At 45.0% G+C, this 144,179-nt stretch overlaps 1 protein-coding gene across 1 annotated transcript; it reads right to left on the reverse strand.

Moving 5' to 3' along the window:
* Positions 1–4,553: 4,553 nt before the first annotated feature.
* Positions 4,554–107,893, reverse strand: LOC147673378 (C-type lectin domain family 4 member E-like). Its single transcript, XM_086947233.1, has 7 exons — positions 107,784–107,893; positions 63,231–63,352; positions 46,438–46,554; positions 45,748–45,870; positions 28,064–28,215; positions 9,677–9,786; positions 4,554–7,128 (listed from the first exon to the last, which is right to left on the reverse strand). Exons 2-7 carry the CDS (start codon positions 63,301–63,303, stop codon positions 6,954–6,956), a joined length of 750 nt encoding a protein of 249 aa, XP_086803359.1. The 5' UTR covers positions 63,304–63,352; positions 107,784–107,893; the 3' UTR covers positions 4,554–6,953.
* Between the last annotated feature and the right edge of the window lie 36,286 nt (positions 107,894–144,179).

Consider the following 144,179-nt stretch of genomic DNA (forward strand, 5'->3'; position numbering starts at 1 on the left):
TTATAATCTGATTTCTAACGTGCATTTTTCTTTTCTGCTGTGTACGTTTCTTTCGCTTGCAATTACATTTTTGAGGCACAGTGTTTTCTATGGGAATGCAAACTGGCACTGACTGTCCATGATTTACGACCTGATTCTTTAAACATGGCTAGTTTTTCTTTTTCAACCCAGTTCATGTACGTAATGGAACGACAGAGGTATTTGTGAATACATTTATTGCAGCTCGCTCCTCCCGTCTACAAAAGGCCCTGAAATGATTATGTCTGCAGTACTGATAAATGTGTCACGTATGGTGTTAACCGTCTGCGTGACTCGTTTTTTATCTTTATCACATTTATCATTTTCGAAGAGTTGCAGAACTAATTGCTTTCTGTTCATGACTAAATGTACCCGTTTTGATAATAATTTGACCTTTTGAGGCAATCCAAATCTATGAAATCCGAGAACTAAACACTATTGTCCAGCTCGCTCCTCCCGTCTACAAAAGGCCCTGAAATGATTATGCCTGCAATTCCATCCATCCACCCTGTACAGACTTACATGAAGCAATTATTAAGTATTTGTTTGCGAACTATCTACCCATTCATCCATCCACCCACCCTTTGATCCATCCACATACCCATCCAGCCATCCTTCACCCATCCACCCTTTGAAACATCCATTCATCCATGCACCATTTCATCTAGCCATCCACCAATCCTTCACGCACCCACCCTTTCATCCGTCCATGCATCCAGCCACCCTTTCATTCAGCCAGCAAGCCATCCGTCATCCACCCACCCTTTCATCCATCCAGCCATCCTTTCACCAGTCCTACCATACACCCTTCATCCATCCACCCACCCTCTCCCCATCAATCCACCCATCGCATTAACAAAGGAATGATGATATTGACATTGCGCACGATTTACGTTATTTGTAGCTTTGTTGAGCGTTTGCAGTATTAATGAATGCATTACAAACAATTCAGTCAACTGGCATTAAGTATATGACTGTTATTAAGTATATGAGCGTTGTTAATACGCGCGTCAATAAGCTAAGGTGACATAGCTGCTGTTTAAAATAACCATGTCTTCAGATTTTTCTGAAATTAAAGAAATGAGGTACACTTTCTCAGAGACTCAGGAACAGCGGTCCACAATTTGACTTTGACAAGGATGTTTTTAGGTCTTGTGGTAGCCAAGACATTTTGATTTTCCTAAAATTGTATATAATATACTTACCTATTGGGGCTTTCAGCCAACCGAATTGGTCTGTTGTTGACCCATGTGCACCCTTGACTTGTGCCTGATTTCAAAGCCATGTTCTTCAACATGGCTAATGTCCATCTCGGTGGCCATGTTTAGGTCACCAAATACTTCATATGTACCTGAGTATGAGAGACAGTGAAGGATGTGGGGCTATTTAATACATGTCCTGGGGCCCAGTTCCACTTTTCAGGTATTGGGTGACCTGGGAACTGAGAGGTTAAATCACAGGAGGGGATGGGAAAGATTGGAAATCATGGGAAGGAAGGCGCATTTATCATGTGGAGGACAAAAGAAAAGTAGCTGAGACCTCGAAACAATAAGGGAGCGGAAGGATGAAAAATAATGAAAAAGGAAAAAAAAAAGGAAAAAAAAAAGAAAAACAAGCAGTGGCTCTGTGTTGAGTAATGTAGTCTTTTTAAACCATACTGCTCACGGTTCACAGGATATAAGCAATACACCGTGATACTGGTCCCCCCCAGGGATCTGTAGTGGTGCTTAAAGTTTCAGTAAAAAACACTCTTGATTTCTGAATAATAAGTATAAAAGTGTTAAGGTAGCCATGTTGTTCTACTTACATTTCATATGCTTTACTTAATCTTGCATCCATATGAGGGTTTGCTTTTTCCAGGAAGGTACTTTTTTTCCAGGCAGCATATCACTCTTGTGGATAATTTGAATTGAGCCGCATCCAGGTATATGTAGCAGGGCACAACTGGGTTGTAGCTGAAGGCAGTGTGGGTGTCTCAGTGGGATAGTATGGTGTTCACTGGGGGATGTGGCACTACGCCAGAGCTGCCGAATTTCGTTCTGGGGTACCAGGTTCAGCCTTCATGAACAGTCCACCAGACCACTCTCCTGGATTCCTGGAGTGCCTCTGACTTCGTTCTGTTTCTTTACTTTTTGTGACTGTTGGTCCTGCTGGGAAACATTTTCAATTTATGTTGTCTTGTTTACTGGGAGCATTGCTTTTATTTTCCTTTAGTGTAATAGGCTGGCTGGTGAAGTGCACTTCCCATTGTGTGCAGTCACTTCAATTTGCCTTTAGGTGACTACCTGGCTTGATGGTGGTTTTCTATTTGATTTCATGTAACTCCTTGTCTTGATGAGTGCATTGGTTTTAGTTTGTTTGAGGTAACTGCTTCACATGCTTGTTTCATCACACATCTGACACCCACCCTGAGAAAGCCAGAGCTGCCCTGTTATTGGTATCAACACCAGTGCGCTTAGGTTCCTTACAGCTCCTTCACTTGAATTGGGTTACCACCTACTCGTTTACTTTTTGTATCCTGCTCGTACCAAGTCAGATCCAGACCCAGACCAGTCATTTTTCTTTCATTAAACTGTTTGACTTGCTTGGTGCTTTTATGTTGGTGCCTGCATGCTGAGCTGTACTCTTCTTCAGTTTAAATGTATGTGACTGGCCTGTTGTCTAGCACCCTGCTTTCAAAGTGAAGGTTCACAGGATCACACATGCTTTAGTTTACTTTTGTATGGTTGACTGCATGCACTGTTTTGCTGGATGCATTGCTTTAAGTTACTACTTGATGCATTGCTTTCAGTTTGCTTTCAAGTAATTGCCTCTCATTTTCCTAATGCTTTGTGAAGGCTGTTTCCCAACTGCTGTGCAACTTCTTCTACTCTTAGAGCTGAGATTTTCATGAAAGTCTTATAGTCTGAATTCAGCACCTGAGCGTAATAGGACGGAATGAATGAAGCTCTGTGGTTATACTGAATAAGCAGCTACCTATGTTATGCCATCTATTAATGTAATAACTGCACTTTCACAATTGCTTTATTAACCTTCCTGCTTTCTCAAATTTGCTTGAAAATGCACGATTTTTCTTCTTTTTTTTCAAAATTTTCTTGGGTGGGGGTTATACCCCCAAACCCCCCTTTTGGGGTTCGGGCTCGCTCGCTGCGCTCGCTTACTAAGGTGCTGTCTGCAAATCACTTGGCGCCCTACCATTTTGAAATGTCACCCACCGCCCCTGTGGCCTGCTTGTAATTATGGCAAATACACCAGACACATAATAAACTTCCCGCATGCATGGTAGACCCCTGGCTGCCCAAAGAAGGAAAATATTAATTCACTCCCTACTACACTGCTAAAATATCCTTTTAAATCAGCAAACTATAGAAACTTTGCTTTTCGCCATGACACTGCGCCTCGACATTGGCACCCGAGCTGAAGCCCAAGCATTATTGATTGATAGATGAATTCTCCACAATCAGTTTGTTCTTGTTCATAGCCAGAACATAAATTACCGCTCACACCAGTATGATGGGTTTTCCCTTAGTTGCCAGGTCCAGGACTTAATCCCTGCCTAGCTGGTGAATTCCCGCCGCAACTGTCTGTTCCTGTTGAAAACATGGGGATCTCCTTCGCTCATTCACCTGAACCCATGGTGCTTCTTTTGTCGACGTCCAGTTGTAGATGACACTGGAATTCCCAGAGGTCATGCAGCAGCCCATACCTCGTGCTTCAACTTCACAGCTGTGCTCTGGTCACTATAAATATACCACCTGCTTCACATATGTGCTCGGGTCACTATAAACATCAGCTGACTGACATCTACCAGCTGAAACCTTTGCTGCTGCAGACACCTCACAGTTACACATCTGCCAGGCTGCTCTGGGAGCGCGCTCACAGGCTGTCAGCAGCTTGCTCTACCAGAGTTCCCCAGCTTCGCCTTAAGATACAGTGCAGCAATTAATGCGAGAGTCAGTCTGCTCGCTATTGGTCAGAACACGGTACTATCACCTATGAGGGGATGAGGTGTGAGTGGGAGGCCGACCGAGGCGCAGACGCATCCATAACTAAGGTAAGGACGACCCAAACATCTCCCGGTGGCCCTGCAGTGACGGATTTACCAGCACAGAAGGTGCTTAGATTAACCTAGTGTTAGGCAAATACATTGGGCCCGCTTTACATTTTAATTTGACGTATAATGCGTGTCACCATATTTTATAGAGATTTATATTTGCTTGCTTTTGTTCACTTTCGCTCTATAGTTCAGATTGAACGAGCCCTAGGTGAAACAAACAGTACATGTTAAATGCCTTTTGTATTCAGTCCCACCATTCCCATGGTTAATGTTATACCGTGTTGGAACCAAATTCATCCAGAGACTTTCCCATTGTCATTCCTTTCCACCTGTATTGGCACCACACCATTTCAGCAGTTATGCTCTGGAATGAATTATATTGAATATCTCTGCCGACAAAACAATGTATATGATTGATTGTTGGATAAGTTTGAGGATCTATTCTGGGTTGTTTTTTGACTTTGCTGTCATTGCTATGAGAGAAGCATTCACACTTGTTCAATTTTTTTCTTATTATTGATTGATTTATTAGTAGATTTTATATAACATGAACCAGACCCAAAGGGCATCAGAGCACTTTACATAGTAGCAATGATTAACACAAGGTACATATTTACAAGATTAATATAAAATAGGATCCAGCAGGAAACCATAATACGTACACTAGCGGCAGAAAGGCAATCACCCTACAGAGGAAGTAGGTACACCAGAGAAGTGGAGAATGGAAATTAAATTGTTATGATCTTAGGATGGAGTCACTTACAGGGAAAAATGCTGGAATGGCTTTCTGTCTTTTCGTGAAAATAACATGAAGGAGCGCTCTTTATAGCTGGAGGGCTGGAGTTTCAGGTTATGGGAGCACTTCTCAACATAGAGGAATTCTGAGTTCTTCATCTTTTGAGGCGACCTTTCTTTCTTTTCTATTCCAAAAGATCTGCCTCAGATTGAGGATATTAAAAAACTTTATGTACATCTTTTTATTTTGGACAATTGTTGCTGACAAATCCTCACAATACATTAAGAAAGCTAGGAAATGGCTTGATATCTCAATTTGTGATCTATACAGGTAAGTGTAGCACAGCCCAACCTCAAGACAATCTCAGATGGTTGCGATAGGACTTGATTGTACCAACGCCAGTACATTTTTGAGATTTTCCAAATCTCATTGTACTATGCAGTGATAATGTGCACAGAGTCCTAAGGCCAACAAAAATAATTTCAGCAAAAGTTAGAGGTCAGTAGGCAAAAATTTTGATGGAAGACCACCCTAAGGCTGACACGTCAAACATGGATGATATAGTCTTGCTTAGCAAAACTCCAAAATATTTGCAATTCCTGATAATAACCTTTGCTTCATGTACTAGAAGGAATGGGCTGCAAATGAACACCAAGAAAACAGAAGGTATGCATTTGGCACCACCAGCATACAAAAACAAATCTTGACTTGGAATTTAGACAATAATTTGTGCATAACCGACACAACTAGGAATCATCTTTTATTGCCAACTATCCAAACAAAATTCAAACTCATTGTGCAAAACAGAGTGGTCCAACACAGACTCCTATACTTAAGACAACTGAAGCTAAATTTATTCCATCAATTAGTTAGACAAGTCTTGTCATGTCAGGGTGCACTTATTTATTTTTCCAAAACACTGAAACAAGCACCCACATCCTCCCTGCCCTCCCTTATCTGGGCAGAAATGGGTTTTGGTGAAATAAAGTACCTCTTGGGAGAGAGTATCTATCCTCTGCACTGAGCACTGTAAGGCTTACTCTGTTATGGGACTCTGTGGTCTCAGGCCCATCCTTCAACCAATTTGTAAGCAGGTCAATTAGACTTGTTTTGTTCCTTCAGGAATCAACTTGCTAAGAAATGCATGGATGCTTTTAGACTACTATGGCTGTGTACAACCACAGTAAAACTTGAGTATTCTTACCACATCAAGACAAAGTTCATGAGCTTTAGGATGAGCGATCTATCCTCAAAAGACATAATTCCATAATGGAAGTGCACTCAGCCAACACAATCTTGTCATCTATGGGGATACAAAGAAGAAGCATTTATTAACATTTTGTGCATTTGTCCAATTTTGGTGGACGTTTGTAGGTATTTTTTACGCAAGCACTTCAACACTTTACAAATCAGATCAGGTAGGGCAGCTTTAATTCAGTGCCTAAGTGGGAATAATCTGCAACTTTCATATGTTTGTAATCTAAAATAATTGAGCAGGGTTGTCTTGTTCTAATGTTTAAGTAAAATTTGGTAAAGTCCAGGCCTGGGTGATGAACTCTGCTCCGTTCGCAGAGTTTTCCGCACAATTTGCACTGCGAACGTTAAGTTGGTGAGTGCGAGTGAGGAAAATCCAATGCTAGACCACCTCCCAGCGAGATTTCCTAATGCAGGTGGTGGTGGCTGAGCATGACCTCTCGTATTGAGAAGCCATCTGTTCTCATTGAGAACATCTAAACGAGTAGCAGAAAGAAGTGGAACTCTCTGAGATGTGGTGTAGTTTGTGTTTGGCTCGGTAGGTCAACAACAAGTCTTGCGACAGCATTTTGGGTGGTTTGAAGTCAGTGAAGAAGATCGTTTGGGATGCTGTCATACAGTGCGCAGTTATTTTATTTCTTTCTGTATTTTCTGGAAAGGATGTTTTATTGATTGGTTTTTATGGCCAAAACTGAACCAGCTGACCTACAAATGCTTTTGTTATTAATAACAATAAGCAATAAACTTGAACTATTTTCATTCAGGTTTTCACAAACTAACTCCTGTTCCCCAAAGTGAATTGTGCATTCTGTTGCATCCAAATATATATTGTCTTTTTTAAATATAAATGGGCTAAATTAGAAGTGATCCATTTTCTTGCTCAGTGTTTCATGGGTTGAAATCCATCTTTCTATCTTCAGCTTCTTTTTCACAGATGAAATTGTGTGCCTTTTCACAGTTGTCATCATTCCAGTCCATCAGATATTCACACACACCATTAGAACCCACTGTGGCACAATTTTCTTTTCCTTCAGAGTTATCAGGTTGGTTACAGTTCCAAAATCTAAAACATAAGAATCAAGAAATGAGCCACAATAAACTAAAATTGTTTGTATACCTCTACCTGGTAGCTTCTGAACATAACATATATTTGTACCATTTGGAGTCGAATAACAGGTGTTTATGATTACCCAACTCAAGTAACTCATTTCATTGACCTAGGAAGAATGAAGGGCAAAGCGGAACCATGGAGATTCAAACCTCATATCCATGAGCTCAAAAACAGGTTTCTGTAGAAAATACATTTGTCCACCGAGCACCAAGACCGGACCCTATTTGATGCGCCTTTGAGATGCAATAAATATTACCTTCACTGTGTCCACAAGATAGTGCTTATGAGGAGTACACACTCCTGATTTCAGTAAGCCAATCTAACGTTTTCTGTTGTATAATGTATAAGAATTCATTCCCATGATGAGTCCCCCAAAGCATTGCTTCAGGTCAATCTAACTGCGGTAACACATGCAAATTTGTAAGCCAACCAGGTTTTTTGTTTACTACTTTGTGTTTTGTTATGTGTTGTGTTGCAAGTCAAACTGCTGTGTTTTGTTGTGTCATTACATTACATTGTGTTTTTGGGTCACTATCAGGATATTGTACGATCTGTTAGGCTTTTGTTCATTCCTTGATATGCTCCCTAATATTTGCATCTTTCACTCCCAATTTCAAGAGGGATGTATGACGTTACAACGCATACTTTTACAACGCATACCTTTACAACATATTTTTTCACAACACAGCATCCTTTACAACACATTCCATTACAGCGCATGCTATTACAACACATTGTCTAAAAACTACCTTTCCAACGCATTCCATTCCAACGCATACTATTACATTGCATGTATGGTAAGTATTGGATAGTGTAGGGGGAAAAATGACTATTCTAACTCCAGGGGTTGCAACAGTAGGGTAAGTGTTGGATAGTGTAGAGGTAAAAATTACTATTCTAACTCCAGGAGGTGCAACATTAGGGTAAGTGTTGGATAGTGTAGGGATAAAAATTACTATTCTAACTCCAGGGGGTGCAGCAGTAGGGTAAGTGTTGGATAGTGTAGAGGTAAAAATTACTATTCTAACTCCAGGGGGTGCAACAATAGGGTAAGTGTTGGGCAGTGTAAGGGTACTATGCATTGGAATGGTATACGTTGTAATGGTATGCGTTGTAAAGACTGCGTTGAAATGACATGAGTTGTAATTGTCTGCGTTGTGGTGTCATGCGTGGTAATGGTTGCATTGTAATGGCATGCGATGTAAGGAATGTTGCGTTGTAATGACTGATTTGTAATGGTAGTGCATTGTAAAGGTTGTTTCCCTTTCAAGAGAATCCTTCAGTGTGTTTTGTTTTCAACATTTTCTTCTTCGCTCGTAACTCCAGTCTTCGCCTCAAACATTACTCATCCCATTTTCTCGGTGTATTATTGCATTGTACCTAAATCAGTTGACTCTGCTACTCCACCAATGCCCCTCATATCCTCCCTACACTTTATGTCCTTCCCTTTGTTCTTCGTCCCATTTAGTTACTAGCCCCCTTATGCTGTTTGTTCTTTACTTAGGTCCTCAATAAAAGTGGCACAATTTCACCTGGAGCAATACCTACTCCCAGTGTAAGTCGGACACTCATATTTGCCGAAAAGCCCTGCAACACCTCATCAGGGGAAGCAAGCACTATATAAATGCAAACCCTTCCCTCATCTTTTCCTCCACTATCCTTTTCAATCCAAATAAGAGACTAACATATCCAGCAGTCAAATAAATTTCATATTTCACTATACTAATTCACCACTAATCCTTTTTGGATTCCGGAGTAGCATGCTACTCGCTGAAAAACGCACTTCGATGCCTCATCAGGGGTAGTAAGCGCTATATAAGTGCAATTACAATTGCAATGTCTCCAGGCCCAAAGAGAATGGCATGGGCTGAAGGTAGCCGCATCGCCTAGTCCCTTTCTCAGAGATGGGGAACTGCAATGCTCACCCCACACAGACCCAAGCACTCCCCGACACCCCACCCCACACTCCCCACCAGGTCCTCCGATGAATTTTTCTGCCTGCTCAAAACCTGCAGTTTTATCACTGAAGTCACGGAAAAACCTGCAGTAAAGGACCTGGTAGCTCTGATCTATGAGGTTATTCCCCGTTTCAGGGAGAAAACGTGTAATCGTGCGTGACTACTGGGATAACTTGGGAATTCTGGTCCTCCTATATCCCCTCACCAAAATCCAATGATTTCGTAAAAAGGGCCTATCAGACATTCACTCATTCCTACATTTTTTTATAGGACAGTTTTTCTCCATGATACCCATCTTTTTTCACTCTATTATTCCATTGATGTCAAATTCTCGAATCCAAATCATTGTTTCAGCCTCAATATTTCTGTCCTATAGCACAACATTAAATCATTTACATAGTGGTTTGATTAGCGTTGCCGATGTATTTATAATTTGTTGCTTTGGAAAAAATACTGACAAATTAAATAAATAAATTAAATCTCAGAAATATAAATTATGAATATATAAACTTTGAACGTACGGTGCTTTGCGGTTGACTTACGTCTCTGGCTGTACTTTGGAGCCATTCACCCACTTCCAGGCACCTTCCTTATCCTTATCCGTCAAGCCGATCCAGAAGAAGCCCTCCTTATTTGTGTTTCTGATAAAAAGCTGCAGGAGAATAAAGGGACCAGGTGAGGTAAAAGAGCACTAAGACCAGAATACTCTGGATTTTTGTGCTTTATCTCATAAATATTCATTTACTGGGTGCACACAGATGCATCAATTCATTGACCAACACAACTCCATTGACGTTTATCCCATCATCATCAATCATGGATTTGCTCCCACGGTCAATGCTCCCCCTACACCATCTCCTTTATCCATGTGTACATAGACAGTTTGTAAATGTTGCACACGTTATCCCTTAAACTCCTGGGTGTGCATGTTGACTTTTTTGTAATTAATGTACATTGCAGGTATGCGCATTTTACACTTGTAGGGTCACATTCAAGATTTCCATCTTAAAGTCTTCAAGTCCGACCCTGGGAAATACAGAATCAATAACATGGTGAAGGTTAGGAAGCAAGTGAAAGCTTCACATATGTTTAAGTTGCCAAAGAAATGCTTACACTCCTGTGCATTCATGACAAGTGTGTTCATTGAGCGTAAGTGTGGCGTAGTGATCCTCTCTATACAGAGTGAAACTTTACCGAAACGTTACCAGCGTGCATCTGCAGGCACTCCATTTTGGAACACAGAGGTGAAACAGTTGTTCTTGTAGTCTTTCTTCTATGTCAGGACATTCTCGAGAGCGCATGTCAAGCCTCCTATGCTAGCGGGACAGTACAGGATTGGATGAATGTAACTGCTATGATTGGATCTGTGATATGGCACATACTAAACCCAGCTCTGCTCCTAACCGCCCCATCAAGGCCATCTAGGTGACCAGTTTGTTGTGTCCTTGACCCTCCACCCCCTCTACATCTGCTTGTGACAATCTGTCTGAGAAAGACTTGGCTTCAAGGCTGGATGACCCATGATGGTGCTCATTTTCTCTAATATTGCGCGGTCCAGCCTAGGGGGTGGCTCTGTTGCGATGACTGCCAGACCAAAGAAAACCAGTGGATGGTACACCTGCACTTTAGGTTCTTCTAGGGCCAGCAGAGAATCTACCAGTGAGTTGGTACATGAGCCCTGGTGAAAGGCTGTTCCTGACCCATAAGTGTGAGACCCCCATTGCGTCCTTTAACTCCAATAGTCCTACGCACAGTTGTTTCTGAAGCAGGGTGTAAAGAACAGAAGTAAACATGTAGCCGAGATTGTATGTTGAAAGCTGGTATTTATTTAAAGTTAAGTAATTAAATGGAGAACCCCACCAGGAGCAGTATGATCTCTGCTCAGCCCGTACTCCAACTCATACTGTAACTGACCTTCATCTAACATTCTAACATTCTACATTCTATACTCACGTGCACAGGCTGAGCAGTACTCTACAACTTCTCCCTTCTTAACAATGAAAAGAAGACTTCACAAAATCATAATGATAAGTTACAATACAAAGTATTATGCTAAAAATATAAATATAATTAAGAACATTTATATAATAAATGTATTGCAAAACATATGAAGAGGTGGAGTGAAATTGATAAAACTATTTTCTGAAAACACAAAGAAGAGTGTAGAAGCGTGAAAGCAAAGCATGAGCTAAGAAAGAGAAACACTGGAGTAACACAATAAAACGAAAAGGCAACACAAACCCCTTTTCTCCCTTTTACAGAAACAATAGCTGAGCTAAGTTAGTAAGATGTAGAAGATAAGTAAAGAAATAGAGGAGACAAGGAGTAGAAACAGCAAAAGCCACCAGGGCACACTGATTGGCCAGACCAGAGTGAAGGTAGGCTGAATATTGAAAAAGAATAACAAGTGCAGAATATAGAAGACAAATACCACATAAAAGAAATAAAACATGCATGCCACATAAAGGAAGCCAAAGATGCATGCACGCAAAATGTACATACCACATAATGGAAGCAAGGGATGCATGCACGCAAAAAGTGGACATGACACATTAAAGAAGCAAGAGATGCGTGCAAGTCTCCCCCCCCAAGGGATGGGTATGCCCGCTCTTGACCCCCTATCCCTTCGGAACCTGCCTACCGCAGCTCTGGCCTAAACTGGCAACGCAACAAAGCCAACCCAAGAACCACCTCTAACTGCCGGGTGGGTGGGCGGTCTTTTCGAGCTCCCTCCCGATGGTGCCAGGCGCGGAAAAGAGGAAGATCCCTTCCTCCCCCGCGCTTAAGTACCCACCCCCTAGCTCCTCCCCTTCCCCTGCCTGGACTATCCCCTGCGCGAAAGACCCCGGGGAAAGACTAGTCTGCGACTCTGCTTTCCCCGGGGCCCGGCATCGCGCAATAAACAGACCACGCAGTTATAGGCGTAAAAGGCCATTTATTAGACCAGAACTGCGCATAACAATAGAACAGTAAACAATAACAGAAAACACCCCACTCATACATCCCCCCCATTCGTTTCAATCATTCATGTCAATACTGAGCCCTAGCGGCTCCAAACACCCTCCACTTGCCGTCAATCACCCTTCCAGCCCCCAGCCATTGCCAACTTCAAACCAACTTCGATCCGTCCTGACCAAGTCTCCCCCCCCAAGGGATGGGTATGCCCGCTCTTGACCCCCTATCCCTTCGGAACCTGCCACCCAGTGGACCCCCTGTAGGGCGGTACACTGCCCCACCCCCCCCACCAAGGGGCCGTCCGTCCGTCCGCGCAAAGTCACTCCCTCCGACACCAGATCGACTCGTTCCACAACTTGCTCACCACATCCCTCAGTTCCATCATATACCATGCATTCCCCAGACGAGACAGATGCACACCGTCCTCCCTAAAGGCTAAAGGCTCCTCCAGGCGAAGTCCAGGATGTGAGATGACTTTCACCCCCCTATCAACACAGTAGAGTCTCATTGCCCGATTCAACTTTCTCCGGGCCTTCTCAATGGCCCCGTGTTTCATGGCCCCTCTCCAAACTTTACGGGGGACCAGCTCCGTCCAGGCAATGCAGGCCCCCGACATCCTTGATTTAAGCACATCCAAGTCCCTCTGCATCAATTGCAACAGAGCCAGTCCAGACAATTGCACCAGGTCGTTCTCGCCCAGATGGATGATCAACAGATCCGGGCACCCCCTTTGTGGGACCATCTTCGCGAGCCAGGGCAGTAGTGCCCCCCATCGCATTCCGCTCTTTCCCCACCATTTCACCTTGTGCAATTGTCCTCTCAGTCCCAGGTTACGTCCGTAAACCTGCTGGTCAGCGTACTTGGATGCCCAGTGCACAAAGGAGTGCCCAACGATCCACGTCACCGTCTTACCAGCCGGGCCACCCACGCAACCTACGAAGAAAAAAGATGTTAGAAACGGGCAAAACAGAAATCACAAACCAACAACCTGCCTGGGACCCCAACTACTTTCTCACATACCGCTCGCAGCAGCGAGACTTCCAACGACCAATACTCCGGATCCGGTCCCAGGACCAACCCAAACGAGCCGCTGCCGTGGCAGCCCCAATACGGAAAGAATGAGTACCAAACCCCGCACCATTCATCCCCAGTCGACCCAAAGCCATCCTCAACACCGCCAACAGCTGGCCCGCCGACAACCTCGCACCCGAAGCATGCTGGAAAATTTCACCTCCCCGCGGGCCCCCAGCCCCGCAGAAGGAGCGCCATTCTCGCACCGGGCAAACCGCCCCACCAGACTCGTTCAGCCACACCCACGTACCACGGCCCATCTGATCAGTCTTCGAGCGGCCCAGCCAAATCCCCAAACGCCCCGCATCCATCCGCACATCTTCGTACAACCGCCCGGGCCCCCGCCTCGTGCCCAGCAACTCAGACACGCGAAACGCCCCAAAAAACATCCACACCATGCACAGGCAAAACAAGCCCACCTCGGCCCCGTCATAGCAACACTCAGGCAACACCCCCACCAGTCGCACCAACAGGTCAAACGTCACCGCCTCCCGCAGGCGCCTCCCCCCGACACCCCTCTCCCGGCCCCACCCCCGCAACATGCGAGCCAGTACCACATCCTTGGTGGGGTCGAAACCCAGAAACAGAATACAGTAAAAGGAAATGCCAGCCAACTTTCCAGAAATCGTAGCAGCAGTCAGGCCCCGGTCCATGCAGGAGAGCACATAGCCCCTCACACCACCCAGCACTTCCGACTCCCCACTCACCACACCATCCACCGTCCAACCCATAAAAGAACTAAATTCAGACCATGCCAACCGATATGTCCTCCTTGTGGACGGTGCCAACGAACCCTCCACCAGACCAATCATCCTCACTCCCCCAATGCCCAGATGCCGGCCGGCAGCTCGGTCTTGCAGGCGTCCGCTCCCGGCGCCAGATGTCGGAACCGCTGCCACTGCGAACGAGACAAAGCATCCGCAATGTCATTATTCGCCCCAGGGACATGCTTGGCCCGAAACACCACATTCAATTGCAGACACGCCAGCATGAACCTTCGCAACAGCTTCAACACTCGCAGGTCCCTCGCCCTTTGGTTATTCACAAGGTCCACAACCGTCATGTTGTCTACGTGGAAAAGCACCGTCCTGTCCCGAAAGTCATCCCCCCACACCACCAGGGCCACCAGCAAAGGGAAGAACTCGAGAAAAGCAATACTCCTGCCCTGCTTCATCCAGGAGGCCGGCCAGCTCTCCGCGCACCACCGCCCATCCCAAAAGACTCCAAACCCCGCTGACCCAGCCGCGTCAGAAAAGATCTGGCATTGCCACACCGCCCTCTCCTCATCAAACTCCAAGGGCACTCCATGAAACTCCTGCAAAAAAGCGATCCAAGTCCGTAGATCCGACCGCACCCCCAGCGAGATCCTCACCCGGTGATGCGGAAGCACTGCCCCCGACATGGCCATGCCGAGCCGCCGACAGAACGTGCGCCCCGCCCGCACAACCCAGCAAGCAAAGTTAAGGAAACCCAGCAGCCTCTGAACTGCCCGCAAAGGGATCCGCCTCTCCCCCACAGCCCACTCCAGACACTCCAAAATCTCCTTCACCTTAGCCGCAGGCAGACGCGCCAACCATGCAACCGAGTCCAACTCGATCCCCAGGAACGTGAGGCAACAGCTGGGACCAGCCGTCTTCTCAGGCGCAAGAGGCACCCCGAACTGCACCGCCAAGGCCTGGAAACGCGACAGAGCCCTGCCACAATCCCCCGACCCCGCCCTGCCCAGGAAGAGGAAATCGTCCAGGTAGTGAGTGACCTCGCGGCACCCGCTCACCCTCACCATGACCCACTGCAGAAAAGAGCTAAACAATTCAAACAAGGCACAGGAGATGGCACAACCCATGGGAAGGACCTTGTCGACATAGATGGCACCCCCGAACTGCATGCCCAAGAGCCCGAAATCCGCCGGGTGAATCGGCAGGAGCCGGAAAGCTGACTTGATGTCGCACTTCGCCAGCTCCGCCCCGGGACCACAAGAACGCACCATCCGGACCGCATCGTCCACCGACGCATACAGCACCCTCGAGTCCTCTTCTGCAATGAAGTCATTCACAGACCTCCCCTCCGGCCATGACAAGTGGTGAATCATCCTGAACTCCCCTACCTCCTTCTTCGGCACAACCCCCAGTGGCGAGACAATCAGGTCCGGCAGCGGCCAATCCAGGAACGGCCCCGCAACCCGCCCCTCCGACACCTCCTTCCTCAACTTTGCAGCCACCACACCCGGCAACTCCTTCGCCGACCTCAAATTCTCTGCCCACCGCCGCTCCCTGGGGCCCTGATAACCCACCCGAAAGCCTTCGGTGAAACCCCAAAAGAGCCGCGCCGCGGCCTCGCGGTCAGGATAGCACGCGAGCCACGGGGCCATAGCCTCCACCTTAACCGGAGTAGGCGCCCTTCGGGCCAGGCTGTCCTCGCCCCCTGGCGTTCCGCCACTGTTCAGAAGGGGTGGCGAGCGAGAGGCACTGAGTGATGGGGTGCTTCCCTCCGCACTTAGAACACTCATGTTTAAACTTGCACGGGTATCTGGAGCAGAAACCCCGACTGTAGCTCCAACACACCCCTGTGGTGGCCCCCCCTGGTTTGGGCGGCTGTCCGGACACAATGGTGCTGGGCACAGTTCCGCCCCCCGCCCCGCCCTGGGCGGGACGCGTCGGAAAAGACCGATACAACACCGGTAAACCGCTGGCCGTATGCGTAGAGGCCGACGAGTGCGACAACGCCATCCACTGCATCCAAAGTTCCTGATCCACCTCCCCCCAGCTCTTTTCCGGATCGGCGCTGACCCTGGCCCGAAACTCCTCGTCATAGCTCAGCCAAGCAAACCCCCCAAACTGCATCTGAGCCTTGCGGATAATGTCCATGTATTTGAACAACGCAATCGCCCGGTCAAGGTACTTCACACAATAGACGCTAGCAAAGATCAGAAAAGCCGAAGTCCAATTCTCCATGGTGATAGGCACTCTAGGCCGCCTCGTCAACTCCCACTCCTCCTCCTTGGAACCCTCCTTCGCCTGAACCTCCCGGTGCAACAACTTAAAAACATCCACAAACTCATGTTTCCAAATCTTCTCCCTCATTTTCTCGGACAAATGTGACCCCAACGGCATTGCCAGCCCCATGTACGGCATTTTCTTCGGGACCTTCACCCCTTTTTCATCTTTCCCATCACTCTTGTCAGTCTGCACCCCCAAAGTTACCGACTTACCATCCACCTTCTTACCATCCTCAGGTGGACCGCCCGAAGGCGCCCCCCCCCTCCCTCACAGACCCATCCCCCACTCCCACCGACCGGCAGGCCCGTTTCCTCCCCTCCCCGCCCCGGGGTGCGTCATCCCAAACCGCCCACCAGGCACTCTCACCTGTTAGTGCCTCCGTACGCTCCAGTCTTCCTCCGAGATCCGGGGTCGACCTGCAAGACACCAAGGTCGTCACCCCCCGCTGCGCGGCCTACGCCTTCCAGGTCATCCCGCACCTCCCCTTCTTCCAACTCCTCGCTCTCAGCACTGTAATCCAGTTCAAGCACCGGTTCCTGATCCACACCTTCAGTCGAGACACACTTCACTGCACGCTTCACTCCCTTGGCTCCACACTCGCGGCCACGCTGTACGGTGGCGCCACCAGAACTCGTTGCCCGGTCCCGCGGGGGAGGGACAGCCGCCGCGGACTGCCCTACTGCTTCTGACCTGCGTCTCGGAGCCGTGTTGCGCCCCGCTAGGCCCCCCTTGGCTCTGCCGACAACTGCCGACTTGGATCCCCTCCCGCCCCCCAGGTCGCTCGAACCTGGCAGGGCCCCGGCACCATCGGGCCTCAAAGCCGTGCTGGCCGTCCCTACCCCGGCCGCGCCCCCAGTAGGGTGGGCGGCCAGGCCTGACCTCCTCAATCTCGCCTGCCGAATCTCCTCCTCCTGCCTCTCCGCCTCCCTCTCCTCCTCCGAGGTGGGGGTGGGGGGCCCCTCAATGTCGGGGCCCCACACAGAACCAACCCGGGCCCTCGTCTCCTCAGCCCACCTGACCTCCTGAATCTGTTCCAAGATACGCTCTCCCCTGGCCCTCTCCTCCCAGGAGACAGAACCCCAAATCGGGGGGGGGAGCGGCTGGCCGTGGCCAAAAAATTCACCCCCCCGGGGGAAGAAACCCACCTGGTGGAAACCTTGGACCCAACCCGGGCCGCCAATGGGAACCAGAGAGGGGGAAGCACTCCTGCCCACCGCAAACCCAGGCACCAGCGGCCGAACCACGGCCGGGGTGCCCGACCTAGAGCCCCGGGACAAGTCAATCGGGCCGCCCCCAGACACCCGCAGGTCCAGCCCAGGCCCATCCCCACTAAAAGAAGCCCCATCCAAACGAACCAAGGCCCCGGGGGCCCCGCCGTCACCCTCCGACCCTACCAGGCCCTGCGCGGGCCCAGCCCGGGCGTCACCTAGCTCCACCCCCTGCGCAGCACCGTCCGGCGCCAACAGAGGACCCTGGAGCGGAAGCTCCTCGGGCACGGCCCGCACGGCCGCCCCCGAGGCCCCAGGCAAAAACTCCAATTGGGGGAAGGGGCGTGTGGAAGTCGTCCTGCGCTTCCCGCCCCGCGCAGTCTCCTTAGGGACACCCCCCCCCCCTCCTGGCCCCCGAGCCACCCTCCTGAACCTGGTCGTCCTCCAAGCAGGCGAAAACCGCCGCCTGCACCCCCGCCGAGGCAGCCCTTGTGCCTCTGGTGGCCCCCACCCAGGCCTGGTCCATGACCCCGGGCCTAATCAAGTCATCGCGGCCGGCCCTAGCGAGCAGCAACAAGGCCTCACGGACCTGCTCCGCAGACACCCCAGACATACCGGCCAAATCAGCAACAAAAGCAAGAGAAAGAAGTACAAAACCCAGCTGTCGCAGAAACAGCTCCGAGCACAATTACCAGAAGTAGCACTAGGCCTCAACTACGCACTAACTAACAACTCTTTTCGAGCTCCCTCCCGATGGTGCCAGGCGCGGAAAAGAGGAAGATCCCTTCCTCCCCCGCGCTTAAGTACCCACCCCCTAGCTCCTCCCCTTCCCCTGCCTGGACTATCCCCTGCGTGAAAGACCCCGGGGAAAGACTAGTCTGCGACTCTGCTTTCCCCGGGGCCCGGCACAATAACGGTAAGAGCGCGAGCAAGAGCTATGTGGTCTTAACTTTAAAAGCTGAATAAAATGTAAAACTCCCTTCCGCCTTCTGCTGAAGTAAATGTAACACTCCTTTCTTCACGAAAAAGAGCAGGTCAGGAAAAAGCATGAAACAAACACTTGTATTCCGGTTGAGAGTCACTCGTTCAGCTTTCTTGTCATCATGCCGGTCAGTGAAAGGCTTGTTGCACCAGAGCACTCACAAGGTGGCAGGACGGTGTTCACAGACAGCTGGCGCTTTATAGTTGCAGGTGATCAGTCTCGAAGGAATTGGCATGCAGAGAAACCAGTAGTGCGCCCCTTAAAGTTTAATTTTTGCCGCTTTCAAAAATACACCTCACTGCCCTCGAGAAACTCTTTTTCGGCAATGAGAGTCCTGTTTCAAACTATTACAGCATTAAAGTTCACATAAACGCTGCTATGTAAATAACTGGCACTTACTTCTAGGGCGACCGGTGGAAGGTCACTAGTGGGGTTCTTCTCGGTGCCAGTATGCATGAGGTGCTATGTAGAAGGTTTTCTTTTCCGTTTAATTCCTTATCTTCTATTTTTTTTAAACATAGCTTCTTTCCATTCCGTTTCGTTTTTTTTTTAAAAGTCTCTTGTAATAGACACGGAGGTCCGTTTCCGAAGCGTCGCCAGATGTAAAGAACAGATATAAATCAGGAAGCCGAGGTTGTATGTTGAAAGCTGGTATTTATTTAAAGTTAAGTAATTAAATAGAGAACCCCACCAGGAGCAGTATGATCTCTGCTCAGCCCGTACTCCACCTCATACTGTAACTGACCTTCATCTAACATTCTAACATTCTACATTCTATACTCACGTGCACAGGCTGAGCAGTACTCTACACAGGGTTCACAACACATCTTCCTCATAATTTAGGATGCCTGGCAGAAGGGTAGAGGGTGTCAGCAGATGAAAAATACCCTGGCTGCTGTCTCGTTGTAAGCCATTGCCACTGCACCACACTTACACCCAATGAACACCTTTCCATGAATGCACAATAATACAAAAAAGGTATAACTGATCTGTGTCAGGGAGGCTTGCAGAACTGAATTCACTTCTGTACATATGACGTTTGTGGATGGTGCATGCGCTGGTGTCTGAACTATACCTAGTAATAATCGAATAATAGAAAATCATGTTAATTACACATCTCAGAAATTACATATATGTACAGAGACGTGATATATAAAAACGTTTTTTTATACTTGTGAGAGAGAAGCTTGATCTTGTTTTGCTGGCTACACTTCTTCTGCACTGGACTGAAACCTGCACTACGGCCTCTTGACAATATTTAGCAAAGGGACCAGTTATATCCTGCTGCTGCCTATACTCTGGGCCACCAGAATTATGTGATTCTGCACCCATGGCAGTTTTTGAATAATACTTGATTTACCTGGATTTGCCACATAATCCATCTACTGATGCAAAATCTGCAGACTTGAACAAAAAAATGTAAGCTAGCTCAAATAGCAGCAACACAGCTTCCCATGCAGTGGAAGGACCATTGCAAAGACTGACTAGTCATTGTTACGTTCCCTATTGCTTGATGTTAAAATGGTGTTAATGAGGTGAACTAATTTCCCAAACAGTGCTATTGTGAGCAAAATGACAAATTAAGTAACACTATTACAAACTGTGCTGCATTATGCCACATAAATTGCCTTGCCACATAATTGTGTCCTTCCCTGTGACATTATTCAAGTGGCCCTGCCTATATTGTATCTGTATAACGTCAAAACAATTGGCTCGAGCAATGGTTCTTTTTCATATTTTCTCTCCCATAACCTTGCCTCAATCATCTCTGACCACTAATAGACCTGAGGACTTCTGTCGCGATTGCAAGCGGCGCCAATACCTTCGCGCACCACTAACCTGAGCAATCCGGTCAGCAGGGACGATGGGACGAATGTCCTTTCAACTTGCTTAAACACCGCACCCAGAGGCGTCTTAGAGATCGCCTTCTGAATGGGTATCGCAGGAAGCCGGAAGGATAATGTGCAGAAAAGAACGGAGTGCAGGATGAGGCCCTCTGAGTCTAGGTCCGGGGAAACCTCCTTGGAAGGATGTGCTGCAGCGGGGGAAGACAATTGACAGGTATAAGTATCTTGTTCCCCTGTATTCCCTGCTCTTCCCTGACCTCGCGCAATCACACTTACCAAAGTTAATGTCACTCGCACTTTAAATGGAACCGATCTGTTCCTCTTAGTCCGAAGGGCTGAAGTGATAAGTTGCAAGTCACTTTCACGCTCAGCGCCGTACTCCTTAGGAGGAGTTTCGGTATCTGGTACCTTTAGTATATTTCTCCGTTCAATTGTATCCTCAATAACGCTTGAGGATACAGCAAATGTAATAGAACCCTGGGATTGAGTTAGTACTAGCTTTGTGAGAACTAACGCAAGAATAACGGGAAACTTCCGTAAAACAATAGCAATCTCTCAGTTCTGAAAGGAAAGAACGATCCCGTTCTTCCGAGGTGATACTTGCGGTTCTCTGGAAGTTGCTCCACTCCTCTGACCGCACTGATTCCTACTAGGAACTTGGCTTGATGCTTTTCTGACCGCGCAGGCACTTGATCGGCGCTGGCAATCTCCTCTGACCGCGCAGGCACTTGATCGGCGCTGGCAATCTCCTCTGACCGCGCAGGCACTTGTTCGGCGCTGGCAATCTCCTCTGACTTGAATCCAGCGGGGAACACCATCCGCCCTTCACGAATCTACGATAACAATTGTCAAGCACCGAGCCTCATCTAAGGCGGAGCTATATAGAGACGACCTTCCTTCCTGTTTTCCCGGTCCGCTTGGCATTCTGGGACTTGTAGTGCAGAAGGAGTGAACGCGCATTTTGTCCTTTCTTAAGTCCTCTCGTTGTGGCTGCGAGAGCGATCATAACAGAACCCCCTCTCGAGGACTGCCGACTCGGCGGTCGACCCGGCATACCAGGGAATCGTTCATGGAACTCCGCAACCAGATCCGGGCAATGCAAATGGTCCCCAGGTTCCCAGGTTCTGTCTTCGGGCCCATATCCCTGCCAGTCGACCAAGTACTGAACCTTGCCACGAACCAAACGGGAGTCCAGTATCCGCTGCACTTCGTATTCTTCCTGGCCCTCCACCTCCAAAGCAGGGGGTCGCTCCGGCAAGCGCATACTCAATGGACAAGGCCGGAGGAGAGACACATGGAACACTGGATGAATGGACCACGCCACAGGCAGGGACAATTTCATGGCTACAGGGTTCACAACCTCACTGATACTGTAGGGTCCAATAAATTTAGGCTTAAACTTATTTACCCCCTTCAAGTGGATATTACGTGTGGAAAGCCACACCTTGTCCCCCACCTTATACTCGGGCTCCTCCGACCTCCTCCGGTCTGCAAACAGTTTGTGTGCCGCCTGTGCCGACTGTAAACAATGTCGCGCATCGATAAGAATGGCTCTCAAATGCGCATGATGTTCATGTATTGATGGAACCAAAGATTCCGCTGGCCAGTCGAAGGGAAGCATATTCGGATGGAAACCGTAAAGGCAGAAAAAGGGGGAACACCCCAAGGTGGAGTGAACAGCATTGTTATAAGCAAATTCCGCCAGCCACAGGAGGGTGGTCCACTCCATGGCATTCTGCATGGTGAAGCAGCGAAGGTATTGCTCCAGTGTTTGGTTAAGCCTTTCGGTTTTACCGTCGGTCTGGGGATGGTAGCTAGTTGATAACTTGGCATCAATTTGCAAGATTGCACAGAGTGCTTTCCAAAAATGAGAGGTAAATTGCGTGCCTCGATCAGTTATAAGTACACTGGGCACTCCATGCGCCCGTACAATGTGTTGAAGGAACACTTTAGCCAACTCTATCGACGTAGGCAGCCCCGGTAAAGCAATGAAGTGGCCCATTTTTGTCAGATGGTCTACTACCACCAGAACCACGGTTTGATCGCCGCAGGGAGGCATCTCTACTATGAAATCCATGGATAAGGTGTGCCAAGGTTTAGGAGGAATGGGTAATGGGCGTAGGAGACCCGATGGTTTTGTATGTACAGATTTGCCCTGGGCACAAACAGCACATGTCTTTACGTATTCTTTAACGTCCTTGCGAACCTCCTTCCACCAAAAGGAACGCTCCACATTAGCGGTGGTCTTATATATGCCCATGTGTCCACTCAATACCGAGTCATGCGCCCATTTTAGTACCTGTTGCTGTAACTGTATCCGTGGGACATACAACGCATGGCAATGGTAGGCCAGTTCATTTTCCATACGTCGATTTCCTGGCTCTTCCTGTATCCAAGAATCTATGTCCTGATCAGCTATTGCCACTTTCAAATCATCCAGAAAGTCTTCGGAGGATACCAGGGCAAGCGATACCTCAGAACAGTCTGTGCCTTGAAGGATATATGGAGGCTCTGCTGGTTCCACCGTCTCTTCTGTACCTAGTCGGGATAAGGCGTCTGCCTTCCCATTACGGGATCCAGGTCGATACTTGATTACAAAATCAAAATCGGAAAAAAACAAAGTCCATCGAAGCTGCCTTGGGGTCAGAGCCTTAGCTGTTTTGAGGAACAAAAGGTTGCGGTGATCCGTGAGGATCTCCACGGTGTGCAACGCTCCAAGAAGATAATGTCGCCATTCTTCACAGGCCCGTTTAATAGCGAGGAGTTCCTTATCGGTGATAGAGTAATTTATCTCACACGGTGTAAGTTTCTTGGAGTAGTATGCCACTGGGTGCAACTGACCCGTTTTCGGATGTCTTTGGGACAGGATTCCTCCGAGAGCGTATTGGGATGCATCAGTCTCGAGAACATAAGACAATTGAGGATCTGGATGTCTCAGAATAGGAGCCTGGGTGAACCTGTCCTTGAGAACTTGAAAGGCCTGTGCTGCTTCAGGTCCCCATACAAAAGGGGCATTCTTTCTCAGGAGGGATGTGATGGGATGTATGGCCTTCGAAAAGTCCTGAATAAAGCGTCTGTAATAGTTGGCAAAGCCAAGAAAACTCTGCACCGCCTTAACATTCTGTGGGGTTTTCCAGTTCAGGATCACCTCGACTTTTCGTGTGTCCATTCGGAATCCTTGAGCGTCGATGATGTACCCCAAGAAGGCGACTTCCTGTACATGGAAGAGACATTTCTCCAATTTGGCATATAATGAGTTTTGCAGAAGCTTCTGCAACACAGTTTTCACATGGACTACATGTTCTGTCATTGTTGTTGAGTATATCAGAATATCGTCTATGTAGACCACGCAGTATGTTTCCAAGCACCCCCTGAGCACCTCATCCATAAAGAATTGGAAGGCAGCAGGGGCGTTGCAGAGTCCAAAGGGCATCACCCTATATTCAAATAATCCGAATTTGGTTCTGAACGCTGTCTTCCACTCGTCTCCCTTTTGCACTCGAACAAGGTGGTAGGCCCCACGAAGATCAAGTTTCGTGAAATATTTCGCCCCCTTCAATTGGTCCATCAAGACCGGAATGAGGGGAAGAGGATAGCGGTTTTTTATCGTCACCTTGTTGATTGCACGGTAGTCTATGCAGGGTCTTAACTCGTCACAGTCCTTTTTTGAGATGAAAAACATCGGTGAAGACGCAGGGGAGGTGGAGTGTCTAATGAATCCGGAAGCGAGGTTGTCGTCAATATAAGTTTTCAAATATTGGGTCTCCTTCTCCGTCAAGGCATAAACCCTGCTACAAGGGATATCTGCCCCCGGTATGAGGTCCACTCGACAGTCATAAACCCTATGGGGGGGTAACTGCGCAGCCTTTTGTTTGTCAAACAAAGCCTTATACTCCAGATATTCAACGGGAAGCACCGTGGCACAACAGAACAGTTCCAGGCCACATGCGCTCGCCAAACAGGCCGCCGGCGAGGGCACCGGAACAGAAGGACGACTCTCATGATTCCTGCAATGTTCCTTACAATAAGGAGAGGTCATACTGACCGTTCGGGATGACCAACTGACGAAGGGATCATGCAACGTAAGCCACGGCATACCCAAGATGAGCCGGAACTGTGGGGCATCTATCAGATCAAATTGGATGTGTTCTTGGTGGTCCTCATAGAATTCCATCAAAAGTGACAGGGTGTTATAAACCACCGGACCAGACGACAGGATAGTTCCGTCCACTGCCTTCACTGTCTCGGGACGCAGCTTCTTCTCGCAAGGGATGCCCATCCTTAACGCATAGTCCTGGTCAATATAGTTTCCGGTGGCCCCAGAGTCAAGAAGGGCATCTATCTGTAGTTTGTTGTGCGAGGCAATCCAGAGAGATACACGTACGTTCATGTGGGCCACCGCTGGATGAAGGGTGTTGGCCAATACGGGGGAGATCATAGGATGCTGGTATCTTAAGTCAGAGACCTCCGTCTGACTTAAGATCTGAAGTTTTCCGCCGGTTCGCTGTCCTTCTGAGTAGCTTGGACCCGGGGAAGGGTAGAGCGTCCGGGAACGTAATTACGGGCCCTACATTCCTTAATAAAATGTCCTCCTTTACCACAATAAAGGCAAAGTTTCAGACGTCGCCTTTTGTCTTTTTCTTCGGAAGTAAGAGGGCCTCTGACCCCTCCAATCTGCATGGGTTCAGGTTCATCAACCCCTTTCATCTTTTCCTCTCCTCCAAATTTGGGACGAGAAGGGGGATAGTAGAAACGATTGTCCCCTCTGGGCCTTTCTCCTTTACGTTCAAGTAATCGATGGTCTAACTGTACGGTGAGATCTATAAATTCTGATACCGTGGTTGGAAGTTGCACCACCTGGGCCAACACATCTTTTAATTCTCCCCTCAACCCCTGATAAAAGAGGGAAATCCGTTTCTCCACCGGCCAATCCGTTTCCACGAGCAGGCGATTAAATGTAGTGATATATGACAATAAATCTTGAGACCCCTGTCTCAGTGTCATGATTTCCCTGTCAAGGGTTAGCATATGGGATTTCCTGTCGAATAGCTTGCGCAATTCGAGACAAAAATCTGAAAAATTATGTAATACCGGGTCGTTACGTTCTAATAAGGGAATGGTCCAACTTGACGCATTCCCTCCCATGTAGGACATCATGAATGCCGTTTTAACAGCTTCCTCCTGGAAGACCACAGGTTTACACAAGAAATGAAGACGGCACTGATTCAGGAACGTCTCGAACTTGCGGGGATCCCCATAAAACCTCTCCGGAGGGGCCAAAGGAATCCCTTGGTTCTGGATTACCTGAACCGTCGGTAACGCATCCGGGACTGCTGCGGGAGTCGATAATGGCAAGAAGTAACCCCCGGTTCGGGAAGACGAAGGTGGAGGCAAAGTGGCTGGTTTAAGTATTGGTCGAGCCGCTGGTTCCTTCAGTGATAAGTCTGACATCTCTTTACGCATTAGCGTAACTTCCTGGTATAATGCCTGATTCTCGGCACGAGAGGTAAGGACCTCCTGGCGAAGCTCCGAAAAGCTTTCCATCAGGGAAGCAAAAGTAGCATCGGCGTCCATCGTCCGGGCTGAAGAGTATTCGTGGGCTTGACAATCTGTCGCGATTGCAAGCGGCGCCAATACCTTCGCGCACCACTAACCTGAGCAATCCGGTCAGCAGGGACGATGGGACGAATGTCCTTTCAACTTGCTTAAACACCGCACCCAGAGGCGTCTTAGAGATCGCCTTCTGAATGGGTATCGCAGGAAGCCGGAAGGATAATGTGCAGAAAAGAACGGAGTGCAGGATGAGGCCCTCTGAGTCTAGGTCCGGGGAAACCTCCTTGGAAGGATGTGCTGCAGCGGGGGAAGACAATTGACAGGTATAAGTATCTTGTTCCCCTGTATTCCCTGCTCTTCCCTGACCTCGCGCAATCACACTTACCAAAGTTAATGTCACTCGCACTTTAAATGGAACCGCTCTGTTCCTCTTAGTCCGAAGGGCTGAAGTGATAAGTTGCAAGTCACTTTCACGCTCAGCGCCATACTCCTTAGGAGGAGTTTCGGTATCTGGTACCTTTAGTATATTTCTCCGTTCAATTGTATCCTCAATAACGCTTGAGGATACATTAAATGTAATAGAACCCTGGGATTGAGTTAGTACTAGCTTTGTGAGAACTAACGCAAGAATAACGGGAAACTTCCGTAAAACAATAGCAATCTCTCAGTTCTGAAAGGAAAGAACGATCCCGTTCTTCCGAGGTGATACTTGCGGTTCTCTGGAAGTTGCTCCACTCCTCTGACCGCACTTATTCCTACTAGGAACTTGGCTTGATGCTTTTCTGACCGCGCAGGCACTTGATCGGCGCTGGCAATCTCCTCTGACCGCGCAGGCACTTGATCGGCGCTGGCAATCTCCTCTGACCGCGCAGGCACTTGTTCGGCGCTGGCAATCTCCTCTGACTTGAATCCGGCGGGGAACACCATCCGCCCTTCACGAATCTACGATAACAATTGTCAAGCACCGAGCCTCATCTAAGGCGGAGCTATATAGAGACGACCTTCCTTCCTGTTTTCCCGGTCCGCTTGGCATTCTGGGACTTGTAGTGCAGAAGGAGTGAACGCGCATTTTGTCCTTTCTTAAGTCCTCTCGTTGTGGCTGCGAGAGCGATCATGACAACTTCTATTCCAACAGTGTGCATGTGTATAGCTACATATATAGACACTGTAAGGAGGAGGAAAGCGGGGCAGACCGGAAGTAGACTATGACTGTGCCGCTTCAGCTCAACCCGGAAGCAGGCAGCGGTCTAGCTGTGGACCCGACAAGAGGGGAGGAGTCGAGAACAGAAGCAGACGCGTGACGCATAAAGCATCCAGAGGAGACGTCGAGGGTGTGCAGTGTCGGAGGACGGAGAACGGGGCACCCCGAGGAAGGCGAAAGCCGACCAGGAGAAGGCGAGAACGGAGCAGGAGAAGGCGAAGCAGGAGAAGGCGAGAACGGAGCAGGAGAAGGCGAGAACGGAGAGGAGGAGGATGAGAACGGAGCGGAGGAGGACGAGAGCGGAGCGGAGGACGGTGGAACCAGAGAGGAGCCGATGAGACGGAGCCAGAAGAGTGTTATTCTCAAGGCGACCAATCCAAGTGGGCTGAAGGGAGGAGAAGACGCCCCAGGTCTCGACGCCGTGGTCCGAGGGACCGACCGTGGCTTAAGGCAAGTGCCTCTCAGGGGACCATTTGGGTGGGTGTGATGGGGTAGGGACACGGGGAGGTAGGGCCCTCAAGTGGTGGCGATATGCTGCAAAACTCCCCACAAACCCCTCCTGCACTTTCCTTCTGGTGGTGGTAGCACAGACTGAACATAACCAGTATCGATACTGACCCAGACCTGTTTTTGTTTAATTTCCTCCCTTCCCTCACCTGACGAGCATACTTACGGAAGACCAAGAGCACGGAGGTCCAAGATCCCTCGAATCCAAGAGAGACCCGAAACAGGAACCACAGGAAGAATCTGTCTCCTGACTGATTTTTTGTTTTTTGTTTTGTTGTTTTGGCCTGAGCCACATTTGAGAACAATCCCGGGACATAACCCCTACCCTATCTTTAAGAAGCACAACAAAAAGAGTAGTTACGCATTCCCGAACCTTGCGTCTTGTGGTCCATCTTCCCTTTGGGCACCCTCATATCTTACAGACACATAGGCAGATAGAGAAACATATAGATTGACAATTGATATATAGAGGCATATTGATTGAAAAATCTATTTTGAATATAAATAAGGTTACAATGGTGCAGAATACAACACTTTCAAAGCAGAAATACACCATGGAAGATACTTCATAGCAATCACGTCAAAGCATTATACAAATCCTTAACTTACCTGCTCCTCCCGGTCAGCGATGATGACCAGGTCTGCCTGACTTGACTGGCAGATGGATCTGCTTTCTTCCCATGGCAGTGGGGTTTGAGAAAAGAAATAACATGTTTCCTTGTGCAGCCGCCAATTTATGGGACAATATTTGTAGAAGAACTCTGAAAAAGAATGGACAATCCATGGAGTAAGAACACACAATGAGAACCAGCAAGAACCCTTCTGTTGGGTCAGAAGTGGAGCCTCAAGGTGCTCTAAATAGGGATTCAAACCACATTCACTTTTGAATGGGACGTCCCTTGTGCCCTGAGTGTAAGCAACTTGTAAAAGAGGAATGGGCCTGTGCCTTGTGTTTTTATCGAAACCTGAATGTCTTTGCTAAATAGCCAAACCCATTGATTTCAGTTTGGAACCGGTGTATTTATTTTCACCTTTTTATTTTCACTATTTTTTATTCTTAGTTATTTCTTTCAATCTGAAAAAGACTTATGTTGTGTCATATCAATAAATCCTTGTTCTCCAAACAATTTAACAAACATACTTAAATAAGACATAAATGTGCAGTACAACATATATCACAAACACATTTTACATACATATACAGAGGACTACTGAATAGTTTAAATTTGTGATTAGAGAGAAAAATCTCCAGTTTTTCACCAAAAAACAACTTGCCCTGTATAAGATTGGATACTGAATATAGACATTAAAGAGTCTTAAGGATCATAATCAAAAGCACATTACCAATAGCGATATATGTATTGGAAGTCTTTTTGTTCAAATGTTTTTCATGTAAAATGTGTTTGTGATATATGTTGTACTGCACATTTGTCTTATTTAAGTATGTTTCTTAAATTGTTTTGAGAACAAGGATGTATTGATATGACACAACATAAGTCTTTTTCACATTGAAAGAAATAACTAAGAATAAAAAATAGTGAAAATAAAAAGGTGAAAATAAATACACTGGTTCAACCTGAAATCAATGGGTTTGGCTATTTAGCAAAGACATTCAGCTTTGAAAAAAAACACGAGGCACAGGCCCAATCCTCTTTTACAAGTTATAATACGGCACTGCTTGTGCCTGGCCCCTTGGGTCTAACTCCTCTTTTTTCTGAGTGTAAGCAAAGGAGCCTCTAAAATCATCACCCACTGGCCTGAATGTATATTTTATGCAGTTCTCTTTAAAACGGCCCCACAAGTTCAGCTGCCTGTCCCTGCCTAACTGGTTTTGCTTTTTAAGATTGATTCACTGCAGAATGCCATCTAACATGGCTGAAGCTCCCTCCTACTTGCTCCCGGTACTCAGCAAAAACATCAACTACCATGAACTGTGCCTAACCCACGCCCCCTTAAAAAAGGACATCACAAGTCCCATCCCAACCCAAACTAAAGTTAATCAAGGCAGCAGTGAAAACAATCTTCCTTTCTGAGGCCCACCTTTTGCCAAAATTATAGGACGTGCAGGAAAATAATCAACCCAATACGTTATAGGAATGGAACACAGAACAAATTTCAGTCGGGTTTCAAATCAAGGCCCTCTGTTGCAAGGCCTGTGTAAAACATAATTGATGTGTATCAAAAGCAGGGAAAAGGTAAAGCAAATCTTCTAATCCTATTGGACTTCTCAGCCGCAGTTGATGAAGCAAATTTCTTCTTAGCTCAATAGCCTTCTATTTCAGTACTGCAGAAACAGTGCAAAAATGGTTTGGATGGTAACTGGAATGATTAGAGAACATTACGACTTTCCTTGGAGTTTCATATTGAAAATACGCTGAAGATACACCAATATACGTAATATTCAATGAGTTATCTATCGACTACGTTAATAAGTGCATATCTAAAATAAAAACTGGATGTCCACTCAGCAGCTCAGGCTAAACCAAAATAAGACAGTGCTAGTATTTATCACTCGTTGCCCAAGCAGTAAATCCGCAGAGGAGTTACAATTCAAAGTACTTGAATCTGGACCATGGTCAAACAGTGCACAAGGCAAAATCACTTCCCTAGGAAGCAAACTCAACTTACATTTACAGATAACATTTAAGGCAACATATCCAAACTACCAACTAAAATTCTTGTCTACCGTCTGGAATTTTTATACTTGCTAAATATCTGAAACAGGGTGCACAAGCACTCATTATATCATGACTGGAATATAGAAGAGCCGTCCTTCAAGGGTAGGCTTCAATTACGACAGCCCTTCTAAAATGTATTCCACCCACTGCTGTGAGATTGATTTGCAACACACTACAACGAATGAACATACTATACTACCACTAATACCTCTTAAATGGCTCCCTCTCCAATATTGATGCACACTTAGAGCAGTCAATCTTAAAGGACTGAAATGTAACACAGCACACTACTGGGGAAAGAAACTTAAACTCCTGAAGACCTGGCTGTTTATTCAATAACTATATCACCTTGCCAGCTTGCTTCTTCATCCGGCCCAAAGCATCATGCTCCGAATGTAAACAAATGATTTATCAGCGCCAAGACGCCCAAGGGTATTTGCTGCGCTTTATAAATATTAAAAATAAATAAAATAAATAAATAAATAAAACAACAGGGCAGCACAAACATAGCTGTAGTACAAATAATCTCCTCAATACTAAATGGTTCAATAATACGTCAACTTTTTTCCTCTTTCTTTTCTATCTGCTCCCAAAATATAGCAGAGGTTATATCCACTAATGAGCATCTCCATCACTTGTCAAGTCCTGGAAACCAAACTAATGCCCTTGGCCTTGTTTTAGTCTAGAAAATATATTGGTGCCCTTCACAGCCAGATGCTGTTACTTCTTAGTACAAACCATCTTTCAGTGGCACACACTTGGTTATGCCAAGGGCCTGAAGAGATATTTGTATTTCACAATATTTATGTCAATGTGCATCTAGGACATTTTTCCAACAAGACAATGTTCAGGAAATTTTTTCAACAGTTTGATTTCTCTGAAGTAGTAGCTTTCTGAAGACAATCATCATTAGGGAGGGCATTTTTAACTTACTCCATGCTCAAACCTTGCATGATTCCTGGACTATCCTAAAGATAGGTCATTCTTTTGTATATACTGCTCTCTGTGTTCATTGGCATACCACAGTGCAGAAGCAGGTAAGAAGTGGATTTCCGGCTCTCAAAAAATATTGGCTAAGCTGAAGAGCCTACTTTTTAACGTTTGCTACTGGGTTAAGCGCAGTACCCCGGGAGCTATCCGTTCAGTGATTTGTGAATACTCTGAAGGTATTCACATATAAATACACAGGTAAATCTTAGGATCCCCTTTTGATTTCGAGGGCATCTCTTTCAATTTGTAAATGTCTGGATTCTGTGTACAAATGTGGTCTGACATATGCAATAAAAGGTTACAACACATTTACTGTTCCTCTAATAGCACCAACTACCAGTTCTGTGGCTTTAGTGGGATCAAAATAATGCAGTACTGTGTCCTGTAGAAGGCTTTGTTAGTACCTTCGAATGTCTGAGTTGATTTACCTTTGTTAGGCCACATAGTGCCATTGTGATATTGGCTAAGTTAGAAATAAATCTACAACTATTTAGAGCTGTATGAAATTTACATAATACATTTTTGTGTAATTATGCAAAATCTTGGAACAATTATGTGAAATTATGCGTAATTACATAACATGCAAATTTGTTATTTAGTGATTTTCTGTTATCACAAAACTTGTTCTGGTGTATATTTTTGCTGCGAGGACACATTTTAAGCCTAAAAAAAAGCACAAAAACAATATTGTTGCGACCAGCAGTCGCTCGTGTTCTAATTCTAGTTGTTTCAGTTCTAGTTGTTCATGGTGTTCCTATATCCTACCCTATAATTCTCCCCAAATAGAGGACTGAATAAATAACGTGGCATAATTATATAATTGCAGGAATTTTGCATAACAATCTTAATGTGAAATGCATGAAATTAATTGAATTAAACCAGTGTAAATTACATTTCATCTGGGCCTAATCTCTGTGTCTAGAAATATTTTGTTTTGAAGCATTCTGAGGTGACTATGCCATCTTGATATTTGAATAATCTGTGGAATCAATTCTATACAAAGATTAAGAGCTATCTTATATGAACAACCATTTCTTCTTGTGAAGGACAAATCCACACTCAAATACACCCTGAGGGACCCTTAGAGTTCTTGCATTTCTGTGGTTTACACAATGATATCATCACTTCCTCCTAGAGTTTCCCAAAGGAGGTTCTTTAGGTTCAGCTCTCAAAAGCAGATCAGCCAAAATGTTGTCTATTGTGCAAGTCAAGTCCTCTAAGTTAGGGTTGAGAGGGAAGTCTCACATCCTTGCATATTCTAATAGCTGCCCCCTGTTTTGATTTTGTGGAAACAATCATTGCGGACACTGTGAGTGTCGGACCTGTCACTTTCTTTAAGACTGCGTCCTTCTGAAGTATACAGAATATTGTTTCTACATATGAGCGGATATGAAAAAATTGCTGTCCATGTGCTGGTGGCACCAGCTTGATCCCATCAAAGTAACACAAGAAGGGAGTGAAGAGGTAATGCTCAAAAGAGCAGAAGAGGTGGATACGTCCTCCTCAAGTTATATTGTCAAAAAACAAAGGGATCCATGCTTATGGGAAAGTATAGAAGTGTTCCTCCAGACTACATGTGTCACCTACAATGGTGGAAAACAAACAACTTTGTTTAAATACCACTCACCCACCAAAAGGACCCTTGGTGGCATGCTTCATCATCGGGGTCTTCACGCCCCGCTGCGGGATGGGGTGTGCTGCCACCTACAACTATGTGGGAGAACTGGTTATGAAAAACAATACTATGTGTTGTGTAGGAGTGTGAGTGGAAGGCCAGAAGTGTGTAAATGGTGAAAAATAAAAGAATACATGGCTCCGTGGAAAAAATAAATTTTAATGTTCCTTTGAGCTGGTATCGTTAAAAGTGGTCAATGAGATGGAGATACGATGCTTTAATGAGCAGTGTTTCCTGTATCAACATGTTTCGAATCCCTCCCCTCGCTTCTCATCAGGACCTAGAAGAGATTCCTTCTACACTCAAATCAAAACTACTGTGCATTTACATATAATCCTAACTAAGTGGTGCACATACATTTTACATGCACAGTATACTATACCCTAGTAGGTATATTGCTGAATGGGTATCTTATATCCCCCAGATAATTCCCCATGAGCCTTCAAAACAGGAGGGAAGGGGTCCTATAGTTACACAAATATCAATGTTACCTCCTCACCAGGATACTGCCTTGCCGCGGCTTGATAGTTGGGTCACTGTGCTGTTTCCGTGGTCTGGTGTTCTAAGACACCAGCCCATAAATATATGTTTAAACTCCTTTAGCATATTTTCGGCTCCAAGTGTGTTTACGCTACTTGCAAAGTAAATCATCTCAAAGTCTTCCATCGATTAACAGCCTGGCAATGTTCCAATACCTTTCTATGTGCAATCAGATTTAGTTTGCACTTTCTTTTCTTCATGTTAAAGAATGGTTTGAAGAGTGGTAGCAGTTGGAGACCACGATAACTGTTAGGTGCTCATGCAGGTATTTGTTCCCATTAACGTGTGCATTGGACCTGGAGCATATTCATAGCAACCAGACAAGCTTCAGTGTTAATCCAAGTTGTTATTTGCAAGATTAGGACCATAACACCACTCTTGGGATGAATACTTCTCAGCTTGACTGTGTGGTGAATGAAGTATCTTATGAACCCTTCCTCATTTTCCATAGTTGGAGATACTATTGAATCTTGGCCCACTTGTACTCTTCAGTGGTCATGGCTCTTATTTTCTTCGTTTTCAGCCTCAGTTGACTGGAACAGGAGCAAAGCATACAATGGGCAAAACAGTTTGCATGACCTCAATGGAGCATGTTTTTTCCCTGGGCAAAAAATACTTGTAATGGGCCTGGGTTTCCTCTGAAGTATCCACATTTTGTGTTTCCAAAGACACTTCAAGGCTTTCCATTAAATTGAGGTCTTAGAGGGTCTCTCCTATAATGGTTGTCAACAGTTTCATGTTTGCTAACTTGTGGTACATCAGTACTGTTTTTGAGGATATCTTGGAAAGGGGCGACCACTCGGTCCCCCCGAACGTATGGCAGAGTGCCTCGATCCCCCCGGGAAGCCATTTTGGGCGGGAGGCGCGTCTCGGCTGGTATGCCCGAAGCGGCGTAGCCGGGGCGCGCTTTTTCCCGCCCTAGAGTGGGCTGGCCTAGACACTGACGCGGCTGGCCACGCCCTCGGGGCAGGCAGGGGCGGGTTTACGCCCGCCCTGAAGATGGATAAAAAGGAACGCAAGACCAGAAGACATCCTCTTGTTCCTGTGCTCTGAAGCTGCACCTCCTCGCTGCACGTGAGCTCGAGACGGAACGAAGAGCCAATTTTGAGCGTTTTAATCGTTCTTGTTTGTTTTACAGTTACTTTGTTGGAGAATGCCGAAGAAGGTGGGAAAGCGCATGACTACTGACCAGATGCTGCGTGTTCTCATGAAGGAGATGTCCGAGCTAAAGAAGCGGGTGGACAAGAATGAGGAAGGGGGTCCAAAACGTCCTTTGGCGGGAGCAGCCCCGGGAGGGAAAAACAAGAGGCCCAGGAGGGGGGCAGCGGGTGAAGACATCCCGGGTCCCAGTGCCCCGCTCGAGGCTCCAACTCCCGTGCCGGAGGAGGGGAATCCAATTCCCGTTGTGGTCACCCCCGTGTCCGAGGATGATATGCCGCCCGAGCTGGCAGCACAATTGGCAGCGTGGTTGGGTAAAGGTAACGAGGGCGCCACGGCTGTCGATGCGCAGGCGCTGATAAAGCAATTGCGTGAGAAACGGGAAGCAGCCAAGGTGCCCGTGCCGGCTGCAGTAGGGGACAAGACACCAGGGACGATTGCGACCACAGAGGCAGCGTCAGGTGCAGGTAAGCGGCCATTGCCGATCGCGAGGGATGAGTCAACACCCTCTCGGAGAGAAAAGTTGGGGCAACATGTTCCTTTGGCAATTAAGGAAAAGATTTGGGCGGGGGAGTATGTGAACATTTTCTCACTGCTTGTTGATCATTATGAGGTAGAGCATGTAAAGAGTCAGAAGGATCTCATGCATCCGAGTGTTTGGCGCGCAAAAATGGCCGCCTTTAAAGTGAATGAGAATATCGGCAATTGGGGCAATGCTTGGGGAATCTTTACATCAATCTTGGGGGAACGTAGACCTGAGTTGCTTTCCGAGTTCCCAATCTATCAATCACGAATCATGGGGTACTCGACATCGCACCAGGGTAATCATTGGTTCTGTTACGATAATCTGTTCAGAAAGGAAAAAGAGCATAATAAAAGTTTAACCTGGGATTGTTATGATTCCTTGACTTGGGATAAAATGAAGGAGTCAGGAATGTTGAAAATGCCGTTGGTGGGAAGTAATGTTGGCGAATCCTCCCGGCAATATGCGGGGACGCCCTTTCGATCAGGTACGGGTGCCGACGATTACTCGAAACCTGCCGGCAATACCGGGAAAAGGGGTTTCTGCTTTAATTACAACAGAGGTAAATGTACTAGACCCCAGGGATCGTGTAAATTCAAACATGAATGTAGTAGTTGTGGGTCGTCCCATCCTGAGTCCTCGTGCAGAGCCAGAACGGGTGATAATGGGGGGAGAGGAGGTGCCAAACAGGTCTAATATAGTCCGAGGGGCGCCTTTACCTACCCCAATTGATACCCTGGCGATGATTCCCTGGCTCAGTCAATACCCGGATCGTACTTCTGCTGGGGTGCTGCGGAACGGTTTTTCGTATGGTTTCCGCATCCCGGTAGGGGACTTTCAGGGTGTGGAAAAGTGTAAAAATCAACTTTCCGTCCTGCAGCATACGACCGTAGTACAGGATAAGATCCGGAAAGAGGTGACTCGAGGTCGGGTCGCCGGCCCGTTTAGTGTACCCCCGGTCCAGAATTTTGTTTGTTCTCCCTTAGGGGTAGTCCCCAAGAAAGACCCCGGTGAGTTCCGACTGATTCATAATTTATCAGCTCCACGAGGTCTTTCCGTAAATGATGCAATCGACCCAGGAGTGTGTTCGGTGCGGTACGCATCCTTCGATGAGGCCGTAGCCATTTTAAATCGCCTGGGGCCCGGGGCGCTGATGGCGAAGTCAGATATCGAGTCAGCGTTCCGATTGCTCCCGGTACACCCAGACGACCAGCGTCTCCTAGGATTCATGTTTCAGGGTGGTTATTACATGGATAGGTGTATGCCAATGGGGTGCTCTATATCCTGTGCTTATTTCGAGAAATTCAGTAGTTTTCTACAATGGGTCTTCACAAAGAAAACAGGTTTCCAAGATGTAATGCACTACCTTGATGATTTTCTGTTTCTTGGGGCAGCCGGGGATCTTGAATGTGGCCGGGCCTTGGCCGAATTTTGTGTGTTAATGAAACAGTTTGGTGTGCCATTGGCGCCGGGTAAAACAGTGGGTCCTACGACTTGCCTCGAGTTTCTGGGGATCGAGTTGGACTCCATTGAAGGGTGTTTCCGTTTGCCAGCTGAGAAAGTGTTGAAGTTCAGGGCTGCTCTGCAAGTGTGTATAAATGCATCAAAAGTTACGCTGCAACAATTACAGCAGTTGGTGGGACAGTTGAATTTTGCCCTGAGGGTAATACCAATGGCCCGCCCCTTTTCCCGTTCAATTGCCCAAGCGATGGTCGGCCTTAAAGAGTGCCATCATCGCACGAGACTATCGGCCGAGATCCGCCAGGACATGCGTATTTGGTTAGCATTTCTGGCGGACTTCAATGGTAGAATCGTCTGGAATGAACCAGCCGTGTCTTCTGAAGAGCTGGGGCTGTGGACAGATTCAGCAGGAAGCATAGGTTTTGGCGCCATCTTCGGCACGAAATGGTCGGCACAAAGATGGCCGACATGGTGGCATGAGAATGGTCTGACGAGTAATATTGCTTTCCTGGAACTGTTTCCCATCTTGGTGGCCTTGAGAACATGGCCCGATGGGTTCAAAGATCACTCTGTCATATTTTGGTCTGACAATATGACCGTGGTCGAGTGCATCAATAGTCAGGCAGCAAGTTGTAAACTGATTTTAAGACTGCTTAAGGAAATTGTTTTACTGTGTATGCAATTGAACGTGCTATTCAGAGCAAAACATGTTCCAGGGGTGATGAATCAGGCGGCTGGCGCACTGTCTCGTTTTCAAATGCAGGCTTTTTCGGGTTTCCTCCCCTCAGCGGACCCAGAGCCGGCACCCTTTCCCGAAGCTCTCTGGTCTCTCGGTGCCCCGAACTTCGTCACCTCGTGGGAGAGAGTCTAGCACCAAGGACGAGGAAGGCATACGAAGGGGCGTTTCGGGCCTATTTAGCCTTTTTGGGGAGTGATAGAGAGCGACTTTGGGGTCACGAGGAAGGGGTAGTGAATTTCCTGATGTCCTTACGTAGGGCTGGGAAATCGGTGGCTACGGCCCAGAGGCATCGTGCTGCCATTTCCTTTGTTGCCAGAGCACACGCTATCCAGGACCCGACAGCGTCTTTCGTTGTACAGAAAGCGCTGCGTGGGTGGCAACGCCTTGAGGGTCGCAGAGTAGATGAAAGGCGCCCGATAGGTTTGGATAGATTGTCCCAGTTGTTGGCCACACTCCCGGCCACATGTTCATCTCAGTTTGAGGCGGTGCTGTTCCGAGCCGCTTTTACGCTAGCATTTCACGGAGCAATGCGGGTAAGCGAACTAGTCGCAAGGAACAAACTGGATGTGGCAGGGGGTTTGTGCCAGGAACACGTTCAGATCAGGGGAGAAACAATGACTGTCTCCTTTGTAAAATCCAAGACTGATCAAGATGGGATGGGTGACTGCGACATCATACGCAGGATTCCTGGGTCCTCCATATGTCCGGTAAAGTGTTTAGAGGATTACCTAGCACGAAGGGTGGCATCATGGGGGGGGACTTTGTTAAGACACGCTGACGCCACCCCACTGACGAAATTTCAGTTTCAGCGGGTGCTTGCGATGTCAATTACCGCTGCGGGCTTGAACCCGGGCGAATTTGGGACCCATTCCTTTCGGATAGGGGCTGCTACGGAAGCTACAGCCAGGGGTCTTAATGTTGAGCAAGTGAAACGAGTGGGGCGTTGGTCCTCCAATTGTTACAAAAGATACGTGCGGTTGCACATGTTGTGAAGCTGTAATAAGGTACTCACGCTTCTTGTTTTTGTTTGGTTTTCAGTTACGCAAGCCTACGAGGCGGGGCGGACTATGCAGTCGACCATACACCGGGCCAGCGGTCAGACATCACCGGCTGTGAAAAAGGAGGTGTGGGTCGTGGGCCACTCATACGTGAGGCGTGCCGCAGACGTATTCAAAGCAGGTGACATGATTCACGTAGCTGGGGAATACGGGTACAGGATGTCCTTCTACGGAAGGGGCGGTCTCTGTATTGACCAGTTTCAAACATTTTTCGAGGGTTTGTTAGGGCGGACAAGGTCACCGCCGTCTATAGTTATAGTGCATGTTGGGGGCAATGATTTGGTCACCATCGGTAGACGACTACTCGTGGAGGCAATGCTTTCCACTGTAAGTTGGTTGGCGAGGAGAGTTCCGGGGTGCACGATTGCATGGTCCCATTTGATTCCACGAAAGGTGTGGCGGGGGGCTATCTCTATTCCTGCTTTGAACCATTCTGTTAGAAAGCTTAACAATAAAGTGAGTAGGTTGTTCCGTTCCAGGACATTGCATTCTATTTCTCATAGCTGTATTAATGATGACAGTATGTATTTGGGGGATGGTGTGCATTTGTCTTGGGTGGGGAATGAGTTACTCTTAGGAGACTTCTTAGCATGGTTAAAATCGTTGAAACATGACCTTTAGGTAGGAGTTGTGTGGGGGGTCCGGATAGCCGGTCAACTATCCGGCCTGTGGCTGTAAGGTCATGATCGGTGAGCACTAATTGGAAGATCCCTATGAGTGGGCGTCACCCAACACGGATGGGAGCGCTCGGGGGAGGTGGCCTTTGGCCCCTCAACGGGGAGGCGGTCCCTTCTAAGGATGGGTCGCCGAAAGAAGAGGAAAGGCGGTCAAGGCCCCTTCCTGTGTAGGAGGGGTTACAGCCCCCTCCTGGGGAATTTCCCGGGGCCAGTGACATCTGCGACGGCAGATGCGGTAAGTTGTGTGGGGTTGGGGGGAGGTCTACGATACCTTCTAGATACCTCACACGAGTCTTCGAACGACCTTTAACTGGCGTCGAGTTGATAAGTGCCCCCGTCAAGTCAAGGGAAATTGGTAGTAGTTGCACTTGAGTACGCCTCAGTGCTGTCGCCCCTCCAAGTGGGGGGGTATGTCTGGTTAGGGATCTTGACACCGGTTACGACCTTGCCGTTGGCCCTTAAACGTTAGGATGTACAATTTCAATATTTCAAGTAAATGTTTTGTAGGATGTTAGTTCGGCTAGGAGAACCTCTGTATTAGAGAATCTGTTAAGGTTAGCCAAACATCGCAATGTGGTATGAAATTGTACATTAATGTTTAAATGTTTTTAATTTTTTGTTTTTAATAAATACGGCCGGGAGGGTCACTCCCTCCCACTTCCAAAAACTTCAAGAACTGTTTCCGGTTTCCCTCCTTTGGGGATTGTGTTGAGAGGGGGTGGCGGGTATCTCAGCCATATGGAAAGGGGCGACCACTCGGTCCCCCCGAACGTATGGCAGAGTGCCTCGATCCCCCCGGGAAGCCATTTTGGGCGGGAGGCGCGTCTCGGCTGGTATGCCCGAAGCGGCGTAGCCGGGGCGCGCTTTTTCCCGCCCTAGAGTGGGCTGGCCTAGACACTGACGCGGCTGGCCACGCCCTCGGGGCAGGCAGGGGCGGGTTTACGCCCGCCCTGAAGATGGATAAAAAGGAACGCAAGACCAGAAGACATCCTCTTGTTCCTGTGCTCTGAAGCTGCACCTCCTCGCTGCACGTGAGCTCGAGACGGAACGAAGAGCCAATTTTGAGCGTTTTAATCGTTCTTGTTTGTTTTACAGTTACTTTGTTGGAGAATGCCGAAGAAGGTGGGAAAGCGCATGACTACTGACCAGATGCTGCGTGTTCTCATGAAGGAGATGTCCGAGCTAAAGAAGCGGGTGGACAAGAATGAGGAAGGGGGTCCAAAACGTCCTTTGGCGGGAGCAGCCCCGGGAGGGAAAAACAAGAGGCCCAGGAGGGGGGCAGCGGGTGAAGACATCCCGGGTCCCAGTGCCCCGCTCGAGGCTCCAACTCCCGTGCCGGAGGAGGGGAATCCAATTCCCGTTGTGGTCACCCCCGTGTCCGAGGATGATATGCCGCCCGAGCTGGCAGCACAATTGGCAGCGTGGTTGGGTAAAGGTAACGAGGGCGCCACGGCTGTCGATGCGCAGGCGCTGATAAAGCAATTGCGTGAGAAACGGGAAGCAGCCAAGGTGCCCGTGCCGGCTGCAGTAGGGGACAAGACACCAGGGACGATTGCGACCACAGAGGCAGCGTCAGGTGCAGGTAAGCGGCCATTGCCGATCGCGAGGGATGAGTCAACACCCTCTCGGAGAGAAAAGTTGGGGCAACATGTTCCTTTGGCAATTAAGGAAAAGATTTGGGCGGGGGAGTATGTGAACATTTTCTCACTGCTTGTTGATCATTATGAGGTAGAGCATGTAAAGAGTCAGAAGGATCTCATGCATCCGAGTGTTTGGCGCACAAAAATGGCCGCCTTTAAAGTGAATGAGAATATCGGCAATTGGGGCAATGCTTGGGGAATCTTTACATCAATCTTGGGGGAACGTAGACCTGAGTTGCTTTCCGAGTTCCCAATCTATCAATCACGAATCATGGGGTACTCGACATCGCACCAGGGTAATCATTGGTTCTGTTACGATAATCTGTTCAGAAAGGAAAAAGAGCATAATAAAAGTTTAACCTGGGATTGTTATGATTCCTTGACTTGGGATAAAATGAAGGAGTCAGGAATGTTGAAAATGCCGTTGGTGGGAAGTAATGTTGGCGAATCCTCCCGGCAATATGCGGGGACGCCCTTTCGATCAGGTACGGGTGCCGACGATTACTCGAAACCTGCCGGCAATACCGGGAAAAGGGGTTTCTGCTTTAATTACAACAGAGGTAAATGTACTAGACCCCAGGGATCGTGTAAATTCAAACATGAATGTAGTAGTTGTGGGTCGTCCCATCCTGAGTCCTCGTGCAGAGCCAGAACGGGTGATAATGGGGGGAGAGGAGGTGCCAAACAGGTCTAATATAGTCCGAGGGGCGCCTTTACCTACCCCAATTGATACCCTGGCGATGATTCCCTGGCTCAGTGAATACCCGGATCGTACTTCTGCTGGGGTGCTGCGGAACGGTTTTTCGTATGGTTTCCGCATCCCGGTAGGGGACTTTCAGGGTGTGGAAAAGTGTAAAAATCAACTTTCCGTCCTGCAGCATACGACCGTAGTACAGGATAAGATCCGGAAAGAGGTGACTCGAGGTCGGGTCGCCGGCCCGTTTAGTGTACCCCCGGTCCAGAATTTTGTTTGTTCTCCCTTAGGGGTAGTCCCCAAGAAAGACCCCGGTGAGTTCCGACTGATTCATAATTTATCAGCTCCACGAGGTCTTTCCGTAAATGATGCAATCGATCCAGGAGTGTGTTCGGTGCGGTACGCATCCTTCGATGAGGCCGTAGCCATTTTAAATCGCCTGGGGCCCGGGGCGCTGATGGCGAAGTCAGATATCGAGTCAGCGTTCCGATTGCTCCCGGTACACCCAGACGACCAGCGTCTCCTAGGATTCATGTTTCAGGGTGGTTATTACATGGATAGGTGTATGCCAATGGGGTGCTCTATATCCTGTGCTTATTTCGAGAAATTCAGTAGTTTTCTACAATGGGTCTTCACAAAGAAAACAGGTTTCCAAGATGTAATGCACTACCTTGATGATTTTCTGTTTCTTGGGGCAGCCGGGGATCTTGAATGTGGCCGGGCCTTGGCCGAATTTTGTGTGTTAATGAAACAGTTTGGTGTGCCATTGGCGCCGGGTAAAACAGTGGGTCCTACGACTTGCCTCGAGTTTCTGGGGATCGAGTTGGACTCCATTGAAGGGTGTTTCCGTTTGCCAGCTGAGAAAGTGTTGAAGTTCAGGGCTGCGCTGCAAGTGTGTATAAATGCATCAAAAGTTACGCTGCAACAATTACAGCAGTTGGTGGGACAGTTGAATTTTGCCCTGAGGGTAATACCAATGGCCCGCCCCTTTTCCCGTTCAATTGCCCAAGCGATGGTCGGCCTTAAAGAGTGCCATCATCGCACGAGACTATCGGCCGAGATCCGCCAGGACATGCGTATTTGGTTAGCATTTCTGGCGGACTTCAATGGTAGAATCGTCTGGAATGAACCAGCCGTGTCTTCTGAAGAGCTGGGGCTGTGGACAGATTCAGCAGGAAGCATAGGTTTTGGCGCCATCTTCGGCACGAAATGGTCGGCACAAAGATGGCCGGCATGTGTTTAGGAATATCTTACGTTCTTCTGTTTTGTCTTTCTTTCCGTCCGTTTCAAATCAATCAGCAACAAGTAGGCACTTTCCTGATTTAGTTCATGGTATATGTGTGCTTATATGTAAGTTCAGAATTGGTTCCTTTGCTTTCTAGTATCGATGGATTTCAGTTCTTCACAGGGATGTCTCTTTTCCACATGAAAATTAATGGCAGAGTTATATTTTTTCCATTTAGGATTAATAGCCTCTTTTTGCTTCGTATGGTTGGTGTGTGGAGGCATCACTTTGTGCAGCCATTAATGCAATTTATATTAACGGGTGGCAGTGCATGGGTTCTGCAGCCCTTCATTGCTGAAGGGTGAGCTGCTAAAAATAGAGACTGTGGATTTAACCCTGGGCGTAGTTCGCGAATTAGCGCTACGCAAAGTGCACTTCGCACTACGCGTAGCACTAAGCGAACTGCGTAGTACCCTATTTGCACTGTGCAAGATGCCATGTTCAATGATTTCACAGTGCTGACAAGCATCCAGCACTGTGCAATCATTGAAAATGGCGTCTTGCACAGTGCGAGCTCTCGTTTTCTGCCACTTGAGTAGATTTTTACTCGAGCGGCAGCTTTCTCAATGCGGACTGGTAGTTTCTCATCGCGAGCGGTCGCGAGCATATGCGACCACGTGCAACGAGAAACCTGAACTCCCCACGTTGAGAATCTCGCCGGGAGGTTTATTTTCCACACTCACGATCGGCAACTTGATATTGCTGATAACGAATGAGGAAAAAGTCTCACCGGGATGTCATTTTGCTTGCTTGCGGCCGCCAACTTGACGTTGAGGACCGCGAGCAAGCAAAAAATGACCGGTGCACTACGCTATGCTACGCGTGTTTGCACTGTGCTACGTGAAATTTGCGTAGTGCCAAGTAGCGGAAAGTTCACAAACTACGCGAGCGTAGCGTAGTGCTTTGCCCAGGTTTAATTTAGATCGTTACTTGTCACAGAGTTTTAGCTCAAGCGCCAGACCACTCCTTTTGTTTTTCTTGAACACTACACCCATCTATCATGTGTGTTAGTGCTGTAGTGGAGTCTGCAATCAGATGCTAAGGCCCTGATTAAGTACCAATTTTCGTCATGGTTGTACCACTTTTTTGAAGCAGCCACATCACAAATGTTAGCTGGTATTTGCGAAGCCGCATAAGGGGCATCTTGCATAACCTTGCGTGGCTTGGCAATGAAAGTGTAATGCACCATAGCTTCTTGCCTGGGAGGCATTCCATGGATGGAGCATGGGCGTTCCCATGCATCCACTCATTGATTTTGGGACATTACCAGATTTACCAAAGCTAGTTAACCTGGAAATGTGTCAAATGATACCCCTTCCCCAGTGAGGCATAACGAGGAGAAAAATCTTTAGTGCAAGAGTGCTTTCATTGGTGCACGTCAGCACGCAGGGGGCGAGCGTGAGTGGGGAGCTGAACAGTGCCATATGTTAGTAAATATGGCACTGTGCAGCTCTCTCCATTTGACGCAACACAGAGCAGCAAGTTGTCTTGCTGCGTTGTGTTGCGCCAAATGTTAGCAAGTCTGAGCCTAAATGTTTAACTTTACCCTTCTAGAAGTAACATTATGAATGCAGGATTTTGAACTTTCATGACCTTGTATTGTCATGATGAATGCCAGAGCATATCACCTTGGGGCTGACATAATCCAGTCCATCTTACAGCAATCGTTTTGAGAACACTTACTTAGTAGTAGGGTCATCACCCTAATTGCAAAAGAAATTGTAGATCACATATGGTTTGTTCATAAGTTTGAATCTTTTTTGTGGGTGGACAATTTATAAATCAAAGTGCCTTAACCCTCTTATGCATATGTTCACCAATGGAGGCAGAAGTAAGATCGCTGCTCGACTAGCCTGTCCGTGTTAATATAAATTAGTGTAGTAACATTTGTTGGGATGTGTAATGTCAACGTCAATTGTTAGTCTCAACTTTCCATTCAGAATACCTACAAAAAAAGATGAATAAAGAACATGCATTGTTAAGGTGGTGAAGCCGGTGAGGTTTGTCAAGGAATGTGTGTGTCATAAGAGTGGTGTGAAGAGGTTTGGGACAGGATAGGGTCTTCAGTCAAGCTTCTAAAATCACTGTGGATGTGTGGCCAAAGAAAAATTCTTGCAGCCTGAAATACAGCTGTTTGTACAGGTGGCGGTTGCACTGTCCCTGTAGTTTGGGGTTTGGGATACTCTAAAGTCATGCTTCCAACAGATGTGATAGACTCTCTGCTATAAAGAGCACACAGAGAATGGCTTGATATAAGAATACATCTGGTTGGCCCTGGATTTTCTCTGAGTCATTCTTCTGCATCAACAGATAGCTCTGCATTAAGGCTTCACTGTAGATGTCATTAATAAACAACTTCAAACAAGGAGGACAGAATTCAGACATTTCCCAAACTTGACATTAATGGAAAACATTGGCCAGTCCAGCATGTACCAAAACTAAACAAGATCGAGTCACCCGTATTTACTGTAGATTTGAGTTTCGCTGTACGGCCTCTATTTTTACAGGTCAGAAGAGGTGCAGTGCAGCGCGGGTCTGATTGAGAGTCCCTAAAGCGTGGAGTATTTTCCAATATGCTGTCACTATGAACATTTCCTATAACAAATCAAGGCTAACTACAATTGACATTGCTTCCCTGGAGTAACATGTAACATCACCCTTTAGGGAACTCAACACCATTTTGTGGCCGTATAGATACGGTTAAAATATTGACTTACACTTTTTTTCACAATCATAATGCCGACTTCCAACATACCATCTCAGAAGAGTTAATAAAAGAAGATGCACACTTAAATTTAACATATTTTGAGAGTCAATGTTATGTCCCAACACTTGATATTTTAATGTTTGTTAATGTGACATACAACCACCGTAGGGAAGTTCCAGTTGATTCGGCATCATGGGAACACATTTGTACTATTATTAGCAGTATTGTTTTTATTGGTCTAGTCATTAGTGTAATATTGTTTGTTTCGTTTGGTAATTTTATGTATTCAATTCCAAATGCTCACTTGCCTCAACTGAATCCACTATAACTAATAGTAGCTGGTATCCGGATGGAACCATTAGGGTAGGCCTTGGTTGCGATGTACAATGTTGGAATGATATAGGATATTTTGCAGCAAAATTTGATTAATTCAAGTGAAAGCCTGGGATGAGTAGGAGGAATACTCACGACTACAATTGTGAGCAGAAGATCTGTTTTTGCACCCAATGTACTCCAGCACCTTGGTGTGATTGAGTTGTAATTGTGCCATCTGATGCTCCAACTCTGGAAGCCTTGAGGATGCCTTGAAATCTACAAAGAATGAAAGTCATACTGTTATCTATGGATGATTCTTGGACCATGCCTGTTTAAACAAAATCACAATATCAGTACACTCATGAAAAACTTAATTTACACAGAAAATTTGAATCATTGAATAACCGTGCCATTTTTCTCATTTATTTCCACTAACAACATCTTACATCACAGATCCTCTTTCTGCAACAGGTAACTTGGAAACACATTGATCCAACGCCTCATTAAATAAAAGTACTTTATTTTAAATTTGAACAATGGACATTTATAGCTCCACTCTATCATTGATACAAACCTGGAGGGATTTGGGGATATAAAGAGAATTCATAATGGGAATATTCTAAATTTACTTGATGTAAAATGTTTAGGTGAGGTGGAATTGTTCACTTGAATATAAGTAGGCACATTTGTAGTTGGGGAAAGGAGACAGTTCAACCTCTCTATGGTATGACCATGATTTAGAAAAATAACTTACTCCATGCATCAAAAATACATTTCCGGTGATGTTGCCAGAAACAAGTCAGACCTATTGACTGGGATGATTAGAAAACACAAGGTACTTACAGAGCGCGATCAGAGCAATCAATCCTGCCAGCAGAAGGACAATCACCAACAATAAGGCTACCAAGATCTTTGGTGATATCTTATTTTCTCCCCGTGCCCGGGAGTCTGTCATGGCACCTGAAAACAAAAGTTCAATCATTAGTTTGAATGCTTGAATGTTAAGAGGTTGACAATCATGTGTTTGAAAAGGTGCTCTGATTAAAACCCTGAAACCTAACACTTTCTCATGCAGTTCATCACATTTTTCTCTTTTTTTTCTAAGTCCTCCACATTTCACCTCTCAAACCTTCCTTTTCAATGGCTTTTCCTTTATCCCACTTTCATACACCTCTACCTATTTTGTTTGAGAATTCTTACACTTCTGGTACTTCTTAACAGACATATGACACTGTTTCAAGCACTCTAATATCATTCTACAGGATCGGTTATATTGCCTACCACTAAATCATCAACGTGTGTGTATATTTACTAATCGTAACTCAACACCTGCTTGTTGGCATTAGCATGTGATGCAGTGTTTAAGTCATTGTGGTGGATGCCATATTTTTGTCACGCTATATAGAGCACACAATATAGTGCTGGCAGTATGCCTCTTTACCCCCTTACCCCTTATCTTGAGATTCGTTCCCTATGGCAAACACTATACTCTATCTCTTCTAATGAAACTCAGTATTTTTTGTTAAAGGCACATAACCTTTGACCCAATTTGGATTCCAATTACTAATGCATGAGGGTTTGAGTATCCAGAGCCAAGAAAACCCATTCAATTGCAAATGGGTTGCAGATTCAACTCCATTTACAATAGAAAATTGAGAACCATCCGCCCGCCCAAAAGATTTAATGATTCATATATTGTTACTGTGAGAAACTGTTGTATTGGGAATGCCCACTAGGCCAATCCAGGCATATAAACAGGTTATACAAAATCCAACCTTACCTTGCATTTATTACTGTGGGCTGTGTAATAAGGTAGTTCTCAGAGAAGCTGCATTAGTTACAGTGCTTAACAAGCAAACAATACAACAATACAGTAAGGTGTAAAGAATGTAAATATCCAATGCAACTTTTAGTAAAAGGCAAGTGGGGAGGGATGTCACACTCAAAATCCATGAGAAATACAAATAATGAAAGATGTCATCAGCAAGAATCCATGGAAAAAGATACGCCTTGACACCCAACGGAAAATCAAATGTTTCAATAATGAAAATTCATAGTAAGAATTAGTAAATTAAAAATCTATGGAAAACCTCTAAAAAGAATATAAAATCACCAATGAAAACTAATTACAAATGATGCTACCTTTAAAAGCAATAGCAAAATAAAAAAATTGAAATGTTTTTTCAATGTCTTCTTCAAGCTTTGCTATAACCCTACTCAGTCCTATTCGTCACAGAGTAGATCCAGGTAATGCAGGATGGCATTCCCTCACCAGATTATATCTAATCAGTGCAGCAGGTGTTCACTGATCAACATATATCTAGCTAAGCAGGGGGTTTCTGGTGAATTCATCACTGAAATGCATACAGTTAATACATGGAGGAACTTCCTCACCAGAAAGTATCCAGTTGGTGGTATTCTTCTATGACTATTTTTATGTCTTACTGCTGGCTTGCATTTAATGTACTCTGGAATGACGTGCTAATCATTTTCATGTAGGGTGGCTTTCCCTCACCAGAACATACAACGTTTTGTGGTAGTCACACTGGACTGGTGGTTTGGCGGTCAGCAGTTGAAACTTTTAAGACACAAGGACACATCGCAGTACCCACAGCCTCTAAACGTATGAAGGTTTTGGGTTGTAGCTGGGGCAAGTGGTACCATGTACATTTGTGGAGTACTCTGTAGCTGAAAACACACCAGGGAGTGTGTAGGTAGAGCATTCATCCCACTGATTCTCTTCTGACCCTCATATTCTATTTCCTATGTTAGACTCACAATGGTAGCCACCGTTTCAGCTGAAAATGGGTAAGATCAACATCAGAATTTGGGGTGCCTTGAAGGAGAAGGATAAGCCTGAGTCATTAGAAAAGGGAGCAAGGGAAGCAGTAGCCTCGCTTATGGAATGAATTTAAATGAACTTGTAAAGCTCAACTTCTACTCAGAGGCATCTTGGTGCTGCAAGCTGGAGCAAAAGCTAGTCAGCATGAACAAGAAGATCACAGAGATGAGTTTCCTGAATGTTTTATGGTTTTCTGTAGGATCAATAGCCATGGGCAGCAAGTTTCACTCTTTAGTCATGAAGGAGGTGAAAAGGGATTTACCACCCCAACTCTTGAATTTAAAGTTTGAAACCACCAGCTCACTCTTGTTACTAGATCTCTGTAGACGCGGAGGGACATACACTTGAAATGTTGTTGCAATGAAACTAGGATCAGAATTATTCACTACCTTGTGAGCCAAACATTAAGATTTAAACATGGCTCTTTTGCAGATAGGAAGCCAGTGAAGTCTGTGGAGTTCTTTGGCGACCAACTGGTTCCTAGGCAAATTAGAAAGAGGCGAGTTGATGCTTTCTGAGCCCATTGAAGCCTATACTGCAGTGTCTTCTTCAACCTCCAATACAAGGGATTTAAGCAATCCAACATCCCTGAGAATAAGGCCTGCAAGACTACATTTCGTGATGAGATTGGATTAAAACGAAAGGAATCTCTGACAGAATATCGACAGACAGGATATCGACAGACAAAATATCGACGCTGGAATATCGAAGGCAAGTATATCGACACCCTATCTACAACATGGTAAGTACAAAAATATCGAAACTAAAATATCGATGTTAAAAATATCGTAATTAAAAATATCGTTTTTGTTTTGTTATTAAAAAAAGAAATATAAAGTAAATAATACTTTTATATAATTTAAAGTTATGTAAAAATATTTTAGAATGTTTAAAATGAATAAATAATACATATTTAATGTTAAACATTTAATTAAAATTAAACATACAATATGTAATATATATTTAATTAATTATAATATTTATTATTTTTTAATAAATTTAAAATTAATAACAAATACTATAAATTACAAATACATCAACACTCATAAAATAATAACATAAATAATCATAAATATTTATAATTAATACATAAAAACAATGAAATATACTTTCAATATTTAAAAAAAAATTAAACACAACATTATGTAACATAATAAAAATATTATAAAATATATAAATAAATATAGATTATACTGGATAGCGTAAGGCTAAAAATTACTATTCAAACTCCATAGGGTGCAACAGTAGGGAAAGTGTTGGATAGCGGATAGGTAAAAATTACTATTCCCACTCCAGTGAGTGCAACAGTAGGTAAAGCGTTGGATAGCGTACGGGTAAAAATTACTATTCCCACTCCAGTGGGTGCAACAGTAGGAAAAGTGTTGGATAGTGTAGGGGGTAAAATTACTATTCCCACTCCAGAGAGTGCAACAGTAGGGAAAGCGTTGGATAGCGGGTGGGTAAAAATTACTATTCCCACTCCAGTGAGTGCAACAGTAGGGAAAGCGTTGGATAGTGTAAGAGTATAAATTACTATTCCAACTCCAGTGAGTGCAACATTAGGGAAAGCGTTGGATAGCGTAAGGGTAAAAATTACTATTCCAACTCCAAAGGGTGCAACAGTAGGGAAAGCGTTGGATAGTGTAAGGGGTAAAATTACTATTCCCACTCCAGAGAGTGCAACAGTAGGGAAAGCGTTGGATAGCGGGTGGGTAAAAATTACTATTCCCACTCCAGTGAGTGCAACAGTAGGGAAAGCGTTGGATAGCGTACGGGTAAAAATTACTATTCCCACTCCAGTGGGTGCAACAGTAGGAAAAGTGTTGGATAGTGTAGGGGGTAAAATTACTATTCCCACTCCAGAGAGTGCAACAGTAGGGAAAGCGTTGGATAGCGGGTGGGTAAAAATTACTATTCCCACTCCAGTGAGTGCAACAGTAGGGAAAGCGTTGGATAGCCTAAGAGTATAAATTACTATTCCAACTCCAGTGAGTGCAACAGTAGGGAAAGCATTGGATAGCATGAGGGTAAAAATTACTATTCCAACTCCAAAGGGTGCAACAGTAGGGAAAGCGTTGGATAGTGTAGGGAGTAAAATTACTATTCCCACTTCAGAGAGTGCAACAGTAGGGAAAGCGTTGGATAGCATACGGGTAAAAATTACTATTCCCACTCCAGTGGGTGCAACAGTAGGAAAAGTGTTGGATAGTGTAGGGGATAAAATTACTATTCCCACTCCAGAGAGTGCAACAGTAGGGAAAGCGTTGGATAGCGGGTGGGTAAAATTTACTATTCCCACTCCAGTGAGTGCAACAGTATGGAAAGCGTTGGATAGCGTACGGGTAAAAATTACTATTCCCACTCCAGTGGGTGCAACAGTTGGGAAAGCGTTGGATTGCGGGTAGGTAAAAATTACTATTCCCACTCCATTGGGTGCAACAGTTGGGAAAGCGTTGGATTGCGGGTAGGTAAACATGACTATTCCCACTCCAATGAGTGCAGTAGTAGGGAATGCGTTGGATAGTGTAGGGGGTAAAATTACTATTACCACTCCAGAGATTGCAACAGTAGGGAAAGCGTTGGATAGCGGGTGGGTAAAAAATACTATTCCCACTCCAGTGAGTGCAACAGTAGGGAAAGCGTTGGATAGCGTACGGGTACAAATTACTATTCCCACTCCAGTGGGTGCAACAGTAGGGAAAGCGTTGGATAGCGGGTAGGTAAAAATGAGTATTCCCACTTCAATGAGTGCAACAGTAGGGAATGCGTTGGATAGCGTAGGGGGAAAAATTGCTATTCCAACTCCAAAGGGTGCAACAGTAGGGAAAGCTATGGATAGCGTAGGGGGAAAAATTACTATTCCAACTCCAAAGGGTGCAACAGTAGGGAAAGCATTTAATAACATAGATTTTTATTTTAACATACTTCTAAATAATGTTTATATCAGAAATAATGTATAATTAATTTTTCAAATACATCAACATCAATAAAAAACAATTAATAATTAATAAAACCAATTACATTTGAATAATTAATTGACAATAAATTAACAACAAACACCAATAAATAATAATTATTAAATATTACTCACCAAATAATAAATATTGAAGAATACATTATTTAGCATAACAATAAAATATTATTTAAATGTAAATCAATATTAAAAATTAAAATACATTATACAAATTAATATTTTTAAAAACAATGTTTAACAATTAATCATTATTTTTTCTAAATATTAAAAAATATTTACAAATTACAATTATTAATTGACAATTTGAAAAATAATTATCTATTAAAATAATTAATTACCATTCAATAATTATTTAATACATTAATTATCCATAACTAAAAATGTATAAAAAACTAATATTTACTATAAAATTACTTTTCACCCAATACCCCTATAAACCCACAACACGCTCAGGTACTAAAACATAACATTTAATGAAAATTAACATTAATTACCAATTAAATAATTAATTTATCAATTAAAATAATTATTTGCCAATTCATAATTAATTACAAAATAAATTATACATAAAAAAATATTTTATCAATTACAATTAAATTACTTCCCACCCTATTCCCCTATAAACCCACAACCCGCTCCTAGACTAAAACATAACATTTAAATAAAATTAACATTAATTACTAATTATATAATTAATTTATCAATTAAAATAATTAATTGCATATTAATAATTAATTAAAAAATAAATTATACATAAATAAATATGTTATTAATTACAATTAAATTACTTCCCACCCTATTCCCCTATAAACTCACAACCCGCTCCGGTAAATAAACATAACATTTAATTAAAATTAACATTAATTACCAATTATATAATTAATTTATCAATTAAATTAATAATTGTCAATTAACAATTAATTACAAAATAAATTATACATAAAAAAATATTTTATTAATTACAATGAAATGACTTCCCACCCTATTCCCCTATAAACCCACAACCCGCTCCGATACTAAAACATATAATTTACTTATAAATAAATTTAATAATACATAAAATTAATACACATATAATATAAATTATTTTAAATACTTAAGTAAAACATATAACACAAACATAATAAAAAACAAAAAAATAATACAAATATCGATATTAGTGTCATCGAAATTAGTTACATCGATATATATGCTATCGATATTACTAACTTCGATATTACTTACATCGATATAAAGAATTTCGATATTACTTACCTTAGGGTTGATATTCTGTCCAACGATATTCTTGACATCGATATTCTGCACCTTCGAAATTTCAAACACGATATTTTGGTAGGTCGAAATTTCAAACTCGATATTTTGACTGTGTATCAAACGAAAGATCTTCCTTAGTGCCCTTAAAATGACAAAACAGGTTGCTATGACCTTATTCACATGGGAGGGAGAAGGATAGAGTGTTGTTGAAAATCAGTTCCAAACTCCAGGTGGAATTGACAGGGACTTGAACAGCACTTACTACTTTAGGTCCAGCAAGTATTGAACCTAAAGTCAAATCTCTGCAAAACAGCAGAACCTCAGTCTTTTTGCCATTCACCTTAAGCTAGTTTGATTTCATCGAGCTGCTAACTGCACACGTGCAGTTTATAAAACTGGCTACAACAGGTTGAATGTCATCAGAGATGGTAACAATAATCAGCATGTCATCCACATGGACAAGGGTCAGCGAACTCGATAATTTTCGCTTCGGTGCCTACTCTAATCAGGGATCAAACTCGGCAACTCTGGGCATTAGCTTGCCTCATCTCTACAACGGCCCCCCACAGACGCCGGGGATGCCTGGTTTCACCTTGGAGATACCCAGTAGGGACCATCTCACAGGGAACGCCAGGACGGGTTCCCCAGCGGTCTACAGCGCGGAGATACCCCATGTGGGGTGTTTCATGCGCTTTACAAGACATCATTACATTACATTACATAAGAAAGGACCGAAAGTACAAAAGACTGAATAAGACTGTCCAGGGGAGAAACATACAAATTAAAAAGGGTGGGACACAGGAAAGATCCCTGAAGTCCACCAGATGAAAGCAACATGCATTTAGAAAAAAAAATATTACATGCTATAGTCTGCATTCAGGTGGACAGAAAAGAATGAATAGGTTGGAAAGCCTTTCCCTTAAATACATGTTGCTCTGGGCAGGCCACTAATGCAGAGTAGGACACAGTTTAAAATGCTGCCGAGAGATACAGCAGGATCAGGCAGGCAGAGACCCGTCGATCCAGCATTCCTCTGATCTCATCGGTGACAGCCACTTTTGCAGACTCCCTACTTTTGCCACCTCTACAGCCCAACTGCAATGTACTCAACAGGTTGTTTTGCTACTTTATTCTACATAACTCCTGATTCAGGGCTCTCTCCAACATTTTAGCAGGATCCATGGGAATGACTGAACGTTTTTTATAAGAGTTACTGCCCTCACCTCCTTCCAGCCCTGAGGAAAGATGCCAGTTTCTAAAATCAGGTTAAACATGGCAGTCTGGGGAATGGCAATAATTTCAATGAAGCGCTAGACATAAATAAGGATACCAGAAGGTATCTACAGGTGGGAGAACAATATACCGCCTGCACCGAAACGAATGAACATTATTTAACAAGCACTGCTACACTAGTGGAGATGCAAAGTTGCACAATAGGTCTTCCAATAGCGACCGACTGCACTGATTTTTCAAGATGTCACCTAAAAAGAACGTGCCATCACCTTGCCCAGGGATGGGTGGCACCTGAACTGCCTCAACCCACTTACCCAATAAAGGAAGAAGCAGAATGAACAAGAAAGGCCTTAACCTCAATCAAATGGAGTGAAATGCCACCAGAGTAATTACTAGTGGTTAAGACTAAATAAAGTATTCCACCCATTACTTTTTTGCTTCTCCAAGTGTGACAGCCTCAGTGCATCAGACATGCAAGGCATGGAGCCTCTCACTGACTGTGCCAGGGGACCCAGCAAGGGAAAGTCTTTTAGGGTTTGTGTGTGTTCTCATTCAGATTCAACCTGGCCAGCTGGTCATTATTGGACTGTTCCCATTAGAGCAAGGCCAAGACTGATTTGAATTTGGTTGCTCCCTGTTTGGAGTGGTATAGTGCCTAACAAATACCACCCGAGTATTTAACAGAGGCTAAGAGTACTTCAAACATTCCACTGAATACTTTTTTGGTTTTCTAAGTACAGCAGTGAGTGTGAGGGGTATGACCAGTTGTCAGTCATAAAGGGCTCAAGATTTAACTCACTGATGACTCCCCAATAAGGCCAAAACCTGTATGGGATTGATTGTGTTTCCATTTTGTGGCATCTTGAGCATCTTGGTTATGCAGCCTGTTGCCAGGTTGCCACATGCATGAGAATGCTCTGTACAGATTATGTGGTTGTGATGTTTAGAGTATCCAGGCAGTTGAGCTTGGACCTTGCTACTGGTGACTCTTTATCCTGTGGATGGGATCCTATTCTACAATAAATACTTATTTCACGTATAATCCACATTTGAACTTCTTTACATTGGCGACGGGACAGGATTTGTGAAGAAAAGAAGAAAGGATCTCAACAAGGATACAAAGATATCTTCTTTTACCTCATTTTGAAGTTTATCAAAGGTACTGTTAATTTTAATTTCCAACTCTCTATTGAAACTTTCAACTTTTCATGGATTGAGGAACTTTTATTTCCTTTGAACCAACTTCCTTGACAGACCTTTATATGGAAAGCACTTTTGCGCTGATTGTCTGTTTTGTGAAAAGCGCTTCTTATGACAATTTTAACAATGCTATATTGTCATTTAGCAGTGTGCACAGCGCTATTTGATGATTTTTATCTAGAGACTGCTTCTTTACTCGCACTCTCCATTGTGCACAGCGCTGTTTGGTGGTTTTCTCTAGCACACGCAGCGCTCATTTGTTTTGTTTCTAGCCTTTCAGTTGCCATCACGAAGGAGCGTCATGACGCGTTTACCATGACGCGGCAGCCATTTTCTTGTTCAAAACTACTGATTCATCACAAGTAACATTAATTTAATTTGCAGAGCAGCAGATTCGCCACGATTTTAATATTTTTCATTTTGAAACGTTTCAAGTGGTTTTCTTCACAGAAAAATCGCGCAGCAACAGGTATTAAACTGGATGATTCATTTTTTTTAAGAGAAAGGAAATGAGACACTGAGACTGTGTTTATTTTTTTTTTTTTTAAAAGGGGAAAAGAGACACTCAGATTGCTTTTCAATTTTCTTTATAACTCAAAGTATTATGATACTCTTGTAACTGTATTCATAACCTAAATTTTATTTCCAGGTTTTAAAATTGCTGTAGCAATTCATTGTTATTAGTCCTGAAAAACGTTTCACTTTCTTTTATTTTGTGTGGCATTGGTCAAGTACACATAATGCAGAACGTCACTGCTCCTCCGTTTTTTTTACAAACTCCTGTGGATCCTCCCATTAAATGGAAAAAGTGGTGTAAAGTATTTGATAGATATGCAAAAGTTTGTGGGGCCAACTTAAGTGCGGAAAGGAAAACAGCTTTGTTATTACACTGTTTAGGCACAGAGGGCCAGGAGGTATTTGATCACCTGCCAGAGATACCAGATAGGAATCTTAATGAATATGAAATTTGTATTGCTATGTTAGATAAACATTACCTTCCGAAAGTATCTACTATCTTAGAAAGGTATCATTTTGGCCGCAGATTACAACATGAAGAAGAAAGCCTAGAGAATTATATAACTGCGCTAAGAAAATTGGCATCATCTTGCAAGTTTGCTGCCTCTTCTGATGAAAGAATAAGGGATCAGTTCATGCTAGGTTGTAGCATTGAGCGTGTTAGAGAGGAAGTATGGCAAAAAGATGAACCTGATTTAGATGATGTGATTACCATAGCCAAAAGGATCGAACATTCTACTAAGTGTGTAGAAGTCATAAAAAAGAATGGTAAAAGTAAAACCAATAGTACTGTTAATCTTGTAAAGACCCCAAATGCTACTAAAGAAAATGCTAACCAGAGAGGTAGTATGAGAGATGTAACTAATAACAAACCTCTCAATGCTAAATCAGATAAGAAATTTGATTTTACACAAGTGAAATGTTTTAGATGTGGCAAAATGGGACATTTTGCAAATGATAGACAATGCCCGGGATGGAAAGCTACCTGTGGCAAGTGCAAAAGAAAGGAACATTTTACTAGTGTTTGCAAGGGAAGGGAATACAAAGGCAAGGTTAATGAGATGTATTATGATTTTGATGACACAAGTGATTATGATGAGAATGTTGAGAGTGGTCAAGTTTTGGTTCAAGTAGTTTTCGGTCCTCAGCCAAAGAATTGTCCTATTGATGAAATTTTAGTCAATGGTCATCCTGTTAAAGTATTATTCGATTCAGGTGTAAAAATCACCATTGTGGCAAAGGAATTTTATCTCAAATATTTACAAGGTAAAATTAAGATGTTTCGTCCGGATATAAAACCACTTGCATATGGTAGGAAACCCATAGAAATTTTAGGATACTTCAGAGGAAACATTAATTACAAAGAGAGACTCACTCACTCAAAAATCTATATCTCACAAAAAGGGGACAATATTTTGAGTTGGTTTGTTCAAAAAGATTTGGGTGTGATGTTAGATCCAAATTCCTCTCCCCCCATCATCTTAAAGGATTTACCCTTTGTTAACACTAATTCTGTCAATACAAACCAGGATTGTGATGAGCCCTTCTCAGATAACTTAAAAAAGAGTTTCCCTACTGTCTTTACTGAAAAATTGGGTTGTTTGAGGAACTATGATCATCACATTAAGTTGAAGAAAGATGCTGTACCGGTTTGTTGTAAAGTACGTAGTGTCCCCATTACTGTTAGAGATCAAGTTAAATCGGAATTGGAGAAATTGGTCAAGGAGGGTATCATAGAAGAAGTTGAAGCAACCCAATGGGTCGCTCCGATTGTAGCCGCCAAGAAATCGGAAGGCTCTCTTTGTCTATGCATAGACCTTAGAGAATTGAATAAGAGCGTGGTGGTAGATCACTACCCTTTACCTAAAATTACAGACATGTTAATGTTGTTAAAAGGGGCGAAAGTTTTTAGCACAGTGGATTTAAGATCCGCTTATCATCAAATAAGACTTGATGAAGACTCAAAAGATCTGACCGCTTTTGTAACACCATTTGGCACTTTTCGCTTTGTGAGGCTTCCATTTGGGCTGGTGTCAGCTGCCTCCGTTTTTCAAAGAGCTTTGGAAGGTGTCTTAAAAGGTTTGGAAGGTGTGAGAGTGTACCAAGATGATAACCTGATTTTTGGGAGCTGTGATGAGGAGCATGATCTAAGACTGGTTGGTGTGTTGCAACGTTTGTGTGAATCTGGTCTAACAGTAACATTGGAAAAATGTAAATTTAGGAAAAACTCTATAGATTATCTTGGCCACACAATCTCGGGAGATGATATTTCACCGAAAGCTGGTCTGATTAACACCATGATGAAGATGTCCTCTCCTAAGAACAAAGAGGAATTCATTAGCTTTCTAGGTATGGCGGAGTACTATAACAAGTTTATTTGTGGTTTTGCTTCTTTGTGTGTTTGCATGAGATCGTTGTTAAAAAAAGGAACTGAGTTTGTATGGAGTGATGAATGTGAAAAAGAATTCATTGTCCTGAAGGGAAAATTGAACAAAGCCCCCAAATTGAATAGTTTTGACCCAGAGAAGAAATCTATTCTAATAACAGATGCAAGTTTAAAAGGATTAGGGGCAGTTTTAACACAGAAGATTGAAGGGAGCGAGGTAGTCATTTTGTTTTTGTCAAGAAGTTTGAGGGGTCCAGAGCTAAGATATTCTGTGGTAGAACGTGAAGCATTAGCGGTATATTGGGCCGTAAAGAAATTGAAAAACTTCTTGTGGGGAAGTACTTTTGAAGTGAGAACTGATCACAAACCGTTATGTGAAATCTTAAAAACCAAAGGGATTGATGCTGTTTCCAGTAGAATTACAAGATGGGTTGTAGGATTACAGGATTATAATTTTGAGGTTAAGTATCTACCAAGTGTTGACAATAAGGTAGCTGATGCCTTATCTCGTCTTGTCTCTCAGGAAGATTTAGATCTGGAGGAGGATTTGGAAGGTGAGGATGAAATGGTTTGTTCAGTTGGTGAGGGTGTCATTGATACGTGTAAATGGTTGGAGGCCTCACAGGAAGATTTGGCTCTTATGGAGATTTTAAAATTGATCAAGGTTGGATGGAAGGTCAAGCCAAAAGATGGAGACATATTGGAGAAATGTTGGCATGTTAAAGACCAGTTATCTGAACATGACGGTTTACTTTTCAGAGGTACTAGGTTGGTTCCTCCAATATCTATTAGGAGTGAGCTCATTTCACTAGCCCATAGTGGGCATATGGGCATTTCAAAGACAAAGGAGAATTTGAGGATGTCGTACTGGTGGCCCATCATGGATTTGGAAATTGAGAGGAAAGTTAGGGACTGCATGGAGTGTGCTTTGAGTGAGAAGGTAGCGAAGCACAAAATTCAGCCCATGATTATCAGAACACTTCCAAATAGCCCTTGGGAAGAAGTTGGCCTGGATATCCTTGGGCCTATGTACTCAGCGGGGTCTGAATGGTACGTCCTAGTTTTAATAGACTTCTTTTCGAGATGGCCAGAGATTGCTATCACTCGTGGCATAGAGTCCAAGCATGTAATACTCTTTTTGGAAAAACTTTTTGCTAGGGAGGGCATTCCCAGCATCATTTTGACGGACAATGGAAGTCAACTTGTCTCTAGGGAGATGGAATTATTCTTGTCTAAACATGGTGCTAAACATAAAAAATCTTCTCTGTATCACCCAGAGACGAATGGCACCGTGGAGAGATTTAACCGTGTGCTCAAGAAGACAATTAGAATGTCTAAATCTGCAGGTTCAGATTGGAGATCAGATGTTTTTGAAAAGGTTAAGCTTTACAGGTTATCACCACATGCCACTACGGGCAAAACACCCTTTGAGCTCTTCAGAGGTAGGTGTCCCAATACTTTGGTTTCCCCGCCTTGGGTAAATGATTTGCATCTGAAGGTTTCAACTGGAATTGAGGAGTGGAAGGTAGGTCAGGAGAAAAAGTTACAAGCTAGGAAAAGGATTCATGATTTGGGAAATTCTGTAAAACACACGGTGGTGCATGTGGGTGATTGGGTTCTCATAAGAAATCCATGTAAGAAGAACAAGATGTTATCTGATTCATTTTTGAAGCCTATTCAGGTCATCAAGGTTTTAGGCAATGCTATCAAAACAACTGATCATCGCATTTGGAACTTGAACAGGGTTGTGGTGATCAAGAAAGACTTTGTTGACAATTCCAAATCTCCTGTGTCAAGTTCTTCACCTACAGGTATCTCATCTCATCGGGCTGTGGTTGGTCCTGTCATCGCGAGGAAATCTTCACTTCAAGGATTACACGTATACCTACTCGTTTTAATGACTTTGTAAAATAATGTTTTCTGTTTATTGTTATTTGTTATAAGGAGGAAGATGTGTGGCATCTTGAGCATCTTGGTTATGCAGCCTGTTGCCAGGTTGCCACATGCATTAGAATGCTCTGTACAGATTCTGTGGTTGTGATGTTTAGAGTATCCAGGCAGTTGAGCTTGGACCTTGCTACTGTTGACTCTTTATCCTGTGGATGGGATCCTATTCTACAATAAATACTTATTTCACTTATAATCCACATTTGAACTTCTTTACACATTTAGAGGGGATGTGGAAGGTATTTTAGGCTGGAATATTACTAATGGAGCAGGGTCAAGTACGATATACATATGAGAGAGGATGTGGCCTTATGGCTAGAGCTGTCTACCTTGAAGCTGGGGAAACGGGTTTGAGTCTCGGCAAGGGCACTCAACGTCCTGTGATTCTGGGCAAATCACTTACTCTTCCAGTGCCTAACAAAAATGAATATGTCTATCTGTAACTAAACTGGTGCTCATGTTAAGCGCAGTTTGCGCTATATAAAACTCTAAAAAAACAACAAACATGATTCCTCCCTGTCTGGAGAAAAACAATGAGAAAATAAGGCAGACCATAAACCAATCCCGACTATTTATCATGATTAAGTAAGACATTCGTCCCAGCATTGTTCGCTTCTTTCTCCTAATCCATCATCAGGGATAGATAATAGCTGCATGAAAAGTATGTTCAACTCCACAAAGATGTGGCATGAAGGTTAGAAACCCTTAACCACATTCCCTTAGATGCTTCCAAATATATAACTGATTCAGCGGATGAAATAATTACAGGTAACCAACTAAAACACGCATTCCACGTTGAAAACCTCCTTTTGTACCTGGATACAAGAGGGCTAGTAACGTTACTCGGATGGAGGGATGGTTCCAGTTTGAATGGGTGGCATATCAAGCAAGTCCAACTACTTACTAGAAGACAAAAACGAGAACTAGAGAAGGATTTACTCAATCTCAGTGGCATAGTAAGGGGGGTGCGGGCCGCCCCGGGTGTCATCACTAAAGGGGGTGACAAAACGGCAAAAATATGTGTAACTATCTTTTTTTCCCTTATTTTGATCATTTCAATGTGGGCAGATGACAAGAAATTCTCCGCACCGGGAACCACCTGACCTTGCTACGCCACTGCTCAATCTGCACAACCTTGTGTAGGGAGAGCATGTCCTTTGTGGAATAGTAGGTCCACTTTTGATGGAACTTACATTCTATAAAATAATTCTCCCTCTCTCACTCTGTCTCTCCCTACCCCTCTCTCCTTCCCTCCCTCTATCTGGTTTTGATATTTACAATATGTGTAAATCTACAGATGTATGTTTACTCCCTGTTTGTGTGCTGATTTTTAGAATTCATAGAGGTTTTAAGGAGTACTTATGGAAACCGACTTGACACAGTTGCAGCTTTCCAGAAGCATACTCGAAAATGTGGATGATTTTCCATTTATGTCTGTTCAAAATCAGTTCTGTATGCAAAATTACAAACGTGTGACGTTGCCTTCACGTTATTGCACCTGTACTTTAAAAAAATGATTTTCTCACATGGTGTCTTAAGATGACTCCATAATGCCAACCCATTACAGGATGTAATAATACTTAATCATGTGTAATATTATAGTATACTGGGGAAATATTAACCATGAGTAAATCCCTTTATGAATGCAAGTTTACCTTTCTGAATTTCAAATCAATTTGAAATTATAAGTCACGCCAACTGTGTGTGTTTATAAATTCAATATCTGTGTCCAAATAGCTTCCTGAACGTAATATAGTGCAGACAACGATCACAGAGATATTTGCATGTCGGTTTGCACTCCATCCTCTTTACTGGAATACAGACTTTACATTTCGAAAGAGCTGCTGGGGAGAGCTGGAGCATGAGTCATTTACAGGTTTGGCTAGCAGTGGAAAGGGCAGACCTCATGTTAGTCATGAGGTTCAGTTTCCTTTTTTACATTGTTGCTACAGACAGCTTTAGCTGGGTCCTACAAACAACACTGTAAACAATATTACAACATATTCTTAAAGTGATCTTCGGGTTCGCCCTTGCTCATGATTTGATGGTCTTCTTCTCCATTTCAATTCCTTGCTTGTACGTCAATGGCTCCTTCCTGTAATCTAGTATTGGTCCCACCCTTAGCATTTAGTTTTCACCCTACTTTATAATTGGTTAAGGGTATCCCTCCACTGGGAAGTATTGTTCTTATGTTTTGTTTTGGTGAAATATGAGATTTGGGGCCAGATGTAGGTGCCCTAATACTGGTCGGTAACGGCCGAATTCGGTCGTTACCGACCGGTATTTGGTTTTCCAGATGTAGGGGGTCTATATTTTACCGATTCTGTAAAGTTACCGAATCGGTAAATTTACAGAATCGGTAAAATACCGAATCGGTATATTTACCGATTCGGAAAAACCATATGTAGGTGGCACTCCTAAGAGTGCCACAGGCCCTTAAAAATCGGTATTTTACCACCCAATCCTATTGGGTGGTAAAATACCGAATTCAGGTGTGCATGCACATCTGTGCATGCACACCTGTGCACTGTGACACACAGACATGCCCTTAGGGCATGTCTGTGTGCCACATTGCACACAAGTCCAGAATTGGGGTGCTAGAGGGTGTCAAAGTGACACCCCCTGCACCCTTGCAGGATTCGGTATTTACCGATTCTGTAAATACCGAATCTGTATTTCACATTGATTCCTATGGGCTTCAAGGCCCATAGGAATCAATGGGAAATACAGAATCGGTATTTACAGAATCTGTAAATACCGACTCTGACAGATTCGGTAATTTTTTACCTACATCTGCCTCCTTCCAATTTACCGACTTTTAAATACCGAATCGGTATGACTCGGTATTTAAAAGTCGGTGAATCGGATTTACCTACATCTGGCCCTTGAGGTCTTATTTCAAGTCTGGCAGAAGGTCTACTCCATCACAAATGTAGTGGATGTTCAGCAATTGTAATGTGTCAGAAGGGATAGTTGCCAACTTTTGACAGTGTTACCTGTCTGCTAAACTCTAAATAAGGCCATCTTCTATATCAGCACACACAATCACATTCTTAACACAACCACCTACACATCATCTATCCTTCTCTCTCTCTATCTCTCTCTTTCTCCTTCACACACACACACACTGACATACACACACAGCATCACACACTCACAAACACCAGCACTGCTCACAATGAAGTAATATTTCTATACTTGTTCTCTGTTTCACATACAAAAACCTACTCTGAAGCTTACCCACAGGCCGGTAAGCTTCTGCATTCCGTCATCGTACCCTTTACCTGATTTTGGCTTAGCTGTTCGCTCCACATCAGAGTTGAATTTCAAATCAACATAAGTCACATCCGACTCCATTGCCGCGGATTCCAGTCCAGTATCCTTGGAAACGGTATCTTCTCATCACCTGAAGGTGACAGAGTGAATACAAAGCCTAGTTGGTGAAAACATTATTGAGGAGCAACGGATAAATTACTTTATGCATTATCAGGTAAACATACAGTAACAATTCCGGTACAAACCCTCAGATTCGAGCCCTGTCTGAAGTTTTTAGTAGTGACAAAACATTGATTTTTGTTTTCAAGATGAGTCTCTTGCAAATAATATGTGAAATGCAATATTTATTCACTTCAATAAGAAGATGCAGAATGTAAAACTCTTGTGTGGGTTTTCCCCATTAGAAATGTTTTGATAAAAATAAGCTATCAGAATGGATAATTTCTGTTTTGGAAAATTCTGTGTTTTTAGGCTTTGTCTCATAAAATGCCTTTAAAATATGTTTTTGGGGACGTTTAGTGTTTTTTATCCTCTGTAAAAAAAAGATATGTTTCTTGATTTAGAACAGAAATAATGTTTTGTATGAGGCAAAATTAAAATCCCCTAAAAAACTCAGATTGGTCAAGCCTCTGCTATGTGTGTTTATCTACATACACACCCTCACACCCAACATTTAGATCTGAAATACTAATGCAATTGTTCTTTATCTTATTACTGGTCATTGAGAATGGTCATGCTACTACCTGCCGATGAGAACCACAAATGGCAATATTACTGCTATTCAATGCATTTTAATGTTATCGCCCTTTTTTAAATCCTACCCTTAAGCATGCACAATAATTTGGCTAGGTTTAGGGTCAGAGATAGGTATCTAGAGAGAGATTACCCCACTATCTCCAGGGAACAGGGTACAGTGACAATCAGTCAAAGAGAGATTCCTGGGTACACACTCACGTATGGACTTGCTATACTTTCATACCCGTCTGTCTAAGCATTCAACCATCAAAGGAAAGACTAGTTCAATACACTATATTAGCAAGAGGTTAATTTCCACACTAAAATTTGAACGTTCACAATCTTTAATAAAAGCATATACAAAATAAGATTTGCACAAAATGACAGGTTTAAATTTCAAAGAGCAATCTTTGAAAAAGTAAAATAAAAACAAGTGTTCATAACAATTCATTACATATATAAGCAAGTTTAAATTAAATTTAAAACAAAGAAGTCATGAAAAAACAAATATCACAGGCAGATATATCATTGAATCACAAATAGTAAAACAAAACAAACAACCCCCTACACACACTGTGGCTTGCTGATATCTTTGCCACTACTAATTTCTGGATCCAAAGGCCCTTAGTTAATGTAAAAGTGACGTCAACAGTACCATTTATGTATGTGTATCAATTGCTCACTGGACCCTACTTGGAATCTATATAGGAAAAATGTGTTGACGCGTTTCGGTGCAGAAAACATTAGATACTGTAGCACCTTCTTCAGGACTGCCGTCTTTGGGGTCACCGGCTTCAATGAATATTGCCTAACACCCTTTCATGTAGATGTAAGACAGAGCACCCTTATGGGCGTTTTTTTGATCTCCGAACCTGGCTTCTAATCTGAGGTGCAGTTCATCCTCTTCACGATTGTTGAGCTGAAAGATGGGAGACCTCTTCTATCCCTTATAGATCTGTGTGGGTGCTTACAGTCCTTTTAGCCACCTATGTGGATATCTTAAAAGTTTATAAAACCTTTCTTGAACGGGCATATATCTGCGTGATTCCGTCGATGAACTGGATATGTTCTCTTACGTTCGGGATTGGCGTTTCTGCCTCGTTCTTTCGCATTCCAAAGAAAGAACGAGGCAGAAACGCTAATCCCGAACGTAAGAGAGCATATCCAGTTCATCGACGGAATCACGCAGATATATGCCCGTTCATGAAAGGTTTTATAAACTTTTAAGATATCCACATAGGTGGCTAAAAGGAGTGGAAGCACCCACACAGACCTATAAGGGATAGAAGAGGTCTCCCATCTTTCAGCTCAACAATCGTGAAGAGGATGAACTACACCTCAGATTAGAAGCCAGGTTCGGAGATCAAAAAAACACCCATAGGGGTGCTCTGTCTTACATCTACATGAAAGGGTGTTAAGCAATATTAATTGAAGCCAGTGACCCCAAAGACGGCAGTCCTGAAGAAGGTGCTATAGTATCTAATGTTTTCTGCACCAAAACGCGTCGACGCATTTTTTCCTATATAGAATCCAAATATGGTCCAGTGAGCAATTGATACACATACATAAATAGTACTGTTGACGTCACTTTTACATTAACTAAGGACCTTTGGATCCAGAAATTAGTAGTGGCAAAGATATCAGCAAGCCACAGTGTGTGTAGGGGGTTGTTTGTTTTCTTTTACTATTTGTGATTCAATGATATATCTGCCTGTGATATTTGTTTTTTCATGACTTCTTTGTTTTAAATTTAATTTAAACTTGCTTATATATGTAATGAATTGTTATGAACACTTGTTTTATTTTACTTTTTTTAAAGATTGCTCTTTGAAATTTTAACCTGTCATTTTGTGCAAATCTTCTTTTGTATATGCTTTTATTAAAGATTGTGAACGTTCAAATTTTAGTGTGGAAAATAACCTCTTGCTAATATAGTGTATTGAACTAGTCTTTCCTGTTGATGGTTGAATGCTTAGACAGACGGGTATGAAAGTATAGCAAGTCCATACGTGAGTGTGTAAACAGGGATCTCTCTATGACTGATTAGCGTCAGACATACTCAGTAACTATGGCCCGATTACAAATGCAGAGCTAAATTCAGAATTATGAGTTGTGTGACAATTATCCCACCCCTAACAGTTTTCCCCTGAAAAAGGTTCAGCAGGTCAAAACTGGTGAGATCTATCAGGGGAAAAGGCTGGTAAGAAAGGTAAAACATGTGGAATTTGGTGTGTTAAATACTGTTACCGCATGTTACGCTTGATTTTCAAGTTAAAAAGTCAAAATAGGAGGTATTTACCACATGTGGTAGATACCTTACTCCAGGGTAATATTCTTTGCCGTATGTGGGAATTACATCAATAATGCCACCTAACTTGTAATGAGGGGCTGAAGTTGATACTGATGTTAATAAATGGTCATGAATGCTCAGGGTGAAATCATTAGGGCAAGTTAGTATAGCTTCCCATTAAATACCTGTTAAACGAGGCCCTATCATAAACCTCAGTGACTCCCAATATATTTATTCCAGCAGCCCTGCCAATTTCACCTGATTATTCATGGCCATTTATTAACGACAATATACTTACGTTAGCACTTCGATCACTCCACATTTTTTAGTATTAACCACAGGGCTTTACTACATTACCACAAGGAAGAGAGAGACGCTGGATACATCACAACTATCCCAAAAACCACTGGTGATGTACTAGTTAACACTGCAGCTATGACTAAGGTTCTTCATTACAACATTTTCTGCCATGATAAAGTCTTTGGAAGGGTCGAAACATGTTGGCGGTTGTGCTGCAACCAAGTAATTGTTGAAAAAATGAGGAGCATCGACCAAAATTTAAATCATTATGAGGCCTACTCTCAAATGTTAATATATATCTTCATACTTACGCACTTAGCTACATCTAAACATAGATGCAACTCTGCGCTTTCTTACTATTTACAATTTACAAGTGTGGATTTATACTCAATTGTAAACTTCCGTGTCTCCGCCCCCTGTAATCTTGCAGTGGAGCTTCCTACATCAAGATTTATAAGTGTAAAGTTACGAGAGTACTGTTAGGTCAGAGTTTCCATAGGAACAGCTTTTAATGTTTTGCTAATAACGTTGTTGCTGTGTTATGAATCTTCCACAAACTTTCCCAGAAAAAGTTCATCCACCTCATCTCTTTCTGGGAAAACTTCAGGGTCATCTGTCGAGCTGGGGTAGGGATAATTGAACATTCTGAAAACATAAATTTCCCATATTAATTTTCATAGAAAATTTTAGGAAGTGAAACAGAAAAAAATGGCTGAATAGAATCACTGGCACAGAGATTGAGCTTTACACAGAGAGGATGGTTTTCATTCTTGTGTGTAAATCCATTCAACTGTTTTTGATAAATGTACATGTAAAGAGGCATTCTGGGTTGTTATGAAGGGATTAAACTACAGTGATATCTGGACTATTCATCCAGTGGGAATCTTGTGGAACCCTAATTTAGAAAACAGAGTGATCTGATCGGGCAAGAGAGCTTAATTTCTGTTGGTTAGTTCAGTCCAGAGGGACCGATCCCACAAGACCAAGTGATCTGACTGACTGGCAACAACATGAAGACTAATGTTGTGGCTCCATAGCATTTTTATGACTCTGTTCCATGTCCAGAAGCAGAAGTTTGGAAAACATATAAGTCAGCCCGGTAGCGGTACCTTAATCACTTGGCACTTCTGCAGGAGCGCAAAAGGAAACACTACTGTGGCCCCAAAAAAAAATGTGTTTGGCATATCCTGTGGAACTCCCATGAGGCCCAGCGCAGACCCCTTATTGTGCCCTGTGACTCCCAAGGGAGATATGGTACTGTGAGCAGGGCCGGACTGGCCGCAGTGGGCACCGGGCATTTCCCCGGTGGGCAGCCAGGGTGGGGGCCGGTTTTGTACCCCTGGTGGCCGTTTTTGTTACAGGGATGTTTTTGCAGCATAGCTGCAATATCGGCCCTGTAACAAAATCATCCAAAACCGGCCCTGGCAAAGAGCTCAGCCACACCCCCAACCTCCCAGAAGGAGGACTTTGCCAAGGCCAGTTTTGGTTCCTAGTCCGGCTGGGCTGTGAGAACACACTAGCTTCAATAAGTGAAGCTTTTACCATGTTGTGGTACTATAGGTGGGCCTTTGGGTGTGGAACCTTGGTAACGCAAAAAAAACCCTAAAATTCAAAGAAAGTAAACATACAAGAAAGATGTGGGGTGGGGTCTGTTGGTGGTTGGCCTCCTGCTGGGGGTTGGGTGTAGGGCTTAGCCATGAGCCAAGCCCTCCCTCATACCAACCGCTGTGCATAGTGGGGAATTGGACTCCTATATGGGGCGCCCAACCACACTCAGTGAGGGGCCGAACATTTTATGTGGCATAGGGTTGGCCGTCCTTGTGGGGCTGTCCAAATAGCCTGGTCACAGGCATGACATTGGCATTCCGCAGGAGCTTGGGCTTAGGGCCTGGCCACAGGTCTGGCCCACTGGCCAACCTCAAGGCATGAACAACAAACATCTATACTCAGTGGGGGATTTGGGTGAATATGATTGAAAAAAACTGAAATTCACAGAAAGAACAAAGGTTAATGTGGCATCATAGTTAGGGGTTGCAATAATATGAAAATAAGCATATAAAAACCAGAAAAAACACAGAAAGTCTCCAGTCATAATTTACTGAGCAAAACATATCTTGTGCCCATGACATGCACTGCTTTGAACCCCATATTACATCACTCATGACATGTTAAATGACATCATTGATAACATCATGCAACCATTGTGACACCTTCCAGTAGTCCTGTAGGGTGTGTGTGTTTGTGTATATCTATCTATCTATCTATCTATCTATCTATCTATCTATCTATCTATCTATCTATCTATGTATATATATCTATGAACCCAATCCTGTGTTCAAACACTTCCGAAAAACAGGCACCGACTCCTTGGGATTCTTAATCAAGGGTCTTTATTCACAAGAAAGACGACCAGACGCGGCGGACAATATATCTATCTATATATATATATATATATATTCACAACTACTCTCCTTCTGGAAAGAAACTGAGCCGCACACTAAACTTGTTTTTTGCCGATTTTTAATGATGGATTTAAACAGCATGTGGCATTGTCCTGACGCGTTTCGTTCTCCATGGAACTTTATCAAAGGTAAGCCATTGCACCAAAACACGCCGTTTGTCTCCTACAGTCCGATGTTTCATTTTGATTTCATTTCCTCTGATGGTATTCTCGTTTCAAAGTCACTTCCTGTCATGAATTGCATTGGGGAGCCTGTAGTTCCAAAGGGATGTGTTACATTTTACTTCCCTCCAGTGGGTGGTGTCATTTAATGCTGTTTGAAAGAAAAGTCACTCTTGTTGAGATTTTTAACATTTATATAGATATTGGGGTGCAGACTTGTTTGCAGGGCAAAGTTTGGGTAACATTTCACACGGCAGGTCCAGCCGTGAAGTCGACGCACCGCCCATCAATGAAGGGACCGGGTTTTGAACTGTTCTGGATCGACGAAGGCAATGCAGGTATTTGAATTTGATGAAAGCGGGACTTTCAGTCCTAAAGCCCACTGGAGGGCTGCTCTTGTTTTTAAAATAATGAAGTCCACTCTGCACACAAACCCACTGGAGGAGAATAAATATTTTAAAGACCACAAATACCGGAATGCCTTGCACGAACACACCAGGGCTTAATTAACGAAGGAAGTGAAAGCTGTGCATGAGCGCACAGGAGGCTTGAAAATCAATTAGAGTGAAGACGGATTTGTGGAAGAAAGAAGTTGTGACTTCACATCGCCTTTGAAAAAGGGGACTGTTATCTCTGAAACGCGTCAGGCAGATTAAAAGGGAGAATCCTGGACTAAAATGCTCACTTTATCCAAATAAAATTTGCAGTGCAACCTACCTGTGTTGGAGTGTGGACTTGTTTGCAGGGCAAAGTTTGGGTAATATATATATGTATATATATAGAATTACTTCCTGCACCTCCTTTCGGCGAACATGGAATCAATGGACCACCAGGCAGCTTGAAATAGCAGGTACGTTTTTATTTCTCCTTTCCTCTCACTCCTCGCATGACGCGTTTCGGGCAACAAGTGCCCTTGATCACATATATATACCAGTGGCACGATAGGAGGACCCGCCCTGCAAGTTGTCAGAGGAATCATTTGGCCTGAAATAGTGGAGAGCCTCTTGACCGCCGTGACCAAGTCATGCAAGGGACTGCTGCGATGCGCAGGATGTGACTTCACGGAGAAACGCGGTCATTGTATCAGCGATTCACAGCTCTGCGTCCGTCTTGGAATGTGGCCGGGCATCTGGTGACCCAGGCTAAGTCCATGACAAATATTTTATTGGGATCTATAAACAGTGGTCACTGTGATTCCTTTCATGACCCATAGGAGATACTTACCCAGTGTTGTTGCCTGCTGGGAACTGCAGTTCATCATCTAGAGCTACAGGACAAGACTTTCACCAATGGGAGTACTGCAACATATTCAAAAAGAGGGAGGAGACACATTTCCGGTATCTATGGCATTTGAGAAAGACAAACTTTGCCGAAACGCGTCATGCCATATCTGTTGTCAATAAATAGACTTTGCTGATATCCCCGCTGTGTCCTCTGGTTACTTTCTAGTGAAGTGATCTGTTTTTGTGTATATATATATATATATATATATATATATATATATATATATATATATATATATATATATATATATATATTTATATATACTAGCTGCCCGTCCCGACGTTGTTCGGGTATATAAAAGAATGCGTGGCCGAAAAGATGTTGTTGATTCATTGCCTCCCCCTCTGCGGCCAATCACAATCCCTGGAAAGTGGCTCCCTGTGGCATACCTTAATCAGAACCTGCGTGGTACTGACTATGTACATATATGGCAGAAAAGTCCGTGTCCCCAGAAGTAAAGTTAGTTTTGGAGCAAGCAGTAGTTAAAGCTGTAGGCTCAGTAGGTCCTAAATGATGTTGTTGTTCTCAATACTAACACGCTTTCTTTCGTAAATGTAGAAAATGTTTTTTACCTGTGTTGTTGATCCTTGCAGACAGGCTAATGCTGGGGGTACGTTGCAGCAGAACATGTGTCTCCGTTTGTCCAGCCAGTTCCCGAAAGCGCCCCAGCGATATGTTCCTCTGCATCCGCGGATGACGGCGCCAAGGTTCAGCGTGTGTGGCTGCTGTCAAGTCCCTGTTGCCTCACAGTGTCCAAAAGCGGCACCTTGATGCTGTGCGTGCCCCAAAATTGTGTGTTATATGTGCAATAGCGCCCCAGCGATGCTCATGTGCCTGTGCATCCGCTGATCAAGGAGCCGACGTTCAGCGTGTGTGCCCGCGGTGAAGTTCTCAGTCCTTTGCGCAGGAGGTGAGCATGTGCTCTGAGGTTCTCTGTCCTTGTCGCGCCACAGCCGCCCTGGCCTGCACAATGTGCCCGTGTGCCCTCGTACATTAACGCAGTTCTGAAACACGGCGTGGTGCACTGAGACGCCACACACCTGGTGCACTAAGACGCTAGAATGCTATTCTCACGGTTTTCCAATGCTGCAATAGAACGCTATTCTCAGGCGGCATCTCACGCTTTACAGAACGCACACGCCCACCACAATGCACACGCCCACCTCAAAGCTGGTGCTACCATGCTGTGATAGAACGATATTACGCTATTGGCACACTTTTACAATGCTGCGATAGAATGCTAATCACAGGATGCTATTTTCAGGGGGCGTAAGTGCTGCAATAGAACGCTATTCTCAGAACGCTATTCTCAGGCGGCGTCTCACACTTTACAGAACACACACGCTCACCACAATGCACACGCCCACCTCAGAGCTGGTGCTACTTCCAACGGACTACTTTGTCCCACAACGGGCTTTGTCCCTTCCTAAGTATATGTTGCGCTGGTGTATAGCCTATGTCCATCTGCTTTTCCTCACCTTTCCAATGCTGCATGCGGTGTTCCGGTTGGTGCTGTGGTTCTGGAGCTTGCCCGCCTCAACGGTTTGGTCTCTCTCTTTATATTATTAGTATGGATATATACATATCCAACCAAAACGTGCAACATGTTCTTTCTAACAAAAACACACCACAGCCCAAAAAGCATTTCAAGCGTGTTTATTGTGGCAAGGACCAGGGGCGGCTCTAGGCTCATGGCGGCCCTGGGCAGGGAGCGTAGGTAGGGGCCCCGGAAGAGGGGGTCCGGGCGGGGCAGAGCGCGGAGGCCAGTGAAGAGGGGAAGGGGGGTGGGGGGGTCAGGTTGTTTGGAAGTGGAACAAGGCTGCCAAATCCCTGCCAGGGGCCGCCACGCAAATATGTATCCATCCTCAGAGGATTATTATATTAAGGATATATATTGGCGTGGTGGCCCCTGGGGTTTGGTGGCCCTGTGCAGGTGCACAACTTGCACATGCCTTAGGCTGCCCCTGCAAGGAAAACTCTACGCGTTTCGGAGCACTGTGCTCCTTGTTGACTCGTGAACATGTAGACCTAGTCAATGCTATCTATTAGGTAATCCTGAATATGATCTTAAGCAAATGGAATGGATACAGAAGCCCACTGCTTGAATTACTAACTATCGGGGTATTAAAAACCAAGGGTGGTTAGTCTTAATTCCTCCTTGTGCTGCTTCCATGCACCACCAGACATCCCTGCCCATTTGGCTCATTCTGGAAGGTGCTTTTGCATACCTGATTTCCCCATTTTGCACTTTCTTTTGTCTTTCTCTTGATCCTTCTTCCGACTTTTGGTCTTTTGTGTTTTTTTCTCTTGCTCTGGGTCAAAGTCTGATGAGGAAAAATAAATGCAGGTCCCCACTAAAGAGTACTGGTGGGCCACACCTGAAACCATCGGCTCTGTTTAAGAGCAATGCTGTCTTCTCTACTGATCTTCAGGAAGCCTAGAGGATGTGGTCTAATGGCTAGAGCGGTCGACCTCGAAGAGGCTGGGGTACCGGATTCGGGTCTCGGCAGGGAAGCTCAACATCCTGTGATAATCTCACCGTACCTAACAAAAAGAAACACATGAATGTGTCCATCTTTAGCACAACTGGTACTTGTGTAAAGCGCTTTGATACCTTTGGGTCTAGTTCGCAATATATAAAACAAAATAAAAAAGTCTTTCAGTGTTCGTGTTGAATTCCAACAAATGTGTGTAAATAATCTTCTACGGTCAGAGGAGAGGAGTCCATGGATAAATGGGGTAAATAAAGAACTAATGAAAATATATAAGTTCACATATTTAATTACTTATTGGGGAGTTTTGTACAGCGCTGCATGAAAGCTCACAATGACATCAGAGCGCTAGGAAAAGAACTGGGGTGGTGGAGAGTCCAACCAGAGAGAGGGCCGATGCCTGATAGTCCCTGTTGCCATGGAGATATTTTATAGACACATTTAAAACTTAGTACAAATTCGGGTTAATATCATAAAAAAGCATGTTGGAAGCTTATTAGCTAGGCTGTGACGTTCAGCCCCAGCCTGCAGTTATCAGCCTTCTATGGTTAACTCAAGTTTAAATTAGGACAAGAACAGATACAAAATAACTGAGCTTTGTAAATGTAAAGGCTGCCATTAATGCTTGGAGCTTGTTACAAAAAAGTTAACCCGGTGAAGAGATCTGAACATTTATAACAAAGTAACTCAGAAATGTGAGCACTTATGTGAAGTGACTCAGACTTTCAGGAAGTGTGAATCTTGATAAAAAGAAACCACCCTGAATAAGAAATGTGGCACTGATACAAAGTTACTCAGCCCAGGAAGGAACAGTGAATATTGTCACAACTCATCACAGTCTCTGTGCAAATGTAAGCATGGATACAAAGAGTCTCAAGGAGTTCATGTGAACATTGATACAAAGTAGCTCCGCTTTGGAAGAAATGTAAACTTTAAAACAAATGTAAATCAGCTGCAGGGCTTGGTGAACCTTGGTAAAAAGAGACAAACTGTGGTTAAGAGCGTAGCTATAAATTGTGCAGCTGGTGCAGTGGCACCGGGTCCCTGTGTGTCAGGGCCCACTGTTCTGGAATTCTGGAAGTTTTTTGCTACCAGAGGGGAGGCCATAATCCTTGCTTACCCGTGGACCAATGATACTCTTGCTGTTCCACAGACTGTGATACCCGCGGGTCTGGTGTGCGTGCAGTGCAGGTGTTGTGATAGGGGAACTGACCTAGGAACGGAGCAGTGAGTATGAATACTCCCATTGCAGTGCCTTCCTGAGTACTTATTCCAGTACTTGTTTAGCTATCATGTTGTCCACATTTGCACGACCACTGGGCACAAAGCGGCTACTGGACCCGAACTGTGGTGGCTGAAGACATTCACCACTGGCGACTTGAGGTCAGTTCGACTATGGCTGTGCACACCGGGCCAAGTATTACCCTTTCTGAACTTGACTCACAGTGTGGGTTGGTGGGGGTGGGGGGTATGAGCAGTTACAGACTTCTCAGGCGGGTAGTGTGGGGGACAAGAGATCAGAAGAACTCAAGACCAACCAAACTATTATTCGGTCAAGGGCTCATCTTTTTTGTTTTTTAAATACTTTAAATTGCACAGCATTCCGAAATATTACACGTTACAAAAGGGGGTTTAGTTACAGGGTTGTATATCCCATACAATATCGAATGAAATGCGGTGTACGGGGCACCAACATTTAATTGCATCGGACACGGGCTTCTGAGCAGATATTTGGGTACACTCATTATTTTACACATTAAGCACTGGGGACAGCACATGTAGATGTTCGACACTAGAAGTTGCGGTCCTGGAGGCTGTTGTAGGAAGGTCCACATTTTTGCAGTTGAGGCCCTTTAGGCCGATGCAGGTGAATGGCCGGTTTTAATTCGTGTGGCCCGGGAGAATTTGAGTGTGGCCCAGGAGTATTTGAGTGTGTCCTGGGAGAATTTGAGTGTGGCCCAGGAGTATTTGAGTGTGGCCCTGGAGTATTTGAGTGTGTCCTGGGAGAATTTGAGTGTGGCCCAGGAGTATTTGAGTGTGGCCCTGGAGTATTAGAGTGTGACCCTGGAGTATGTGAGTGTGGCCCTGGAGTATTTGAGTGTGGCCCAGGAGTATTTGAGTGTGGCCCTGGAGTATTTGAGTGTGGCCCGGGAGTATGTGAGTGTGGCCCAGGAGTATTTGAGTGTGACCCTGGAGTATGTGAGTGTGGCCCGGGAGTATGTGAGTGTGGCCCTGGAGTATTTGAGTGTGGCCCGGGAGTATGTGAGTGTGGCCCGGGAGTATGTGAGTGTGGCCCTGGAGTATTTGAGTGTGGCCCAGGAGTATTTGAGTTGTGGCCCAGGAGTATTTGAGTGTGGCCCAGGAGTATTTGAGTGTGGCCCTGGAGTATTTGAGTGTGGCCCGGGAGGCCACAGCAGGAAGAGGCAAACCTCTGGTTGTTGCGGTTCAAGAGGCCAATGCAGGCGGAGGCTGGTGCACTGCAGGAGCGATGGAGGCCGATGGAGGTGGGGAACTTCTATGGAGACAAAGTGGTGAATATTTCTCTGTGCAGCTCGTATCGGGAGCTGCCACTGGAGACTAGAGGACCACACAGTCATTGGGTCAGGACCAGCTAAACGTCCTTCAGTAGCCTTCTGGTCACCCCAGATCCAGGAACCACACTAAGCTTCTCCTAATGGGCAGTGTCTCCTCCTAGGTAGGTTTGTAGGTTCAGGAAAAACTAATCAGCAACAGCAATTCCAGAATATATAAAGGTAGCCCTGTTACCATCCTCCTCACTCCAGTGTCTGTATCTCCACCCCCCACAACAACACAAATGGAGGCAAAACACTTCCACTCGCTGGGTATACAATCCTCACCATCCATCTTTCACCATGATAAACCAAGGACATCCATAATGGATTCACTGGCCAGCGATGTCAATGGCTTTTTCTACTTTCAGCCAATCCAAGTTTGTATTTTATTTCTAAACCGTTTTCACATAAAGTGTAAATACATTAAAGCTCTATAGACTAACACTCATTAAAAAAGAATTGCGTTATTTCTTTTTTGAAATCCCAATTATTTCATAAGACCTATGCAGGTCTTAGCCAATTCTCGTAGGGTCCCACGCATATAGAGGGATGAGTCAGATAGCAGTTTTCGTCACTCTGCCTCGCACTTTGCCATATGTGTTAAATGATAATTCTGCTCTCTTAGGACCTTAAAAGGCATTTCTCCTTCATGGGCCTCCTCTCAAGTCTAAAGGCTTCCTTGCCCTCTTCTTCTCCAGGTAGACCGAGCCAATGGTATCTATTTAGGTAATCCTTAAGATGGTCTTGAGCAATTGGAATGGATAGAGAACACGGTGTAGGAGAGTAGGGTCTGCTATCCTATGGTCACCCCAAATTTTTGCTTTTTGCTTCACTGGTTTATGACTTAATGTGGCTGTGGGCCTGCTAATCAGACCCACAGCCTGCTGTTCTCTCTCTAAATTACTGCCAATGCACTTTAGGTGCATTACGAATTGGAACTGGTTCACCTTATTGGCCCCTGTAACAGTGTACCCTAGGTACCCAGGGCATAGGTGTTTCCAAGGCCTACCAGGGGCTGCAGCATGTATTGTGCCACCCCTGGCCTGGCCTCCATATTTGACACAACTGGCTGATCACTCAGCTGGGGTAAGTTGGTGTAATCACCTCTTACTTAGGTATAGTATGTCTGTGCCTAACCCTAAACTGGACACATATGTTCCTATCAGCCACTCCTATGGAAGGCCTCATCAATCCTGGAGGCAGAGTGCTTGGAAATATGTGAGATGGTGCTCTAGCATGAGCTGAGCCTGTCTGCAGCTGTCAGGAACCACTCCCTAAGCTGTTCCGGGATATTGCCATACCATATACTCTTAAGTGCATTATAATCCTTGCGGTTAAATGCTATCTTTGGTTTGGCTTTATCAAAACATGTTGAGTAAGGTGTCATACGAATTGGAATACTATCCCCTTGACAGTTCTGTCGACGGGGATAGCATTCCACCCTTCTAGAGGGACACGACATGTGCGTAGCCTTAACCCCGGTTAAAGTTAACCAGAGCCTCAGCATCACAAAATGGATGCTGCCACCACAGACACGAGTCTGGCCTCCTGCTGCTGACCGAAACTCGGCAGATGGTGGCCTGGACAAAGGGTTTCCTGTCTTGGGAGGTGCGAGCACCACCCCAGACAGGGTTTTGTGTATTGGGTAGGACAGGGCTGAATAGAATCAGACATGCCCGGGGCACACAAGGTGTCCCCGTGCATAGGCCAGTCCAAACCGGTCCTGGGACTTTCCAGACCCAGGCTTGGCGCGGAACTGGACAAAGGAAAGGGGGTGTAACCGCCCCCCTTCCTGGTTCCTCCCAGAGGAGGGACCTAGTAGGTGATCCACCCCTCAGATTGGGAATAAGAGTGGGAGCAGTGCCATTGCACAGCAGATCATCCTGAATCAACTTGAAACTAAGAAGACGACTGGACTTCGACATTCTGCTGCTCAGAAGACTGAAGAGAATCTCCCTTGTGGCCTAGGAGTGGCCACCCTGTGAACACAGGCACCAACCAGCAACTCGACGTCTGCTTTGCCGCCACCTCCCGCCGGAGCCCGAGCCCAGAGCCTGACAAGAACCAGACTCCCAGACCTCTCAGAGCCCGATCCACAGTCCCTGCAGAGAAGGGACCCGTGGAGGCACCGAGTGACGTGGGACCGGACCTCTTGGAAGACACCCGAAAAGCTGACTGCGCAGCTTCTGAGGCATCCTCGACATTGTGCTTTGGGGACTGAGAACCCCCACCACCGAGCAGCCCTTGCACCGAAGATCAGCCCTCCAGCATCTCCACGATCTGCGTGGGGCCCTTTTGCATTGTGCCACTCGATGCGTCATCCCGGCCACTAGCCACGTGGTCAGCGGCCATCTTGGCAACGAAACCGACGATTTACACAGCAGGTCTGGTTGCTCCAGACCTACCCAAGCTCCTGTGAAAAGGAGCACTCGCTCTGATCTTGCTGGTTCGAGTGTTAAGCATCTTTTGATTCCTGCGTTGCTTGTATTAGCCAAGGCCTATTGGCTCCGATCAGGTCGCAGACACTGCCAACAGCGAGAAGCCTGCGTGGGACAGCTCGTGACCGACTCCTGGACGTCCTTGACCCCCGGTGTCCACGTGGCTGCAGAGAGAAGCTACACGACAACGCCTGTTTGCACCCGACATCGCCTGGTTCCACTCTGGTTCCACGGTAGTCACTGGCTAGTGACTTTGAACATTGTCCCCTCTGCTTTCAGGTCTTCACCACTTCAGATCCACCCTTGGATCCACCGGAACTCTTCACATCGAGCCGCCTGCAGCATCTTCAGCTCCAAGCACCATCGACCAGCGTGACGAAACCCGACACTACTTCGACCCTGTGCACCCGCTTCCTGTGGGTGAGGTAACTCAGCTCCGCCAGTACTCCTGCACTGGTACACATCTCAAGGGCCTGTGTCTTAAGTTTCAGCTCCATAGGTCACTCGGAAGGTTCCTAACTCTCTAACTTTGTACTTTTTATGCACCATAGACTTTACATTGGAAAGTGCGTGCACTTTGAACACTGCACCTGAGTCCCGCGGGCCTTTCCCGACTTAGTCACTGCTAGTCTCGAATAGCTCCAGCGATTCCCAAGGCCCTAGGCCTGTTCCCTTTCCTATTGGTATCTCTTATACCACTTTCTTAGTATATGGTTTAGGTGGCCCCTAGGGCTCATCCATATTGTGCAACTTTTGTGTATTTTAAACTGTCTTGTGATTTAACGCTTGTGCTTCTGTGCTCATAAAGAGTCCAGGGGATTTTATAGTTAATAAATCAATATATATTTTCAATATATATCTGTGTGGTGTCCCTTTCATTTGGTATTCAAGGGGGTTGTGTATGGTATTACAGCTGGCTTCACATGCCTTTCAGAGTTTAGCCTAAGACTGCTTTGTCCACGTTACCACTAGGATAACTGGTCTACAAGGTTGAATTACAACCATCACCATAAGGGTTGCTTGGCATGGTACAAAGTGATCACTAAGAATTAGTGAGCATTATATACCAGGCCAACTCCTCACATTGGTGAGCAGCGGATTGGGATCTGAGCTTGCTGTTGTTTTACCATTACAATCTTTGAGATTATCATTTGAAAGATCATACAGGTACCTGCTAGGTACATATAAAACAAGACTAGTATACTTAAGTTCTACTGAACTTAGTTGTTGTAGAGCAAAGGGAGTAGCACACCCTAGCTACAACTACTAGATAGGTTTAGTAGGTAAACACCAGTGTAGGTAGATTGCAACACATCCACCCACACTAGAGCAATGTCTGGAGCAGAGGGTTCCACTGGGAACATCCCTGTTGAGAGTGACCCTCCAAGGGCACCATCCAAATTTGCTATTTTTTCCTTTAAGGAATTAAGACAGCTTTGTGTCTTAAGGGGTCTGAAGACAGGGCCTTCCCCTATTACAGACCACCTAAGAGAGCTCTTAGACCAGTCTGAGACTCTAAAGCCCTCTAAGGCAAACCCCACAGGGAATGCTGAAGGAGGCCATCCTTCAGAGGATGACACTGTAGACACCCCTGGTCCTATCATCCTGGTAGATGAGGAAGCCCCCATCACTGGAGCTCCTCAGGTATATGAGGAGGAAGAGGAAGAGGAAGAAGAAGAGGAAGAGGGGGGAAGCAGTGAGTCAGATGATGACAGAAATAGTCAGGTGCTGGTCAGTAGACTGAACCAGGCTAACTTAAGCCTACTTGGGAATGAATCTGGTAACAACCCATTCAGAACCCCAGGTGGACTTAACCAGAAGCCTAGGAGGAGAAGGACTCACTCAGGTGTCTCTGACAACTCCCATGCTTCTAGAGGCTCTCATGGTCACTCCAGAAGGGAGATGACTAGCCCTCAGAGAAGGGAACATGAGGCCAAAATGAGAGAGGCTGAGCTTAGGATCCAGAAGCAAGAACTATAGGTTGCCCTGGTCCAAGAGAGACTTGCTAGAGCACGACAGCCTAGAGAGAGTGGGGTAATAGAACCCACTGGTGGCAGCAATATCCACAAGGATAAAGACAGGTCTTTTGATAACAGAAACCTGAGTAAGATTGTGCCCCCTACAAAGCTGGGGATGATATCCATAAATGGATCACTGCAATGGAGAGAGCCTGCAGAGTACAGCAGATCCCTCAGGAGCAGTGGGCAGCAATCTTGTGGCTCTCCTTTGAAGGTAGAGGCCGAGACAGACTCCTCACAGTTAGTGATGGGGATTCTAGAAACTACCTGGTCCTGAAGAGTGCTCTGATTGATGGGTTAGGCTTAACCACTGAACAGTACAGGTTAATGTTCAGAGATACCCAGAAGACACAGACTCAGGACTGGTCTGAATTTGTTGAGTGTGCCACTAAGGCTCTGGAGGGATGGTTGCTGGGAAGCAAGGTTACAGACTATGAAGGATTGTATAATTTGCTGATGAGAGAACACATTTTAAATAATTGTCAGAACCAGCAGTTGCATCAACATTTGGTTGACTCAGATTTGACCTCTCCCCAAGAACTGGGAAAGGGGGCAGATAAATGGGTAAGAACCAGAGTTAAGCAAAAGAACCAGAACCAGAACCAGGGTGGTGACCAGAAGAAAACAGACCAGAAGGGTGGGGAGCAGAAAGCTAAAGACCAGAAGTCTTCAACAGGGCCCCAAAATGATACAGAGGGTGGGTCCCAAACTTCCAAGAAGAAGAAGAAAGAAGGTCAGAAGAAACCCTGGTGTAAAACTTGTAAAAACACCTCTCACTGGACAAGTGAGTGTAAAAAGGGTGGAGCCCCCAGCACTGCAGCCCCTAAGGCATCTGCACCCACTAGTACAGCTAGCAGTGCTGGTCCACAAACCAAGGGGGTAGTGGGTATCACCTTGGGAACTGAAGGAGATTCTGACCTAGTCAGAACCCTTACTCAGGCTGTTCTGATTTGTGAAGGGGACATAGATTTGACCCCTGACATAAGCCCCAGTAACCTGGGCAAATACAGACAGACGCCTTTGATTAATAACAAAGTGGCTCAAGCTTACAGGGACACATGTGCCAGTGTCACTATGGTGACACCTAACTTTGTGGACCCTGGACAATACATGCCAGGTGATAATTACCTGGTGGCCAATGCCAGCAATGTCCCTACTACACATAGTGTGGCACTTGTTAACTTTTCCTGAGGAGGGGTAACTGGCCTAAAAAGAGTTGTGGTTAGTGCTGATCTCCCAGTAGAATGTTTGTTGGGCAATGACCTGGAGAACTCTCTATGGTCAGAAGTTGAGTACAGGACTCATGCAGAGATGTTAGGGATATCATCACATGTCCTTGCTGTGACCAGGTCACAGGCCAAAAAGTGCCTCTCTGAACCTCAGGTCTTGGATCCTGGAACAATGGACCAAGCACCTTCCAAGAAGAAGAACAGGAGGGTTAAGGATGTGCCTTCCCAACTGCCTACAAGTGAGGATCAAGCTTCACAGGAAGCTGGTCTTGAGACCCCTGAAGGAACTGTCTCTGAAGAACTGGAACCTGATCAGGTTGAGTTTCTGGGGACAGGGGGACCTTCTAGGGCAGACTTGGGGCAGGCTCAGTTAACCTGTCCTTCTCTTGAACCCCTCAGACAGCAGGCTGCTGCTGAGGCTGCTGGGAATGCTCAAGGTGCCCATAAAGTTTATTGGGATGAAGGACTCCTTTACACAGAGGGTAGAGACCCCAAGCCTGGTGCAACCAGGAGGTTGGTTATACCTCTGCAATTTAGGGGTTTCCTTCTCACCTTAGCCCATGATATTCCTCTAGCAGGACACTTAGGCCAGAATAAGACCTGGGACAGGCTTGTCCCTCACTTTCACTGGCCCCACATGTCTGAAGACACCAAGGAGTTTTGTCGCTCCTGTGAAACCTGCCAAGCCAGTGGTAAAGCAGGTGGAACAACAAAGGCCCCCCTAATACCACTACCTGTGGTGGGGGTTCCCTTTGAAAGAGTGGGGATTGATATTGTAGGTCCAATGGATCCCCCTACAGCATCTGGGCACAGATTCATACTGGTGGTAGTGGATCATGCCACCAGGTACCCAGAGGCAATTCCACTTAGGACCACAACAGCTCCTGTTGTGGCCAGGGCCTTACTTGGAGTTTTCTCCAGAGTGGGGTTTCCTAAGGAGGTAATATCTGATAGAGATGCCAACTTCATGTCAGGATATTTGACAGCTATGTGGAAGGAATGTGGTGTCAACTACAAGTTCACCACTCCTTATCATCCACAATGTAATGGGCTTGTTGAGAGATTTAACAAGACCCTAAAGGGCATGATTAAAGGATTACCTGAAAAGCTCAGGCGAAAATGGGACATCCTACTGCCCTGCCTTTTGTTTGCTTACAGAGAGGTCCCTCAAAAGGGGGTTGGCTTCAGCCCCTTTGAATTGTTGTTTGGGCACCCTGTAAGAGGACCCCTGTGTCTGGTGAAGGAAGGATGGGAGTTACCTCTCAAAAAGCCTAAGCAAGACATAGTGGACTATGTACTTGGTCTCCGCTCCAGGATGGCAGAGTACATGGAAAAGGCATCCAAAAACCTTGAGGCTAGCCAAGAATTACAGAAAGCTTGGCATGACCAAAAGGCTGTCCTTGTTGAATTTCAGCCTGGGCAGAAGGTATGGGTGTTGGAGCCAGTGGCCCCAGCAGCACTCCAAGACAAATGGTCTGGACCCCATACAATTCTGGAGAAGAAGGGAGAGGTTACCTACTTGGTGGACCTAGGAACTCCCAGGAGCCCCCACAGGGTGCTCCATGTTAACAGATTGAAGGCATATGTCAACAGGGAAGACATGGGCTTGCTCATGGCTACAGATGAGGGACAGGAGGAAGAGAGTGACCCTCTCCCAGACCTGCTCACTCAGAACCCTGAGGATGGCTCAGTTGATGGTGTGGCCTTAGGTGGCAGCCTCACTGAACATCAGCAACATGACTGCAGACAAGTTCTACAGGCATACAGGCATATGTTCTCATTGACAACCAGTCAGACTAACTGGTGTACACATGTGGTGGACACTGGTGGCAGTCTTCCTGTAAAGAGCAAGATTTACAGGCACCTGACCACGTCAGGGACTGTATAAAGACTGAGGTGCAAAAGATGCTGGAATTAGGTGTTATTGAGCCTTCAGAGAGCCCCTGGGCTAGCCCAGTGGTTCTGGTCCCCAAACCTCACACCAAAGATGGCAAGAGAGAGATGAGGTTCTGTGTCGATTACAGAGGACTCAATGCTGTCACCAGGACAGATGCACACCCTATGATGAGCTCATTGACAAGTTGGCTTCTGCCAAATATTTGAGCACATTTGACTTGATAGCTGGCTACTGGCAAATCAGGTTTAAGCATGAGCGTGAAATCCGTTACGCTCGCGGATTTTGCGGATTTTCGGGAAATCCGCAATCCGCGAATTTTGCGGATTTCCCGCAAAATCCGCAAAAAAAAATCTGCGAACGTAACGGGTTCAAAAGTTGAACCCACACTCATTTAACTATTTTACAATGGCGCCAGCAAGCTGCCAGCGCCGTTGTAAAATAGTTACAAAGTTAGCTTGCACAGGAACCACTAGATAAAACGAAGCAGTTGCTTCCTCTGCAAGCTAACTTTGTAACTATTTTACAACGGCGCTGGCAGCTTGCTGGCGCCATTGTAAAATAGTTACAGGGCAGCACAGCCTTACAGGTCACTCAAGGGACCCCTGCGCCCTTCAGGGCGATTGCATAGTAACACACACATGGTCGCTCGAACTAGTTAATGCTCAAATTCAGTGACTCATTCATTAGCCCAAAAACAATCATGTGCCTCTTCCCAAATGTACCGCGGAAAATCAGCTGTGATGCTGGATAGAGGCCTTTGCATCCTTGACTTTCACGAGCGCAATACCCGTGCTGTTCCTGTGACCAGGAGCTTCTTTTTCTTCATCTGCTGAACCGATCTTTCTCTGACCTTTTATACATACAAGAGGCATGTGAACTCGCATGGAAGCACCCCCCCCCCCCCACCACAAAATCCGCAAATCATGGTCGCTCGAACTAGTTAATGCTCAAATTCAGTGACTCATTCATTAGCCCAAAAACAATCATGAGCGTCTTCGAGGCTGGACAGGTGTGCCTCTTCCCAAATCTACCGTGGAAAATCAGCTGTGATGCTGGGTAGAGGCCTTTGCATCCTTGACTTTCATGAGCGCAATCCCCGTGCTGTTCCTGTGACCAGGAGCTTCTTTCTCTTCGTGTTCGCACGGGTTGCTGCAAGTTCGCACGCGTTTTGTACAATTTCGCAATTTGCGAAATTGTACAAAACCCTCGCGAACTTGCAGAAACCCGTGCGAACATAAAAAAAAAATCCGCAAATTCGCGAGAATTCGCGGATTTTGCGGATTGCGAGTTCGCAAATCCGCTAAATCCGCGAACGCGAGATCCGCAAAATTCGCCCATGCTTAATCAGGTTAGCTGAGGAGTCTAAAGCCAAGACAGCATTTTCTACCCCTAGTGGGCATTATCAATTTGTGGTGATGCCCTTTGGTTTGAAAAATGCACCTGCCACCTTCCAAAGGTTGGTGAATCAAGTCCTTACTGGGTTGCATGACTTTTGCGCAGCTTATCTGGATGATATTGCTGTCTTTAGCTCCACCTGGGAGGATCACCTGGTCCACCTGAAGGAAGTGCTTGAGGCTCTGCAGAAGGCAGGCCTCACTATCAAGGCAACAAAGTGCCAGATAGGGCAGAGCAAGGTTGTATACCTGGGCCACCTTGTAGGTGGAGGCCAAGTTCAACCACTGGAGAGTAAGATCCAGACCATCAAGGACTGGTCCCCTCCAACTACCCAGACTCAGGCCAGAGCTTTCTTGGGCCTGACTGGGTACTACAGGAAGTTTGTTAAGAACTATGGGTCCATTGTGACTCCTCTTAATGATCTGACATCTAAGAAGATGCCCAAAAAGGTTCAGTGGACAGAAAACTGTCAAAAGGCATTTGATGACCTGAAGAAGGCCATGTGCTCTGCACCTATCCTGAAGAGTCCTGACTACTCAAGAAAGTTCATTGTCCAAACAGATGTTTCTGAGTTGGGAGTGGGAGCAGTGCTTTCACAGCTTAATGTAGATGGCCAGGACCAGCCCATTGCTTTTATTAGCAGAAGGCTGACCCCCAGAGAGAAACGTTGGTCAGCTATAGAGAGGGAGGCCTTTGCTGTGGTGTGGGCCCTGAAGAAGTTGAGACCATACTTGTTTGGCACTCACTTCAAGATTCAGACCGACCATAAGCCCTTCTTATGGCTTAATCAGATGAAGGGTGAAAACCCCAAACTACTCAGGTGGTCCATTTCCCTACAGGGGATGGACTTTACAGTGGAGCACCGCCCAGGGACTGACCATGGCAACGCAGATGGTCTCTCCAGGTACTTCCACTTAGAACATGAAGACACAACTGGTCAAGGTTAGTCTAATGTCCCTGCATTTGGGGGGGGGGGGTTATGTAGGAGAGTAGGGTCTGCTATCCTATGGTCACCCCAAATTTTTGCTTTTTGCTTCACTGGTTTATGACTTAATGTGGCTGTGGGCCTGCTAATCAGACCCACAGCCTGCTGTTCTCTCTCTAAATTACTGCCAATGCACTTTAGGTGCATTACGAATTGGAACTGGTTCACCTTATTGGCCCCTGTAACAGTGTACCCTAGGTACCCAGGGCGTAGGTGTTTCCAAGGCTTACCAGGGGCTGCAGCATGTATTGTGCCACCCCTGGCCTGGCCTCCATATTTGACACAACTGGCTGATCACTCAGCTGGGGTAAGTTGGTGTAATCACCTCTTACTTAGGTACAGTATGTCTGTGCCTAACCCTAAACTGGACACATATGTTCCTATCAGCCACTCCTATGGAAGGCCTCATCAATCCTGGAGGCAGAGTGCTTGGAAATATGTGAGATGGTGCTCTAGCATGAGCTGAGCCTGTCTGCAGCTGTCGGGAACCACTCCCTAAGCTGTTCCGGGATATTGCCATACCATATACTCTTAAGTGCATTATAATCCTCGCGGTTAAATGCTATCTTTGGTTTGGCTTTATCAAAACATGTCGAGTAAGGTGTCATACGAATTGGAATACTATCCCCTCGACAGTTCTGGCGACGGGGATAGCATTCCACCCTTCTAGAGGGACACGACATGTGCGTAGCCTTAACCCCGGTTAAAGTTAACCAGAGCCTCAGCATCACAAAATGGATGCTGCCACCACAGACACGAGTCTGGCCTCCTGCTGCTGACCGAAACTCGGCAGATGGTGGCCTGGACAAAGGGTTTCCTGCCTTGGGAGGTGCGAGCACCACCCCAGACAGGGTTTTGTGTATTGGGTAGGACAGGGCTGAATAGAATCACACATGCCCGGGGCACACAAGGTGTCCCCGTGCATAGGCCAGTCCAAACCGGTCCTGGGACTTTCTAGACCCAGGCTTGGCGCGGAACTGGACAAAGGAAAGGGGGTGTAACCGCCCCCCTTCCTGGTTCCTCCCAGAGGAGGGGCCTAGTAGGTGATCCACCCCTCAGATTGGGAATAAGAGTGGGAGCAGTGCCATTGCACAGCAGATCATCCTGAATCAACTTGAAACTAAGAAGACGACTGGACTTCGACATTCTGCTGCTCAGAAGACTGAAGAGAATCTCCCTTGTGCCCTAGGAGTGGCCACCCTGTGAACACAGGTATCAGGCTCGACTCCAACTTCCTCGGGGCTGTGATGAGAGTCCGATCCCGGCCCTACCGAACGACCTCAGAGTCCAATAGTTAAACACTGAACAACTAAGAGAGTGCAGCAGGGCGCGGGAAAGGAAGGGGACAGCGGGGAGGGAGATCTGCAACAACAAAGAACAAGATATTAAAGCACCCTATTTCCCTATACTACAACAATGTACTCTATAATCCCTTAACCCAACACCTCCCCACGTTTCACCAGTCAATACCTGTAAAGAAAAATACACAATGATCAAATCCAATGGAGACAGGGGATTTTTGTGGTTTGAAGAACTGGGCCCAACTGTGAAAACAAAACAAACACGATTCAACTCCCTCTGCTCCAAGTACTGGATTGTCGGTTGTTGTTCAAAACAGAGATCACGACACATACCCCAAATAATGCGTTAGTCTCTATCAATGGGCGGCCTCACAGTTCCCTTTTGACTTTTCCAATACCCCTCCTGTCTCCTGTTAGAACGAGATAAGCAAACAATAATGGACACTGCACTCTTCAGAATAACCTCCGTAAGAAACAGTGTGTTAACCACTTCCCATGTGGTTCTCAGAGATAAGCTCACTCTGTAATGGGTCTTCAATAGCCTGCGCCCTAGGAAGTTCTGCTAGATAGCACTCTGCGAGGGCTTGAGAAGGCGAGGCTCAGAAAAAGCTCCAGTTGAGTCCTATCGCCACAGTGCAGGCTTACACGTATTTACACTATATACATTAACAGGTCTATTTCCCTGAGAACAAACGTGCAGCCACTAAAGTCTGTAACTGCACACGAAGATACGGAGCCTCCGAGTAACACTGCTCCGAGTGCCACTCTAAACAACAGACCAGGTTGTGGGTGCGTTGTTGGGATCGAAACTACCAACGCCACACACCCCAACGTATTCGGATTACTCACGATTCTGGAGGACTAGGAATCACCAGACACCTCTTACCGCCTCCAAACAAGGACTCTGGAAACGCCACCGCAAAACGGAATTATCGGCGTCTCACCACCGTTTGAAAATGACCTTTATTTCCTGGCATGCGTGCGCAGCTCACGTTTGGTACGCGACGTCAGCGCGGCATGCCGGGAATTGTAGTTTCTGATCCTTTTGGCGGCCCATGAGTGTTCGGCGGCTTGGAACCTGACAGTACACCCCCCTTCACAAAGGGGCCCCACCACCCCCCGGTTTTCCAGGAAACAAACGGTGAAACCGGGCCACCAACCGGGGAGCTCGAACAGCGTTCGCCGGTTCCCAGGAATCCTCCTCCAGACCAAACCCCTTCCAGGAGAGTAGGTATTGCAAGCGACCCTTCACTCATCTAGAGTCCCGGATGCACCTCACCTCATATTCCTTATCCTGCATCACCCAGATAGGCAACGGGGACTTACGAATTGGACTTCTGGAGGGTTTCAAGAGGGAAACGTGGAACACAGGATGTATGCGAAGCTGCGCAGGCAAACGCAGACGCACGGCTACTGGATTCACATGCCCCACCACCCGGTAAGGACCTATGAACCGAGGGTTAAACACGCTGTGCTTCTTGAACTTAATGTGCTTGGTGGACAACCATACCAAATCACCCTTTCTATACACTGGATTGGGTCTCCGGTGCTTGTTGGCTTGGAGTTTATAACTGGCTTTGGCCTTCTCAAGGTTTTTGCGTGTGCTCAAAAGAGTTTTGCGCACCCTCAACAACCTTTCCCTCACCTCTGGCAGCTTCACATTATCAGACGGCAACAGCATAGGTGTGAACCTGGGATGGTGCCCATAGGAGCAAAAGAAAGGCGTGTGTTGAGTGGATGCATGTTGAGTGCTGTTATAGGCTATTTCTGCCACCCACAACCAAGCAACCCATGAATCGCTGCTTTCTTGCACATAGCATCGTAGATACTGTTTTAAGGATTGGTTCAGTCTCTCCGTCTGTCCGTCCGTCTGCGGATGGAAACTGGTGGACACAGACGAAGTGATGTGTAATGCCTTACACCAGGTTTTCCAAAATCTCGCAGTGAACTGTGCCCCTCGATCGGACACGATGTCACGGGGAAGCCCATGCAGTCTTACTATGGTCACCAGGAGTAGCTGAGCCAATTGTCCTGCTCTGGGTACTTGGGCACAAGGAATGAAGTGGCCCATTTTGGTCAAAAAGTCCACTACCACGATTACGGCGGTTTTGCCTTGGTCTTTCGGAAGCCCCACAATGAAGTCGACTGAGAACCTCTCCCACGGATTCTCCGGAGTGGGCAGAGGTAGTAACATTCCTTGAGGTCTTTGTCTGTTCGTTTTCATTTGACTACATGTGACACACTCCGCCACCCAACGGCGCACATCAGGTCTGATGGAAGGCCACCAGAACTGCCTCTGGGTTTTCTCCAAGGTCTTGACAAAACCCATGTGACCAGCACACGGAACCTCGTGGCACCAAGAGAACACTGTTCTGCGTAAAACTTCTGTGGGCACCAGGACCTGTTTTCCTCTCATTGGAACGCAGTGTTTTGGTTTCCATTCCGGATGATGTCTGAGCCATGTGCGCCACACACAGGTTTGTACTCCCCTCCTGACACGAGACAAAAAGTCGTCGGTATGAGTTACCCCTATGACTTTTGCAGGTTCAATGATTGACCGAACTGGTTTCTCCGCTGGTATTAAGAGATTCTCTCTCCTTGTAAGCGCATCCGCCTTTCTGTTGTTGGTACCAGGCCTAAAGGTAACCACAAAACGGAACTCTTCGAAGAACATCATCCACCGCAATTGCCTGGGGGACAGGTGTCTCGCGGCCCGTAGGAACTGTAGATTTCGATGATCTGTATAAACTGTGATCTGGTGACGAGCCCCCATTAACCAGTGTCGCCATTCCATAAAGGCATCTAGTATAGCGAGCAGCTCCTTTTCGGCGATGGTGTAGTTTACTTCTGCGGAACTGAGCTTTCTGGACATGTAGGCAATCGGGTGAAGGGTGCCTGTTGATTCTTCTTTTTGAGACAACACTGCCCCTAGGGCTATTTCTGAGGCATCTGCCTCGACTATGAACGGGAAGTCCGGATTGGCATGTGTCAACACCGGTGCTGAGGAGAACGCTGCCTTGAGCTCATCAAATGCGTGTTGGGCTTTGTTGGTCCACACAAACGGGATGTTTTTCTTCGTAAGCTGTGTGAGGGGTGACACCATTCCTGAGAAGCCAGCTATGAATCGCCTGTAGAAGTTGGCGAACCCCAACAGGCTCTGGATGTCTTTGACGTTGTTGGGACGTGGCCAATCCACAATCGCTTGGACTTTTCTCTCGGCCATCACTTGCCCTGACGGAGTAAGCATTACACCCAGAAACTCCACCGTTGTGACGTGGAATTCACACTTGGTGATTTTGCAGAAGAGGTGATGTTTCTGGAGCGCTCGCAGCACTGATTTTACATGTGCGATGTGTTCTTCTGTTGAGTTTGAATATATGAGAATATCGTCTATATAAACGACCGCATAATGATCCAGGTATTCGGGGAGGGCCTCGTTTAGAAAAAATTGAAATGCGGCCGGGGCATTGCAGAGCCCAAAGGGCATCACTAAATACTCATAAAGTCCGTACCGCGTTTTAAAGGCAGTTTTCCACTCGTCACCCCGTCTTATGCGAACAAGGTGATAGGCCCCACGCAAATCCAGATTCGTATAGATGTGTGCCGCCCGGACCTGTTCCAGCAGCACCGGGATCAAAGGTAGCGGGTATTGATTCTTCACGGTGATGGCGTTTAAAGCTCTATAGTCTATGCAGCATCTTTTTTCGCCATTAGCCTTTGGTATAAAGAACAAGGGGGATGCTGCAGGAGATCTAGATGGTCGGATATATCCTAAAGCCAGGTATTTATCCAGATATTCTCGCAGCGTCTCTGTTTCGGGTAGAGTAAGAGCGTAAATCCTTCCATTGGGGATCTCTGAGCCAGGGATGAGGTCAATGCGGCAATCATACGTGCGGTGAGGTGGAAGCACCTCGGCCTCTTTATCGCTGAAAACTGTTCCAAACTCAGTGTAACACGAAGGCAGGGTTACGTCTTTTTCCGCTGCTGTGGCTATTGAATGCATAGGCTCTATGGTTTGTGCCGGCTTCCTATTCGTGGGGAAACAGTGTTCGCGGCAATAGGGGGAAAGGAACTGAATCGTTTTGGTAGTCCACCGTATATCAGGATCGTATGTTTGTAGCCATGGGAGACCCAGGATGATCCCATATTGCGGGGCTTCAATAATGTTGAAGATCAGAAGTTCATGGTGGGAATCAGCACAAACGATTTCGTACTCCCTCGTATGATAGGTAATCGGACCTGCTTGGAGTTCATGTCCATCAACAGCGTAGACTGTTTCGGGTCTTTCTTTGGGGACTAGAGTCACTCCCAATGGACGAGCCATGGAACAATCCATAAAACACCCTGTAGCCCCAGAATCACCCATCACTTGCACCTCATGTTGTTTGTTGTTGATGGTTATGGTCATGTTCACAAAGAGGTGGTTTCTCACGTCCATGGAATTCGGGGTGAGTGAAGGGATGATGTGTATGCTTGAGGGTTTCCCTTCATTCACCATCAAGCCGTGTAGTTTTCCGACTCCTTTGCGGAAACTCCTGCTACACTCTGTCCTCCCCGCACCCGGTTACTTTTTGGCTTAACGGGGCACTCCCGTAGGAAATGGCCTTTCTTCCCACAATAGAGACACAATCCTTGTTTGCGTCTGTGTTCTCTTTCGCTGGCGGTCAAGGAGGCTCGCACCGCCCCTATCTCCATTGCCTCAGGAGAAGGAGCCGGTTTGTCACTGTTACCGGCTTGTTCATAAGGCATCACGGCTCTATCCTTCTTCTTATGCTCTCCTTTTCTTTCCTTCATGCGATGGTCTAAGCGCAATGTAAGGTCTATTAAAGCTGAACAAGTACGGGGCTGAGGGTCTATCTGGGCTAAGACGTCCTTCATGTCTTCGTTGAGGCCTTGATAGAACAAGGCTGTTCTTTTTGCTTCAGGCCAATCTGTTTCGGCCACGAGTCTCCTGAAATTGTTGAGATAAATGACAAGATCAGCCTCCCCCTGTTTCAATTTCAACAACTCTCTGTCTGCCGTGAGGGTCTCTGCCCTCCTATCAAATGTTTTTTCAAACTCCTCCCTGAAATTGTCCCAGTGGTATAGGAGTGGGTCATCCCTTTTGACTATTGGAACCGCCCACTGTGCAGCTTCCCCCCCTAAGTATGAAATCAGGAAAGCTACCCTTGCTTGGTGTGTGGAAAACATCTTGGGTTTGCACATAAAGTGCATCTGTACCTGTGTCATGAATACTTGAATCTTTTTTATGTCTCCATAGTATCGTTCTGGTGGTGCTAGTGGGATTTGTGCCGGCATTTCCACCACCACAGAAGTGGTAGGAGAAGTGCTACTGGATGCCCCGGTTGTTGCAGTAGGGGCGGGCATTCTATCCAATCTGGCTCGCAACTGTGCGTTCTCAGCCCTAGAAGCAGCTACCTCCCTATTGGCAGCTGTCAGCTCCACCTGAACTAAGGCCAAAGCAGCCATGACGTCCTCTAAGGTGGTCATGGCGAACTCTCAACACAGCCAAGAGGAGGCAAAATCCTTGGGCCGATAATTCTATCAGGCTCGACTCCAACTTCCTCGGGGCTGTGATGAGAGTCCGATCCCGGCCCTACCGAACAACCTCAGAGTCCAATAGTTAAACACTGAACAACTAAGAGAGTGCAGCAGGGCGCGGGAAAGGAAGGGGACAGCGGGGAGGGAGATCTGCAACAACAAAGAACAAGATATTAAAGCACCCTATTTCCCTATACTACAACAATGTACTCTATAATCTCTTAACCCAACACCTCCCCACGTTTCACCAGTCAATACCTGTAAAGAAAAATACACAATGATCAAATCCAATGGAGACAGGGGATTGTTGTGGTTTGAAGAACTGGGCCCAACTGTGAAAACAAAACAAACACGATTCAACTCCCTCTGCTCCAAGTACTGGATTGTCGGTTGTTGTTCAAAACAGAGATCACGACACATACCCCAAATAATGCGTTAGTCTCTATCAATGGGCGGCCTCACAGTTCCATTTTGACTTTTCCAATACCCCTCCTGTCTCCTGTTAGAACGAGATAAGCAAACAATAATGGACACTGCACTCTTCAGAATAACCTCCGTAAGAAACAGTGTGTTAACCACTTCCCATGTGGTTCTCAGAGTTAAGCTCACTCTGTAATGGGTCTTCAATAGCCTGCGCCCTAGGAAGTTCTGCTAGATAGCACTCTGCGAGGGCTTGAGAAGGCGAGGCTCAGAAAAAGCTCCAGTTGAGTCCTATCGCCACAGTGCAGGCTTACACGTATTTACACTATATACATTAACAGGTCTATTTCCCTGAGAACAAACGTGCAGCCACTAAAGTCTGTAACTGCACACGAAGATACGGAGCCTCCCAGTAACACTGCTCCGAGTGTTAATGGGAGTGTTGGGATCGAAACTACCAACGCCACACACCCCAACATATTCGGATTACTCACGATTCTGGAGGACTAGGAATCACCAGACACCTCTTACCGCCTCCAAACAAGGACTCTGGAAACGCCACCGCAAAACGGAATTATCGGCGTCTCACCGCCATTTGAAAATGACCTTTATTTCCTGGCATGCGTGCGCAGCTCACGTTTGGTACGCGACGTCAGCGCGGCATGCCGGGAATTGTAGTTTCTGATCCTTTTGGCGGCCCATGAGCGTTCGGCGGCTTGGAACCTGACAACAGGCACCAACCAGCAACTCAACGTCTGCTTTGCCGCCGCCTCCCGCCGGAGCCCGAGCCCAGAGCCCAACAAGAACCAGACTCCCTGACCACTCAGAGCCCGATCCACAGTCCCTGCAAAGAAGGGACCCGTGGAGGCACCGACTGACATGGGACTGGACCTCTTGGAAGACACCCGAAAAGCTGACTGCGCAGCTTCTGAGGCATCCTCGATGTTGTGCTTTAGGGACTGAGAACCCCCACCCCCGAGCAGCCCTTGCACTGAAGATCAGCCCTCCAGCATCTCCACGATCTGCGTGGGGCCCTTTTGCATTGTGCCACTCGATGCGCAATCCCGGCCACTAGCCACGTGGTCAGCGGCCATCTTGGCGACGAAACCGACAATTTACACAACAGGTCTGGTTGCTCTAGACCTACCCAAGATCCTGTGAAAAGGAGCACTCGCTCTGACCTTGCTCGTCCGAGTGTTAAGCATCTTTGGATTCCTGCGTGGCTTGTATTAGCCAAGGCCTGTTGGCTCCGATCAGGTCGACGACACTGCCAACAGTGAGAAGCCTGCGTGGGACAGCTCGTGACTGACTCCTGGACGTCCTCGACCCCCGGTGTCCACGTGGCTGCAGAGAGAAGCTACACAACAACGCCTGTTTGCACCCGACATCGCCTGGTTCCACTCTGGTTCCACGGTAGTCACTGGCTAGTGACTTTGAACATTGTCCCCTCTGCTTTCAGGTCTTCACCACTTCAGATCCACCCTTGGATCCACCGGAACTCTTCACATCGAGCCGCCTGCAGCATCTTCAGCTCCAAGCACCATCGACCAGCGTGACGAAACCCGACACTACTTCGACCCTGTGCACCCGCTTCCTGTGGGTGAGGTAACTCAGCTCCGCCAGTACTCCTGCACTGGTACACATCTCAAGGGCCTGTGTCTTAAGTTTCAGCTCCATAGGTCACTCGGAAGGTTCCTAACTCTCTAACTTTGTACTTTTTACGCACCATAGACTTTACATTGGAAAGTGCGTGCACTTTGAACACTGCACCCGAGTCCCGCGGGCCTTTCCCGACTTAGTCACTGCTAGTCTCGAATAGCTCCAGCGATTCCCAAGGCCCTAGGCCTGTTCCCTTTCCTATTGGTATCTCTTATACCACTTTCTTAGTATATGGTTTAGGTGGCCCCTAGGGCTCATCCATATTGTGCAACTTTTGTGTATTTTAAACTGTCTTGTGATTTAACGCTTGTGCTTCTGTGCTCATAAAGAGTCCAGGGGATTTTATAGTTAATAAATCAATATATATTTTCAATATATATCTGTGTTGAGGAAATATACATTTTATGGTCAAGAAATGTTCCCTAACGTGTACCCCACAGTCTCCATGTATAAGCTTAAAGTGCATGTAACTTCCCTCCTGTGCCAGCTATGAAGACGCAAATACATTTGCGTCCACCGTTAACATGTCCTCTTTCAGATCCACCCTGAATGGGTTGAATATTCCGTTCCTAAGTATGCCATGCCAACGTCTTTTTGTGGTGTACTTTACACGTTTTTCAGCTCTGGCGAAGTAGGCCCCTGAATTCTGCCTTCGAGTTTTTCCTGCCTTCTGACTCTGAACGCCTCCGCCTGGGCTGCCTCTGTACCCGTGACCTCTGCCTTACTCCCTGCGCGGCCCACGGCGCGTAGCTTAGCCTGCTTGCCTGCCAAGACTGTATTCAACCTTCGAATTATCTGTTCTGCTCCTCAAACATACATTCCTGCCTACTAGTTCAAGTAAACATTCTTCCAGCTGCAGAGCAAAGGGCCCGGCCTCACTGTCTCCGTGCAAGTAATTCATAGCCTCTGTTACCATGGTAGGCCCATGCCCCCTCGCATCTCATGCAGACACGTAGACGCTTATACACTCACTCACAGTCAGTATAGAATAGCCTCTGCCCAAGAGACCTTTTCCTCTAGATAATATGGTTCCCAAACATCAGATATTAGATATGATATAGGAACAAGTTGATCTGACATGCCAGACTTCTGTCTCTTTCCGTTAGCGTAAATGTCAAGTCCCATGCACCCTCCAGCTTCACGTCAATCACACGTCATGCAGCTGCGCGCGCATCCAGATCTCAGATTTCTGCTGACATTGCAAGATTCTGCTATGACTCCACCTACTTGTGACACTTACATGTGACGTTTTCTAGCACACACCTCTATGTTCACGCCCAGTTCACGCCTTCTGATTACGTATTGCTAACACGTGTATGCTCTTATCTTGTTTCTCTCAGCTGTTACGCCTACTATATTGGAATTCATTATATGGTTTAAGTATAAAAGTTATGTATTGTCAATAAAGTATGCTCTATCCCTTCCTGCACCCCAGTGGTGTCAGGAATCCGATATCCGGTTATAGAACCATTCCTTTTTAAGGAATAAAACCCCTAAGAACTCTAACACCACGGACTCTGCGTCTTTCTTTCCGATTGAGTTATTTTTTATTTAAGTACTTACCTGCATAGAAATTAGGACGGTAAATCAAATATTTACCACATTATTTTGGCGCCCGAATAGGGACCCCTCCCCCACCTCACGCGCCGGTTGGTGCGTTGCAACCTTTGCCCCCTGCCATAAGTCAAGACGGACAATTACGCGTACCCGCAGGATTTCCTGTATCTCCCTCTGGCCCACGGAGGTGACGGAGACTGCGATCAGCACCCAGACGAGGCGGTGAGGAGTGCGGAGGATCCCGACCAGAGCCTAGCCGAAAGAAGCAAGGTCCGAGGTGTCAAGAGGCCCACCAGTTTCCGAAGTATCCACGTGTCGAGTCAAGTCCAGTCCGGTCCAGTCCAGTCGAGTTTTCCGAGGCCTTCTGTTCCGTGCTTCCCGGTGAGTACCATTGCTGGGACGTATCAAGACGGGTGCATTATTATGTATCCGGTAAAGACGTGTTTGGGTACACAAACGCGGTCTGCACTGTTTTAGACAGTGTATCTGTACTGTTTAGCAGTATATCAAGCATACAAGTTCTTGCACTGTCCTCGACAGTGTATCTGTGCTGTTTAGCAGTACATCTAGTATCAAGGGTAGTCATATATGTTTAAAATGTTTTTCATGTGATTAATGTCGTGGTATGAGTGACTGTTTGATGTACATTACTGTGTTTTTGTGTAACTAGCTGTGTTCAGAGTAAGTAACCAGTATCAAGTATCCAGTACTAAGTAACAAGATGCCGTTTTTCAATAAATTAAGACAGATAGGAACTAGGAAAGGGATGCTAGAGGAAGAAATTCCTATCCCCCCTAGGGACACTCCTGGAAATTTTATGTACCATAAGCATGGCTTAGATGCCATACTGTATCTAGATTTATGGGCCGATTATACCAAGCACCTAGACGAGAGACACAGATGGCCCGTTACAGGAACATGGGATGCCGAGTGCATCGTGAAGGTAGAAGAAGCGCTATGGAAAAAGAAAGCCAGACAATCTCAGAAAGACGCCATAGAATTTTGGCGTAAAGAATCACATAAACGTGCCGAAAAAGCACTCCGTAAAGAAGACAGACATAGAGAAGAGTCGGATAGAGTCCGAGAAAACGAATTAGTTAATGAAGGGATCCGAGTAAAAGCAGAACAAGTAGACCGTATGCGAAATAATCTTGTAAATGGCATGTACTTAGTGGCCGAGGGTTCGCCTGAAGCCACTTCAGAAATACCGAAAAATCTGCCGCCACCATTGGTTCCGACTAAAGTAAATCACAGGACCACCAAAGATATATTTCTTGCTTCCTATCTAGACGATGTAGCACCCGCTTACACCAACGCACGTGCCCACGTACCGCCTACTGACGGTGACGGAAGTGGCGACCTACTCCAAGACAATGTCCAGCCATTACCGCAACAAAGCTCACCTGTTCGACAGTCTGCTCCGCCTGTTCCTCCACCTCCACCACTTCCCACACCTAAGATTAATATACCGAATCCGATTGCGTCTGATCCCAGTAAGAGACAAGTTCAGGTACACATACAGACTCCACAGAGAAATAATGCTCATGCCTCTGGCTCAGGAGGTGCGACAGGGGGTCTCCAGACCCCGCCAACAACACACAGATTCAATCTTAGGGACCTACTGAAGCAACATACACCGCAATCACCCCGTCTCGACATACTCAAAGAACCCCTTCCAATTTGCAGATACGATCCAGTACCCGGTAAAGATGATAGAATGTTGATAGCATCACTACGCTTGCGACAAGCTACAGATTACCTAGTGTTATTCCCAGGGATGACTGATCACCTAGATAGAATATATCATTTTGTCCAGACTGGGGAAAATCCCGAAAGTATTAAGGAGGCCCTGGCACATCAAAAAGTTGACACTCAAGCATATGTATTACGTTTTTTCATAAATTGCTTAATAAGAGACCGAGACAGGCCTGGGGTAGACCAGGGAGAGATGGAAGCACTAAACAAGTGGGGTCAAAATATAGCCGACGGAAAGCATGATAAAATGAATTGTATATCAAGCATGTACAAGAAAATCAGAAAGGAAGTAATAGAAATACACAGAAAAGAACAGGAGAAAGAAAATGACAATTCCTTCGAGGAGGAAGGACCTGAAGAACCAGAAACGACTACAGACAGGATAGCGTATGTAGGTAAGGGAAGTTACCTTAGGAAAGGCATTCGCCCGGAGAGCAAAATAATTTTTCTCTCTGGCATATCAAAACAAAGTTCCCCTGAACATCTGTTTCAAGTTACCGATAAAATGCTTCAAGAACAAATGGGGTACCATGTACTCAATTCTATGGATGAACAAGAACTAGCCCGGTCAGCAGTACTATGGGCTGACAACACTAACACGTATAATGATGATACAGTAGCACAGACATTTCTGAACCTTTCCCCAGACGAGCAGAAATTAGCTGGTATATACATGATTCAGCATCTCATCACATTATACAGACAACAACATTCTGATCCAGGTCCCTTACCTGATACATTAGAAGCACTACTTATGAATAGATGGAGAGGCCTAAGTACCAGATTAATTCAAATAATTCTAGAACAACGCCGTAGATATAACGGTTTCTTAGGCCCACAATATGGTTCAGCTCAGCCACCAGAAAGAAAAATGTGTCACTTTGAGCATTTCGACAGACAGAATCCCTTACGAGAAGTACACCCAGTTATGGGTGCTAATAATACCTTGGAACGTGTGTTTGTGTACACACCTTTAACAAAGTTAGAATTGTTAGAAATGAAGAAACTAGTACCCTGTCATGATAAAGACCCTGCAGGTTTTCACAGAGAACTTAAAGACATGTTACTCATGGGAGATTACACGTATACAGATATTATGAAATTGTTAAAAGTACTGCTGCCCACCGGCATCTACGAGAAACTCAAAGAAAAAGAATGGGAGGTGGGAGATAAAAAGATTATATGGACGGAAATAGAAGACGAGGAAAAAGGTCGTACCCCAGGGGTAGGCCTTGGGGACAAAGCAAAAGCCTTACCAGGTTTAATAGTACAGGTCTTGCCAAGATTATTGACAACTAAAAAGGAAGACTGGGACGCCATCTCAGCCTGTAAACAGAAACACGATGAAGACACCAGTGACTTCTATTCAAGATTCAAGAAATGTTTCATTATTAATAGTGGCCTTAAACCAGGTAGTGAGTCGTACCCGCATCTTTTTGTAACAAAGTTAGTCGAGAATTCCCTGACATCAGTTAAGAACCGTGTATATAAAGTTGAAAGTACATGGCAAGCAAATACGCCATCCCAGATGTTACAAATGTTACAGTACCACCAGAACAGAATTAGAGAAGAACAGGATCACGAACAGAGACGTATGAAAGACACGAAAATGAAAATGTTAGTGGCCCAGTCGGTTCCCGCCGACGGTCAGAGAAAGGGTGCGACCCAGACAGGTAATTCGGCAGCTCCCGTTAAAGGGACATGTAACTATTGCAAACAGCCAGGTCACTACGTACATGAATGTTCAGTCCTGAAACACAATATAGCAACAGGTAAAACTAAAGAAAGACCGCATCCGCCTAGACAAGACCAGGGTCAGCCACCGACTTCACAGAATTCAGGGCCTATGCATGCTCCGCCACATACGACACAGACCGCAGCGGTATCACAGCCACAGCCCATTGCCGCGACACAGCAAGTTTCACGACAGATGAACCAGTATGCCCAATCTGATTATCCCGATTATCAGCGATACACATGAAACAGCCTAGAGAGGGAGGTTGGCTTGCCTCTTATTGAGATTCCTGTAGATCAAGAGGGTCCTTATGTACACAGTCAAGTATTGGGAAAAGACAGAAAGTTTTTAATTGACACGGGAGCAAGCCGCACAACAATCAGCCATAATGAAGTCCCAGGGGCACCCCTCTCAGGCTCACAGAATGTTTCCCTTGGTTTTTCAGGACAGCCTATTGTAAATGAGGTATCGAAACCAGTCCCCCTAGCTGTAGGTCCATTATCACGCGTTACAGACTTGTTACTCACGAAGTCATGTCCCGAAAACTTGTTAGGTATCAAAACATTGAAGGCTCTAGGAGCTGTGATATGTTGTTCTCCGGAAGGAGTTAGACTTTTCCTGCGTGACTTTAAGGGTCACTATGTATTACGAGAGTTTGATGTCAGATTGAAAAATGTACCAAAACACCTGTGGGCACAAGGCCCAACCGATGTAGGCTGCATGCACATCACACCATACCGTGTTACACTCAAACCAGGAATTGTTTTACCACGAATCAGACAATACAAGTTACCACCCGATGCTGTAGTGGCTTTACTGGGAATCATTGAAGAGCTCATTGCCCAAGGAGTGGTCGTAGAAACCGACTCCAATATCTGTAATTCTCCTATCATCCCGATTCTTAAACGTACTGATCCCAATGCACCGCCAGTATATCGGCTGGTGATTGATTTACGAGAACTGAATAAATGCATTGTTCCACAGTACCCTGTGGTTCCCGACATCTCATCCCTGTTGACTGCTATTGATTCAGAAGCAGCGTTCTTTACTGTAATTGATCTCAAGAACGCCTTCTTCAGTGTCCCCATTGATCCAGAGAGCCAATACCTCTTCGGATTCAGTTTAAATGGACGAAGTTTCAAATTTTCGCGCGCACCTCAAGGATTCACAGAAAGCCCCAGCATCTATAGCCAAGCACTGAAAAGACAACTTGATTGTATCCAAATGCCAGTTAATACCGCCTTACTACAATACGTCGATGATCTGCTGATCACCGCACGAAGTGAACCCGAATGTGAACAAGCATCACTGACAGTTCTACATTTTCTGGCCGACAAGGGACACAAAGTGTCTCCTTCGAAGCTACAATTCTGTGTTCAGCAAGTTGTGTACTTGGGTCACTTGCTGTCCAAAGTGGGGAGACAGCTCACACCTGACCGCATCCAGTTAATTGTAAATATGCCACAACCCCAGACACAAAAGGAAGTGCGGGCCTTTATAGGCCTCACCTCGTACTGCAGACAATGGATTCCTCAGTATGCATTTCTAGCTAAACCACTCATTCAGTTGACAACACAGGAGGCAGCGACTTCGACTGTCCTTCCTTGGACTCAGGAACATACACAGGCCTTTGAGAAATTAAAGAAAGCTTTATGTCAAGCACCAGTTTTAGCGACACCATGTTACAGCAAACCTTTTACACTTTTTGTTACAGAACGTGATGGTACAGCGTTGTCTGTCCTCACTCAAGATCAAGCAGGTTCACATAAGCCTTGTGCTTATTTTTCAAGTACATTGGATTCAGTAGCCCAGGCACTCCCTGCGTGCTTAAAGTCAGTGGCAGCGACAGCCCTAGCAATCAGACAGAGCGACTCAATCGTATTAGGACATCCATTAACAGTACAAGTTCCACATTCTGTAGAGGTTCTTTTAAACCGAACCCAGACTCAACACTTGACAATAGCACGACTGACAGGTTATGAATTGACGCTATTCCAGCCACACATAGAAATCAGACGCTGTAACATTCTGAATCCTGCAACATTGTTACCCTCGATTATGACAAATTCGGCCCCGCATGATTGTATAGAGATCATTAATGCAGTAACAAAGCCCCGACGAGACTTAACAGATGTTCCACTGACAAATCCAGACCTGACACTTTACGTGGATGGTTCATGTATGAGAACAAATACAGGAGAATTAGTAGCTGCGTATGCAGTGACCACTGAAACTGAAGTTAAAGAAACATATCGTATTGATACACTGTCCGCTCAAGCAGCAGAGCTCATCGCTCTGACCCGAGCCTGTATACTAGCCAAGAACAGAAATGTTAACATATACACAGATTCACGTTATGCTTTCGGAGTCGTACACGACTTCGGAGTGTTATGGCAAGAACGAGGTTTCTTGACCTCTCACGGTGCCAAGATCCAACATGGTCCTCTCATTCAAGCACTATTAGAAGCAATACATCTGCCTTCAGGCATATCCATCATGAAGTGTAAAGCACATACTAAAGTTACAGATTCCATTTCCCAGGGTAACGACCTGGCAGACCAAACAGCAAAACATACAGCATTGACTCACACCCAGACAACTGATGTGACAAAGACAATAGTGCCGACACATTGTATGACAGTTAGGAATCCCACACTAGATGTAATCGATATTCAGACACATGCTACTCCAGATGAAATAAAGAAATGGACTGAACTAGGAGGGATTCAGACAGATCAAGGATGGATGACGAAGGGAAAATCTACATGGTTTCTCCCCGACTCTATGGTTCAAGTCATAATAAATACAGCACATAGTCCAGCACACCTAGGAGAAAAAGCTATGTTAGACAGTTTACAGAATCTATGGTACAACAAACATTTACGAGCAGCTGCAAAACAGAAAGTGCGTACTTGCATGATCTGTTGTCAGTTCAATCCAGGTAAAAGCGTCCCTGTAGAGCAAGGTGGATTTCATCCTCCTGATCACCCTTTTGAAGTCCTCCAGATGGATTATATCCAGATGGACCGTTGTCGAGGATTCAAGTATGTCCTCGTAGTTGTTTGCGCACTTTCCCGTTGGACCGAAGCATATCCAGTCCCAGATTACACTGCCCCGACCACTGCCAGGCAGCTGGTTCGAGAATTCTTCCCACGGTACGGCCTGCCTCGTATCGTGTACTCAGATAACGGACAGCCATTCTCATCCGAGCTCATGAAGCAGGTTTCACTTCTGCTAGGATATCAGTGGAAATTCCACTGCGTCCGACATCCCGAAGCAGCTGGCCTTGTAGAAAGGCATAACCAGACACTGAAAACACGCCTAGCGAAAATATGTAAAGAGAAAGGGGTCGACTGGATAGTCGCCCTGCCAGTTGCACTGTTCTATATGAGAATGGTCCCCCATTCGAGATCAGGGCTATCCCCGTATGAAGTGGTCTTTGGCAGACCACCAAATATGTGGGGGACGCCCATGCCTAAGAAAATAACCGATGTTGATTGTAATATGCTGACAGATTACCTTGCCTCCTTGATGTCTGCACTCCAATCATGTCGTTCACAGGTTGCCGCAGCCTTTCCCGACAACACTGATGTAAAGCCACACGACGTCCGTCCCGGGGACACTGTGTTGATTCGCAACTTCGACAGGAAAAGCCCGCTGGAGCCCCGCTGGAAAGAGCCGAAGATCGTCCTTCTGACCACAAGGACGGCAATTAAAGTTGAAGGCCGGAAAGGGTGGATCCACACGAGTCATATTAAAAAATGTAATGAACTGTTGCCAGAGACTGACTTGTCCACCCCCTCAAAGGACTGCCACGATACTAGTGACTTTAAAGTTCCCAAGAGAGAGAAAACTCCCCAAGAGGAGTACAAAAAGAAACTACGGTCTAGCAAGTCAGACAGTTTAATTGTTTAAGTCCTCCCCTAGGTGAATCGGTTAAATTAGTTTCTGACATGTATCCCCTAGACCGAGATAGAGAGAGAGAGAGAGAATTCAAGAAACATGCATATTGTAAATCACTTCGTAGTCACTGTATAGTGACATTATTGATTATGTTTTTTCTAAGTCTTTTGATTATTGTTGCTAGTATATTGCTGCCTATATACTACCCTATCTTCAAGCGTGAACAATCTGCTTACAATGTCACTGCCGAGCATTCTTTTAGCGAATTACCCCCTCATGAATTATCTTACAGACTTGCGCTGCGCAACAACTCATTCATTAGTATGTTACATCACTCCCATCAGACTAATAATGCTACAAACTGTTGGATATGTGGCCGACTCCCTCCCTATCAGAAATACCAGGGAGTTCTGCCCCTTTTTCCATACCCATTCACTCACAATGGCTCATTTGGAGCATGGTTTAGAATAATTAATTCCTTAGATCCTGATATTGCTGTTTTCGAAGGAAATTGGGTTTGGGGAAACCTGAACTTAGTTCTGCTTAACGCCTGTTATCCTGACAAGAAGGGACTTCCCACTAGAATAGGAACAGATCTAGAAAATGAAGTATATGGATTAGGTAATTACACAATTAACCTCATGATTCTTACTGTTGAATCCGAAGCTGCACCAGTTCTCCCTGCTATGTCAGTATTACCAGTCACAGGTGACTTATGTGTCAGAAAGAAGGGTTCAGTACACTTAGGCCATAGTAAATGTACTACTGTGGTCGAATTCAGTGATCAAGGCAAGTCTTCCTTTAGAGCTACTCGTCATTCCTACTTTGTTTGTGGCCATACCGCATACATACGCTTACCTCCAGATTGGGATGGTACCTGTTACATTGCATTCCTTCTGCCACCTGTTTTTCTAGCCCCTCCTGATTATCACAGAAATACTAATCTAGTAAACAATAGACTCCGAAGAGATCTCCCGATTGTCGACTATACTGAAACAGCATGGGAGCAATACACAGACTTCAATAAAGGTTTCTTCCCCTACTTAGGTACCGTTTTTAATAGTAAGCTGATACGAAAATTAACTAGAACACTCGAAGCAGTAGTGAATGAAACTACCTCCGCTCTAGGCAACTTAACAGAGGAGCAATCTGCCATGCGGGTTGTTGTTCTCCAAAATCGTCTTGTTATTGACGTCATTCTAGCAGATCGGGGCGGAGCTTGTAAGGTCATCGGGTCAAGTTGCTGTGTTTTCATTCCAGAAAACGCGCCAACAGTATATAAAGCTATCACACGTCTTCATAAAATTGCAAGTCTAATACATCAGAATCCAGGCACCTGGACTTGGTCCGGTTGGTTCTGGACAACGTTGACTGCTTGGGGATGGAAGATCCTATCCTTCCTAGGCATTGCCCTTGTCATAGTATTCAGTTGCTGCCTGTGCCTACAGTGTGGGCCAGCAATTTGTGGTCTGTGCGCCACATCATGTATTCCACATTCCAGTTTTCACTCAAAACGCGAAAAGAAGAAAGAAGAGCAAATGATGTTACAAGAACAGACTGATCGATTCATGAGGATCGATATATCATGAAGGGTCCGTAGGGAACAAGGAGGGAATGAGGAAATATAAATTTTATGGTCAAGAAATGTTCCCTAACGTGTACCCCACCGTCTCCATGTATAAGCTTAAAGTGCATGTAACTTCCCTCCTGTGCCAGCTATGAAGACGCAAATACATTTGCGTCCACCGTTAACATGTCCTCTTTCAGATCCACCCTGAATGGGTTGAATATTCCGTTCCTAAGTATGCCATGCCAACGTCTTTTTGTGGTGTACTTTACACGTTTTTCAGCTCTGGCGAAGTAGGCCCCTGAATTCTGCCTTCGAGTTTTTCCTGCCTTCTGACTCTGAACGCCTCCGCCTGGGCTGCCTCTGTACCCGTGACCTCTGCCTTACTCCCTGCGCGGCCCACGGCGCGTAGCTTAGCCTGCTTGCCTGCCAAGACTGTATTCAACCTTCGAATTATCTGTTCTGCTCCTCAAACATACATTCCTGCCTACTAGTTCAAGTAAACATTCTTCCAGCTGCAGAGCAAAGGGCCCGGCCTCACTGTCTCCGTGCAAGTAATTCATAGCCTCTGTTACCATGGTAGGCCCATGCCCCCTCGCATCTCATGCAGACACGTAGACGCTTATACACTCACTCACAGTCAGTATAGAATAGCCTCTGCCCAAGAGACCTTTTCCTCTAGATAATATGGTTCCCAAACATCAGATATTAGATTTGATATAGGAACAAGTTGAACTGACATGCCAGACTTCTGTCTCTTTCCGTTAGCGTAAATGTCAAGTCCCATGCACCCTCCAGCTTCACGTCAATCACACGTCATGCAGCTGCGCGCGCATCCAGATCTCAGATTTCTGCTGACATTGCAAGATTCTGCTATGACTCCACCTACTTGTGACACTTACATGTGACGTTTTCTAGCACACACCTCTATGTTCACGCCTTCTGATTACGTATTGCTAACACGTGTATGCTCTTATCTTGTTTCTCTCAGCTGTTACGCCTACTATATTGGAATTCATTATATGGTTTAAGTATAAAAGTTATGTCTTGTCAATAAAGTATGCTCTATCCCTTCCTGCACCCCAGTGGTGTCAGGAATCCGATATCCGGTTCTAGAACCATTCCTTTTTAAGGAATAAAACCCCTAAGAACTCTAACACCACGGACTCTGCGTCTTTCTTTCCGATTGAGTTATTTTTTATTTAAGTACTTACCTGCATAGAAATTAGGACGGTAAATCAAATATTTACCACAGTGTGGTGTCCCTTTCATTTGGTATTCAAGGGGGTTGTGTATGGTATTACAGCTGGCTTCACATGCCTTTCAGAGTTTAGCCTAAGACTGCTTTGTCCACGTTACCACTAGGATAACTGGTCTACAAGGTTGAATTACAACCATCACCATAAGGGTTGCTTGGCATGGTACAAAGTGATCACTAAGAATTAGTGAGCATTATATACCAGGCCAACTTCTCACACACGGCAAAAAACAACTCCTCTTCAATTGAGATTAGGACTATATCTCCTCCTTCCACACATGAAGCTAAATCCCAGTAGGCAAGCAGATCTTGTTTATGACTCTCAGCTTTACACATGGGACATTCAATGGTGAAGACCTCCTCGCCCTGTAACAAAGCTCTCTCTCTACTAACAAAAGATTCTCAGATCTTTATTGATTCAAGTTTCAGGAAATTCCGTGACTCGGGCTGTTTCTACGGTTCAGACCGCTAGACATTGCAACAGCCTACTGATGAGGAAACACACTAACTTAAATATATTCAAGAAAGCAATACAAAAGGGGTGTCCTTGACGCTGGATTTAACCCACCGTAATCACTATACTGGAATTTATATTGAATTATGATTTTGCTGCACCATTTAATTAAACTTCTTCATTATGATGGGGTATGTGGCTTTTGCATCGGTGCCATACCAGTACAGTCAAGACAAGGCAATCTGTTTGAACTATGTCCGTGCATGTGTGCAGGGTTGGCGTATCATATCCAAAGAAAACTTCAAATTCTCTAGCCCAACTGCCACTAAATGAGTGGAGGAAACGACGCACAGTAGCTCAATTCTTCACATATTCCAACAAGGAAACCAAGCACCCGGGCTCTGTCTTGCAGAGAGTCAGACAAAACAACCATGTTTGCACCAGTGTGGAACAAGTGAAAAGAAACAGTGGTAGTATGAATTAAAACAATACTAAGCCATCCTTAGCTATTCTGCATGGCACAGTTGTGTATACATGCAGTCTCAATGAAGAATTGGGAGCACCTCTAGGGACCTTACATCCACCAACAATACTCCCTTCCTATGCCTTACTACATCCTTTTACTCTGCCTTCTTCTCATGCAAGATCTGACTTGAACTGAAGCAATCAAAGTGATCCTGGAAGTAAAGCCCTGACTTGCCGCAAATCAGACAAAGACTCTACAATACTAAAGCCACACCAGTGACAGCAAACCTGTTTCCAAATACCAGTATTAATCAACAGGTCTACCAATTACTTTTATTTACTACTGGCATTCATGCTGACTTTAAAGTTGCATTTTCTGCATCAACATGTTGTCTTTTACTTGAAACCAGCTTATCTGATTGTGTGAAACTACTCACTCAGGGTCCTCTGAAGATCACACATGCAACACCAAGTTTTCCTATTTAGACCACACTAGTTCTATATACATATGTAGATATGTGTGCACTTCCAGCTTACACTGAGAATGTCTACGCAATCCTTGCTTGCTCCAAATTAAAAACTTAATTTGGCGAACGAATAAAGGTGGTATGTTAGTGCCAGGAACTAATACACAGATAACAATACAATTCAATACACAGTCTAACAAATTCCTAGTAGGGCACTTACTTTTAATGCTTTATTTTCTGCCGTTATTTCATTTGTTCTTGTGCGCCACACAAAATCTGCTCTTCTGTTGGAGTCTTTTCTACAATGTGTATTTGTGCATATTGTACAACTAGTCATTGTGAAATGGCAGCTCCTTTATTCAATGGTGCAATTTCCGTTCTCTTTTTTTTCCACTGGAGAAAAATATGCTTGTTCGAGGAACTACTTCTAATTTTAGCGATGGTTCGCTTCCCTTCTATTCAGTGCCTCTCCGCGATAGTTCCTTCTTCGACCTCCGCCCACTCCCACTGGGTCAGCTCACTTCAGCCTCTCACTCTCTTTACTTTGTCTGAATGAATTTTGCTTGTTCACATCCACCTAACACTGGAACCCCTCCCCCATTTTCTCTTTAGACAAATCCACTTTTTTCTTTGTTTTTAAAATTGTTTTATCTCCTTTTTTTTACCTGTCACTTCACTGCCCTGTCCTCCCTCTCTGTTTCTCCTGCAGTCCAGGCTGCCTCTTCACTTTTCTCTAGACCTCTACGTGGCCCATGTAAGCCCTGGCAGCTTCCTCGCCTCGCTCTTTTTGTGATGCTTGGAAAACAGCAAACAAGGCACCCACATGCCATGCTAAGAACAGAAAATGTTTCTATTCTGGTACTCAAACATGGAACATGTGGTTTTGGCACACACTAACTTTACCATTCGGCCATAAAAGCTGCATCAGGTGCACCACTCTGTGGCCAATAACTGTCTCAAATGTTTGTTCATTATAATTTATTGTTTAGTTTAATATTGCTGGACTTTTCAAAGGTGACGATGTTTTGCTGGGAGTGAGCCTTTGACCAAACCATTTGTTTCAATGTAAATCATATATAAACCTATTGCTTCTGTGTGTTTTGTGAAACTAAACGAAGGCAAGCAGTATTTGTCCTCAAAGGTTGTATTGGAGCACCTTACAAATACAGGTTATGCTATGATATTTTATATTCCAGCTTCCACAGGTTTCACAAGCTGCCTTATTACCCGACAAATCCTGGTGTTGTCTTTTCCCCTTTCTCTCATTTCTCTCAGTTGCTGAATTGGATGAACCTGGAACATCCTGAAGCTATTTGTGCTTCCCAGAGAGGCCTTGTCCTCCTGGAGCCTTCTCTCTATCTGCTCCAAATGATATCCACTTTCAGCAGCTGTTCCCTGTGGGGCTCATAACATCTTAGATCCCAGACATACTCAAAAAGCAAAGTCTAGACCTTTGAAAACTGGCAACCAATCTCCTGCTATTAGAGTGATTTGCAGGAAATGATCTCATTCAGATGCCAAAGTTGGTTTTGACCCCTGCGTGAAGCTTAGTCCGCATAAATCCTCATTTGGGATGACCTTAAAAATGCTGGTGAAAATTAGGTGACTGATTTCTGTTATAATGGTTGTTAATTATCTGTTCATTGGTACATTCCATCACCCCCTATGTTACCATTTTCATTATTCCTGATGATGTCCTTATTTGTAAAATCAGTCTTTACTAACCCTGGGCGGGCAGCTACGCTCCGTGCACGGAGTGTGCGTAGTGCTGGTTCCTACGCATTTTGCGTAGCATGCGTATCTGCCAGCACTACGCACGCTCCGCACACGGTGCGTAGCTGGCCGCCACCCGCCTCCCTCCCGCCCTCTCTAAATCCCCCCCTTAAAGTGTAAAGTGGCATAAAAGTAAGTTTAAATCACGTACCTGGTCCGCGGCGCGTCCCGGGGCTCCCTCTTCTGTTTTGCTGCACGTCGTCAATCCCAATGCGCATGCGCGGCCGCCCGCGCATGGCCATTTCTCGTGAAAAATGCGCATGCGCGGGCTGCCGCGCATGCGCATTGGGATTGACAACGTGCAGCAAAATAGAAGAGGGAGCCCCGGGACGCGCCGCGTACCAGGTAAGTGATTTAAACTTACTTTTATGCCACTTTACACTTTAAGGGGGGGATTTAGAGAGGGCGGAAGGGAGGCGGTGGCGCGTAGTGGGGCTACGCGGAGTGTGCGGGTGGGCGTAGCTTTGTGCCCACTTCGCGTAGCTCCGCGTACCCCACTACGCGAACTACGCCCAGGGTTAGTCTTTACCAGTTCTTTAAAATGGATGAAATGGATGTGAGAGAGGGGCTATTGAGAGACAAGGGGCACTTTTGCTCGGTGGTAGTCAGGGAATCTGAGGAGGAGGTCAAGGAGGGCGCCAAAACTGATTGTCGGACCGGGCGCCATCAGTGCCAAAGTCGGCCCTGTGTCCAACTTCAGGCCTAGTTTGCCAGAAATTGATAACAAAATGATATGTTTTAATAAGCACATATAACCTCGTGCAGAAAATGTAAAAAGTACCCAGAAATCGGCCATATTGGCACAGCTTTTTCAAGTATACTATTGAAAGGAAATATTGAATCCATGCCTTGGATGTTACACATGTTTAGATAGATAACGCCTTATTGTATTGCGCTAATAATATTGAAGACAATATTCATGATTCCTTTAAGCTGTTAGAAATGTGCATCCAAGAATGGAATATTTTATTTCTGCAACAACATTTTACTATTAACACTGGAAAAAATCCTCAAATTATGTATGAAAGTACTTAACATAAACCATACATGTGCCAGGGGCAGCATTGTGATGCGTGTTTTGTGGTGTCCCAGCGCAGATGGGGTTTATGCTAGAGTCACACAAACAGAACAAGCATGGGCAAAGCTAATACGTCTCGCTTTTAGCACCTGCTGGGTTTGACAATGGCTTTAGCAATTAGTTTCTCTATGTACATATCATATTTTATGTAAGTATATGGAATTTGTTAACATTTTTAAACCCTCTTTGCTTCAGTAAGTTTTTTTTATTTTAATTGAAATTGACTATTTTAAGTTTTGGCAAAGCCCAGAGGTCTATGGTGTAAAATACTCAGTGATTGAGTTTTCCTGTGCATGTATGGTACATGCGAGCGGAGTCACATTTAGGTGTCCGTGTGAGTTCTGGTTGTGGGATCGTGTTAATAGGGCACAACTAAGAGCTCTCAAGCTGAAGCGGAAGGTATTGTGAGTCTTTGCGACATAACTGTCTTCATATTAAAAGCTTATACAACCCTTAGCCTCTCTCCAGTATACACATAGTAATGGTCACATATGCACCATTTGTAATTATTTACAACAAAATCATTGTTATTATGCATTTACATAAAGTGACTAACATGCACTCACAAAGCCAGTGCGCCAGGTAGCATGTTGCGTAATGCACAGGATTATAGTTCACATGTTTCAAGACACACTCTTAATTACTTAGATCATAGCCCTTTAAGGGGACACACTATCACCTCTTCATCCAACCTAAACCTCTGTGGTCCACAATAGGCTTTTTCCTACGGATGGCTCACAGCTGTCTTGTAGGCGAGAACTAAAATTGTGATGATGTAAAACTGTGGAGTCCTAGGAGTCAAATCTAAAATGTTGTAGAAACAAGGAGTGTCTGCTTTGTTCCTGTGTGGCACTCACTCTACAGCACCTCTGGAAATTGACAGTGGAAAAATCATTCACTTTAGTTTTAAGAAGCAAAAAAAAATTGCCTGACGTCCTCCACTGTGACATCCAGTCTGTGATTGAAGGTCCTGGGATTCTTGGTGCCACTGCGCCCCTTTGGAGGTGGAGCTACAGTTGATCCAAATGTTATGCAGGTCATGTCCTCCCTGGCGAGGCAGATCTAAATATCCTCAGCTCCTGTGGGATTCAAGCGCAAAAGGGAGGGATACAGACGAGAGACAGCAGCATTGATCGGTGAGGTGGGTGAGGTAGAACCAATACGGAGGGATCGGGTGGCTCAGGCTGAATCATTGGGGGTTTAGAAGCAACATGAGGGTGGGGGAAGCAACACAGTGGTGCGGGTGGGGGAAGCAACATGCAGGGTGTGTTGAGGGAACCAAACAAACAGGGATACAGGGTGGAAAATTAAACACATAAGAGAGTAATGAGAGGAGCGCAGGAGAAGCAAGCGGATGAGAGAGTGACCGCAACACAGATCTCAGGGGGTGGAAGAGACCAACGACAGGGAGACGGCTGGGAAGCAATCAGTGTCATGGAGTGATAAAAAAAATGAAAAAGGGAGCAGTTGAAAATGGAGGGGTGGAAGGACACAAGTAATGTGCCTATGCTCCTGGAGAGAGACAAAACAAGAAGAGACAGGAAAGCCCAATTGAGCCAAAGAACACGAAGCGAGAAAATGAGAGTGACAATGAAGTCAAACAATGGTAAGCAATAGGCGGACACTAAGCTGACTGGTAATGAACAATACGTCTCGCAACAGCCAGCACACGCTCTGTCTAGTAGGCGATACCTAAAAACCAGGACAGGGTACATGCGTAGAAGTAGGACAAACGTTTGACAGCAACTTGGGCGGAGTTTGCATTCACCCACATAGAACAAAATAAAAAACATTCAGGGGACATTTTTAAAATTTCTATTTTTACACATTTCTGTTAAAACCTTCCACAGGACAACAATGCAAAGTAATGATTCCATTAAATACCCCTTGTATATCCCCAGACTCCTATGAAGCTGAGAGGAAGGTCCGCAAACCTTGACCTTGCCCTTGGGTATCCATGTTTGCTGAGTGACCGCTCTTTAAAAACAGCTCTGCGTCAAGACCGAAATAGCACAGTCTTAACAGAAATGACTTTCTGTTCAATGCAAGACAGGTGGAAACATTAGCAAACATTATTTTATTTACTAATGTGTTTGCACACAAACAATCCTGTATTCAAAAACAGGACATGCATTTATTTGAATGAAAACAGTTCAGATGCCAGAACACATCCTTTAAACCCAGTACCGTTGGGACAAATCTGGGCCTACTGGGCACCATAGACTGTGCTCTACATGTTGGTGCCTTTCTTCAGTGCATATGTTTACTTAAAAAAATCTCTGAGTTAATGCATGTTCAGGGCACATGTTAACTTAAAAAAATCTCTGAGTTAATGCATGTTCAGGGCATACGTTAACTTAAAAAAATCTCTGAGTGAATGCATGTTTAATGCATACGTTAACTTAAAAAAATCTCTGAATTAATGCATGTTCAGTGCATACGTTAACTTAAAAAATCTGAGTTAATGCATGTTCAGTGCGTACGTTAACCTAAAAAATGTCTGAATTAATGCATGTTCAGTGCGTACGTTAACTTAAAAAAATCTCTGAGTTAATGCATGTTTTGCGGAGAGCAGGTCTCCGAAACATATGCCAGTAATTGCCACTTTGTGTTTCTGAGCATTGCTGTCTGCAAAGCATTCATTAACATTAAGATTTTTATAGAAAACATTTGCACCGAAGACCCCCCATAAGAAGAGCACAGATGCATTTTGCACTGACGCAGCATAGAAAACGGGCTCAAGATACACCAACTGATGAGTTAAAAAAGTAACAGACTACAAACAAATGTACACAAAATTGCCAACTCTGAAATGTTCACTTCCACTGGGAAACTACAAAGTGCTATTGGTTTCTGATTTTACTGTGGTGGTGATTATAGTTCAACCAAAAATTACTTTGTTCGTATGTTGTTTCTCTTTAGCTCTTTGTCGCTTCTTCGGCTTCTCATCACAGGAGACCCCCACTTCCCTTTGCTTTTGGCTGGAGGCACCTAAAGGTTGGCATTAATCGGTTTTAAAAAAAAGTACAGGAAATATTTTTGTAAAATTAAAAAAAAGCATGGGCACATCATTCCCTAAAGATCCCCTCTACTTCGACCTATGATAGGGAGTCGATGTGGTCTAGTTGAATGAGAGGCTCACTGTCGGACCCGAATACTAGTGTTCTTATACAGAATCAATAATACACAGACATTGACATTCTGGGCAAATCACTTAATCTCTCTTCAATCAAAAACACAAAATGCATGAACTGAAACTAAAATATACGAATCCACACTCAACATCTATCAGTTTAAAGTGCTCTATTGCCCACAAACTATGTTTGCGCTCTTTAAATATCAAAAACAGTCAAATACTATTCCGGACACACGAGCAGCTGCCTACCTGACAAGCTCTCACCCTTATTGTCTGAGGAGGTGGGTGCAGGCGGGGATAAGTGACACCTTGATTAGCCTGAATAGCAAACATATAGGTACCCGGCTTCACAAAGAGCCAAGGAATGGTACTTGGCCATCAGATGAAGGAACCAGTGCAAGGCAGCGGATGCTGGGTTGCAGCGACAGCGCCTCTGGATGATGTCATTGCGAATGCGTTGTCCTAATTGAATGCAGCACAGGCAGGACGCCCGGGAAACATTGAGAGCACCAGCCAGAAGACTAGTAAGAAAAGCCCCCCCAAAAAGTGGTGGTGATGATCACAGGCACAAATTGAGTACTGCCTAGAAAAACACAAGTTAATAAAAATGATCTGTCTTTTTCCATCTGTACTTGTATATTTCTTTGATGCAGAGAAGTTCAAGAAACATTTTCATGATTACACCTGGAATGATACTGATCATAAGCATTACCTAGAAAAGTTTTGCAACTTAAAAAAAAGTTGGAAATCTGCATCTAAGGGATGTCGTAGACCACATGGGTGCAGCTTTTGAGGTTCTGTAAAATCTGCCTTGTCCTGTTATATTATGGTTCCATCACGATTTTGGTGATGTTGTACCGTATTTAGCAAGTACGGCTAATATGGAGTGAATTCATCATGTTAACATTCGAGTTCATTACGTATTCAGAGACTTTGTCTCGAATATGGGTTCTATTTTGTTCGTGCCTCCATTTTGGTGTTGCCATCACGTAGGCCCATGGAAGTAACCAAACGAACAAAGTTGCATGGGCTTCGTTGTTCATGTACTTATTAACTAAGCCTTTTCTTGACTCTAAGGTGCATTGTAAGGAACTGACCTCTTTATCTGAAACTGACCCTTTGTGAGGCCAATTTCCTTAGTTGATCCTTGTCTGAGATTGCGACTCAAAGTTCAGGACATCGTTGACTTTTAGCTTTTCTACACATGCCTTATCTTGCTCGTTATCTATCATTGTTTCCTTTTTATGTTCCTTCGTTATATGCATTGTGCTTTCAATTATGGGTTTGTCCGGCTTTTGGTAATTGAATTTGGGACATCCCAATAATTAACTTGTGGGTTGGTACAATGTAAAGTGAGCCTTTTTGGAATGTGATCATGTATAGAAACGTTTTTCTATTGGCCAGAATTGGCTGCAGTGGGTGTCCATTTGTAATGTGAATATTGTGTATAAATACTAAAGTCTTGCTCAACAAAATTGAGCAGTATCTTGAGTTGTACACCGTGTTGTGTTGCTGGGATTACTGCTACTAGCTGCAGCTAATAAATTTGATCTCTGATGCCACCTAGAAGTATTCCGTGTCTCTGTTTGCCAAGACAGGAGAACCTGAAGACTTTGGGTGTGTCCCTGGCACCGCTGGGTTCTAAAAACCCGGTTCTTCAGTTGGCGCCCAACGGTGGGGCGACTTCAGTGGTACCGGTCCAAGCCACAGGATCGTGAGGAGCCACGTGAGGAAATTCTGGAGGAAGGCCGCCACTTCATCGACCCCTGCATGTCGACGTGGACCAAAAGTCTTTGCTGCGAGGCTTCCCGCTCTCCAACGGCTACGAAGGACTGTCGCCCTGTCTTGGACACTCGATAGAAGCTTTGTAGAGCGAGAGGATAGACGGTCTTCTGGTGGCGTGACAGATATTTTGGTTAAGTATAAGTGGGTCGCTCCCACGACTTTGTTTGGTTCTTTGTTTGGTTCTTTGTTTTGGTTCTTGGTTTGGTTTGATTCGGCTACTGCAGTAATCGAAGCCGAGGGGCTCGTACATTTGCGAGAGTATCGATAGTTGATAACCCCTTGAAGTTTGAAGCTAGATTAGTGAGCTATAAGTTGCCTGGTCTTAGCAAAATTAGGAAATGGTTTAGTTGTGGTTGCAACAAGGATTCCCGATTGGAGGACTCGTGTCCGATACCTCCGGTTGGAACTCCGACTTATGAGCTCTATTCAAAACACGGAGTGGGTCCTATTACTTATAATGAAGTATGGGTCCGCTATACTAAAAATGATGGTGCTTTACGATGGCCCCAACATGGTAGTTTCGAATCAAATATTTTAGATAATCTGGAAGTTGTGTTGCTCAAGAAGAAAGCCCGGCCGGCAATGTTTGACTCTTTCTGCCTTTGGCGAAAGAAGGCCAAACAGAGAGAAATTAAGCAAGCAAAAAGAGATAGGAAAGATAAGAATATGTCAGTATTACAAGCTGCTAGCCAGTTTAAGGAAGATGGAGAAGAACGTGTGAGTGAAGTCTTAGATAGACAGCGTTTTATGGCCTTAGATAAATGTTATCCGGCCTCGCCGTCTTCTCCTCCAAAAGTGAATGAAGACCGTGAAAAAGATCCTTTGATCTCTCATTTACTGAGATTGCCACCTCCCTATGTACAGGGTGCCACTGCGCCTCCATTACCCCCGGTTGTTCCACCCTTTGTTGTTCAACCTCCTGCTGTTGTTCAGCCACTCGGTGCTCCACAGATGGCTTTGCCTCCTCCTGCGCAACCCATTCTAGGGTCGCCAGCCTTGCTATCAGCTTTGCCTCAAACTCCTTTGCCTTCTGCTTCTGCGTCTTCGACTTCTACTGTTCTTGTCCCTACTAAGCATGGGCGAATTTTGCGAATCTCGCGTTCGCGAATTTTGCGGATTTGCGAACTCGCAATTCGCAAAATCCGCGAATTTGCGGATTTTTTTTTTCTTTTCTGTTCGCGCGGGTTTCTGCCAGTTCGCGAGGGTTTTGTACAATGTCGCAAACGCGAACTTACCTGTCGGGTCGCAAGTTTTGCGAACTTGTTGTTTCTACGTGTCCAGCCTGTTTGGGACACTCTTCTTCATCACTGCCACTCTCTGTCACCACTGCCACTCTCTGACTACTCATGCCACCCTCTGGCCCACCCATGCCACCCTCTGTTTCATCACAGCACCCTCTGGTTGTCCAGTCAGTGTACATTATTGTGGCAAAGCAAAGCACACCTTCCCTGCCTCAAGTGACCTGAATTAATTTGGGGCTGATTAATGTGTCACAGAATAATTTTTTAGCTGGCACCTGCTTCCTTAGTGCTTCCTGATTAGTGATCTTTTGCACTTGCTAAGTGCTTTCATTGTTGCAAAATTAGTTACAACACCTGCCCTGCCCCAACTGACAATAATGAATTAGGGGCTGATTAATGGATTTGAACTTCCAGCCTGGCTCCTGCTTGTCTCCCTTAGCTGTAATTCAGGACCTTTGTGGCATATGTGTAACTATTCTGAGGTTCAGAGCAGGGTCACATAATAGTTGCAAGTAGGCAACTGAACTCTGGAGGGGCCCCTCAGGAAGCACTACAGGAAATGGCTACTAATGATGAGCCTGAACTTTTGAACCTGGTAAGTAGTTTCAGTTTTGCTAAGATCGTATTTCTGCAATTTAGCGCTTATTCGCGGGGCACGAAGTTGTACTGGGAAGCCGCGAACTCACGCGAACAGTGCGAGCAAGCCATAAAATCCGCTGCTCGCGGATTTGCGGATTTTGCGGGAGATTCGCGAATCTCGCGGATTGAGAATTTACCGAAAATCTTTGCCTCAGAATACTTATTCTCCTGTTCTTATGTCTACTTCTTCCCATTCTGCTCGAAAACGAATGACCAAGACTGTTGTTAATCTGTTGTCACCATTGTTTGGGCCACTGAATATGACCCCTGTTTCGGAACGTAAGCAGAGTCGTAGTCAGCTTCCTAGTTCTGAAGAACGGACAGTGTTAGATTTGTTGGCTCGTAGGTGGATTTTAAATGCTCCGAGGTATGATTTGCCAGCAGTTATGGATGTTTTCTTTCAGTGGGAACCGCCTAAGCAAAGGTATGTTTTTGATGTAATGTGTACTTTTCTGCGTCAGGAATGGGAAGATAATGAGTTGGGTCCGATTCCGCAGGATGTGCTTGATGTTCAGTCGGAGTTTGCTAAAGGGATGATAGTGGAATCAGATGTTACAGATGCCGTAGAGACGATACTTGTTTTCAGATCTAGACTTTCGCCTCAGACATTGTGAACCCGATTCCTCTGTTAGGAGTAAAGTGAAACAGTACCCTATGAGAGAAGTTCCTCCTGTATGGAAAGAAGCAGTTCAGGCTAATGTAAATCAGGGTATTGTTGCCACTCCGGCTCATTTTCAGCGAGTATGGGTACATGTCCCTTGGAAGAGAGCAGAGGTCTTGGCCCTTAAGCAGACCTTACCTGACCCTCGTAAGAATCCTGCTGATTATTACAAGGAGTTGTCCCAGACAGTTGACGCATGTATTATGAATTTAGCTGACATCGATATGTTGATGGATAATGTAGTCCCCCAACCTTTGTGGGCAAAGATTCGTCATGAGAATCATGCTGCTGAATTAGGTGATACCTGGGCGAATATTGTTGCTGCAGATGGTAGACAGGAGGGAGGTGCTAAACCTGAACTTCTAGTTTCAGAATTACCAGGTAGAATTATTAATTTGATGAAAACGAAGATGCCCGCTTTTCGAGTGAATTGGGATAAGTTAGCAGCATGTAAGCAGAAGAAAGACGAGAGAGTATCTGATTTCTTCACTAGGTTTGAAGAGACGTTTATTGATCATAGTGGTCAGGATATGAGCACCGAAGGTGGTCAAAGGTTGTTTGTGGATAAATTTGTCTTTAATTTGCTTCCCAAACTTTATAATAAATTAAAGGAATCTGATAGTTCATGGGCTGTTTCTTCGTAGGCCCAGATATTGGCTACTGCACAATATTACGAGAATAGGGATAAAGAGGAGAAGGATAAAGTAGAGAAGAAAACGAAAGAGTTAAAGACGAAAGTTCTTTTGCAGCAAGCTTATCCGCCTCGTCAGAATCAGCCTCAGTTTCAGCAGCCTCCACAATTTCAGAGATTGTTACAGAAGCCTGAGCCCTATGCTCCGCGATTCTTTCCTGGCCCTAATCAGTGTGCTTATTGCAGAGAGGAAGGTCACTATAAGAATAGTTGCCCGGCTTTGTTACAGCGTGCAAATGGTGTATCTGGTCAGAGACGTCATGGTAGTTTTCAGCAGGCACCTAGGGGTAGGGGACGTGGCGTGATCCCCCAGAATGAACGTTCCTCTTCCCTACAGAATTCTGCGAATTATTTTGACAGACAGAATGTTCCGAGTGGTCAGTCCGCCCAGTATTATGTTGAGGATTACTATGTCGAAGGTGAGAGTTCTGGTTATAATGATCACTAGGACAGCCAAGGACAAAGTGAGGGAGTAGTGTCAGTTCCAGTAGACCAGAGTGGACCTTATGTTGAAGTGAGTACATCAGGTGTGGTAGAACCTTTTCTTTTGGATACTGGTGCGATGAAGAGTTCTATTATGCACTCTAAACTTCCTGGCGCACCTTTGTCTGGCTTGACCAATGTTTCAGTAGGATTTTCAGGTGCCCCAGTTCGTAACCCGGTTTCTAGTCCTTTGTCTCTTTCCATTGGTCCTTGTGAATTGGAAGCTCCACTTATTCTAATGACTGGTTGTGGTGAGAATCTGTTGGGTTTGGACTTGCTGAAAAGATTGTATGCAACATTGCATTGTTCTCCTTCAGGAGTACAACTTACCCTCGGTAAGAAAGTGATTTCTCCAATGTATTTGTCTAAAGATTGTCTGCCACTGGAATTGCGTTCCTTTCCTGATACACTTTGGGCTACAGGTCCAAATGATGTTGGTCTTTTGCAGATTCCTTCGTATGTCATTACCCTTAAGTCGAATGCTAGGTTGCCTCGTATTCCACAATACAAGATCTCGAGCGATGGTGAGAGAGCTCTTTTAGCGATTGTCTATGATCTGGTTGAGAAGGGTGTCGTTTAGGAAACGAGAGGTAATGTGTGTAACAGTCCTGTTTTGCCTGCCCTTAAACGTACTGATGCTTCTCAGCCACCTGTGTACCGGTTTGTGATCGACCTTCGAGAGGTCAACAAGATTGTCGTGCCACAGTTTCCTGTGGTGCCTGATATCACTGCTTTGTTGACTTTGATTCCTGCTTCGGCAGCTTCGTTTTCTGTCATCGATTTGAAGAATGCTTTCTTCAGTATTCCTATTGCTGAGGAGATCAGGGATATTTTTGGCTTCTCATTAGGAGGCCGAAGCTTCCGGTTTAAGAGAGCTCCCCAAGGTTACTGTGAAAGTCCCTCCATCTATAGTCAAGCGTTGAAAACTCAGCTTGACGGTTTTGTGTTTCCTGTTGGTGCTACTCTTATTCAGTACATCGATGATTTGTTGATTACTGGTGATGATGAAAAGATTTGTAAAGAGGCTACTCTTTCTTTGTTGTGGTATTTGTCTGACCTTCATCATAAAGTGTCACCTTCAAAGTTGCAATATTGCCGCCGAGAAGTGACCTACTTAGGTCATCTCTTGTCGAAGGAGGGAAGGAGATTGACCCCAGAACGAATTCAAATGATTGCGCAAATGAGTATGCCATCCACACAGAGAGAAGTGCGTGTCTTTTTAGGTATTACATCGTATTGTAGACAGTGGATTCGTAATTTTTCACTGTTGGCGAAACCTCTTTTAGCATTGACTCTGAAAGATACTCCGCATCCTCTTCCTCGGTCTGATGAATGTCAGAAAAGTTTTTCTGAACTACGCGATGCATTGTGTTCGGCTCCTGTGTTGAGTACCCCAGACTATAGTAAGCCTTTCACGTTGAACGTGCACGAGAGAGAAGGTTGTGCGTTGTCAGTGTTGACACAACCAGTTGGGGACAAGCAGCGTCCATGTGCATATTTTTCACCAACATTAGACCCAGTTGCTAAGGCTTTGCCGAGTTGTTTGAGAGCTACAGCTGCAGCGGATGTTTCTATCCGACAGTCTGCTGGTTTGGTATTGGATAATACGTTAATTGTGATGGTCCCACATGCAGTGGATACCTTGTTAAACAGGACTAAGACACAGCACCTTACTAGTGCATGTCTGTCAGGTTACGAGTTGACATTGTTGGGTAGTCATGTTCACATTAGAAGTTGTAATGTGCTGAATCCAGCTACATTGTTACCCATCTCTACAGAGACGGATCCTCAGGAACAGCATGATTGTTTTCTTCCTACAGAGGAAGAAACGAAAGCTAGAGTTGACCTAAGGGATACTCCTCTTACGGACGTTGATGGTACGCTGTGGGTAGATGGTTCGTGTTTTAAGCTTCCGAATGATGAGACGACTGCAGCGTATGCTATTACAACCTTACATACGGTTGTTGAGACAGCACGCATACCACAGAATTCTGCGCAAGCAGCAGAGTTGATTGCACTGACTAGAGCGTGCGTGTTGTCAGAAGGAAAGCGAGTGAATGTTTACACCGATAGCCAGTATGCGTTTGGTGTTGCCCATAGTTTTGGGCGTTTGTGGAGAGAGCGTGGGTTCATTACTTCGCATGGGGCAAAAATACAGCATGGGCAGTTGGTGAATGAACTTTTGGAATATCTCACTCTCCCAAAGCAGATTGCAATTCTGAAGTGTAGTGTGCATAAGAAAGTTGTGGACAATGTTGGTCGAGGGAATGCGTTTGTGGATGAAGTTGCGAAGGAAACTGCGAAAGACATGATGAGCCGTATGTATGTTGCAGGCCCAGCTAATTGGGTTATGGCTGGTGGAATGTGTGAAGACACAATAGAAAGTGTGAAAATGATTCAGGCTGAAGCTACAGAGAAGGAAGTAAGTACGTGGAGAGAAACTACGGGTATGATGGATCCAACAGGTTGTTGGGTTGAGTTGTCAGAACACCAGCGATGGTTGTTGCCTGATGCGTATGTGCTCCCAGTGGTCACAATGGCTCATGGAATGGCTCACATATGTTCGAAGGGAATATGCAAGTTGTTGGCTCCAGTTTGGCAGAATGCTGGAATTCCGAAATGTGCAGAGAACGTGGTGAAACATTGTATGATTTGTCTGAAGTATAATCCTGGCAAGGGAACTCCAACTCCAGCTGGTCATTTTGCTCCTCCAACGAATCCGTTTGAAGTGATACAGTTAGACTACATTCACATGGATAGATGCAATAATTTGAAGTATGTCCTTGTGGTTGTTTGTGCCTTTTCCAGATGGATAGAGGCTTACCCCCTAAAGGATAATACTGCTTTGTCTACAGCCAAGGTTTTGCTCAAAGAGTACTTCCCTAGGTATGGTTTGCCGAGAATTGTATGGTCGGACAATGGGAGTGAATTTGTGGGTCAAATCATGAAGAAAGTGTGTTCTGGTTTGGGAATAAATCAGAAGTTCCATGCAGTGAATCACCCCCAGTCTGCTGGACTAGTTGAATGTTACAATGGTACCTTGAAGTTGAAATTAGCTAAGGTACAAGCGAGCACTGGTCTTACATGGCCGGATGCCTTGCCGTTGGCTCTTTTGTCAACAAGGACGACAGTGCATTCTCGTGTGGGACTTAGCCCATACCAAATAGTTTTTGGTCGTCCTGCGAATGTTTGGGGTGTGCCTTGTCCTAAAGAATACAGCAGTATTGAGTACCCTATGTTGGTGGATTACTTACATGACTTGACTGCTAAATTACGTGTTCTCCACCAACAGGTCTATGACAGTTTGCCGACAGCTACTACAGATCCAGGACATTCAATCCTACCTGGACACTACGTTTTGGTCAAGAACTTCCAGCGTACCAAGAATTTGGAACCTAGATGGACTGGTCCCTACTTATTCCTTTTGGTTACTAGAACCACTGTTAGAGTAGCTGGCAAAAAGAACTGGGTGCATGCCACCCACTGTAAAAAAGTTGCTTTGCCTTTACCGTATGATCAGTGGGTGAGGGATGGTATAGCTGACACAGATTGCGAGAGAGTCCCCACATTTGTGCCCTTTAGTGATGCTCATTTGACATGGACACGGTCAGAACGTGAGGATGATGATATTCTGCAAGCTGCTGTGCCTCCTCATCTAAAGATTGACACCACCAATCCAGAACTTTTATTTAAGGATCCAACTGTGCCTGATAAAGAACGCTACGATCTAAGACCGCGAAAGACTGTACATATGGCCAAATAAAATTGAAACTGGAATTTTTTATATAGTGAATTACACCTTGTCAGATCAAGAGACTTTTTTTTTGCTTTTTCCTTTTTCGAGTCACCATCCGGACTCAGCTGCAGGTTCGCGGTACAGCCTTAAGGGGTGAGCCACGTATTGACACAAGGTATGTGGTTCAGGGTCGTTAGTGCGATCTTGGCGCACACTTAAGTGAAGAAGGCAACGACCGTGAGCAGCACATTAGAGGATGGAGTTTTTCGATGCCGACCAGAATGTTAGGAAAGTAGATTCTAAAGTCCGAATATGTATATTGGTTTGTAGCAAATGTTTTTTAATACTGTGTTTTCTAATGCTTTTGAATATTGCGTTAGCTTGTGTGGGTTGGATTTTCTATGTCACACAATTGCCGTTTACATCTACCTCCCAACCTACTCTTTCTTTTTCTACTGTTTCTCCACATGAGTTTCATACGTTACCTGAACATGAACAGACACGAAGATCAGAATTTGTGAACAATTCGTTTATACAAATGTTACATCAGCATCAGTTAGTCATTAATACCACGAATTGTTGGGTGTGTGGTCTTATGCCACATACGACAGATAAGGGAATGCCATATTTGGTTTTGCCTTTTTCACCTAATGGGTCAGTTTGGGCACTCCAATCAATGTTTATCTATGCGAATGAAGCCTCTCCAGTGCGTTCTGTTAATGATAACGTGAGCAAGAATGCTTTGATACAGGGAATAGTTGATATGATTAGAGATATTGACGCGTATAATGCTATCCCCAAAGATGAGGTACGAGCATATGTCGGTTTGAATAAGACGATATTTAGTGTTAGTTTGACTGAGAAAGAGAGACAGAAAAGGTCTCCTCCGATTTGGGTTGTACCCCACCGTGGTCATCTTTGCTTACAAGGTAATGGTCAGAATCCGAGAGCTCAGCTTGGTAAGAGTGTGTGTGTTCACACATACGTTTATACGTCCCAGAAATCCCCTCCGTTCGTGCCAGCCAAAGGCACATATTTTGTCTGTTATGACAGAGCATATACATGGTTGCCGTCTGATTTTTCAGGTACATGTTATGTAGCGTTTTTGCTTCCCCCTACATACACAGCTGCTTTTGACTACCATTAGACAAGATTTGGTAGAGGTATTATTGATGCGAAAGATACTGTCGCACAAGAAGTTGGAGACTTCTTTAAGGGTTTCCTACGCTTTTGGGGTCCTATGCCTAATAGTAGGAATATTCGTCAGCTTACGAGAGTGGTTGAGGCCACTATAAATGAGACTGCAGGTGCCCTTAGCAATATTACAGCTGAGCTTCAAGCGGATCGCCTTATGACATTACAGAACCGCTTTGTTCTAGATATTATACTTGCAGATAGAGGTGGGGTATGCAAATTGATCGGATCTAGTTGCTGCGTTTTCATACCAGATAATGCCCCGACAGTGTACCAAGCCATCCAGAAGTTGCGTAAGTCTGCTGAATCTATACATGTAGACAAAGGTAATTGGTCATTGATGGGATGGTTATGGGAATTGCTGTCCAAATGGGGATGGAAGGTTCTGATGTTTCTTGGTATGGCGTTAGCTATCCTTTTCTCGTGTTGCCTATGCCTCCAGTGTGGTCCCGCAATTTGTAGTCTTTGTGCTACAATCTGTGTGAGAAGACGCGTCCCGAGAGAAGTGAAGGCTAATAAGATGATGTTACAGCAACACCTTGATGACCTGATGAGAATAGACATAGACCTGGATTCAGACTGACGTGAGTTTAGGTTATTGCCTACATAATGGCAAAAGGAGGGTCTGAGGTTCTGTAAAATCTGCCTTGTCCTGTTATATTATGGTTCCATCACGATTTTGGTGATGTTGTACCGTATTTAGCAAGTACGGCTAATATGGAGTGAATTCCTCATGTTAACTAGCGAGTTAATTAAGTATTCAGAGACTTTGTCTCGAATATGGGTTCCATTTTGTTCATGCCTCCATTTTGGTGTTGCCATCACGTAGGCCCATGGAAGTAACCAAACGAACAAAGTTGCATGGACTTTGTTGTTCATGTACTTATTAACTAAGCCTTTTCTTGCCTCTAAGGTGCATTGTAAGGAACTGACCTCTTTATCTGAAACTGACCCTTTGTGAGGCCAATTTCCTTAGTTGATCCTTGTCTGAGATTGCGAGTCAAAGTTCAGGACATCGTTGACTTTTAGCTTTTCTACACATGCCTTATCTTGCTCGTTATCTATCATTGTTTCCTTTTTATGTTCCTTCGTTATATGCATTGTGCTTTCAATTATGGGTTTGTCTGGCTTTAGGTAATTGAATTTGGGACATCCTAATAATTAACTTGTGGGTTGGTACAATGTAAAGTGAGCCTTTTTGGAATGTGATAATGTATAGAAACGTTTTTCTATTGGTCAGAATTTGCTGCAGTGGGTGTCCATTTGTAATGTGAATATTGTGTATAAATACTAAAGTCTTGCTCAACAAAATTGAGCAGTATCTTGAGTTGTACACCGTGTTGTGTTGCTGGGATTACTGCTACTAGCTGCAGCTAATAAATTTGATCTCTGACGCCACCTAGAAGTATTCCGTGTCTCTGTTTGCCAAGACAGGAGAACCCGAAGACTTTGGGCGTGTCCCTGGCGCTGCTGGGTTATAAAAACCCAGTTCTTCACTTTATCTCTGTTCAAAATTATTATTATTATTATTAAATTTATAAGGCGCACAGCCACCTGGGGGTTTCCCAGCGCCCAAATCCGAAACTACCTTCTATAACTGATATTACTCCTTCCCATTGACATGTTGGGCAAGTTGCCAATAATCCAAGGATAATCACGTACTCCACCAGTATCTATGGACAAGAGTTGGTAGTAACATCCAGATGTAATCCATTTTTAAGGGACATGGGTGCAATATCACTGCTGACAAAACGATGTATTTGACTGATTGTTGGATAAGTTTGAGGATTTATTCAGGCTTGTTTTTTGACTTTGCTGTCATTGATATGAGAGAAGCATTCTCACAGGTTACATTTTTTTCTTATTATTGATGATTTATTAGTAGATTTTATATAACATGAACCAGACCCAAAGGGCATCAGAGCACTTTACATAGTATCAATGATTAACACACGGTACATATTTACAAGATTAATATAAAATAGGATCCAGCAGGAAACCATAATACGTACACTAGTGGCAGAGAGGCAATCACCCTGCAGAGGAAGAAGGTACACCAGAGCAGTGGAGAATGGAAATGAAGTTGTTATGATCTTAGGATGGAGTCACTAACAGGGAAAAATCCTGGAATGACAAACTGTCTTCTCATGAAAATAACATGAAGGAACGCTCTTTATAGCTGGAGGGCTGGAGTTTCAGGTTATGAGAGCACTTCTCAATTAAGAGGGATTCCGAGTTCTTCATCTTTTGAGGCGAATTTCTTTCTTTTCCATTCCAAAAGATCTGCCTCAGATTGAGGATATTAAAAAACTTGTTGGACATCTTTTTATTTTGGGTAACCGGTGCTTACAATTCCTCACAGTACATTAAGGCAGCTAGGAAATGGCTTGATATCTCAATCTGTGATCTATACAGGTAAGTGTGGCACAGCCCAACCTCAAGACAATTTCAGATGGTTGCAATAAGGCTTGATTGTACCAATGTTAGTTCATGTTTGTGAGTTTCTAAGTCTCATTGTACTATGCAGTGATAAAGTATACAGAGTCCTAAGGCCAACAAAAACGAATTTCAGCCAAAATTGAGGTAAGTAAGCAAAAGGTTTGATGGAAGACCATCCTAAGGCGGACAAATCTAACATGCATGATTTAGTCTTGGTTAGCAAGACTCCAATAGATTTGCAATTCCTGATAACAACATTTCCTTTGCTGCATGTACTAGAAGGAATGGGCTGCAAATGAATACCAAGAAAACAGAAGGTATGGCATTTGGCAACGCCAGAATAAAAAAAAACTTGACTTGGTGTTTAGACAAATAGTTGTGCATAACCGACACAACTAGGAATCATGAGCCAGATGCATCATGCAAAGAAATAGCGATTCCTTAATAGCGATTATTAAGGAATCGCAAATAAGGACTCGCTGTTGGCTATGCAGAGGGGTGTAAGACTTCATGGTGATGTAACCATGTACAAGACTATCTTTGTGACTGCATTACAAGTCCTTTGTGTGTCTCTTGTGTCCTTCAGTGCATGCAATTAATTAGCTAAATGGACACCATTTCAGTTCAATTTCACACCCCTACCGCCTGACGTGGCAATAAATAGTTCACCTTCAAATGCAAATGAGTGTTGTGTGTCAATATTACATACCTTAGAAATAATGCAGGGTGATGTCAGTACGTTTTCTCTGTCCCTCCGCAGAACTACCAAGATGTGCCCAGCGTGGTTGTGCTTGGGGCTGGTTGCCCTTTCTGTCGGATTCCTCAATGGGGAGACCTCTCCTTGTTGCTATGTTGTGAAACATTGCACATGCCGCTATAATCCTGCAGCAGGTTTCCGGTTGGTACTGCATTGCTCCTCCAGTTTTATGCAGGATGCGGAAGCGACTCTTGAGCAATCCAAATGTCCGTTCTATTACATTACGTGTCCTGATGTGGGCTGCATTGTACCTCTGTTGTTGTGGTCTGGCTGGGTTCAGGTATGGAGTCAAGATGTAATGCCTCACCGCGTATGCACTGTCACCTACAGAGTTACAGACAATATGTTAGTGTCAGGTATGCATTGCCATGACCTAAGTCAGTGATGAGTATAGTATTCAACTTACCTAGCAGGTGTCCATTGCCAAAATCTCCCCTGAGCAGACGTGTGTGCAAGCCACTATGGCGGAAGATGAATGAATCGTGGGTGCTTCCAGGGTATTGTGCAACGAGGTCGATGATGATGTTCTCAGCATTGCACACTGCTTGGACATTGATTGAGTGATATGCTTTCCGGTTGCGAAATATATACTCATTTACGGCAGGGGGACATATGGCTACGTGGGTGCAATCAATGCATTCAATCACGTGTGGGAACTGTGCTACTTGGTAGAATTCCTGTTTTGTTTGGTTCAATTCCTGTGGGGTTGTGGGGAAGGTGATGTGGTTGTTGATCACAGTCATCATGGCGGCCAGGAAGGATTTGAAGAACCGCGAGAGGGAGCTCTGTGATACCCCTCCTGCTTCTGCCACTGTATCCTGGAAGCTACCTGACGCAAGCAGGTGCAGGCTACATAGCACCTGGACATGAGTAGGGATTGCCTGGGTCCTATGTGTTTGGCGCTGCAATAGTGGGTCCAATTCATCTATTAAGTCTAGTATCATTGCTGCATTCATCCTGTACTTGTCATAAATTTGCTCACGAGTCTGTCCCAACAATGTGATGCGCAGACGGAAGATTCTCTCCTGGATTCTCCTTCTGGCCTGGCCTGCTGCAAGTATCCTCCTCGCAAAAATGTAGAGTCCTGCAATTGTGGGAGGCCACTATGGCCTCATGGGTCTGTTTAAATACACCTCTGTTGTAAGGCAGGTGAGTGGGATTTTTTTTTTTTTTTACCACCTGATTGTGATTCCCTTTAAACTGCTATTGCTAAATTGCGATTTTCGATATAATCGCAATTAGCGATTTTTCATGCATAAGATTAGCGATTTTATTGCAAAATCGCTATTTTAATATAGCGATTTTGCAATTTATTTCGCAGAATCATTGGTTACTCGCTACTTGCGATTCGCTAATGGGGTTTGCCCTTGATTCAGCGATTTTTTTGCGAATTCGCATTTTTGCTTTTGCGATTTCGCATTTTCCTACGTTTTCACTTCATGAATTCCATTTCTTTCTTTTGCGATCGCAATTGGTAATTCACACCAGTTGCTATCGCAATTTTGGTTGATGCATCTGGCCCCATCTTTTATTGGCGACTATCTAAACAAGATTCAAACTCATTGTTAGCTACATTCAAAACACTGCAACACTGAGTGGTCCAACACGGACTCCTATACTTAAGAGAACTGACGCTATGTATATACCATCACTTAGTTATGGATTGGAACTAATGCTTGCACAAGACTCCAAACTTTTATATACTCTCTAGGCAAATTTGAAGAAACACCCTTTTAGCCGTCAACATAATACCTCTCAGGCACATATTCTCCTGGATTTGGCTTAGTTAGACAAGTCTTGTCATGCCAGGGTGCGCTTATATATTTTTGCAAAACACTTGAACAAGCACCCACTTCCTCCCTGCCCTCACTTATCTGGGCAGAAATGGGTTTTGCTAAAATAAAATACCTCTTGGGAGAGAGTATCTATCCTCTGCACTGAGCACTTTAAGGCTTACTCTGTTATTAGACTCTGTGGTCTCAGGCTTGTCTTTTAAGCAATTTGTAAACAGGACAGTTAGGCTTGTTTAATTTCTTCTGGAATCAACTTGCAAAGAAAACTCATGCATGGATGTTTTTAAACTCCTATGGCTGCTTATAAACACAGTATTACTTGAGTATTCTTACCACATCAAGACAAAGTTCATGAGCTTAAAGATGGGTGATCTATCCTCAAAATACCTAATTCCATATTGGAATTGCACTCACCCAACACAATCTTGTCATCTAAGTGGATACAAAGAAGAAGCATGTATTCACATGTTGTGCATTTGTCTACTTTTGATGGACGCATGTAAGTATTTTTTACGCAAGTACTTCAACACTTTACAAATCAGATCATGTAGGACAGCTTTGATTCAGCGCCTAAAGTGGGAACAACCCACAACTTTCATGTAACTTTGTCAAATGTATATAGTATATGTGCCATGATGCCACTGCATTGGCTTATTTTGTCTGTAAAACTAGCTGTTCCTCCTATGTTTTATCAAACAATGATTGATGCACATCAACACTTTTTGTAAAAGTACTGTAAAACACATTGACACTTTTAGCACAAATATTTATCAACATTTTGAACTTGAAAGAAGTATGATAACCCTGTTTGAAATCAAATATAATCGAGCAGGGTTGTCTTGTTCTAATGTTTAAGTGGGATTATATGCCGCAATAACAATATAATTTGTTAAAATGGAGGCCTGGGTGGTGAACTCTGCTGCGTATGCGGAGTTTGCAGAGTTGTCTGCACTCATTGTCAGGGACTGTCCGGGACTATGTGGGGAACACAGTCAGGGACTTGGACAAGGACTGGGAACTGGGTAGAAGACGTACACAGAAAGGAGGAGTACAGTGCTGCCCAGGATCATACAGGGAGTCAGAGGAGAAAAGGGAACCAAAGGGGAAGCCTGTACAAGTGAACAAGATGGGTAAGACTCAGAAAGGAAGGGCACTCACAAGGCAATTTAGCATTCAGACTAACTACACCCAAGACGGACGTGCAAGACATATATATAATACAACATTAACAATAAAGGGGGTGTGGGGTAAAGCACTCTGGAGCTCCACATGGTAAGACTGAAGCTCAGTAAGTTTCTTACCCGCAATTGCTGTTACAGATACTGACTGCAAATACCCACATGTAGGATATGCATGCAAAGGCAGGGTCTGTGGAGCTTATACCTATGATGATGTTATAAATGTAACTCAAAGACAAAACTCACAGTGAACAAGAAACACCACCTAGGTAGTCAGCTGAGCCCACGAATCCTGGCGATCAAACAGGAACGCGCAAGGCAGTAACAGCAAGAGGGGTAGAACTAAACACAAGCACAATAGACAAGGAGCTAGCAAGGAGGAGTGCTTAACAGGAAAGGAAGGAAATGACGGCACACTTGGCAGAAAGCAGGTAACAAACATACAAGGTAACAGAAGTAAGACAGCAGAATAGAAAGGCAGCAAATTAGAACTGGAACCAAGGAAATGGGAAGCAAGGCAGGTACTGAAAACGGATATACAGAAGGGGAGGCTACAAGGGTATACTAGAATAGTGCAGGTTAAGGAATCAAGAAAACAAAGTAGCATAGAAGGCAGTGCTGGGGCAGGAACAAGAAGTGAGCTAAGGCTCAGGAGTCAAGGCAGCACTGCAGACAGTGCTGGTTCAGGAACAGGGAACTACCAAAGCTTCGGGAGTCAAGGTAGCACTGCAGGCAATACTGGTTCAAGGAAACAGGAGATAGCTACAGCTCAGGAAACAAGGAGTCAAGAGACCACTGCAAGCAGTGCAAATCAGGAACAAGAAATAGCTAAGGCCAGGAACAAAGAATAACTATAGCTCAGGAACTCGGAAACAAGGTAGCACTGCAGGCAGTGCTAATTCAGGTACAGGGAATAGCTATAGCTCAGGAACTCAGGAAACAAGGTAGCACTGCAAGCAATACTGGTTCAGGAGAAGGGAAACTGCTGCAGTTCAGGAGCAAGGAATACTAAGGCTAAGGGGTCAAGGTAGCACTGCAGGCAGTGCTAATTCAGGAACAAGGAAAACAGCAGCAGGTCAGGAACAAGGCATAACCAAAGCTCAGGAAACAAGAACAGCAAAAGCTCAGGGAGCACTGGAAACAAGGATCGGTCTCACCGGTAAACAGCTACAATGACCAACCTTTGCCTGAAGGGAGCTGGGGCTTAAAAGAGCTCACAGTAATCACATGCAGCTGGTGTGAGCAGGCTAGCAGCAGCCAGCCACAGGTGAGCTGAATTCCTCCACCCATCCTTGGCCTGCAGGGGTGGAGACAAAGCAGTGAGCAGGGAATTCTGGGTAATGGAGTTTCAGGCATGAGTAGGCTGGCTTTAAGTCTAAGCAGGCTGGCTGTCACAAAACCCGGCATGAATTGGGAATGGATGTCAATTCCCAAATAGTGTCCAAATGGCTGGAAGTCAAGATATGCATGCAGGGGAGTGTCTGGAGGCATATTAGAACACTGGAAAGCCCCACAATTCGGCCCCCTGGTGGTGGGCACGAGAGCACAGGGAGCGAATCGTGACACTCATCACTGTGAGAATGTTAAGTTGGTGAGTGAGAGTGAGGAAAATCCAATGCTAGACCACCTCTCAGCGAGATTTGAGATAGCAAGCGGCCGCAGATGGGAGCAACCGCTCGCGTTGATAAACCTTTTGTTCGCGTTGAGGAAGCAGATGCTTGAGTAGAACATCTACTCAAGCTGCAAAAACAAGCATCGCCCTCTCGCGCTGCAAATGGTGCCATACGTGCTGGTTTACCAGTGTGGGACAAACACCAGAGGCTAAACATTTGCACAAATAGCATGATCTAACACACTCCACAGCCTCCAGCCGAGTTTCTGGATCATTTTGTGGAGTTTCGCATAGCGGAATTCCGCGATCTCTGCCCAGGCCTAGTAAAATCCACAAAATGAGTGTCTGAAAGTTTGCCTTGGCATGGGTTTGGATTATCAATAGGAATATTTGTACATTTAATTAGACAAAAAAATATGCTTATGGACAATTTTACACATATTCTATATCATCTTATATGTGTAGTTGTAATGTAAGGTAAAGGTTTTTTTTAAAGCACTGCTCATCAACCGTGAATGTATCCAAGCGCAGAGTAGGTCAGTGTATTAGTGTGGTGAGGCTCGACCTGTATACAGGCAGTCTCTTTTTTAAATTTCAACTTTTTATTAGAGATATGACATGAATATAAAATCATACGGAAAATAGGCAGTATATAAAACATCTATGTCATAGGTCTTGTTTTCAATTTACTGCCCCCCCACCCATCCCACCCAGCCCCAATGGATCGCTACAGGGTAGATTGGGAAAAAGAAAAAAAAGGGAGAAAGAAAAGAGTGCGAAAGCATAAACAAGAGTTCAATTTTACCAGGTTGCCCTAAGCCTTAATGTTTAGAGTTCAGCCAATTAGTTAAGGGCTCTCAGATCAGTTCACCCTCCCTCCGAGCCCTTGGTCCTCTTCTCCTAAATACCAATAATTCCCATTTGCACATTTAGAAATTTACTAAACCATTCATGTGCAGTCAGGGGGGAAGGGTCCATCTAAACAGTTGCAAGACAGAGTCTCAAAACCGCCATAGCAACAAAAAGTAGCTTCCTCTCCGATTCAATCAGATTTTGTTCAGCTATGCCCAGCATAATAACCTGAGGTTGAAACACTCACCGGGCGCCGAGGAGCGCATAGCCTTCCTGCTTGCTTGTCATCAGCTGCTCCCACTGCCTGACATCGCGACGGACGGACCGGGGACTACATCCCCCAGCGGCCCTTGCCTTGCCGCTTGCCGCAGGAAGCCACGCACGCCCAGTACAGACCCCGGAGGTGCTCTTAAGACACAGAGAGCACCGGGGGAGCGGGGACATTGAAACACTCACCGGGCGCCGAGGAGCGCATAGCCTTCCTGCTTGCTTGTCATCAGCTGCTCCCACTGCCTGACATCGCGACGGACGGACCGGGGACTACATCCCCCAGCGGCCCTTGCCTTGCCGCTTGCCGCAGGAAGCCACGCACGCCCAGTACAGACCCCGGAGGTGCTCTTAAGACACAGAGAGCACCGGGGGAGCGGGGACATTGAAACACTCACCGGGCGCCGAGGAGCGCATAGCCTTCCTGCTTGCTTGTCATCAGCTGCTCCCACTGCCTGACATCGCGACGGACGGACCGGGGACTACATCCCCCAGCGGCCTTTGCCTTGCCGCTTGCCGCAGGAAGCCACGCACGCCCAGTACAGACCCCGGAGGTGCTCTTAAGACACAGAGAGCACCGGGGGAGCGGGGACATTGAAACACTCACCGGGCGCCGAGGAGCGCATAGCCTTCCTGCTTGCTTGTCATCAGCTGCTCCCACTGCCTGACATCGCGACGGACGGACCGGGGACTACATCCCCCAGCGGCCCTTGCCTTGCCGCTTGCCGCAGGAAGCCACGCACGCCCAGTACAGACCCCGGAGGTGCTCTTAAGACATAGAGAGGACCCGCGTCGCGGGACGCGCGCGGGACAGCGCCGGGCTAAGCCCGGGCAAAGGGCGGGCCGTTTGTGGCCGTTAGGGGCCGGACGAGGCCGGGCCGGGCCCCTCCTCTTGCATCCAGCAACTAAAGGTACTGTACATATTTTTCCCAACTAGTTGTCTGTGGCCCGATAGGGCTGGAACCATGGTGAAAAGGAAAATTTTGGAGGACCCCACAGACTCTGTTGGAGGGACAGCCAAGGGGGGGAAACGTGCTAAGAGACAGAAATGCAAGCCTTCAAAAAAACGCCAGGCTAATGCGGGAGACAATTGTGTCTTGGAGCAGATTGACAGAATTGATGAACTGATTACTGACTGTACTGACATGTTAACAGCTACCCCCGTTTTAGAAGGAGAAGATGGCGATAAAGCCGGTCCTGGGGGAACAAAGGGTGCTAAGAGCAAAGATAAGGGGCCAACAGTTATTCCCAGAATGTTTTTGGGTAAATCTCCTGTAGAGGCTAATTTACCAGCACCCAAGGCTGCTGAGGATAATCCTGATGTATGTGTATTAGATGTAGAACAGATCACTGAAAGTACTTTTAATTTACCTTGTACTAATAAGTTTACGGTTTTAGCTCACATTGAAAACCTTTATCCGGATGGTGGGCTGGACTCGACTGGATCTCTTCTAGGCACAACTGAGACCCCCACCGAGGTATCTCCAAAGGTGGATGATCACCATGACAAACCTCTGCTTAGCTTAGTAACACACTTATGTGACCTAATTAAGGGAATGCAAGTGAAAATTGATACTTTAACCATTGCTGTAAATAGCCTAAAGATGGAGAAAAACAAATCTGTAGTAATACCAAAAGCACCTATTAATATTCAGGCTAAGGCATTAACCCAGGTAGGAAATGTCACCTCTTCGGCAATTAAAAAGCCAAGCCTAAATCCAGTTGTTCCCAAACATTCTAGGACAACTGAGCCTGAGCCTGAGCCTGTTAGATCAGGGAACTTGGTGCCCCTGGAGAATCGTCCATCTCAAGGACATAATTTGCCCTCTACTTGGGGTGCACCAAGGCAATCTGTAGATAATCGATCATCTAGGCCGACTCAGGCTGGCTATAACCCCCCATTTAGCCGACAGCAAAGGGGCTATGTAGGATCAAATTTAGGCCCCATTACATCAAATCTTAATCCCGCCATAGCCCCACCAGTATACTTGATTAATATACCCAAGCTCCCTATAGGCAGGGGACGTGAATCTCCAGATTCCCTGACGAACAAAGCTATCCACTGGATTAGGTATGTACGGGGATGTAGATCTGTTATCCGGGAGGACATCCTGAGCGCAAGTAGGCTAACTTTCCAGGGTGATGCTTACGATTGTATAGAACTGACTCTAAGAAATCCTACGATAGCTGGAGAATTACTAAACCTAGAATTTAGATCCTGTTCCCCAGACTATTCAAGGATTCAGATGAGAGCAACTCCCCGTCACCTCTGGAAGCCTTCGGAAGGGAATCAGGATGCTATTTTAGCAGGGGAAAGTTCTAGATTAGACCAGAACGATTGACTACCATTCTCATTTCAAAATGAACTAGCTAGTGAAGCTTATAATAGTGGCCCTATAGGAGAGGTTCCTAGTAGTATTCTGCCAAAACTTGTTACAACCCAAGCTCCACTGGCCCGTTCCAATGATGATTTTATCTTATCCCCTACTGATTCAGCCAGTAAAAATGTCAAAAAAGGTATACCTGGAGGGGGTCCGAGTTGTATTCGAGCAAACTCTTCTATAATTCAAGTTATAGGTCCAAGACCCTCTGATGACCCTATTCCTCACACCACCAACCAAGATCTTATAGGGAAGCCTTGTCCTGAAACCTTTGATAGTTGTCATGGTTCTGTCCTTTCGTGGAATGTAGCCGGCTTAAAAACTAAGCTAGAGTCACCTGAGTGGGCAACATTTATCCGAGGATATGATCTATGCCTATTTCAGGAGACATGGGCACTGGAGGAAGTGCATTTCCCTGGCTATCTAAATTATAGTGTACATGCAGTTAAGGAAGGAAGGGGAAGACCATCTGGCGGGTTAACTATCTGGTTACGACAGGACTTGAGTGTAGTAGTAAATACTATTCCTACTAATCACAGAGATCTACAGGTCCTAAAACTTAAGTTTCCCAATTTAGCTCCAGTGTATGTTTATAACATATACGTGAGGAGTACGGGGGGTGGAAAATCAGAGATCCTCGTACTCATGGAAGACTTACTGGAAAGTCATTGTTCACCTTTTAATGTTATTGTGGGGGGGGATTTTAATGTAAATTTTGAGCCTCTTATGAAGGGAAACTGGAATGTGTCAGAGGAGGAGGACAGAGAATGGGGGGTTCCCAAACTGGATCTTGATCCGGTTAGTAAATGGTCAGACAAAGTGGTCCAACTGAATTCCATTTGTTTAAATAAAGGTTTAAGAGCTGCAAATGGAAGGACCCTAGGCGATAAGAATGGGGCACATACCTTTAAAAGTGGTTCACGCAAGAGCAGAATAGATTATATTCTGCTCAACCTGGGCCTGTGGAAACACCTCCTAGACATGACGATAATTGACAGGCTCGAGAGTGACCACAATCCCCTGTCTATGTACCTTACTTATTGGGAACCTTTTGTTCACCCAGGGATTATAATGGCTCCTACCCCCACTCATGATACTTTGATATCAAATGATTTACGCCACGTCCGATGGCCTAAAGTTTCCCTTCATAAAGAGAATATGGATTTTATATCTAGTAAGCTTGGACAAGCGAAGTTAGATTTATTGTCATTATCGGAAGGGGAAAATAACATTTTGAGCTTGCAGGAAGGAACTAGGATCCACGAAATTCTTTTTGATGAACTAAAGACTCTATTTGTTAAACCCTGCAAGCACAAAGGTCCACACGCAATGGAACCGCCACGGTGGTATACAGGGGAATGCAGGAAGGCCCGTCTAGATTTGGGAAGGGCAATTAAATTTGATCCCGCTGAGAACATCAGAGCAGCCAGGCTGAGGTATAGAAACGCCGTTCTAAAAGCCAAGCGTATTTGGGATGAGAAAAGATGGACAGACCTTAAGGAAGCAGGTTCCTGTAAAGACACTCGCAGATTTTGGAATGTCTATAAGTGGGGTGTGGAGGGAAACCCTGATAAGCCACAAAACTGGGTTCCCCAAGAAAAGTGGGTAGAATACTTCCAGCCCCAATACGCTAAAAGGCAGGATACCCATCCATCAGTGGAAGTCCCTCTTGAGCCCCAAACTAATTATTTTTTCACACTGAAGGAAGTTCATCATGCTTTAGACTCGGTAGTCCCTGGTAAAGCGCCAGGTATTGATGGTATACCTGCAGATCTTTTTTTAAATGACCAGAACTCTTGGGGTTGCTATATACTTCTTCTGGCCAACCTGATCGCTAGGGGAGCCCCAATACCGATATCTTGGAATGGGGCGGAGATTATACCCGTTTTTAAAAAAGGAGACAAGTCGCTGCCAGGTAACTATCGTCCAATCAGCCTGATAGACACTTCCCAAAAAATATTTGGTAGGCTGGTTTTAAATAAAATCCTTGACTGGGAATGTAACAATAAGATCTTATCCCATTTACAAGCAGGGTTCAGAACTTCAATCAGCACGGTGGACCAGGTGCTGCATTTTGTCATGCTGTACTGGAAGACCGTGCTGATTGGACGTGGAAGTTTATATGCAGCTTTTATAGATCTTAGAGCGGCATTTGATCTGGTTCCCCGCCCCACCTTATGGAGTGTCCTTAGTGACATGGGACTGCCACTGCCCCTTTTATCGTTGGTTAAAAAACTCCACGAACATAATTATGCACAGATTAGGTGGGGGAGCCCCGGGAATGTCACGCCACAATTCCCAGTGGAAACCGGAGTACGCCAGGGCTGCGTCCTGGCGCCAACTCTCTTTTCCTTATACATTAATGACGTGGCAAAGATTTTAATTAACTCTAGCATTGACGCCCCGATCATTGCAGGAGCAAAAGTTCCGATTTTAATGTTTGCCGACGATTGTCTCTTAGTATCAAAAACTCCTAGCGGGCTTCAAAAGGGCCTGAAGCTCTTTGAAGATTTTTGTACCGCACGGGGTTTAGAAGTAAACGCACAGAAATCAAAGTTTATGACTTTTAATGCTTCTAAATCTTTTAAGGGTACAGTGAATATGAATCAGCGTCCACTGGAAAGAGTCCAAGCTTTTACCTATTTGGGTGTTTGTATAGACCGTAATTTGTCCTGGAAAGATCATATTGAATTGGCCACCTTAAGACACAGACAGTTAACTGGAGCCTTGACCGCAGAACATCAGAAGTCATTTACTAAGCCAATAGCTCCGGTACTGGGGGTTTATAATGGTAAAGTAGTCAGCTCGGCCTTGTACGGAGTCGAAATTTGGGGATGTGAAAGTCTGAGAGGGATGTCAACCTCTGAAAATTCCTTTTTAAGGAATTTAATAAAATTACCGCAGAGTACCCCCATGAAACCCCTCTATTATGATTTAGGGTTATCCCCAATAGCGCTCATAGCATCCTTTCGTCCTGTTTTATACTGGAGGAGAGTCTGGACTACACCAGAATTAGAAATCTTCGCAAGGGGCCTGCTCGATATTATTAGTAGTGACACCTTTCACAAGGTCAAGTGGTTAAATCACATTCGGGGCCTCCTAACTAGTATGGGTCTAGGGAACCTGTGGGATGACCCCACAAATTCAAGGTTCCCACCAAAAAAGATTCTAAAGACTCTTTACTGGCAATTTGTGGCCTCAAGGACTTTTAGGTCTGTTGACCCTGGGTCATTGACCGGAATGTTTTTGGATATTAAGGATGTCCCAAAACTGGAAGCCTTTTGGGACACTATTTTAAAACCTCTGGATCGCAAATTATATTTTCAGTTGAGGGTTGGGAGCCTCCCGGTTGGGGCATTCACTAGTAGATGGTCCTCTGGGGCCAAGGATGATTGTCCGGTATGCTTGGCTCGCCCTGAGACCATTGGTCACCTGCTATTCGAATGCCCAGTGTACAGTAAGCCAAGGAGAACGTGGCTCCGCCCAATGTGCAGGTTAATGAGCCCCGTTAGTGGGACTATGGCAGTTCGCATCATCCGATCCTGTACAGATATGATAGTCTGCATAGCTGTGGCAAAATATTTGGGCTGGGCTTGGGCTATCAGAAGTAGAATGCTCAAAGTTTAAAATGCAAAATGTATTCACATTACCGAAACCAAATTTTAATGATCATTTATTTATTATAGTCATTTGATGAATTTATGGTTTTATGTGTACATATTTGTATATTCCAATGGAAAACTTTTTTACTATTTTTTAACTTGGTAATCTTATATCTCATAAACTTTATATGTATGTACTGTTTGCTTTTATGACAATCGTCGAATAAAGCTTGTCTGAACTGAACTGAACCTGAGGTGTTAATAATTTCAAATACCCAAAAACTTGTTCTAAACGTTGTTCTATTTTACTAAGCAATGGGGTCAGGCAGGGGCAAGATGCGGACATATGAATACTGTCCGCCGCAAGCTCCCCACATCATGGACATTTTACCCCCACCACCCCGCCCCATTGATGTATATGATGAGGGGTTATATAAAAGTTAAGCCATGTCTTGAAGCATTGAACCTGAAGATTAGCAGAGACAGTGGCAGATTGACTATAAACTAATGAATCTTCACACACACCTTGTTCCGGGTGTAGCCCAGTCTGCCAGCGACTAAAATGCTTAGTTAGATCATCACTCCTTTTCGCGTTAACCAATTTATAGATAGTAGAAATAGTCGATTGGTTCCCCTTGATCGCATCCACTAACGGAAGATGAATCCAAATAGCATTTTTTTTTAAAAAAAGTCTTGAATCTGTAAAAAATGTAAACATTGCCTATTACCTATTCCAAATTTATGCTTGATGGATTCAAAAGTCAATACCCCCGATGCAGAAACAATATCCCCTACTACAATAACCCCCTTGTGCTGTCCACTCTTTAAAGTAACCACCCCGAAAAATTTCCAGGAGGAGAGTGTTCCCTGCAAAAAGGGAATAAAGGTGTATTCTCCCAATATTAAACATTTTCCGAAATATAGTCCAGACTTTCAAAGCCCCCAGCAGAACCTTAAACCTCACCCATTTGAAATATGCAAAATCAATATGTCTGAATAATAGTCCCCTAACTTCTTCCCCATAAATTAAATGATAGATTGAAATGTCAGAGCGTTATTCCACATCTACATCTAACAATTCAGCGATATGTCTCAATGTTATCGACCAATAATAAACCTGAAAGTTTGGTAGCATCCAGCCCCACCTCTATCTTGAAAGAGTCATATATTTCATGGCCCGTCTAAGACGTTTACCGGCCCATAGAAACCAGGAAGTAATCCGTTCTAGTTTTTTAAACCAGATTTGATCAATCAATAAGGGAATAGCTCTGAGAAAATATAAAATCTTGGGCAAGAATATCATTTTTACAACATTACATCTACCCATCAGTGTTAACTGAAGGTTATTAATTCGACGAACATCGGCCTCTATTTTGCATATCAGAGGATTTAAATTGATATCCACTATCTCTTCAGGTTTAGAGCTAATCTCTATCCCTAAATATTTAGCCTTACAGACAACCTGTGGGTCCATCAGCATAATTTTGTCATCACATATTATTTGGGTTTTGGCTTCATTCAAATGATAACCAGAAATCATATGAAACTGTGATGTAATAGTTTGAATTTCTTGTAGTGCTACCTGTGGGGAATCTGTCAGAATAGCCAAATCATCAGCATAGCCGAGGATTTTGGTATCCCCACCTTTAGCCCGCACCGGACGTATTAGTACATCAGAAAAAACATTTTTATTCAAAGGATCGATATAAATTGTAAATACTAGAGGGGAGCAGGGGCACCTCTGCCTTGTTACTCTCAGTATATTGATTGTATCTGATTGAATTCCCATAACCGAGATTTGAGCAGTAGGATGTATATACATGCTCTGGATCGCACGAATAAATCTCTCCCCGAGACCATAATGCCTTAATGCAGCCCATAAAAAAGGCCAGGAGACCCTATCAAAAGCTTTCACTGCATCAAGCAGGATTAAAGCCATAGGGTCTCCTGAAACCTTAGTATAATCAAACAACCCAATTGTGCGGCGTATATATGTTCAATAGTTTCACGGCCCGGCACAAAGCCATGTTGTTGGGGCGACACAAGCTTCTTAATCACCCCTGACAGCTGATTTGCAAGAATCTTGGAATAGATTTTAATATCACTGTTAATAAGAGTTATTTGCCGATAGGACCCAGTATCCGATGGTAACTTGCCCTTCTTTAGAAATGTGACAATTCTTGCTCTTCGCCAAGATTCAGGAGGCATATCCCCATTTTGAACCCTACGAAACGTCTCTAACATAATAGAACTAAGTTGGGATCGAAAAAACGTAAGAATTCCCCCGGTAAAAAATCTGGACCAACTGCCTTGCCACTAGGGCACAGCTTTCCAAACTTTTCTTGTTGGTGACACACCTTTTTTGGCAACCGTTTTTGGAGGGACACGGTAACGCCAGCGGGCGTAGCAAGCGAGACCGAACCACCGAAGAGGGACTTTCTCCCCCTGAGAATTTTTTTTAAAAATAGTGGGCAAATGGTGCATTTCCAAGCAAGTTTGAGAAAGCAGGAAGGTTAATAAAGCAATTCGGAATCTGTTCTAACAAAGACAGTGACTGGCAAAACTGACCCCACCAGAAGCCCGTCCTTGCGATATCCTGTCACATTGAGTAAATCCCCTGACAGCGTTATCACTAAAATTATAGACAACAACCTGAAAGCCTAGCAGCAATGTGGCGGTATTCTCGGAGGTGTAGTTGCAACAAATTATAAGAAAATGCAATTTCAGACGGGAGACAGCTAAAATAAAGCCATTTTTGGCTTTTAAAAAAAATCGGTGGTCTTCCGCCCGAATCGGGTCTTTTGGCATGTAGGCGTGGGCACTCCAAAATGTAAACTGGCTAAATTGTGGGTCTAAAGGTACTCTAGATCCATCCCTTTGAATTCAACAATAAATACGATTGAACAATGAAATGAACTTTAGTGTGGAAGTCTTCTTATGATATGGAGACAAAACTTTGAGTGCCTACGAAGGGATGGATCTAGAGTACCTTTAGACCCACAATTTAGCCAGTTTACCAAATGCCGTTGGACCCTCGGCATTACCTTCTAGCGCACCAACAAAATTAAGGAACCTATAGCGAAAACAAGTGAAAAACGAGCAGTGCATACATCTCATCCAAATCAATTTATACACTCCAAAATGTAAGCCATGTATGGGTTGCACATGTAATGAATTCCCTGATGTGCCTGTAGTTCTTTATGCTTTGAACACCACCTGCAGTTATATATGTACACGCAGGCTTTGCTGCTGCGGCATATGTGAAACACCTCAGTGGTGTTCATATTGATCCCGAGAGCATCAGTGCCATAACAAAGGCCTCCGCAGCCCTCTGCAGTGCACAGTACTGTGGCCTGATATCTTCTGGTGGAGTTTGGAAGGGGGCCCTCCATGTACTTTGCAGGAGGGCCTCCTCAAATTTAGTTACGCCTCTGGAGAGCATGATATCTAATAGTTTCTCACTTGTGTATGACTTAATGAACATACTCTTCTAATGTGACAGGGGGTGTGGACCTTATCCTGCTAATTAGGGCATTCTCAGTACCTATTATATTTCAGTTGATTATCCCTGTATCGTACTCTACATCTAAACATATTATACTCATGTCCCCGAAATTAAAGGATCGAAAGATGTAGAAAATCAGACATTTTGCATCCAAAACTATTTAAATCTGAAATTATGGATCAGGAATTATGAGAAAAAAGAAGCATTTTGACAAATTCCCAGGTTTACCACTAAAGGTAAATCTGGAAATGCGTCACAATCCATGGGTGGATGCGCAGGAACACCGACGCTTCCACCATGGAATGCCTCCCTGGGGCAGGGTACCGCAAGGCAGCGACCTGTTCCAGCAACAGTTCCAAAGCCACGCAGGCCACCCATTTAAGTTGGCTTGTGTTGTTTGGTAAATGTCATTTAGGTATTGTGTTGCCCTTGTGCTACCTTGTGTGACGCAAGTGCGATGCAAAACCATCATAAACATGGGTTGAGGTTTTTTAACATGGGACTTTGCATTCCAGAATTTCTACTTTCTATCATTCTATGGGTGCCCTGAGGCTGCAAAACTCTGATCTGAAGCACTTTACAAAAGTCTCAAAGTAAATGCATTGCAGTGGCAAGGGCTTGAAAATACCAGCGTGCAAAGTGCTCTTGGTAACTAAGCCAGATTTGCCTGTAAGATGCCACACATGACATTGGGCCAATTAGCAGCTAAATACCCTTGGGGGCTGGGGGGCATTTTACAATAAACGCTGAAACGAGTCTATTGTTATTTATATAGCGCCCTTCACATCCCCGCCCATGCCTAAAGCTGGGAGTGGGTAACTAGAAGGCGAGGACCGGCCTCCCTGTATCCTGCTATCTTGATTTCAGTTTCCAAGACAGCCTTGGGCCTCTTGGGTTCCGCCGCCCATGCGCTGTTCACTGATCTAACATATTATAGGGTGTCATTGATTTCTAAGCTAGCTCCAGTCAGAGGAGATGTGGGGTCACATTGGAATATTTGTAAGCAGATGTTTATGGAAAGTTTATACTTTCTGGTGCACGTTTTAGAGTCTACATTGCAGTTACTACTTTGTTATGCAGCGCTGTGGGGCAACCAAATTTGATGTACTGCTTTGTGTGAGAGGGAATATATACAGCGCCGAGCCTTATCCTGTAAGAGTGGCGCATTGCTGCTGTCGACCTCAGCGCTGTCCTCTCAAAGGCTGCCTCGTGTGATACACAGCCTCGCAGAGGTCACTGCACTGTAATGCATTCCATTTTTACTAGAAGCATAAAATTCCAGAAAAAATTGTATGTCGATAGAAAACATTGGAGGAACAAACACTGATGTGCGTTGCACACTTCAACACACATGCAATTTTCCTGTTTTTTGAGACATTACAACATTTCTCCTGCTTGTCCAAATGTGTATGGCTGAGATACCCGCCACCCCCTCGCGACGCAATCCCCAAGGATGGGAAAACGGAAACGGTTCTGAACTTTTGGAAGGCGGGAGGGAGTGACCCTCCCGGCCGTATTTATTAAAAATATGAAACAAAATCAAAACATTAAAATAACAGTTTCATATTATGTACAATTTCATTTCCACATTACGATGTTTGGCTAACCTTAACATACTTCTAATACAAAGGTTCTCCTAGCCGAACTAACATCCTACAAAACATTTAACTTGAAATTGTACATCCTAACGTTAAGGGCCAACGGCAAGGTCGTAACCGGTGTCAGATCCCTAAACCAGAATTACCCCCCCCACTTGGGAGGGGCGACCGCACAGAGGCTGTACCTCACATGCATCTACCAATTTCCCTTGACT

Source organism: Lissotriton vulgaris, chromosome 12, assembly GCF_964263255.1.
Source record: "Lissotriton vulgaris chromosome 12, aLisVul1.2, whole genome shotgun sequence".
In the NCBI taxonomy this organism is placed as follows: domain Eukaryota; kingdom Metazoa; phylum Chordata; class Amphibia; order Caudata; family Salamandridae; genus Lissotriton; species Lissotriton vulgaris.

Bases quoted from the DNA above. Each gene is read 5' to 3' on its own strand.
- LOC147673378 (XM_086947233.1), bottom strand. From the start codon at position 63,303: ATGGAGTCGGATGTGACTTATGTTGATTTGAAATTCAACTCTGATGTG. The intron at 46,555-63,230 runs GTAAAGGGTACG...TTTTGTTTTCAG, and splicing joins AACAGCTAAGCCAAAATCAG to GTGCCATGACAGACTCCCGG. The intron at 28,216-45,747 runs GTGAGTATTCCT...ATTCTTTTTCAG, and splicing joins TTCTGCTCACAATTGTAGTC to AGTTCTTCTACAAATATTGT.